Source organism: Aquarana catesbeiana, linkage group LG03 (genome assembly GCF_042186555.1).
Source record: "Aquarana catesbeiana isolate 2022-GZ linkage group LG03, ASM4218655v1, whole genome shotgun sequence".
NCBI lineage: Eukaryota > Metazoa > Chordata > Amphibia > Anura > Ranidae > Aquarana > Aquarana catesbeiana.
Genome location: NC_133326.1, coordinates 522,868,951 through 523,013,129, shown reverse-complemented (window position 1 = coordinate 523,013,129; position 144,179 = coordinate 522,868,951).

The following is a 144,179-nucleotide window of genomic DNA, read 5'->3' as shown; positions in this document are numbered from 1 at the left end:
GAAGACATTTGTTTTATTACAATTTTTTTGGGGATATTTATTATAGCAAAAGTAAAAAAATATTTTTTTTTTCTTCAAAATTGTCGCTCTTTTTTTTTATAGCGCAAAAAATAAAAACCGCGGAGATGAGCAAATACCACCAAAAGAAAGCTCTATTTGTGGGGTAAAAAAGGCCCTTAATTTTGTTCGGGTACAACGTCTCACGTCCACGCAATTGTCAGTTAAAGCGGCGCAGGTCCGTATCGCAAAAAAATGGCCTGATCATTAAGGAGGCAAATTCTTCCGGGGCTGAAGTGGTTAAAGTCAATTCACTAAAGAAAAAACACATTCGTTATTTATCACCTACCTATAGGCAGTGGGTAATTTAGCAATGTACAAAATAACAATGAGGGGAACTCTGCACTGGCCAGTAAATTAAAAGTATACAATGTATCAGTGTGGAAATGTCCTGTCCTGAGCTCAGAAATGAAAATAAATTGTAACATTTCACCAGTGGGAGATCATTCCGTGAATGAAAGCACACTAGAATGTTTATACAGTTTCATAATATTTCTGTGTGCATTTATTTACAGAACTATCTTTCTCTGGTTCAGTGTTAGCATGTAAAAAAAAAAAGAAAGTTGTGAAAAAAACAACTAAACTATAGCTAAATTTAAATGATAAATATCGCAAAACAAATACCGCATTTAAGGCATTCGGTAAATAACACATGTTTATTAGTGAATTGACTACTTTTGAGATAAATACCGCATTAGTTATTTTAATGCAAAAATTCATACGGTATTTATCTCTTAGTGAATTGACCCCATTGTAATTGTAATTTTATTATGTCTGGAATGCCATTCAAATATGGGGTCTGAATGAAATTTTAAGGCTTCATTCACATTTGGCATTTCAGGATGTCGGGCAGAATTGTAGCAATCTTGAAAACGCAGGTTCAGGTGCCATTATTTTCAATGGCACCTAAAACACGGTGCCGTTTTGCTGCAAATGACGTGTGGTTTATCACAGGAACTTCTCTTAGGCGATAAGCTTAATGCAATGCATTTTCCGCAATTGCTACATGATAAATTGTACAACAATTGTGGCAAAACCGCACTGCATTTTAGGTGCCATTGAAAATAATTACGTTTTGCGATTGTAGTCTGTTTTGAGATCGCGGGCAGAATAGCAAAGATTATGCCCGAGATCCCAAAACACTAAGGCTGCATTCACACTACAGCGCTTTGAATTGAGGACAGATTATCCACGAACCTACCCAGGATTTGACAGCACCGCTGTGTGAATGACAAATCATGGGACTCACATTAGAGATGCCATTTATTTGAATGACATCTCAAATCGCCGTGCGGGTCTGCCGTGAATTTTTGTCGGAAAATGCGACCGTGTGTATGCTCCATCAGACTTTTGCTGGCCAAATTGCAGCCAGCAAAAGATTGAGAGCATGTTCTCAATTTTTTCTCAATTGTCAGAAACAATTTGACGCATGCTCAGAAGCATTGAACTTAATTTTCTCGGCTCGTCGTAGTTGTACGTCACCGCATTCTTGACGGTCGTAATTTCAGCGAACTTTTGCATGACCGTGTGTATGCAAGGCAAACTTGAGTGGAATCCCGTCGGAAAAGCCGTCATATCTTTTTCCGACGAGAAATCCAATCGTGTGTATGCGGCATTAGAGCCGTCTAACAATTTTTCTGAATTTCCATTCAAACGAAAATCTAACCATGTATAGCCAGCCTAATACTGAACTGTAAAAACCCGCAACCGCTGCAAAAACAGAAACATTTCAGTCTTTTTTTTTTTTTCTTCCACTTCAGCAGACTTTAATGGGGATGCTTAAGTCACCATACTGGCTCATTATTGTCCCCCTTCTTGTCACATCATAGTGGCTTAATATATGAAATATTAAAATATAACAGACAAATATTCTCGCTTATCTCTGTCTTCAATACCCCAACTAAGACCCCCCCTACCCGCCTCTACTCCCTCCCCTCTCCCCTCCTCCTCTGTGTAGTAACTCACCCCAAGAGATTTTAATTCATCAACTTCCCTATTAGAACTCTTATCTCAGCTCTTCCACACAACTCCACCTTCTTTTAAACTCCCTCCAGCCGGCCCATTTCGTTTTAAACCCTTCACTCTTATCTTCTAAATTTATTCTTAAGCTTTCCATTTTGTAAGTTTCCTCTACTGCATTAATCCAGTCCCAAAATGGGGGACTCTCCACCTCTTGCCAGTTTTTGGGAATTAGTTTTTTGGCCGCATTCAAAAGATGTGGTATCAACGAGTCCTTGTATTGCCTTACATCTCCCTCTGCTTCGTGAAACAACACCACCCACGGATCCTCCCTAATTTCTATGTTAGTGATTTCTTTGATGTAATAGATTATCTTTCTCCAAAATTTTTTAATTTTGGGACAGGACCACCAAATGTGTGCCATTGTCCCCGTTTCACCACAACCTCGCCAACACTCTGCTGATTTGTCCTTTTGAAACTTACTGGTTTTATCAGGGGTAGCGTACCATCTCGTTAAGCATTTATAATTAATTTCCGCTGTTTTGACATCAACCGCTGAGCCATGTGTTAAGGTCAATATTTTCCTAATGCCAATATTATCCCTCTGTGAACCCAACTCCTGTTCCCACTTCCTAATATATGGCGGTATCTCCACCTCATTCACTCTCACCACCAAGTTATAGAGCTTAGAGATCGTACTTTTTACCTTATCCATGCAACACAACCTTTCTAAAGGAGTCAGCTCATCCCCTGATCTAATGGGGTGAGGAAGGCTCTTAATAGAGTGATACAGCTGGAGGTACCGCCACTCATCTATCACCCAAAAATTATTATTGTGTTTCAATTCTAAAAGTGAAATAATTTTCCCTTTCTTTAAGATATCTCTTAACTGTGTTGTGTCTTTTTTTATCCAATTTCCTCCTATTTCCCTTTCCCCTGGTGCAAAAAACTTGTTGTCTTTTAACACGATTAATGGAGAGTTGTAGCTCCCATTTAATTGTTTATACATTTTGTCCCATATTTTTAGAGCATTTCGTGTAAGTGAAGGTGTGTTTACATCAATCGTTCTAAAGTGTGGTGGATTCCAAATTATTTTTCCTAATTGTGCCCTACTGAGTGTCATTCTCCTCCTTGACCCATTCCACTACTCTCGACAAGACAATGGCCTTGTAGTAGCTGTGAACATCTGGAAGCACTAAACCTCCCCTTTCCTTTGTCCGTCTTAAGACTGCAAAGGAGATTCTCGGTTTTCTATGTTTCCATATTGCTTTCATAATAATTGTTTTTAGTTTTTTAAAGTAAGCTGCAGGCAGAGCGATTGGCAACATCTGGAACTTATAGGAGATTTTTGGTAAAAGTACCATCTTGATAATATTTATCTGGCCAATCCATGATATGGGCCTCCTAATTATTCTATTACACTCGGTTCTAATTTCGTCTAGTAATGTTATATAATTTATTTTATAGTATCCTATTCATGGTGTTTGCTAATTTAATTCCCAAATAATTCAGTTCCTTCTTCCAGCCGAATTTGAATTCCGTTTTCAGTGACAGTTCCTCTGTTTTACTAATATTTATATTGAGAATCTCGGATTTTGCTAGGTTTAATCTAAAGTTGGATATCTCCCCGTACTGTTTCAAAATATTTAATAGGTTGGGAAGAGTGATCCACGGATTGCCAACGTAAAACAGTACGTTGTCCGCGTATGCTGCAAGTTTATGCTCCTCTTCACCAATCCTAAAGCCACCAATATCAGGGCTTTTTCGAACCATGGCTAAAAGAGGTTCCAGGGATAACACAAACAGGAGCGGGCATAGCGGACATCCTTGCCTCCTCCTGTTTTTCATCTTGAAGGGTGAAGACAATACTTCATTTATTCCTATGGTTGCTGTTGGATGGTGGTATAAGGTTTTGATCCACCGGATCATTCTTGGACCAAATCCCATGGTTTTCAGGGTCTGTATCATGAGCCCCCAGTCTACCCTGTCGAAGGCCTTTTTTGGCATCTATCGACAGGAGTAGACCCGGGGGCCCCCTTTCTTTTATCCTCTGAAGGAGAAGAAGTGTCCTTACTCCATTATCTCTTCCCTGCCTTCCTGGGGTAAAACCCACCTGGTCAGGATGTACCAGGAGAGTCATCACTCCTTTGACCCGCCCCGCTAATATTTTGGCGTACAGTTTTATGTCTGCGTTCAGCAGCAAAATAGGCCTATAGCTGGAACACCTCGACCCGTCTTTCCCCTCTTTCAAGATGACTGTGATAATTGCAGACAGAGCCTCTCCCCCGGCTTCGTATTCTGCCCCCAACCCATTCATGTACTGGCATAGCCTTGGAGTGAGAATGTCCTTAAATATTTTGTAATAATATGATGTAAACCCATCAGGGCCGGGGCTTTTTCCTTTAGCCATGCCTGCCAGGGCCCTATTTATTTCCTCCTCTGTTATTGGGGACTCAAGTGCCTCTCTCAGATCTTCAGGGATTTTGGGTAAACCGGCTTTTTCTAAGAAGCCCTTTATTTTATTATTTTTATCTCTTGCCTGTCCCCTATCTATTGCTACCGAGTACAGTTCCTGGTAATATTTTTTAAAAGTCTCCGCTATTCATCTAGTAGAATGGATCATTTCCCCCTCTTTTGTCAGAATTTTGTCTATGTAGTTTAAGGATTTTTTCTTTTGCAACATTCAGGCTAGGTTCCTACTAGCTTTATTACCCCACTGATATCTTTCTTTAGTTATTCTGTTAAAGACTCTTGTTGTTTCCTGTTCAGTGAGATCCTTCAATTCCTCTCTTTTCATAACTAAATTCTGATATGTTTTGATACGCTTACCCTGATATTTCTTATGTTCCTGCTCCAATCTGAAAATTTCTTCTGTTAATTTTTTTATTTTCTCCAGTCTCTCTTTTTTTTTCTTTGATACCACTTTTATCAGGATCCCCCTTATGTAGGCCTTATGAGCCTCCCACAAGGTTGATCCCGACACCTCTCCTGTGTCATTGTTTTCAACGTAATATTCTATTTCCTTTTTCACCACCTCTGAAATTTCTTCATCTTGGATTAGTTGTTCATTTAGACGCCAAACCTGAGGCTGTCTTATAATGCCTGGAACTGTCAGCGTCATTTTAACCGGGGAGTGATCAGAAAATGTTGATATTTCTATCCCAGTAGCTTTCACCCAATCTGTTAGTCTGTGATCCACTAGAATATGGTCGATCCTTGAGTAGGTCCGTGTACAGGAGAGAAGTCTTTTTTTGGGGGTTAAAAATCCTCCGTATGTCCACTAATTGGCATGTATGCAGTTTATGTTTTAACCTTTTCAATTGGATGTTACCTGTCTCCTGCACACGGAATGTACTGTCCATACTGGGGTCCATGCAAAAGTTCATATCACCCATCAGGATCACATACCCGTTCTTAAAATCCATCAACTTTCCTAGAATGTCAATTAGGTATTTAATCGGGTTCCTGTTTGGCGCATATATATTTGCCAAGGTACACTCCATTCTACCCAATTTACCTTTTAGGAAAAGGAATCTCCCCTCTGGATCTGTCAATCTGTCCACCAATTCAAATCTCATACCTTTCGCGAACCCTATCGCTACCCCTCTAGCTCTCTTTGTAATAGTATCCCCGTAATACCATATTGGAAAATGAACTGAGTGTAATTTCACGTTTGACTCATGGGACAGGTGAGTCTGTTGTAAGGAGACCACTCCTGCCCCATGTCGCCTGAGTTCTTCCAGGATCTTGTATCTCTTATTGGGAGTATTCAGGCCTCTAACATTATATGTCATAAAAGTTGTTACCGTCTTTTCTTCTATTTTTCCTAAAGTAAGTGCCCCTTTATTTGACACTCTAATGCCGCGTACACACGGTCGGACTTTTCGTCTACAAAAGTCCAACGGACGCTGACGGACTAAAGCTGGCTGGTAATCCGATCGTGTGTGGGCTTCTCCGGACTTTCAACGGACTTTTTTAGCCTCAAATCCGACGGACTTTAGATTTGAAACATGCTTCAAATCTTTACGTCGTAAGTACGACGGACCCCGAAATCCGCTCGTCTGTGTGCTAGTCCGACGGACAAAAACCCATGCTAGGGCAGCTATTGGCTACTGGCTATGAACTTCCTTATTTTAGTCCGGTGTACGTCATCACGTACGAATCCGTCGGACTTTTGTGTGGTCGTGTGTAGGCAAGTCCGTTCGTAAGAAAGTCTGCCGCAAGTCCGCCGAAGGTACGTCGGAAGTATGTCGGACAGGCTGTCGGACTTTTGTAGACGAAAAGTCCGACCGTGTGTACGCGGCATAAGAGATGTTCATTCTTGTTTATGAAATACCAGAGAATCCCCTCCCACTTGCCCCCCCTCCCAGAGCCCTCCTCCCCTCCAACCCCCATCCCCCCTCTCCCTGAACCAACCCCCCCTCCCCTAGCTCTTCCCACCCATGACTCCCCCTCCTCCCTCTCCCATCCCCCTCCATCCCACCTACCCTCCTTCCCCTCCCTCTACCCCCCTCTCCACCCCTCCCTCTCACCACCCCCCCCTCCTCCCCGACCTTACTTTGGCAATGGTATCCCGATCTGAGGTCTCTTCCGACCTCATCAGGTGAACCCCACTGTTAGGGTGTGACTCTGATCGCGGCCCCTGTTGTCCATGTCCCTCTTCCACCAATTGGACTGAGGGACAGGACCGAGCCCACAGGGGCAGATCTAGGATCCCGGTATACCTCAGGCTTTTCGGACACCCCGCATCTTTTTTGAGGTCCCTCCCAACATGTTTACACTATACAGTCAATCCCACTCTCTGCCAATGTCCGTTCTCCCCCGAGCCCTCCCCCCGTTCCCCACCTCCCAGCTGATTTGGGACCAGGATCTCAAGTCTTTTACAAAAGTCCTGAAGCTCTTCTAGGAATTTTAATCGAACTGTCCTTCCCTCCTTCTGGACCACAAGAGACGCAGGGAAACCCCAGGTATACTTAATGTTAGCAGCTCTCAATTGTTCTAAAAGGGGCTTAAGTTGTTTCCTCCGCGCTAAAGTTCCAGCTGATAAGTCAGTAAACACCTGGATGTTTGTCCTCTCGTACTGTAATGGGGGCGCTCTTCTCAAGTTGCTCCATATTTTAGCTTTGTCCTCGTATTGATGTAATTTTATTATAACATCTCGGGGAACCTCTTCCTTTAATCCCGGGGGTTTCTTTACCCTGTGGATTCGGTCTATTTTTAATTCCTCTTCCTCTCCTCTACCCAGTACTGGTTTAAATATTGTTTTCATTTTTGATTCCAGGTCTTCCCCCCGCTGTTCTGGTAGAGCTCGTATCCTGACGTTTTGAGGTCTATTGTGGTTCTCTTGGTCCTCTAACTTATGTAAGAGATCTCTATGCTCTAATAATAAACAGATGGTGCAGCGCTAGAAAAAACAACCATAATAGTCCATAAACATTCAGTAAATCCAATCGTTCAGGTGCAGTGTGGCTTCATGCTGACATCTTAGTGACTTTCAGTGAACCCTCCACCAATGCAAAGGATGGCCTCTCACCTTGTAGCAGGGACCCTTTGGTTATAGAGGGTCACAAAAGCTTTCCCTTACCAGTCAAATAAGGATGGAGCACAGCTGATCCACATCCGTCAGACAGCAGTGTAAAAACGGGCATATGACAGCATAAAGGCACTTTCCCAGCGTTTATGTTGATATGAAACAGAAAAAGTACAACATAGTGCTCTCTGTATAATACAATTTATTAGATAAAAAACAGGTAATTCACTCACAAGCAAGGCACTTCTCCAGTGCCGGATTAAGCAGCAAAAGATCGTGTATGAAACAAAACGAAAGATACGTGATAGCGGTGGGTGACGTCACAACGCTTCCTCATTCCGGACGCGTTGCGTCCAAGTGGGCGGGGACTTCTTCAGCGGATGCGGAAACGACCTGAGCACCCGCACCTTATACTAGCTAGGTTACCATGGCAATCATCAACAAACCATGTAACACACAGAACGGAGAACGCTATGCAGGGATAAAATCCCGGAAGTGTCCCCATATATAACAAACGAACCAACAGATAAGGGAATAATAATGTGTATATAAATGTAATAAACATTAAAAACCGCAGTGGCACAAGAGATACTAGTTAATGCATGACCAAAAAGACACATATGCATTACTAGAGAAATTAATAATTATTAAAATATATCTACGTAAAAATTTATTAAAAATATATAAAATATAAAATTAATATATAGAAGAAAAAATATATATATATCATCCGCAGCCATCTACTGCATCAACAACACTCCATAAAAAGCCAACGATCAGAAATAAAACATTTAATATCAAAGTCGACATTTAATCCATCATGGGAAAGAACTCAGGTTTCATATATCCAATAAGATTCCCTTTTGCTCAATTGTCTAATAAAATTGCCCCCTCTCCAGTGCTTAGTGACCCTCTCAATACCCCAGAATTTTAAACTCTTAGGATTCTGTTGGTGGAATAATTTAAAATGTTTAGACACGCTATGGGTCTTAAGGCCTTTCTTAATATTATTAACGTGTTCCGCCAGCCAAACATGCTAGGGTCTGGAGGTTCTGCCGATATACTGGAGCCCACAGCCACACTCCAGCATATAGACAACCCCTACAGTGTCACAAGTAATCAGTTGCCTAATATCATACTCTCTATTAGTGGCTGATGCAAGGAACTTTTTACGTTTTTTAATGTTTCCTTTAGAGTGCTTGCATGGGATACACCGTCCACATGCATAGAAGCCCCCCAGGAAGGAAAATAATCTGTCAGTGGTCGGGACCGGAGGCTTTAAAACACCAGGGGCCAGACGATCTCTTAATGAGGGAGCTTTCTTGTAAATAAACTGAGGTCGATCTGGTAGAACAGGGCCTGGAACTTTATCCTGCTTTAAGATGGACCAATTCTTTTGAATGATTTTTTCAAACTTACGAAATTGCACATTATAATCTAAAACAATTTTAAAATTATGATTATCCCCCTTAGAATCCTTGGTAAGATCCGAGATCAGTGTACATCTATCCATCAATTTAACCCTTGATATTTCCTCTTCTAGAGTAACACGATGGTAACCTTTTTGCTCAAACCTGGAAGTGAGAACATGAGATTGTGTGACAAAGTCTTCCTCATTAGTACAATTGCGACGTAACCTAATAAACTGTCCCCTGGGGATGTTGCACAACCAGGAACGGTGATGACAACTCCCTAGGGGAATGTAAGAATTACGATTGGTGGGTTTGCAATGGTTAGTGAGTTTAAAACGATCATTGTCACTGCTAATGGTCAAATCAAGATATACAACCCTTTCAGGATCAATAGTCCAGGTCAAGGATATATTTTTTTGGTTATTATTCAGAGATTCAATGAAGTCATCAAGCTTCAATCTATCACCCATCCAGATTATGATGAGATCGTCTATGAATCTGGGGTAACATACAAGTTCAGGGGGACGATTTAGAAATACAGCTCCTTCCTTCCAGTAGGCCATAAAAATATTAGCCACACTGGGAGCGAAGCGTGCCCCCATAGCAGCTCCCCTTGTCTGTAAATAGAATTCTTTGTTGTACCAGAAATAATTCCTGGTTAAACAGAAATCCAGACAACCTAGGAGAAATTCCTGATGTTTACCCGACAGAGAGGAGGAAGAAAGGGCCCATTCAACAGAGGACATAGCATCCTTGTGATTGATGATGGTATAGAGCGAACTCACGTCCGCAGTGACCAATATTGTAGAAGGGGAGCATTCGAGGGTCTCTAAGATTTGTATAATGTGCTTGGTGTCTTTCAAAAATGCTGGAGTTTTCATGACAAGCGGCTGTAAAAAGAAATCAATGTATTGTCCCAACCTGGCAGAGACAGAATCGATCCCATTAACAATGGGTCATCCAGGGGAATGGGTGGTATCTTTATGGATCTTTGGTAAAAAATAAATAATGGGGGTCCTGCAAAATAAAGGATCCAGATATATAGCTTCTTTTTTAGTAAGGAATTTTTGATCCCTACCATCCTCTATAATAGCATGTAGTTCATCTTTAAACACCAACATGGGATCTTTATTAAGGACACTATAAGTTTCTCGATCTTTGAGCAAACAACGCATTTCTGTTTGATAGTATTCCTTACTAAGAATCACAAGACCCCCTTGTCTGCGGGGCGGATTACTATATCTTTACGATCTGCCAAAAAGTCAATACCGCGTTTGATCGATAATGGGTCCGAAATTTTCTTAACACGGAGCTTATCCAAATCATTGGACACCATTTTCTTGAAAACTTCGAGAAATTTATTATCCGTATTGGGAGGATTAAAAGTGGATCTGTTCCGTAATAATGAATGGTTCTGCACAGAGGGTCTCAACCCCTGACTGGGGTGGGAAAGAAAGTATTTTTTCATATTAAGGGTCCTTATGTATTTATGAATGTTAACATAAGTTTCAAATTTATTGAGATTTTTAATCGGAGCAAATTTCAAACCTCGATCAAGGACTTTAATTTCATCGTCATTGAGGGTGACATGACTAAGATTATATATACCAACACCTAATATGGTTTGGGCCTTTTGTGTTCACCTGCCCCCTCTCCTTCCTCTCTTTCTTTTCGTTTTCGGGGGGGGGGGGAACCAGATTTGGAGGTGTATACGGTACGAATTGTCTCCATGGTTCCTCTCGGGGGGGTTGGTGGAACGGAGGGGGATATCTCTGTTCCCCTCGCTGGTCTAAATAATCCCCTCTACCATAGGAAAAATGATCTGTAAGAGGGTCAAACCTATTATGTTTAGGGATGGATCTATCATGGGAAGGATAAGGACTACCCCTATTGTAGGTGTCTCTTCTTCCTTTATGATATTGGTTAACCCCATGGTAATATGGTGAATTATAATGATGGGTAACACGGTAATGATCCCCCTCATGAGTATATGACCTAGGGCCTCCACCTCTACCTCTTCCTCTCATGTTTTTACCTTTTTTGTTATTGTTCTTCCTATAGGTGTTGGTTCCCTGATGGGATGGGGGCATATTAGGCTGAGGATAATCATATTCATGAATGGGGTTACTTCTGGGAGTATTGATTCGGACTTCCCCTATAGTGGATTGGGAAACTAAATTAGTTGGTACTGTATCCACTGGGGTGGGGGTGTTCTGCCATTTGAAAATAATCCCCCCATTGAAATCATCAAAATCCCTGATGAATTTCTTCTTCTTTTTATTCTGTGTTTCCAGATCCCATTTAGTGAGCTTATTCTTAAGTTCACCAGATAACTTGACAAACTCTTCACTATCTTTCAAGGGTTCCAAATTATTGGTAATGTCCTTGATTTGAGAGTCAAGAGTGGTCATTCTCTTTTTCTTATGGATCAATAGAAACTCCAGTAATTCAAAACCTCTTTTGATAAAGAAATCACTCCATTCAGACATGGTCTGTTCATCCATAAACCCGTCATTAGGGGGTAAATCCCATCTCAAACGTCTAGGAATAAGTCTGGCAGAGAGATATTGCTCAAATGACGTGATGTCCCACCAGGTTTTGATCTTTTTTCATAAATATAACCTAATTTCTTGAAAGATTGTGGTAAATCATTAGTGGGTTCATTAGAAGAATTCCTAGAGAACAATTCATTAATTTTAATTTCACGTTTCTCAAAATATTTGAAAACCTCCATATCGCGGCTAGATTAATGATAATTGTAAAGATTCAATCAAAAAGAAAACAAATCAGTGCAGATATGTATATAAGACACAGCAGCTGAACACCAGGGTCAAAAATCAAATCCCTAAACAGAAAACATCAGGAATTTCTCCTAGGTTGTCTAGATTTCTGTTTAACCAGGAATTATTTCTGGTACAACAAGGAATTCTATTTACAGACAAGGGGAGTTGCTATGGGGGCACGCTTCGCTCCCAGTGTGGCTAATATTTTTATGGCCCACTGGGAGGAAGAAGCTGTATTTCTAAATCGTCCCCCTGAACTTGTATGTTACCGCAGATTCATAGATGATCTCATCATGATCTGGAAGGGTGATAGATTGAAGCTTGATGACTTCATTGAATCTCTGAATAATAACCAAAAAAATATATCCTTGACCTGGACTATTGATCCTGAAAGGGTTGTATATCTTGATTTGACCATTAGCAGTGACAATGATCGTTTTAAACTCACTAACCATTTCAAACCCACCGATTGTAATTCTTACATTCCCCTAGGGAGTTGTCAACCGTTCCTGGTTGTGCAAATCCCCAGGGGACAGTTTATTAGGTTACGTCGCAATTGTACTAATGAGGAAGACTTTGTCACACAATCTCATGTTCTCACTTCCAGGTTTGAGCAAAAAGGTTATGATCGTGTTACTCTAGAAGAGGAAATATCAAGGGTTAAATTGATGGATAGATGTACACTGATCTCTGATCTTACCAAGGATTCTAAGGGGGATAATCATAATTTTAAAATTGTTTTAGATTATAATATGCAATATCATAAGTTTGAAAAAATCATTCAAAAGAATTGATTCATCTTAAAGCAGGATAAAGTTCTAGGCCCTGTTCTACCAGATCGACCTCAGTTTATTTACAAGAAAGCTCCCTCATTAAGAGATCGCCTGGCCCCTGGTGTTTTAAACCCTCCGGTCCCGACCACTGTCAGATTATTTTCCTTCCTGGGGGGCTTCTATGCATGTGGACGGTGTATCCCATGCAAGCATTCTAAAGGAAACATTAAAAAACGTAAAAAGTTCCTTGCATCAGCCACTAATAGAGAGTATGATATTAAGCAACTGATTACTTGTGACACTGTAGGGGTTGTCTATATGCCGGAGTGTGGCTGTGGGCTCCAGTATATCGGCAGAACCTCCAGACCCTTGCATGTTAGGCTGGCGAAACACGTTAATAATATTAAGAAGGGCCTTAAGACCCATAACCTGTCTAAACATTTTAAATTATTCCACCAACAGAATCCTAAGAGTTTAAAATTCTGATTACTTGTGACACTGTAGGGGTTGTCTATATGCTGGAGTGTGGCTGTGGGCTCCAGTATATCGGCAGAACCTCCAGACCCTTGCATGTTAGGCTGGCGGAACACGTTAATAATATTAAGAAGGGCCTTAAGACCCATAACCTGTCTAAACATTTTAAATTATTCCACCAACAGAATCCTAAGAGTTTAAAATTCTGGGGTATTGAGAGGGTCACTAAGCACTGGAGAGGGGGCAATTTTATTAGACAATTGAGCAAAAGGGAATCTTATTGGATATATGAAACCCGAGTTCTTTGCCCCGATGGATTAAATGTCGACTTTGATATTAATTGTTTTATTTGTGATTGTTGACTTTTTATGGAGTGTTGTTGATGCAGTAGATGGCCGCGGATGATATATATATATATTTTCTTTTATATATTAATTTTATATTTTATATATTTTTAATAAATTTTTACGTAGATATATTTTAATAATTATTCATTTCTCTAGTAATGCATATGTGTCTTTTTGGTCATGCATTAACTAGTATCTCTTGTGGCACTGCAGTTTTTAATGTTTATTACATTTATATACACATTATTATTCCCTTATCTGTTTCTGTTGGTTTGTTTGTTATATATGGGGACACTTCCGGGATTTTATACCTGCATAGTGTTCTCCATTCTGTGTGTTACATGGTTTGTTGATAATTGCCATGGTAACCTAGCTAGTATAAGGCGCAGGTGCTCACGTCGTTTCCGCATCCGCTGTAGAAGTTCCCGCCCACTGGGACACAACGTGTCCGGAACGAGGAAGCGTTGTGACGTCACCCGCGGCCATCACGCATCTTTCATTTTGTTTCCTACACGATCTTTTGCTGCTTAATCCGGCACTGGAGAAGTGCCTTGCTTGTGAGTGAATTACCTGTTTTTTATCTAATAAATTGTATTATACAGAGAGCACTATGTTGTACTTTTTCTGTTTCATATCAACATAAATGCTGGGAAAGTGCCTTTATGCTGTCATATGCCCATTTTTACACTGCTGTCTGACGGATGTGGATCGGCTGTGCTCCATCGTTATTTGACCCGTAAGGGAAAGCTTTTGTGACCCTCTATAACCAAAGGGTCCCTGTTACAAGGTGAGAGGCCATCCTTTGCATTGGTGGAGGGTTCACTAAGTCACTAAGATGTCAGCATGAAGCCACATTGCACCTGAACGATTGGATTTACTGAATGTTTATGGACTATCATGGTTGTTTTTTCTAGTGCTGCACCATCTGTTTATTATTTCTGTTTAGGGATTAGATTTTTGACCCTGGTGTTCAGCTGCTGTGTCTTATATACATATCTGCGCTGATTTGTTTTCTTTTTGATCTCTATGCTCTAGTTGTAGTTTTTTTACTTGTGCCTTCAACTCCCCAATTTCATGAGCTTGCTGTCCTGTTTTTTCCTCGGCTTCCTCCACTCTTTTCAACAGGTGGCCCATATCTCCTCTTACATTAGTGATCTCACTTTTGATGGAATTTTCAAGTTTTGCAAACATTTCCCTCATTTCTAATTTAGTTGGCATTTGGGCCATGTTTCCTTGGTCTTCAGCGGTATTTAGGTTATCTGCTATTTCCATTCCCGTACCTTCCCTGGATCTCTTTCCCTGAGCCCCCTTAGATTTTGTTGTTTCTTTATTTTTCCTGCTTTCTGCTTTTTCTCCTCTCCTGGGCTTTGGGGACTCCTTTCTTTCAGGTACTTCTTTCTGGATTGAGGTCATATTGAGACTTTCACGGGGGGTCTTGGGCTCAGTTGTTTTCTGTGTCCTCCCTCTCCTACTTCTTATTTCCAATCCTCTGGCTATATAGCACAGTAAGTACCGTCCACTAGTGAGTGTTATGGGGCAGGAGCATAGAACAAGGAGGGTATATGAATACACTTATTGGTTTAATTGTCCGGACCCCAATGCTTAATTACCCCAGCTGAAAGTGTAGCCTTTGACCGAGAGGTGTTTTTAAAGGTTTTTAAAGGTTAACGTCTGCAATTAACATCGCAGCTTAATTCCTTATGAAAGTAAAAATAAATGGCAGTCCCGTTAATATCCCTTCTCTCCTCATATGAATACAAATAAAATCTGTTACCTGGGAGATGTGTTCTTCTTCTCATCACAGAATCCACCACTTTTACCTGGCTCCTGTTTGAGGTCTCATGCCGGGATGTAGTCACATCACTTTCAGCTACAGTTGGGTAGTTTTCGGGTAGTTCAGCAACTCACTTCCGTGCTCTCTTTATTTTGTGATTATTCCGGTCCCTCTGAGCAAAGAGGGAGGGGGAAACGTGGCTTGTTATGAAGCGCCGTGTCAACAGGTACCGATGCCGTGCTCAATACAGCCTTCATCCGCCGGGGCTCTGCTGTCTCATGCCCCGCTCGACTCTCGGCTGTATACCGGGCGCTCCTCCATGAGTTCTCACAGACGCCGCATCAGGCCACTCCCCTCAGGCGTGCACCCACTTCACGTCCTCATCACGCCATCACCTTTCAGTCTTTTGTGCCTACGTAGAGTAAATAACACTCTTATGCCACATACACACGATCGGAAATCCCGCCAGCAAAAGACCGATGAGAGCTTTTTGTCGGAAAATGTGACCGTGTGTATGCTCCATCAGTCTTTTGCTGGCAGAATTCCAGCCAGCAAAAGATTGAGAGCATGTTCTCTATTTTTTGGTCGGGAAAAGTTCCTATCCGAAAATGCGATCGTCTGTACAAATTCTGACACGCAAAATTCCTACGCATGCTCGGAAACAATTTGATGCATGCTCGGAAGCATTGAACTTCATTTTCTTGGCTCGTCGTAGTGTTGTACGTCACCTCGTTCTTGACGGTCGAAAGTTCAGAGAACTTTTGTGTGACCATGTGTATGCAAGGCAAGCTTGAGCGGAATTCCGTTGGAAAAACAATCCAAATTTTTTCCGACGGAAAATCCACTCGTGTGTATGGGGCATTATATACAGCTGAACTCCAGGGATAGAGCTAAATACACACATGTGAAGTGACTTACCTCCCAAAATATTTGTAATTCAAATCTATTCAGACATTCTTAACCTCCAGTGAACTCAAAAACAGATATAAATAACATACATGCACCTCTGTATTCATTAACAACTTCTGTACCGGGCCAATTCTGACATTTCTCTCCTACATGTAAAAATCATATTTTTTTTTCTAGAAAATTACCTAGAACTCCCAAACATTATATATTACTATTATTACAGAGGATTTATATAGCGCCAACAGTTTGCACAGCACTTTACAACATTGGGGCAGACAGTACAATTACAATACAATTCAATACAAGAGGAATCAGAGAGCCCAGCTCGTTAGAGCTTACAATCTAGGAGGGAGGGTCAAGTGATACAAAAGGTAATAGCTGTGGGGGGTGAGCTGATGGAGAAAGTAAAAGTATAGTTGTTAGGTGAAGGCAGAATAGGCTTTTCTGAAGAGAAGGGTTTTCAGGGATCGTCTAAAAGCAAACAGAGTAGAAGATAGTCGGACAGATTGGGGTAGGGAGTTCCATAGGATAGGAGAGGCTCTGGAAAAGTCTTGGAGGAGAGCATGGGAGGAAGGGACGAGGGAGCTGGACAGCAGGAGGTCTTGGGAGGAATGAAAGGAACGAGTAGGTTGGTATTTTGAGACTAGGTTAGTGATGTAGCTGGGGGCAGAGTTGTGGATGGCTTTTAAGTTGTTTTGTTTTGAATTTAATTCATTGGTTGTGTGGTAAGTTTTTGTTGTTTTGAATTTAATTCATTGGTTGTGTGGAAGTCAGTGGAGGGATTGACAGAGCGCTGACAGTTTAAGCAGCGCTTTACAACATTAGAGCAGACAGTACAATTACAATACAATTCAATACAGGAGGAATCAGAGAGCCCTGCTCTTTACAGCTTACAATCTAGGAGGGAGGGTCAAGTTATACAAAAGGTAATAACTGTAGGGGATGAGCTAATGGAGAAAATAGTGCAGTTGTTAGATGGAGGCAGGATAGGCTTCTCTGAGGAGGAAAGTTTTCAGGGATCGCCTAAAAGTGGATACGTTTGGAGACAGTCTGACAGAATGGGGTAGGGAATTCCAGAGGATGGGCAAGGCTCGGGAGAAGTCCTGGAAGTGGATATGGGAGGAGGTGATGAGGAAGCTAGAGAGCAGGAGGTCTTGGGAGGAACAAAGAGGTCGATTAGGTTGGTATTTTGAGACTAGGCTATGATGTAGCTGGAGGCAGAGTTGTGGATGGCCTTGTAACTTATTGTTAGTATTTTGAATTTAATTAGTTGGGCGAGTGGCAGCCAATGGAGGGATTGGCAGAGAGGGGTAGCAGACACTGAATGGTTTGTAAGGTGGATGAGTCTGGCAGCAGCATTCATGATTGACTGAAGAGGGATAGTCTATTTAAAGGTAAGCCAATGAGGAGGGAATTGCAGTAGTCGAGGCGAGAGATAACCAGGGAGTGAATCAGGAGCTTTGTGGTTTCATTGGTTAGAAAGGGACGTATTTTATAGATGTTGTGGAGGTTGAGGCGGCAAGCTTTGGAGAGTGATTGGATATAGGGCCGAAAAGAGAGTTCAGAGTCCAGGATAACACCTAGCACCCTGACATGTAGGGAATGGTGAATGGTTGTGCCATTGCTCTTGACCGAGAAGTCGGGGAAGAGGCACGTGGGGGAGGAAATATTATAAGCTTGGTTTTGGACAAGTTGAGTTTGAGAAAGTGGTGTGACATCCATACAGATATGTCTGTTAGTAAGTTACTGATGCGTGAGGAGACTGAATGAGTGAGTTGAGGGGTGGATAGATAGATTTGTGTGTCGTCAGCGTAGAAAGCGCTGTGTCGTCAGCGTAGATTCTTCTCTTCACATTAGACAATCATACCTACGCCCTAAGACATCTATTATTTTCTGTGGCTATGCCATGAGGGTCGCTCTGTGGGGATCGCTGTGAGGGCTGTTCCGAGCTCGGACGGGGTTTCTGAGGGACAGACAGCAATAAATTCACTCTGTTTTTAAAGTTTTTACATGAAAATTCTTTACTTTTCAATGGTGAATATACCTATATTCTCTCCTATAATGCCTCTGAGGAAGGCATATTTTTCCTGAAACATGTCAGGCCAAAAGGAGAAAATTGAGGTTTACTAAGAATTTGTAACAATTTACTACAAGCAATTCTGTGTCTTGTCATGTACTATACAAACTATTGCTATATGTGTTATTTCACATGTGCTTTTTAACCAAATTTGTTCAATAAATGATATATTTTACATATGATTGTTTCCCTGTTCGCCCATAAAGTCCCAATGTACCGGGGGTACTTGTTTCCCTTTTGTAGGGTTTCGATTTAACTACTGTTTGGGATGTTGGCAACATTTCAGTGAGAATAATATTTTTAAAATTTCTCCTGGTGGTTCACTACTTGTATCCGAAGAGAGAAAGTAGGGTAGCCAGGCAGAAAACTCATCAAGGAAAGTCGATAATGGTCCAGTGGGCAGGTAGATCACAGCAATTCTTAGGGAAGTTGGAGAGAATGGACATATACAGTGTGCTTCAAATGTTCTACTATAATATATATATATATATATATATATATATATATATACATATATATATATATATATATATATATATATATATATATATAAACACACACACACAGTTCGGTCCATAGATATTTGGACACAGGCACAATTTTCAAAACCACCAGAATAAAATTAAAATAAAACAATCCAAAAGAATTTGAAGTGCAGACTTTCAGCTTTAATTCAAGGGGTAGAACATAAATATTAAGTACAAATTTTAGGAACTGCAACCATTTTTATACACCCCCCCCCCCCCCCCCCCCATTTTCAGGGGCTCAGATGTAATTGGACAAATGAATATAATAATAAATAAAATGTTCATTTTTAATATTTGTTGGGAATTCCTTACTGGCAATGACTGCCTGAAGTCCAGAACCCATGGACATTACCAAAGACGGGGTTTCCTCCTTTCTGATGCTTTGCCAGGCTCTTACTGCAGCTGTCTTCAGGTGTTCTTTGTTTGTGGGTCTTTCTGAATTTAGTTTTTCCTTCAGCAAATGAAATGCATGCTCAATTGGGTTGAGATCAGGTGATTGACTTGGCCGTTGCAGAATATTTCACTTCTTTTCCTTCAAAATCTCCTGGGTTGCCTTTGCAGTGTGTTTTGGATCATTGTCCATCTGCACTGAATCTGGGCTGACAGTAGATCTCTTAACACTGCAGAATTAATCCGGCTGCTTCTGTCGAATCATCAATAAAAAAACAATGACCCAGTGCCACTGGAAGTCATGCATGCCCATGCCATCACACTGCAAGTTTAACAGATGATGTTGTATGCTTTGAATCATGAGCTGTTCCAAGCCTTTTCCATACTTTTTTCTTCCCATCATTCTGGTATAGATTAATCTGAGTTTTATCCATCCAAAGAATGCTTTTCCAGAACTGGTCTGGCTTTTTTAGATGCTTTTTTCAAAGTCTAATCTGGTTTTTCTATTCTTCAGGCTTATGAATGTTTTTGACCTTGTGGTGAACCCTCTGTATTTGTTCCCATGAAGTCTTCTCTTGATTGTAGACTTTGACAATGATATGCCCAACTTCTGGAGACTGTCCTTCACTTGTCTGGATGTTGTGAACGTGTTTTTCTTTACCATAGGGAGGATCCTGGGATTATCCACCACTGTTGTCTTCCGTGGATGTCCAGGCCTTTTTATGTTGCTGAGTTAACCAGTGCATTCTTCTTTCCTCAGAATGTACCAAACTGTTGATTTGGCCACTCCTAATGTTGCTGCTATCTCTCTGATGGATTTGTTTAGCTTTTGAAGCCTTGCAATAGCCCATTTCACTTGCACGGACAGCTTCTTTGAATGCATGATGTAGGTTCACAGCAATTCCAAATGCAAATACCACACTTAAAATCCACTCCAGACCTTTTACCTGCTTAATTGTTGAATAAATAATGAAGGAGTAGCCCTCACCTGGCCATAAAACAGCTTTAGATTCAATTGTCCGATTCCTACTTTAAAAGCCTTTACAGGGTATCAGTTTAGCATTACACAGGAGGTCTGGTGCTAGAATTATTGCCCTCGCTATAACGTTTGTGGCAATAAGTCACATGTGTGGTGCCAACAGCGTTTACATATGCATGCACAACCTATGTATGTGTTTGCCTTTGCACGCAATCAGGGGGTCAGGGGCGCAGTAAATATTTTTTAAATTATTCAATATTTTATTACTTTTTTGTTTTTACACTGTTCTTTTAAAATTTTTAATTTTTTTGGATCAATTTTATTGCTATTACAAGGAATGTAAACATCCCTTGTGATGGCAATAAGCAGTGCCATGTACTCTTTACTGAGATATCTGGGGTCTATTAGACCCCAGATCTCTCCTCTGTCCTTAAAAGTATCTGATCACACCAAGTGACAAAATACTCGTTGCTTCCAGTTCATAATACCATAGAGATAATCAGGGACCTTCCAGTCCCCATTCAGCATATGGTAAATCGACGAAAGCACCGGCTTCAGTCTTGGGCTCCCCGTTTAAACAGGGGGCCCAGGAAGGCACCGGGGAGTGGCAGGGGGCACCCCTTCCGTTGCTTGTAAAAGTAATTAGCTACTAGGATTGCTTTTGCTTTACAGAGCATTGCTAGCCCCCCAAAAAAAAGATATTGGGATGATGCTTGTAGCTGCAGGCATTGTCCTGGTATCTTCACTCAAAGTCCAGGATGTCATATGGCATCCTACAGACAAGAAGTCGTTCATGATACATTATTACTGTCTTTTTAAATGCAGGCAGTGTAAGTAGCTAAAAGGACCTAGTATCAGCCTCTTGCAATCCCATATACAGCAGAGTTCAGGATGTGAAAAAGAAAGAAGCAGCCCAAAGAAACAGACAATTGTGCTGTGTGCTCATGTGCTAGCAAGGGACATGCCAAACAGGCCCTGGGCAATTTCCCCCTCCCCTCTTGATTTCTCAAGTCCACTAACTCTTAAGACTTGTTTGGGACAGTTGATGTGATGGGGAGAGTTGATGTAAGGGGGACTCTGATGTGTCAGTTGATGTAGAGGGGCACTCTGATGGGGAAGTTGGTGTAAGGGGGCACTCTGATAAGGCAGTTAATGTAACAGGGCACTCTGATGAGGCAGGCGATGTAAGGGGGGCACTCTGAGGGTGGCAATCAATGTAAGGGGACATTTTATGTAAGGGGCTCTTTGGTGAGGACAGTTGATGTAAAGGGGCACTGTGATAGGGACACTGATATAAGGGGGCACAGATTCTGTTTAATCATCCTAATCTAATGACTGCCTAATACATACTAGAATTTCCTGTTCACTCCTGCACCGACCTCTGCACTACCTGTCAGTCATTACTTTAGGGTTGTGATTCACAGAAGTATGCAGAGTGAACAGGGAATACTGGTTATCTGCATCCCTGTCACACTATTGACATTTTACCCCCTGTCTTTTTTACTGCACCTCCAGATCAGATAAGCTAGATCCAGCCCTGATGCTAAAATGAGGAGAGAGCAACAAAGCAGATCTTTTGTCACATTGTCATGCCAGACATGGCTGTGTTGCAGAGCTGTGGAAATGTCAGAACTAGATAGACAAAAATGCAAATCCTTTGGCAGTTAAAACAGCTCCCTTATATGTAGTTCATCTGTGTATTTAGCTTGCTCAAGTACCTGACACCAGCCTATATGGTCAGACAGTGAAAGAACACTATATATTGATAAGGTTATCCCTGTGCTTCCCCTCCAGTAAGCATGTTCACAGTGTTTGACTTGAGAGCAATGTACATGTAGCACCCTCTCGGTAGGCCTCAAGAGTGCACGGTGCATCAAGTAGAAGTTCCACAGTTCAGTAAAGAAGTTGTCCTCAATGTAATTAGTTGAATCTGGAGTATGCCACCACATTCTCTTTCCTATCCAAATTCTCAATATAACATCAAAAACAACCAAAAACCCTAATGCCCTGTGCACACGGTCGGACATTGATCGGACATTCCGACAACAAAATCCATGGATTTTTTCCAACGGATGTTGGCTCAAATTTGTCTTACATACACACGGTCACACAAAGTTGTCGGAAAATCTGATCGTTCTGAACACGGTGACGTAAAATACGTACGTCGGGACTATAAACGGGGCAGTAGCCAATAGCTTTAGTCTCTTAAGTTATTCTGAGCATGCGTGGCACTTTGTGCGTCGGATTTGTGTAAACACGATCGGAATTTCCGACAACAGATTTTGTTGTCTGAAAATTTTATAGCAAGCTCTCAAACTTTGTGTGTCAGAAATTCCGATGGAAAATGTGTGATGGAGCCTGCACACTGTTGGAATTTCCGACAACAAGGTCCTATCACACATTTTCCGTTGGAAAATCCGACCGTGTGTACAGGGCATTAGACTTATTATTGAAGAAAGGAGCATACGTGTGTGCCTGGCTGTGGAAAATACAGTGTGCTTGGATGAAGAACTGAAACAAGAGAGGATATTAGCAGCTCCTACGGTGGTGGTGCTACATACAGTACTAAGAAAAGCCTGGAGCAGCCGAACGAAATGAGGTATGTGCAAGGCGCACATGACGGAGGTAACAGGGTTAATGAATTAGAGGGTGGAGACATGGTGCCGAGGGGGAGGATAACACAGGGAGGGACTGATAAATAGGAGGCCCGCACTGGGAGGTACAAGCAGAAAGTTGTGGAAAGTTCTGAGGCAGCATGGCAGAGATAGAGCGGATCATGGCCCAGCTGAGGGATGAAGCGGCGGTGCGGGGCACAGCTTGGCTCCAGGCAGCGGTCGGTGCAGCACTGGCAGGTGAGGAGCGGTTATCGGTGGAACGTGGGAGAACCGGCAACAGAGCGCGCCGCTCTAGGCCGCCGGAGCGTTTCTCCCCAGAGCATCCAGGGACAGCACAGCGGCAGCGGGGTAGTCCCGGTGCGGGGCTCCCGGCGGGCCCACCGTCGAAACGAGCGGCTGGGGGAGAAGGAAGCAGCGGTTATGCGACCGCAGTGGACCGGACAGCGGGGCGGGAAGAGGACGGAGCGGAGCTGAGGCCTAGGAGGAGAGGATCGGAAAGGTACGCAAGCCCCGCCCCCAGGAACATGGCGGGCGGCCCAGCAGGAACGCAGGCCAGGACCAGAGGGAGAGTGCCCGGGACACCTGCATCTGCAGCAGGGGACCAGAAGAGAGGAGAGAGAGGCCGATCGGGCATGGTGGACAGGAGAGCGGAGGCCGGCAGGACTGTGGTTTCCAACACCGGTCCTGGAAGGCTGTCCGTTGGGCCTGCTGGGGGGGTTTCTGGTTTATTGGGGTTTTTGGCGGGCATTAAGGAGTTGGTACAGAAGTTTGAGGCGGCGGAACGGCCGGCTCCGGTACCGGCGGCGGCATGGGTCCCGACTACGGGGAGTGCAGATGTAACAGTAGCTTTGCCAGCGGTGGCGGCACCACCTGCGGTGCTGGAGGCAGTGGTGAGCGGGGATAAGCAGGGGACGGACAATGCTGTGGCAGCTAAGGAAGTCGCGGGTAGGCAGGATATAACTAGATTGGGGGACGCAGCTCGTTGTGAGGTATATGTGTGTTTTGAGGGGCCATTGGGAGCTCACCTGAAGCAGGAGGTTCGAGAGAAGCTGTGGAAGGGTGAGTACATAGAAATTTTTTCATTGTTGCCCCTAGAGAAATTTAACTTGGACAGGGTGAAACCCGATAGCTCCAAAAAAGATGACGAGGAGAAGAGGAGATATCGTTTAATACCTAGGACATTTACGAATTGGTTGCAGGCATTTGCTATCATGGCAAGTGTGATCGGGGAAAAGCAACCGGAACACTGTTCCGCGTTATTTTGTTATCAAGATGCGATAGGGGAAGCGTACAGAGTCTACGGGGGCACAGCTTGGCTCCGGTACGATGAACAGTTCAGGCAGAGGAGAGCGGTGCGTCCGGAGCTTCGTTGGGACCACAAGGACATCAGCCTGTGGATGCGCCTGATGACAACGGTGAGGGCTCCTAACCAGTTTTTTCAGGGGGGAGCCGGTGGACCTTCAGCCCAGGGACATTCGGCAGGAAATAAAAAAGGGAGTTGCTGGCAGTACAACACAGGGGCCTGCAAATTTGGGGCCACGTGCAAGTACAAACACGAGTGTACAGGCTGCGGGGAACGCACCCAGCGTCAAGATGCTTTAAGCAAAGTAAGGGACGAACAGTTGACGCTGGAAACAAGAGGGAGGACTCCGGTGAAAGTGGAAAGGATGCGGCCGTTTCTAGGTAGGTATCCGGATAGAAGAGCGGCAGTCCTGTTGGAGGAAGGTTTTTCGTTAGGTTTTAGGATCCCATGTACGTTAACGGTTGTTCCTCCTGTGCCAAAAAATTTACGTTCTGCATTGCAACATCCGGAGGTGGTTTCAGAGAAACTGAAGAAGGAGGTTGCAATGGGTAGAATGGGCGGCCCCTTCCCGAAGCACCTCTGGCAGATTTGGTTGTATCTCCATTGGGAGTTGTGCCGAAGAAGGAACCCAACAAATTTAGGCTAATTCACCACTTATCGTTCCCTAAGGGTGGGTCGGTGAATGACGCTATTGGCCAGGAGGAGTACTCGGTGACGTACACGTCATTTGATGCGGCAGTAGGATGGGTACGGCATTACGGCAAGGGGGCTTTGATGGCAAAGGCAGATGTGGAATCGGCATTTCGACTACTGCCGGTTCACCCGGAAAGTTTCCGGCTGCTGGGCTGCCATTGGAATGGAGAATTCTACGTAGACATGTGCTTGCCAATGGGCTGCTCTGTGTCATGTGCATTATTTGAGCAATTTAGCTCGTTCGTGGAATGGGTGGTGAGGGACGTGTCAGGGGTGAATTCAGTCATTCACTACTTGGACGATTTCCTTTGTATCGGCCCGGCTGCATCCAGAATCTGCGCGGTGCTCATGGCGACGTTGGCACATATCACTGACAGATTCGGCATTCCATTGGCGGCGGACAAGACGGAGGGACCATGCACGGTCATCAAATTTCTTGGCATAATTTTGGATTCGGAGGCAATGGAATGCAGGCTGCCGGACGACAAGCTGGAGGATCTAAAAAAAGAGGTTGCAGGTTTAATAGGTTTGCACAAAGTTCAGTTGCGGGTGTTACAGTCTGTGTTGGGAAAACTTAATTTTGCGTGCCGGATACTACCAATGGGGAGAGTGTTTAGCCGCAGGCTTGCGGCTAGCACAAGTGGCATACAATCACCAAGGCATTTCGTTAGGATCAAAAAAACGCACAGGGAAGATTTAAGGGTATGGCATACCTTTTTGGAGTCATTTAATGGCAGGGCAATGTGGATGTCGGGCCCAGTCAGCAATTTTGACTTGGAGCTCTTTACTGATGCGGCGGGTGCCTCTGGTTTTGGTGCGTTTTTTCAGGGGCAGTGGAGTGCTGGTCCTTGGCCACAATCTTGGGTAGCAGGAGGGTTCACGAAGAACTTAGTGCTGCTGGAACTGTTTCCAGTGGTGCTGGCGGTGGAATTATGGGGAGCATCTTTCAAGGATCGGAAGGTGCGTTTCCATGGTGATAACTTAGGGGTAGTGCAGGTGATTAATAGGATCACGGCGTCCTCTCCGCCAGTGATCAGGTTGCTACAGCATCTAGTGTAAGATGTTTACAATTGAATATTTTTATTCATGCTGTTCACTTACCGGGGGTGGAAAATGTGATAGCTGACGCGTTGTCTCGATTCCAGTGGGACAGGTTCCGAGAGTTGGCGCCGGAAGCGGAGCAACGCGGGGTGCCTTGTCCCGAGTGGATGTGGGACATAGCGTTAGAATCGCCGCAGGATGGATTGAGCGGTCGGTAAGTGGGGGCACCTGGTCGGCATACCAAAAGGTATGGAAGGAGTGGTTGGCTTTTGTGGCAGGGATTGGGGAGGAACCGATCGGGCAGGCAGTGAATTTGTTATTGCTATATTTCATTATTAGGAAAATGGAGGAAGGTAGGTCGGCATCTGTGATTAGCGCGAACTTAGCAGGGTTGGCTTTCCTGTTCAAGTTACAGGGACAGCCGGACGTAACAAAAGACTTTCGAGTGAGACAAGCGCTAAAGGGCTACAGGAGGTCGGTGGTGAAGCGGGACTCCAGGAGACCGGTTACTTTCGAAATTTTGGGGGGTGTTGTTGATCAATTAAAGGTGGTGTGTTCATCAGAGTACGAAGTTTTGTTGTTTAAAGTGGCTTTCGTGTTAGCGTTCTTTGGGGCATTTAGGATAGGGGAACTGGTTAGTCCTTCAAAAAAGGTAGAAGGGGGTTTGGGTTTCCAGGATGTAAAGTTGGTTAAGGAGATTTTGCAGGTGTTTTTCAAGAGGTCAAAAACGGATCAGGTTGGAAAAGGTAAGATGGTCCAAGTTTTTCCGGTTCATGGTTCCTCTTTGTGTCCGGTGGCCACGGTCAGGGAATTTTTAGCGGTACGTCCAGATTTCAAAGGTTCCTTGTTAGTACATCGGGATGGGAGTTGGTTATCCAGGTTTCAGTTTGCAGTAGTTTTTCGAAGATGTTTGAAGGGGGTAGGCTTGGAAGAAAAGGAATTTTCTTCACATTCGTTCAGGATTGGGGCTGCTACAGAGGCATCCAAGCATGGTCTCGACGTGGAGTCGGTAAAACGTATTGGGAGGTGGGAATCCAACAGGTTCCAATCTTATGTACGTCCTCATTTGGTGGTAGGAATATAAAAGAAATAAAAAAAAAAAAAGAAGGTAAGGAAGAGGAAGAGAAATATTGCAGCAAGTTTTATGGCGTTACTGTTTCAGTTATAGATGTTAGTGGGTTTTCATCACTAAATTGTTAGTGGTTAGTTTTTATTGTCTTCTTCTAATTTCAGGTTCGGTGGCAAGATTGGTCTGGATTATGGGCCATTCTTATGTGTGTTGGGGGGCAAGAAGGGGAGATGCTCGACATGGGGGCAGGCAGTTGGGGTTTAACAGGAGAGAAGTATGCATAAAATGGTTGGGGATACCGGGCATGTTATGGGGTCGATTAGTACCAGAAGTGCAGCGCCACGCCCAGCGAGACAGACCACCAGACATCTTGGTAGTTCATGCGGGGGGTAATGACCTTGGTTTGCGTACAATGGTGGATATCACGCGGGACATAAAATGTGATGTGCGGCGATTAATGGCGGAATTCCCCCATACTATTATAGTGTGGTCAGATATGGTGGCTCGCAGTTCGTGGAGAATGGCCAGGTCGGTGGCAGGCGTTAACAGGGCCAGGAGAAAGATTAACCGGGAAGTGAGCAAATTTGTAGTTAATAATGGGGGTTTGGCCATAAGGCATATGGAGTTGGAATTTGAGACCTGGAGGTACTTGAGGGCTGACGGCGTCCACCTCAATGAGGTGGGAATTGATTTATGGAACTTGGGATTGCAGGACAGGATCCAGCGAGCTTTTCGGGTTTGGGAGGGCACCCGCGAGTAAGGCTTTACTCTTAGGGTGCTGTGGCGGGCGTTGGTCTGCGCAAGGGAAGGAAGATGGCAAGTAAGAGTGGGACCTGACGTTGTATGGGTCCAGATGCTGGTTCCCGGCTAACGGAGGTTAGCCGGGAAGTGATATGGGGGCACTGCGGTCACTGGCAGTCTCTGAGCCAGCTTGTCGGCTTGAGGCCTAATTTTTGATATTTGAGATGGACTGCAGTGCCATAAATTTTTGGTGATGGCCATCGGTTTGAGTGTCAAGGTTTTATTGCCCAGACCAACGCTCTCTTTTTTCCGTAAGTTATTGTTTTGGTTATTGATGGATAATTTTTCCATAAGTTATTTTTGAAAAAGTATTTTTATATAAATAAAGTAGGCTGCTACGGCCTTTTATACCCAACGAATGGTGTGGTCTTAATTATAAGGGGTTTAAGATCAAAGGGGGGTATAGAGATGGTTAGAGTAACATCTGGTATCCAACAGTCAAGAAAAGCCTGGAGCAGCCGAACGAAATGAGGTATGTGCAAGGCGCACATGACGGAGGTAACAGGGTTAATGAATTAGAGGGTGGAGACATGGTGCCGAGGGGGAGGATAACACAGGGAGGGACTGATAAATAGGAGGCCCGCCCTGGGAGGTACAAGCAGAAAGTTGTGGAAAGTTCCCGCCCACCCTCCCTAAGGTTGTTGTGCTTTTATGTTTTGCGTGGTGGTTGTTTTAACTGTTTTACAGGTGTGAGATGAAGAGAAGTCGTGGCAGTGGCGGGCGTTGGTCTGCGCAAGGGAAGGAAGATGGCAAGTAAGAGTGGGACCTGACGTTGTATGGGTCCAGATGCTGGTTCCCGGCTAACGGAGGTTAGCCGGGAAGTGATATGGGGGCACTGCGGTCACTGGCAGTCTCTGAGCCAGCTTGTCGGCTTGAGGCCTAATTTTTGATATTTGAGATGGACTGCAGTGCCATAAATTTTTGGTGATGGCCATCGGTTTGAGTGTCAAGGTTTTATTGCCCAGACCAACGCTCTCTTTTTTCCGTAAGTTATTGTTTTGGTTATTGATGGATAATTTTTCCATAAGTTATTTTTGAAAAAGTATTTTTATATAAATAAAGTAGGCTGCTACGGCCTTTTATACCCAACGAATGGTGTGGTCTTAATTATAAGGGGTTTAAGATCAAAGGGGGGTATAGAGATGGTTAGAGTAACATCTGGTATCCAACAGTCATGCAAAAATTGACCTTACTGCTGTAGAAAGCTGCTATTTCCTCTCACAGTGCTCCTGTGCAAGAAATAAAGACTGATCGTATGTATTGAAAGTGCATGCAAACCCAAATAGGGGACATCTCTGTAAAGGCCCGTGCACATGATAGGTACACACGATACAAAGTAAAATTTCGTCCGATGAACGGTCTGCTGATTTTCGGATCGTTAGTATGGTGCTTTCGACAGCCGATTTAAATCTTTCGTACGACAAAAGCTGGATGTGCAGACTGTAACATTTTTGTCGGATGTGAACACAACGTCCGATTTTTGTTTGATTAGTACGGTTTTTGTCCGAAAAAAAATCGTAAGAGCAAGACTACGCATGCTCAGAAACAAAAGAACACATACAAAACTATTCAACACATTACATCACTTCTGAAGTTGAATTCTGTTGTACGAGAATTTTCGTATGGTGAGTAACCTCTTCCCTTTCGACATGAGACTAGCATGCAACAAAGAATTAACGACCATTCGTCCGAAAATCTGATCGTGTGTATGAGGCTTTAGTGTTGATTTCTGTTGATCTGCCAGAAATCCAGCAACCTTCTAATTTCCTGCATTGAACTGACAATGCTGCACTAAAAATCTCAATTAATCCTATCAGATTTGCTGCAATTTCTCTGTGGAATGCAAAACACCTCCCACTGTTATGGAGATAATATGAAAAGTTTGATAGGTGTTTTGTAGTCTTAACAGAGTTCCTGTCCCAGGATGACAATGCTTCTCCAAAAGAGGTACAGTACAGTGAGTGTGGTCACCCTAGGACACAAAAGTGGCAGGCTCACCGGGTGAAAATAAAGAAGAAGCCTTAAAAAAAAAAACTAGTGCAGACGCAACACCTACGGACTGGTAAGCTGCAATACATTACTTTTTTTTTCCTGGGTTCAGATACGCTTTAATAAAATTGTATACTGAGATCGATTTTAGGAAGTTATATGTACATAGCAGTAACAGTATGGGGCATATGGAGCCCAGGTGCTGCAAGCAACAAGAAATTTATTTGAACATTGCTTGCAGCAATTGGGGAGTGGCAGCAAACCAGCAGGCAATAACTACTGAGAGTTCAAAAGTGCTTGTTACTGAAAGCTGACAGGGCTGCCAAACGAAATGTACTTCTTTCTGGACAACTGTCCAAATAAATGAAAGCTTGGATAGATTGTCATAACAATATAGGATTGTCCCCAACAATCATATTATCTAGAGATTAGCAGCAATGTAAGAGTTAAGCAATGATATTATGTATTAGCACTTTAGCACAGTTTGTCATGTGTGACAGAAGAAGACTCAAGCTGGTTGGTATCACACCGAGTAGAGCTTTGTGACATACAGTGGGTTCTCATACTGGGGAAAAAAATGACTTTCTTTTCACTGACATGCTGGGAAAATTTAAAGGGAAAGTATACTGCATTCTGATCTATTTTATTTTCATCAGTGTGAGTTTATAAAATATTTAAAATCATTACATAGTTACCTAGTAGGTGAGGTCGAAAAAAGACACACATCCATCAAGTCCAACTTATGTGTGTGATTATATGTCAGTATTACATTGTATATTCCTGTATGTTGCGGTCGTTCAGGTGCTTATCTAATAGTTTCTTGAAACTATCGATGCTCCCCGCTGAGACCACCGCCTGTGGAAGGGAATTCCACATCCTTGCCACTCTTACAGTAAAGAACCCTCTACGTAGTTTAAGATTAAACCTATTTTCTTCTAAATTTAATGAGTGGCCACGAGTCTTGTTAAACTCCCTTCCGCGAAAAAGTTTTATCCCTATTGTGTATGGTATTTGTATATTGAAATCATATCCCCTCTCAAGCGTCTATTCTCCAGAGAATAAGTTCAGTGCTCGCAACCTTTCCTCATAACTAATATCTTCCAGACCTTTTATTAGCTTTGTTGCCCTTTGTACTCGCTCCATTTCCAGTACATCCTTCCTAAGGACTGGTGCCCAGAACTAGACAGCATACACTAGGTGCGGCCGGACCAGAGTCTTGTAGAGTGGGAGAATTATCGTTTTATCTCTGGAATTAATCCCCTTTTTAATGCATGTCAACATTCAATTTTCTTTGTTAGCAGCAGCTTGGCATTGCATGGCATTGCTGAGCCTATCATCTACTAGGACACCCAGGTCCTTTTACATCCTAGATTCCCCCAGAGGTTCTCCCCCAGTGTATAGATTGCATTCATAATTTTTGCCACCCAAATGCATTACAGGCAGTCCCCGAGTTACGAACACAATAGGGACTATAGGTTTGTTCGAAAGTCGAAGTTGTTCGTAAGTCACAACACTGCATTTGTAAGTCTAACTTCCGGTCGGAACACTGCGTTTGTAAGTGTAACTGCCGCCTGTGCATGGATGTGGGATGTTCTGGGCGCTTGTTATGTTATCTGGGGCGTAGTACGGCAGTGTGGGATGTGTTCGGAAGTGCTCGAAAGGTATCCAGGACCCACGTGAAGCACAAGTGGCTGGCATTTGAGGCCGTTCATAAGTAGGAGTCGTTCGTAACTCGGGTGTTTGTAACTCGGGGACTGCCTGTATTTTACATTTTTCTACATTGAACCTCATCTGCCATGTAGTTGCCCACCCCATTAATTTGTTCAGAACTTTTTGCAAGATTTCCACATCCTGAGGAGAAGTTATTGCCCTGCTTAGCTTAGTATCGTCCGCAAATACAGAGATTGAACTGTTTACCCCATCCTCCAGGTCCTTTATGAAAAAATTAAACAGGATTGGAATTGAATGTATGATTTTAATATAGTTTTTACTTTACAAAAAAATCCCCAAAAACAGGAGGCATCCATGCCACAGTGAGTGCAGTGAATGCTGGGCTGTCTTTTACCAAAGCTCAGCACCAGCTCTGCACTTGTTGACTGCTCCTGCAGACTTTACCATTTCTATAGGAAAGGAAAGGGAGGGGTCCCTCAAGTCATTTAACTTTGTGTATATTCTGGGATCTTGCTAATCAGGTCTGTATTTACTGCACAGTAATAAAGACAACATTTTAACTCTGAAGTACTAGATTTGTACTTAAAGGGGTTGTTAAACCTCAGGGTTTTTCACCTTAATGCATTCTATGCATTAAGGTTTTTTCACCTTAAACCTTTGTAGTGCAGCAGTGCCCCAGAGCCCCCCCCTTTTACTTATCTGAACCCAATCGTTCCAGTGACGGGGATGAGCAGAGCAGCTCCAGCCAAGTCCTCATTGGCTGGATTGATAGCAGCAGGAGCATTGGCTGCTGTCAATCAAAGCCAGTGACATGGGAGCTGGGGGCAGGGCTGAGTCCTGCTGTCTGTGTCAATGGATGCAGCAGCAGGACGCCCCCGCGAGAGTGCCCTCAGGGAATGCTGGTCTCCATGGGGGCACTCGAGAAGAGGAGGAGCCATGTGTGCCACTGGGGGATCCCAGAAGAGGAGGATCGGGCCCTTCTGTGCAAAACCCTTGCACAGAGGAGGTAAGCATGACATGTTTGTGTAGCGCTGGTAGATTTTTATCTACTGCTGATAGGTAAATTTAGTCTGTCGCTTATTATAGTAAGTTAGATTTGCCTCTGTTCCAGCTTGGCTGACGTTGCGTGCAGTTCCACATTGTGCCGGTGGGTGTCGTTGTCGCCATCGGCAGGTGTTGGAAAAGCAACGTGTTGAAGCGAATGAGTGCTCCTCTTTCCCGGAGATAACTCGGTGGAGGTGGTCCTCTGAGTTTCATTCTGGGAGAGGGTATTTATGGGACAGACGCCATGTTTTAGGGTTTGTTTTCAGCCACCTGCTGGCCCTCCAGGCCGACAGGTATGCACTAGGAATACACCCTCGTGGTCCTCCGTTCCGGAGGCCCGTGTCGCTGCGGCGTGTGGGTTTGCCCAGAAGCCTGTCTGGGGCCTACCACAGCAGCGGAGGAATGGTCCAGAGCTGTCTATCCTGAGTGAAGAAGCTGGACAACCGAGAAGATCCCAGGGGAGGACCCGTCATGGAAGGATCATGCAGAGTGCTGGTCTGGAGAGGGGCCTGGTGACTCGGTTGGAGGACGCATTCGGAAGTAATCTTACAGTATAGTACTGCCGGGTTGGCTTAAAGGTTCAAGTACTGTATCTGACGTTGACCACAAACCAATACATCCTGTGGCAGAGGATCGTATGGGTTTTATTCCAGATAAGTCTGTGGCAGAGACTTTTGTTAATGCTACGTGCTGGCTGCTAGGCAAGTGAGAGATGTCTATCCAGGCGGGCAAAGATTGAATCCTACAAAAGGGGGACTATTCAATTGCAAGTGTTCAATTACAAAGAATGTTCTGAAGAAATACTACAGGAAGGTATTTGAGCTTCCCTGCAGCTTTCCTACTACCTCTTTCCTGCTACTTCCCCTGTTCATTTTATTAAAGCATTGGAAAACCTACTCAAGTGTTTGGTGCTTATATCGTTCAGAGGTAAACTCAACGGAACCCTAGATCCGGTGCCGGTGAAACAGAGGTGTCGAGAGTGAAGGTAACAAGCCCGCTTAAACCAGCAGCTCCACCGAGAGTTAGTGCTACATTTGTTATTTAAAAAAATAAAAATAAAAATAAAAACCTTTACAACCCCTATATGTGAGCCCTCGCCTTGTAAAACAACCCATTCTATTTAAATAGAAATGCAAGGCAAATTTAGCACCCTCAGGTGTACAGAGTAAGGAAATTTAGTTGGCCTCCTCTATAGGCAGAGCAGCTGGGGTTAATGTGTTTGTGTTAGCTAGGCAGAGCTCCAAGGGCTCGGTCTCTGCTATCTCCCATGGCTTCCAGAATGTGCTGTATAGTTCTGGAATTTAGAGGGTAGTGGAACAGAGATTAGGCCTGAATATTTATGGAGTCTCCTCCAATCCCTGGGTAGGTAAGGCCAAGTAGGTGGGGAGACAGGCCATAAATGTTCTGAAGCCTGACCATGCGGGAGTCCAGGGTCCAGTTGCCGGGAGGGGGCCCATGTGCTGGGGGCTCTGCCCCTGGGCAGAAGGAAGAAGCTAGTAAGAGAGAGAGAGCTGAAGACTCACATCCCTACCCAGCCTCAGCTAAGCTTAGCTGGAGCACCCCGACAGTCAGGAGCTGGGCCTGTTTAGCAGGAAGCCTGTGCAGCAGCCACCGGGACTTCAGGATTACCTCAAGAGGGACTAAGTGAATAAACTTCATTCTTCACATCCCAAATGTTAATTCCTAGCAGCAGAAAGTTAGCAAGTCCTCAAGTTCTGTTCAAGTTCTACAGTTCTGGGCATCCCATATTTCCACTTCCCATCCAAGTTTTAATCCCCTAAATAAACAAAAACAAAACAAATATCCCCTGGACTAATTTTTGAGTTTGTAAGAAAAGCCGAAAATCAAGCAGCCCTTATGGGGGTAGCCCTAAACAAATGAATATATATATATATATATATATATATATAGATTGTCAGTATAAGTCTGACCACTGGAGTACAGATAGGCTGTGCACCCAAGTAGAATGCATAGAAGCAAACTGACCACGCTGGGAAGGATGTGCTTCCATGTCCTGACGTGGTCAGTTTAAAATAGGAAAGCAAGGGGACTGGGAGAATCACCAGGAGGTTCACACAAAGGAAGCAATACAAAGAGAACAGGATACTTTTTAATGCAAGTACATGGTAACACAACAGACACATATCAAAAATATAAAATGTTGGGATAGAGAAAGCTTATATTAGATTTTAGTGATTGCATTCAATCCTTTTTGCACGGATTGACTCCTAATTTAGCTTTGCTATTTTTTTTTTCTCCACAAACTTTACAGCTGGCAACCCTACTACCTAAACCAGGGAGCTAATTTGTGGAAGGTTGAGTTTTGTGTCAGTCAAGACAACGGCATGTCTCTTATCACCAGCCATACTTGAAGAGAGGTTTGCCCGACCATGGGCAGCTTAATTCTGCCTGTCAAATTTTAACACATTTCCTGATTCTTTCAAATTAATAAGCAACACATCCAAGCATTATAAAAGTGTGCTAGACTCATCAATCATATAATTAGGCACATTAGAGGGACAAGGAAAGTGCCTTCCAATATAGATTTTCTTGAAACAGCTCAGCTCAGAACTAAACTGTTTAAAGGTTCAAAATTGAGGTTGTAGGGAAACAATTTCTGGATGGAAATTTAAAGAAAGCACGTTGAATGAATACGTTTTGCTTAATATCAATGCATGTGTCAATTTCTTTTAGTACTAGGTGACAGTTGATGAGGGATAACCCAGTAACCTTGTAACCCCAGTGCAAGTTCAGAGATCACCTGATGTGTTCACTTGTTCATCTAATGTTACATTTATTCAACAGAGCTAAGGGCCAATTTACACTGTCGAAACAAGAAATTGTAGAGCAGCCGAAGTGATTTACTGCTCCAGCCACTCTGCATTGCTGGCTGGCTAGGGGGCAGCGTGGTTAGTGATTTAGTGTACCACACGGCTTCAGTTTTTTTTTTGTTTTAACCACTTCAATACAGGGCACTTTCACCCCCTTCCTGCCCAGGCCAATTTGCAGCTTTCAGCGCTGTCGCATTTTCAATGACAATTGCGCGGTCATGCAACACTGGAGCCAAACAAAATTTTTATCATTTTGTCCCCACAAATAGAGATTTATTTTGGTGGTATTTGATCACCACTGGGTTTTTTTATTTTTTGCTAAACAAGTAACAAAAATACCAAAAATTTTGAAAAAAAAAAAAAGTTTTTCTTTGTTTCTGTAGGTAAGTAAGTTTTCTGTTTTACTGACAGGCACTGATGAGGCAGCACTGATGGGCATTGATAGGCAGCACTGTTGGGCACTGATAGGTGGCACTGATGGGTGGCTCTGATAGGCAGCATTGATGAGGAGGCACTGAAAGGCATCCCTAATGGGCACTGATTGGCATCCCTGGTGGACTCTAGTGGGCATACCTGGTGGGCTCTAGAGGGCATCTCCGGTGGGTCTGCACTGATAATCAATATGCTGATTATCAGCACAGACACCCCCTGTCAGCAGGAGAGCGCCTGCCCAGCTTGCACTCAGAGCTGGCACCCGATCCACACCTAGAGGTAATCAAGCAGCGGGGGGGGGGGGGGGGTTACGCTCCCTAGAGCGAATCTCTATTTTGACACACCACACCACATCGCTGATCGCCACACCGTGCGCCCCGGTGGGCGACTTACCCTGCTGGACATCATATGACGCCCAGTCAGGATAACTTAACCACTTTGCAACCATCATTCTGCTAAATGGTGGGTGGGAAGTGGTTAAACAAACTTTATATTAAGTGTACAAAACAAACACTGTATACAACACAATGTCAAACTGTGTGATGTGCTGCGCAACATTGCAGTGCGATTCGGGCCACTGTGCTGTGATAAAATGAAGCATGTCTGCATTTTATTGCAGCATGCTGCAGTGTAGCGCTAGGCTGCATTGCAGTGTGAATGGGGCACACGGGGAAACAGTTGTTTCCCGTGTGCCCCTGCAGTGACAGACATTTTACACTGCAGTAAAACATCCGTCACCACACATAGGGGGTTATTTATGAAAAGCAAATCCACTTTGCACTACAAGTGCGCTTGGAAGTTCAGTCCCTGTAGATCTGAGGGGAAGATCTGAAATGAGGGGAAGCTCTGCTGATTTTATCATCCAATCATCTGCAAGTTAAAATGCTGATTTTTTATTTTCCTTGCATGTCCCCCTCAGATCTACAGCAACTGCATGTGAAAGTGCACTTTGTAGTGCAAAGTGGATTTGCCTTTCCTAAATAACCCCCATAGTGTGAATTGGCCCTAAAACTTTCAAAAATGGAGCATGTATCTAAGATGTATTTTTAGGCTTGGATGGAATGGGGAAGGGTTAGAGTTTCTGTTAGACTTTAACTGCTGTTTGTGACCAAGAGATTTATTTTCTCTCTTTGTACTGTGACTATTGTCAGCAGGACAGAAAGTTAAGGGAAGTCCAAAATGTTATAGCTGTCAGAACAGAACAGTATGTAGGCAGAGCTATCCAGGGTCCACTTTCTGTATACTGTTTATGCCCCACAGTCCACGCAGACCTCCATGTTTGCACAAACTTTCACAGATGGTGGGTTAGAGACCCTTTTCACCCCATCCCTGATTAATTGACATAGCAACCTCCCTTATGCCTGGGCACCTCTCATGCAGAGCCCTGCAGGTAAGGGCTCCATAGCTCCAGCAGAACACCTGAGGCCCATGACACATAGGGGCTCAGGTCACATGGTGCATGTTCCATTGAGGGGAGGATCTTTTCTCACCACAAGGAGGGCAGCTTCTTCCTCTAACCACTACCAGCTCTTAGCAAATAAGGTTTGCACTTGTCGCATAAGACACACTGGGGTTGATTTACTAAAACTCTAGAGTGCAAAATCTGGTGCAGCAGTGCATGGTAGCCAATCAGCTTTTAACTTCAGCTTGTTCAATTAAGTTTGCCAAAAGAAACTGGAAGCTGATTGGTTTCTATGCAGAGCTGCACCATATTTTGTACTCTCCAGTTTTAGTAAATCAACCCCACTGTTTCCCAGGTATTTGCTGTGCAAATCAAACTCCATCTCTTGAATCACACATCACTCCTTAGTCATTACATCACACTATGTGGAGGTTGATTTTTCCAATAAACTTCTTTACTTTCATTCGTTGTACATGTTCCATAGCAATGGTATAAGAACAGATATCATTACATTATGTTAAAGTGGTTGTAAAGCTAAAATGTTTTTTACCCTAATGCATTCCCTGCATTAAGGTAAAAAAAAGTTTTGCCAATGGCTCTACCCCCTCCCGCCCTTCCCGAAACATTTACTTGAGTCCTGTATCGATCCAGTGTTGTGCCTGTTTGCAGTTCCTCTCCCCTGTCTTTCTCTTCTCACAAAAGGATCAGGCTGGAGTGGGCGCCATTGGCTTCTGCTGCTGTCAGTCAAATCTTGTGGGCAGAGAGCGGGGGGGGGGGGGGGGCAGTGCACTGATTATTAGTGCAGCCCTAGCCATCAGTGCCAATCCGTGTCCATCAGTGCAAAATATCAGTGCCCATCAGTGCAGCCTATCAGTGCCCATCAGCACACATCAGTGAAGAAGAAAAATTACTTATTTGCAAAATTTTATAACAGAAACAAATAAAAAGTTTTTTTTTCAAAATGTTTGGTAATTTTCTTGTTTGTTTAGCAAAAAAAAAAAAAAACAGTGGTGATTAAACACCACCAAAAGAAAGCTTTATCTGTCTCAAAAAAATATAAGAATTTTCAGATGGGTACAGTGTTGCATGAAAATTGGCCTAGGCAGGAAGTGGATGAAAGTGCCCAGTAGGCTAGTGGTTAAAGATTCCATAGGATTGATAAGCATTTCCATGCAATGGCCATTCTTTAACTGTGTCCAGCAAAATGGAAGGAGGGAGCATTGCTGTACTCACAATTATTATTACACTTTCCCAGACTTCTTCCTAGTACTGATTTCAGGGCCTCAGCCCTTAACTCCAGACTAGGCCTTTTCCCCAAAGGGCAGAACCCACACACAGTCCACCTATATTCTGGATTTTTTTCCTGCAACAACCTGCAACTACTGTATATCCCTCCAATCCCTTAAATACTAGGGAAAACCTCTCTCTCCATCTACATGGCGAGTTGTTTGGTAAGGGGAGGTAGCCCTTTTCAACACATGGCCTACTTAACATATGGTACGCTGTCATGACATGCATGAATATTGAAAGCCCCCAACACACAATTGCAATATTACCCATCTAGCATATACAGCAGAAGACATATTACCAGTACTTCAATAAAGAGTGGCAAACAATATCACACATAACACGTACAAAAAACAAAAATAAACATGTTTAACACGCAATGATCTAAAAAGTTTCCTCTACAAATAATAACAAGGGTTGGTCTATAATAGGGTAAGGCAACTGTACAGGGAGGTACAAGTCTTGCCCCATTGGTCTAACTTGTATCACTCAGTCCTTAAGGATATGTCTCCCCAGATTCAGTTCATGATAACATGTCATAAAGTCCAAGGTGTTCCAGTAAATTTTAGGTACCTGAAGGAAAGCATACTGTACTTCCCGCCCCTTTTGTAGGCAATCTAGCAATGCTTTTGGGAGGAGATTTCTAACTCATATTTGACCTGAACATGGGCATTAAAGAACCGCAATAAAGGTGCCTAGTGTAGCCAGAGGAACCCACTCTGGGTTAGGCCCCTCCTGTAACCCTTTCTTGGTGCTCAATGAGAAGGGAAACATGGAGGATTTGATTACTATTTTGCCACCTTGACCTGCCCCGCCACCTTACAAGCTTGTCAGTTGTACTCCAGCTCTTAGCCCTGCCAGGTCAGCCTCAACCCTAAGCAACTTGTGGGAAGCAGCCTAACCATCTTTACCTGCTGTATGTCGTATGGCCTCATGGGGTAATAGGGACCTCCATAAGAAGATTATTGGTCTAAACCCACTGTTGACACTGCTGGCTCCATCAATGTTACAATAGCAGGTATGGCTCCCTTGTCCTGATATCCTATTTGCAGATGCTGGGCAGCCTCTTGTTCTGGGAGCAACTCAAAGAATAAAGTCCAAACAGACAGACACCATGCCTAGGAGCTGACCTCTTCAGAGGGTGTAAAGCAAATTCTGCAAAGGGGTAACAATGGAATATGACATGTATACTGTCAAAGGGCAAAGCAGCCACAGGTTGGAAATGGAGACCAGTATCCAGCAGAGGCAAGCTCTCTCTGTGTAGCTCCATGCCTACAGCTCCAGTGCTTTTCCCAGTGCTTCTCCAAGTATGGCTTATCTACTTACTTATCTCCTTCTCTTCAGTATCTAAATTTCTCTACCACCCTCCTTAGGAATGCCCATGCAAGGATAGTTGTTTAACTACTTCTAGCAGAGTGGAAGGAGGGCACATTGCAGTACTCACAATTATTATTAAATTTCTTCAGTTTGTTTCCTAGTTCCCATTCCAGTGCCTCACCCCTAAGCTCCAGACCAGGCCTAACCCACAAAAGGGACATAATGACATCATCGAGATCCACCTAGAGCCAGGGAAGAGGTGAAGAGGAAAAAAACTCCGCAAAATAACATAGTTTACCTGAAGACATCTGGTTGTGGGTTAAAAAAAATCTAAGTAAAAAATACACACTGTGGATACCTCCAGGAGTGGTCGACAAGGGATATGAGAGCTCAGAGTAAAGCTTTAAGGTGCAAGCTTTTTGACTATCATTCTCACTCTAGCTTCAGACCTAATATACAGTGCACTATATCACCAAAAGTATTGGGACACCCGCCTTTACACACACAATAACTTTAATGGCATCCCTTTGCAGCTATAACAGCTTCAACACTTCTGGGAAGGCTGTCCACAAGGTCTAGGAGTGTGTCTATGGGAATGTTTGACCATTCTTCCAGAAGCACATTTGCGAGGTCAGGCATGATGTTGGATGAGAAGGCCTGGCTCACAGTCTCCGCTATAATTCATCCCAAAGGTGTTTTGTCAGGTTGAGGTCAGGACACAGTCCGCCGTCCCAAACTCACTCGTCCATGCTTTGTGCCCTGGTGCACAGTCATGTTGGAACAAGAAGGGGCCATCCACAAACTGTTCCCACAAAGTTGGGAGCATGAAATTGTCCAAAATATCTTGGTATGCTGACGCCTTAAAAGTTCCCTTGACTGGACCTAAGGGGCCAAGACCAACCCCTGAAAAACAACCCCACACCATAATCCCCCCTCCACCAAATGATTTGGACCAGTGCACAAAGCAAGGTCCATAAAGACATGGATGAGCGAGTTTGGGGTGGAGAAACTTGACTGGCCTGCACAGAGTCCTGACCTCAACCCAATAGAACACCTTTGGGATGAATTAGAGCGGAGGCTGTGAGCCAGGCCTTCTTGTCCACATCAGTGCCTAACCTCATAAATGCGCTTCTGGAAGAATGGTCAAACATTCCCATAGACACACTCCTAAACCTTGTGGACAGCCTTCCCATCATTGTTGAAGCTGTTATAGCTGCAAAGGGTGGGCCAACTCAATATTGAACCCCATGGACTAAGACCGGGATGCCATTAAAGTTCATGTGAAGGCAGGCGTCCCAATACTTTTGATAATATAGTGTATCAGAAGCCATCAGGTAAATTGCTACTTCACTAGATGCATGCTTGTCACTATAGTGAAACAAGGATGGGAATGATAGCCTTGGAACTAGCACCTTCATAAACAAGTCAGCAAAACAAGCTTCCATATTTGACAGCTAAAATTGACAGCACCGAATTTTCCACTGCCACTAGGCCAGTTTCCTAGGAAGCAGTAATGCTGAATGCCTGCGAAAAGAAAATATGAGAAGGATGCTATGCAGGATTTACAGGATGAAGGTCAGTACTTGCTGTACTATGGGTGACGGATCCGCTTTTGCTCCAGTCTTGAGTTTTTTATACATCAGCCCTGACACCGAGACTGTCTGTTGTATTGCAAATGTAGATTAGGACACAAATGGGAATGCTCTCAATCAAAAAGCCCAAAAAAAGAGCTGATTACACTATGATTTTTTACTTCTCTGCAATATTTGAAGCCCTGTACAAACTCAGAGCTTAAGATGCCTGAAAAGAAGAAAGTGCCACAGAGAGGGGGAGGTGAATGTGGAAAAATCTGCGGTGGAAGGAAAATTTATCAGCAATCTAAATAAAGAGACTGGCTGTCATTAGGTTTTCCACCGTACAACGCTCTCATATTTAAAGTCTTTCTTCACAGTTAAAGAATAGTTTCTGTCATCGCTGCTTTTTTACACTTAATATTTCAGCAGCGGCAAAAAAACAGCAGATTTTGACAATGATAAGACGACCGAATAAAAATGCAGTCATATCTTAAGGTATTCTGTCATGTATCAGAATATGTGTGGAAAAAAAACCTTTGATGGTAGAACCACTTTCCAGGTATTGTATCATGCTTTAGCTCCAGGGAAGTAACACAGCAAAAGGCATATCTATACTGACCAAAAATAGATTGTGGCACATTAGAGGAAGAATAACAGCTTCCATCAGAGGCTTATCACTGATCACCTTTAAAGGGACTTTTCTGTAATGACTGAATCTCAGACCATTCTTAGTAATAGTGCCAAAGGTAGCCTGTCTCTTCCTACCTTATGGACATACTTGCTATCCAATGTGGCTTCCTATTCTAGTGATGGTCCAATAAAAATGTGTAGAGGCCTGACAGGGCAGCCAGCAGAAATGTTGGGGCCCTTTACACCACTTTAGGCCTGGGCCGCCAATATTCCCCAGTGCCCGCCCACTGGCCGTCCCATCGAATCCGCCCACTGGCCACCCCACCGAGTCCTTCGGTGCACCCACTTTTATTTTAATACTCTTATCCCAATGTATCTCCATACCCACCCTGGATTATCCACATCTCTCTCCAGGAGAGGGATGGATGATTCAGGGCGGGGATGTTAATACATTATGGAGAGGGATGGATGATTCTGGGCGGGGATGTTAATACATTATGGAGAGGGATGGATGATTCTGGGCGGGGATGTTAATACATTATGGAGAGGGATGGATGATTCTGGGCGGGGATGTTAATACATTATGGAGAGGGATGGATGATTCTGGGCGGGGATGTTAATACATTATGGAGAGGGATGGATGATTCTGGGCGCGGGATGAGAATAATGGAGTTCAGTGGTGACTGGTGCTCTATCGTGGGGGGGGGGTTGGGGAGACGGACCTGACCCCCTCTACCCCCCATTGCTCTAGCACGCCACTACCCGCCAGTCACCACCTCCCCACCCCGGCTCTCCTACCCTGTGTTGGAGATAATAGGGGGCTCGGTGCAGGCTCCATGCCCAGGGATGTCAGATGAGGTCGGCGGCAGGTGGGTATCTATGTCGGTGTGGATCGATGAGGTGTCCAACTTGTTGCAGGGGCGTTCGGCGTGTGCTCCTCTCTTCCACAGCCACAGGAGGAGCCGACAGCACTCTGCATGGAGGGGCCCTAGGATCGGACTTGGCGGCTGGTGGGTAAGTCTCTCGGTCCTAGGCCGTGCGTCTCCTCCCTCCTCGGCCAATGGGATCGCTTCTCCTTTTAGCCAATCGGGAAATGGGTCCACTTCCTGATTGGCTGGGAGGAGAATCAGTGTTACAATAGCGAATATTCATTCGCTATTGTCCCACACCTGGGTAGGCTTCCCACGCAGTGCTCTGCGCCCCAAGCCCACCCTATTTTGAAGCCTATTAGAGCCTCTGGCTCTAATCATGTGCTTCAAAATCCCCCATTGGAATCCATGTGTCTGGCACCCTGCATGTAGATTAGGGGGCCAGATGCATGGATAGGGGGGTCGGGGCCCCTAATGGACGGGCCGCCACTGAGCGTTACATTGTGAAATTGGATGAGGATGATTTTGGGTGGGGATGTGAGTTACATTGTGAAGAACCTCTCCCCAACGTAACTCTCATCCCCACCCAAAATCATCCTCATCCATTTTCACTGGTCCACTCCAATCTACAGCACAACTGAATGCCACTGCACACTGGTGACTTACCCTCCATGCTGCTCTCTGTCTTGCATCTGTAATGGATGCACCTGAGAGGGCTGTGTCCACTCCAACCACCGACGAGACTGACCACACCCCCTCCCCGAGTCCCACCCCGCCCCGCCTAATTACAATACTAGTAACCTAGCAGCAGGCTCCGCCTCAACAGTAAAGGAAGCAGAGTGAGTGCAGGATCACCTTCGGGGAGGGAGGGAGGAACATGGAGAGGAGGAGACAGGTGGCGGCTTCTTGTGTATGTGTTATTCTCTATTGCAGGTGCCGCGCGGCCAGCGGCTACCTGCTGTGCTAAGTCTAATGCCACGTACACACGGTCAGAATTTCCAACAACAAATGTTCGATGGGAGCTTGATGTCGGAAATTCCGACAGTGTGTAGGCTCCATCGGACATTTTTTGTCAGAATTTCCGACAACAAAAATTTGAGAGCTGGTTCTCAAATTTTCCGACAACAAAATCCGTTGTTGGAAGCGCTCGGTCTGGTAAAACTAGCGTTCGTAATGGAGATAGCACATTGGTCACGCTGCAAATTTTTAAATCTTTTATTGCAGCGCATTCTCTTCTTCTTTATAATGCTAGAATAATGAAGTTGTTTTGCTGCTGATATTCACACATATTCGCCAGATTTCCAGAATAATGTTTATAATTTTTGTTTATAGTGATCTTTTTTTTTTTTAAATCAAGATCTCCTGATTTTTATTTTTTTGTAGTGATCTCCATAATTTTTTTTTGTTGTTTTGTGTGTCAAGTTACCACAACACCATTATTATCTTGTATTTTTTAACCTCAAGAGGTTGGTTGGTGTTGGTGTTTCTTTTTAATTTGACATTGTATTTTTGAAATGTACCTGCCTACTCACAAACTGTCCTTTTTTAATTAAAACACATAGTCAATGATTTGTTCAAAAAAATATACATTTATTAAGGGGTCATAACAAAATAAAGAGGAAGGCAACGCTGGATAAACTGGTGAAATTAGCGAAGCCTTTGTACCCCAGGGCACACATCAACTATTTGACAGGCAAAATTGGTAGCCTGAGGAATCCATTTAATAGGGAGCACAATCCGGTCCAGGACTCTGACAGATCAGGAACAGGAGCAGATGACATATATGTCCCCAGGCTGTGGGCTTACAACAGCCTGCGTCTTTTGCCAGACCAGACCGAACCCAGGCCATCACTCTCTTGTCGTCCTTCCATGCTTCCTTCTACGCTTGCTTTCAGGCTGTGGCTCTGGTGTTGGAGTTGTGGCAGAAGGTGGAGGAGGAGGAGGATGGTCCAATTCACACAGGTGGGTTTTGCTTGTGAGTTCTCCCCTCAACCCCTTATTTAGGGTCATATATCTATCACTTTCTCACAAATTAGGCGTTGACCCGCCTCCATTTCCTGCATTTTGTTGGCAGCCATAGGCCTCAAGAAGACTGGGGGGGGTTCTGAGGGCCGCAGAAGCCTGCCGAATTAACCCAAGTGCTGACTCCTCCACGTTCCTCCCCTTCCTGGGCCTCTTTTGTTGAAGGCAGAGGGGAGGGACCTGGGATTCGGTCAGGTTCCTGGGCCCGGACACCTCCTGGCTGCCACTTACCCCCGCTACCTCCTGGCTGCCACTTACCCCTGCCACCTCCTGGCTGCCACTTTCCCCTACCACCTACTGGCTGCCACTTTCCCCTGCCACCTCCTGGCTGCCACTTTCCACAGCCTCCACTTGGCGGAGGCTTTCCTGTGTATGAAAAAGGGACATCATTTTAGTTATTATTATTATTATTGTTCATCAATCACACACAATTTTGAGAAATATGTTGAATAATGCTATACCTGACTCAAGCTGGGCTCCTCCACATCTTCTTCCTGGGTGGAAGGCCCAGGTTGGACGTCGGAAGCCTCAGCTGGGGTGGAAGGAAGGGTTGAGAGTGATGGCCTGATTTTAGTTTGGTCTGACAGAAACCGCAGTCTGTCGTAGTACCAGAGCCTGGGGACATAAATGTCATCTGCTGCTTATCCTGATCTCAAGGAATCCTGGACCTTCTTGCGCTCCCTATTATATGTGCTCCTCAGGCCACCAATTTTGAACTTCAAATAGTTGATGTCTGCCGTGGGGATCTGCGGCTTCACAAATTCAACAATTTATCCAGTGCTGCCTTCCTCTTTATTCTATTAGTATAAAAAGGGTGTTTGACCTGCCACAATCAAGGCAGCTCTCTGTACATATCAATGAATTGTGGGAGGAAGTTGTGATCGTTGAATCGATCCATTTTATCTGCAGGACACAACACAAGACAAACCCTAATGTCAGGCTAAACTTTCATAATATTGTCCCAATATAGGCCTCAATCCCTAAGCAGTATAGGCCACTGATGCCCCAAGTTAAAATTGTACCTTCATTATTATGATCGGCGCTTCCGATACTCCTGTTTCCGCTCACAGATCGTATGTACGGCACATGCATGTTCCGCTTTATATACACTGCGCATGCATTAAACTCCACCTGCCCCTGACCTTCTTTCTAGTATATTCCCCGCCTCTTCTCTTTCAGCACAGTGGGAGAGCACATGGCGGTGAAAGAACAAGTGCATGAAGACACCAGCAGCAACGACGAAAGCCCGGAGCCACGAACGTCCCGATCCCAGAGGAGATTTAAGGCCTCAAATATGGCCTTTGGAGAGATGGTGGAGATGGTGGACATCTTGAAGAGGGCCGACTATGATGGGAAGCATGGACCTTACCCAAAGCCAAATATGAGAAAGGCCAAGATCATGACTAAAGTTGTGAGAAGTCTGCACAGGAATTTTGGGGTACGACGATCCAAGGATCAATTGAGGAAACGATGGTCAGACCTGAAATTGAGGGAGCATGATCAGTACAGAAGGATCAAGAGAGTTCTGCAAAAAAAGTATTTGTCCTGTGTGCTGTCCCAACGGGGCATAGAATTTATATAGATTGTTCTGTAACCATTTTCTATGGACGTTTTATATTTAGTTCACATGCTGCCATCTAGTAAACTTTGGTGGTAATTCACTTGTTTTCTTATGTTCCTTTTCCCTGATGTTATGACACACTTCCTTTGTATGGAATGCTCCACCCTTCTTCCTGTTATTGTACTTCCTGTGTCATGGATGCAGCTACAAGCCACATGTAGCAGGGCACATGTATTCTGCATTGTAAGCTACAGACAATATCATCTTTTGACCGCATAAATACTACAACCTATTCATCTGTTTGTATCCTGTCATCTGCTGTAACCTGATGTTCAGAATAAAAGCAGCTTTGTGGATGGAATCGGTATTTGGTGAGTTCAAACTATCTGATGAGGATTGCCTTCAGTGATTATATCTTATACAGGCCAGGCATAGAGGTCTCACAAGGGATAACACACAACAATCGGAGTCAGAATATCCTGTGTTCCTATTATTAAGTGTTCTTGCATAGCAAGACCACCTAGAAAAGGTACAATTTCTGGGGAAATTGTGAAAGTGTTCTTGCCTCTACAACTGGAGTGGGCGGAGTAACTGGGTGGGGTGGAGTGGCTTGAGTAACTGTGAAAAGTGTTAAAAAGCTTAATATTTTAAAAAGTATAAATAGTAGTAAAAAAGTTCCATCATTCGCTGAAAGAGCTGAACATTTTTTTCAAAAGTAATTTTTTTTTTCAAAAATGAATTTTTTTTAATCAAAAATGATTTTTTTCTTCAAAAATGATTTTTTTTTTCAAAAGTAATTTTTTTTTTCAAAGGTAATTTTTTTTTTCAAAAATGAATTTTTTTATTTCAAAAATAATTTTTTTTCGAAATTATTATTTTTTTTAAAGTAATTTTTTTTTCAAAAATAATTTTTTTTTTCAAAAATATTTTTTTTTCAAATATATTTTTTTTTCAAAAATAATTTTTTTTTTAAAAGTAATTTTTTTTTCAAAAATATTTTTTTTTTTCAAAAATAATTTTTTTTTTTCAAAAATATTTTTTTTTTCAAAAATATATATATTTTTTTTCAAAAATGATTTTTTTTTTTTCAAAAATTATTTTTTTACTTTTTTCAAAAATTACTTTTTTTTTTCAAAAATATTTTTTTTTTTACATGGGGCGGTCATAATGTTTTGGCTGATCATGGGGTGGTCATAATGTTTTGGCTGATCATGGGGTTGTCAGCTTTTGTCACTTCCCACTCTAGTTTTGAACATTTCGCCATTCATTCCTATGGGACCAATTTCGCCGCAAAAACGTCATTTCGTGGACCATTCGGCAAAACATTCCACAAAGTAATAACACACCAATCGGGAACAATCCGCTCGTTTCGGTATATTATTTGTCTCTGTAGTGTGAAAACTGTGGGAGGAGTCTACAAGCATTATCAAGTCTAGCAGATGAAGTCACATGCATTTGGGGTGTCTCAGCATCTTGTGTTTACAACCACTGTTTCCTAGCAACGCTCATGCCCTGTTTATGCTTCCCAAATACTGCTTCATCAAAACTGCCCCATCAGAATTACCCCATCAAAACTGCCCCATCATATTCCTCTATTATAAATCAGTACATGGTGTGTCTGTCCCCTCCCCCGGGCTCTGTAATCAGCTGAGATGCTCCAGCCACCTCCCCCCTGTGTATAACAGAAGCTTTGGTAACCATGGCAACAAAACAAACACTAATGCCGCGTACACACGGTCGGACTTTTCGTCTACAAAAGTCCGACAGCCTGTCCGACAGACTTCCGACGTACCTTCGGCGGACTTGCGGCAGACTTTCTTACGAACGGACTTGCCTACACACGACCACACAAAAGTCCGACGGATTCGTACGTGATGACGTACACCGGACTAAAATAAGGAAGTTCATAGCCAGTAGCCAATAGCTGCCCTAGCATGGGTTTTTGTCCGTCGGACTAGCACACAGACGAGCGGATTTCGGGGTCCGTCGTACTTACGACGTAAAGATTTGAAGCATGTTTCAAATCTAAAGTCCGTCGGATTTGAGGCTAAAAAAGTCCGTTGAAAGTCCGGAGAAGCCCACACACGATCGGATTACCAGCCAGCTTTAGTCCGTCAGCGTCCGTTGGACTTTTGTAGACGAAAAGTCCGACCGTGTGTACGCGGCATAACAGTACACTCTGATTATTGGCTAAAATTTCCTGAAATGACCTCTAAACAAATGGCCGTATTTTAAAAACTATACATCCTACAGCGAAGATCTTTATATTGTGAGAATCACAAGACCCAGACCTAGATTTTGATGTATAGTATGTCTCTGAAATATTAAAAATGAAGGCACGGTCGCAGTTTAGAAATTGCCCTTCAAATTTGGAGGGGGCTAGAGTGTAGTTTCAATGAATGTCAATGGACGGCGTGAGTTGCAAACAAATGGTCATATTGTGAAAACTATCAGGACTATGGCTTAGCCGTGGACATGTTTAGTGGCAGCAGGGATAGCTGAATGTTTTGATATAAGATTTGTGTAGGTGGGCTTGAAAATGAGGGAGTGGCGGCAGTTTAGAAATCATGTTCTGATTTTCCAGCTTTTGTCATCTCCCACTCTAGTTTCCCCATTCATTCCTATGGGACCAATTTCGCCGCAAAAACGACGATATTTCGTGAACCATTCGGCGAAACGTTCCACAAAGTAATAGCACACCATTCGGGAACAATCCGCACGTTTCGGTATATTACTTGTCTATGTAGTGTAAAAACTGTGGGAGGAGTTAGGGTGGTAAATTTGGCTATAATAATAAGAATAATATATATGTGAGATAACAGTAAGTGGTCTTGCTATGCAAGAACACTTAATTACTGTTATCTCACATATATATTATTCTTATTATTATAGCCAAATTTACCACCCTAACTCCTCCCACAGTTTTTACACTACATAGACAAGTAATATACCGAAACGTGCGGATTGTTCCCGAATGGTGTGCTATTACTTTGTGGAACGTTTCGCCGAATGGTTCACGAAATATCGTCGTTTTTGCGGCGAAATTGGTCCCATAGGAATGAATGGGGAAACTAGAGTGGGAGATGACAAAAGCTGGAAAATCAGAACATGATTTCTAAACTGCCGCCACTCCCTCATTTTCAAGCCCACCTACACAAATCTTATATCAAAACGTTCAGCTATCCCTGCTGCCACTAAACATGTCCACGGCTAAGCCATAGTCCTGATAGTTTTCACAATATGACCATTTGTTTGCAACTCACGCCGTCCATTGACATTCATTGAAACTACACTCTAGCCCCCTCCAAATTTGAAGGGCAATTTCTAAACTGCGACTGTGCCTTCATTTTTAATATTTCAGAGACATACTATACATCAAAATCTAGGTCTGGGTCTTGTGATTCTCACAATATAAAGATCTTCGCTGTAGGATGTATAGTTTTTAAAATACGGCCATTTGTTTAGAGGTCATTTCAGGAAATTTTAGCCATTAATCAGAGTGTACTGTTAGTGTTTGTTTTGTTGCCATGGTTACCAAAGCTTCTGTTATACACAGGGGGGGAGGTGGCTGGAGCATCTCAGCTGATTACAGAGCCCGGGGGAGGGGACAGACACACCATGTACAGATTTATAATAGAGGAATATGATGGGGCAGTTTTGATGGGGTAATTCTGATGGGGCAGTTTTGATGAAGCAGTATTTGGGAAGCATAAACAGGGCATGAGCGTTGCTAGGAAACAGTGGTTGTAAACACAAGATGCTGAGACACTCCAAATGCATGTGACTTCATCTGCTAGACTTGATAATGCTTGTAGACTCCTCCCACAGTTTTCACACTACAGAGACAAATAATATACCGAAACGAGCGGATTGTTCCCGATTGGTGTGTTATTACTTTGTGGAATGTTTTGCCGAATGGTCCACGAAATGACGTTTTTACGGCGAAATTGGTCCCATAGGAATGAATGGCTAAATGTTCAAAACTAGAGTGGGAAGTGACAAAAGCTGACAACCCCATGATCAGCCAAAACATTATGACCACCCCATGATCAGCCAAAACATTATGACCGCCCCATGTAAAAAAAAAAATATTTTTGAAAAAAAAAATTATTTTTGAAAAAAGTAAAAAAATAATTTTTGAAAAAAAAAAAATCATTTTTGAAAAAAAAAAAAATATTTTTGAAAAAAAAAATATTTTTGAAAAAAAAAAATTATTTTTGAAAAAAAAAATATATTTGAAAAAAAAAATATTTTTGAAAAAAAAAAATTATTTTTGAAAAAAAAATTACTTTAAAAAAAATAATAATTTCGAAAAAAAAAATATTTTTGAAATAAAAAAATTCATTTTTGAAAAAAAAAATTACCTTTGAAAAAAAAAATTACTTTTGAAAAAAAAAATCATTTTTGAAGAAAAAAAAATCATTTTTGATTAAAAAAAATTCATTTTTGAAAAAAAAAATTACTTTTGAAAAAAATGTTCAGCTCTTTCAGCGAATGATGGAACTTTTTTACTACTATTTATACTTTTTAAAATATTAAGCTTTTTAACACTTTTTACATTTACTCAAGCCACTCCACCCCACCCAGTTACTCCGCCCACTCCAGTTGTAGAGGCAAGAACACTTTCACAATTTCCCCAGAAATTGTACCTTTTCTAGTTATTATTACTTTAGTGCTGCTCCATGTGCTTTTCTTTACTGTTGTACTGTTTAAAATGGCAAGTTTCAGGTTCATAGGCACAGTAATCGCTCGTAGTTAACATCGTTCGTTCGCCCACTAATACAATGTTTTTGGCAGATGCAGGTTAACTACATTTGGTCATGCCTATTTATATTAAAAGAAGTTTAGTACATTTTTGTCTAGATGTGTTTGTAACTAGAATGAAATGCAAACTTGATTCAGTGTAAGAAGAGGACACTCAGCAGTTGTTTACACATCTGGATGCAGGAGCACTAGTGTGGGACACAAGAACAAACTTTTTAAGGTGTCCCACACAGGTGCTCCAGTGAATACTAGGGGTGTCTCCATGTGTGAAACTTGACCAAAACAGGTAAGTATTGCAGCTTTAGAAATCGAAATAAAAAATGTCTTCAGCTTGGAACTCTGCCAAAAAAGACAATTGTACAACACTTCCAAGCAATGTTTCATGTTACTATTTCTGGCCTCAAATATCTGTGTGCTAAGTATACCTTTTTTTATTCACATAGGGGAGAAAAGACTCGGGACATCAGAGTACGCCAGGGACCCACAACCTCCTAAAGAAGGGGAAATCCCCACACCACAACCAGAGGATGTGGAGGAAGTAGAGGTTTATGAATTGGGCAAAATAGTGACCACAACAGGTGAGTGTCTGAGAACACAGCTTCAGGTAATAGATGTATGCCTGCATATTTATAATACATGGTGTGTTTTTTTAATTTTAGGTGATGTGGATGTTGTGGAAGAAGAATCTTATTTCACAAGTGCAAGTGCACAGATCCTCATTGGGGAGATCATGGTGTGCAATCGGGATTTACAGAAGATCAAGGAAGACATCAATGATGTTGAAAAAAGACTCAAAAACATCATTGATGTTTTAGGCAGAATCTAAAACACACCAAAATTAGTCAATCTGTTTATATTTTTATTATTTTTCTAACTTTTTTAAAGTATAATAAGTCAAATTTTGAAGATGCACACAGTGTGTCAACATGTGCTATCTGCCATCATGGGATATCAATGTACGCGTTTTGTGGGTGCAACCTCTTCCTCACAACTAAAATAGCTGAGGGGTTGCACCCACGAAACACGTCCATTGATCCCCCTAGCTAGCACATGTTGACATTATGCATGGGATCAGGAGGGAAATCCCCATTTTGACTCTCGATTTGTGTTCATCTTCAAAATTTGGCACATCACCCCATCTGATGAAGGCAAGATCAACACAGTTTGGACATACTAATGTCTGATATTGCCTTCAATTTATCAAAGTTGAACTTTGTAAGTTCCTGAGTTGTGTATTGTTTTATGGTTTAAAACATGCCTGTTTACCCCAAAAAAGGATATGTCTACTGTCAAACAAGAAAATGTTATTCAAAAAATATGTTAGTTTGTTCAAAAACCCTTTTCTAACGCACATGTGAATGTGCACAGAGTAAAAAGTTTTCTACTCAACGTGTGGCTTCTTCCTGCAATGCTCAATACCAGTTTTTGGAGTAAGTTGGTGTTTACAGTGACAATGGGGGTTATTTACTAAAGGCAAATCCACTTTGCACTACAAGTGCACTTTCAGTGCAGTTTCAAGTGCACTTTTGCAGTGCACCTGTAGTGCAAAGTGGAATTTCCTTTAGTAAATAACACCCACAGTGCTTTAAGATTTGCCATAATCAGGCCATTTTCGTGACTCAAAAAAATGTATTCATGGTGCTGAAGGTGATAAATATTTTTATCAGTAATGCATTACATACATTGAACAACAAAAACAAGGTGTGTGTGTTGCAGACCCACAACATAATAGTTAGCTGAAGAAGAGATTGTCACCTCATGTATCAAAGAAATAACGTTTTCACTATTGAAGAAAATGACCAAAAAGAAAAGCCCATTGGATAACCTAAGAGACAGCTAAAAGAAACACAAGCAGTAAATCAAAGGAAATATTATTTCAGTTTAAATTAAAAATGTATTTTAAAAATGTTTCTTAAACATTTTCTGGCATATCAATGGCCCCCCTACCCGCAAAGTACTCCATATATTTTAGACGGACCTCGTGGGTGCTTTGTGGGGGCAAGCCAGGACGGCCAGCTTCAAGCCCCGTCAGGGTTTGTTCTTGAAATCCGGCCTCAGGCCCAACTGAGGCCACATAGTTCATAGAATTTCTCCTTAAAAAGTTGTGTAGAATGCAGCATGCAAGTTTTATATGGTTACGTTTATATTCCGCCATGTTGATTGGTGTAAGGAATAGGCAGAACCGGCTGGCCATTATCCCGAAACCATTCTCCACCACTCTTCTGGCTCTGGCCAGCCGGTAATTAAAAACCCTCTGGTCCGGGGTGAGGGTCCTCATGGGGAATGGCCGCATCAGGTGATCACCCAGCCCAAACGCTTCTTCAGCAACAAAGGTGAACGGCAGACCAGCCACGTTGTCTTCCAGAGGTGGCAATCCCAAGCCACCACTCTGGAGCCGTCTGTAGAACTCGGTCTGGGTGATGACTCCACCATCCGACATCCGGCCATTCTTCCGCACGTCCACATACAAAAACTCATATGTCGCAGACACCACCGCCAACATCACTATACTATTAAACCCCTTATGCCGCGTACACACGGTCTGACTTTTCGACCGGACTTGTCCGAAGGACCAAATCCGGCAGACAATCCGATTGTGTGTGGGCTTCACCGGACCTTCAGCGGACTTTTCCAGTCGCAAATCTGACGGACTTTAGATTTGGAACATGCTTCAAATCTTTACGTCGTAACTCCACCGGACCCAGAAATCCCCTCGTCTGTATGCTAGTCCGACGGACAAAAAACCACGCTAGGGCAGCTATTGGCTACTGGCTATCAACTTCCTTATTTTAGTCCGGTGTACGTCATCACGTACAAATCCGTCGGACTTTGGTGTGATCGTGTGTAGGCAAGTCCGGTCGTTAGAAAGTCTGTTGAAAGTCTGCCAAAAGTCAGTCGAAAGTCTGTCGGACAGGCTGTCGGACTTTTGTAGCTGAAAAGTCCGACTGTGTGTACGCGGCATTATAATTGTAATAGTATGACCCCGAGTTGGGTGGTGGGACTATGTGGACGTGTTTCCCATCAATTGCCCCTCCGCAGTTGGGAAAGTCCCACCGCTGGGCAAATTGGGAAGCCACAGTCTGCCATTCCTGTGGCATTGAAGGAAACTGTGGAGTCAAACAAGAGAAAAAAACTAGTACTTTTGCACATAACATTGCAAGCAGATTAGACACAAACATTCTTGGCCAACATCAGTATAACATTTATTTGAAGGAGTATTTTAAGACAAAAATATAAGGTCCACTTATCAGATTCCTCACCCCCTCTGATGGCCCAGTGTAAAAATGTTAGGGGGGGAGATGTTTTGGATAGGTAACCCTCTCCACTTCATTGAGAGCTGAATGCATAAATAATGTGTATTACTTTAGCCAGCCCCTCCTTACTTACACTATTGGCGGCCCCGCTGGACAGGTAAGAAGTGTCATAATACAAAAATATGAATACACACTGTACAAATTGAAGCACTTTTTTACATTCTGTCTAATTCTGTCTGATTCTATCAAGATAATAGGAGAACAAAACTGTAGGCTGGATTCACACCTATGCATTTTTAGTGCTTTTTTCCTTTTGCAGATTTGCACTACAGAACGTGTTCCATAGGAAACCATGGTAAATGGACTGTAGTGCAAATCTGCAAAATGCAAAAAGCACTAAAAATGCATAGGTGTGAATCCAGCCTTAAACAGTACCATTTGAACTATTCAGGCAGGCCCTTTCACTACATGCTTTGGTGAATTCATCCAGAAATATGAACTCAAAAGAGGTTGTTATAGTGTGTATGGGTTTAGCAAAGTCAGCAGATAGAGGATCGGTACCGGTTGACTTAGCCGTTGGGGGGGAGGGAGGGTTCCAAATGATTTTGTGACCCCAAAAAAAAGCCTCTGGCAATCTGCATGAATTTAAGGACACAAATAACATTTGTGCACATTTTAGGGGGTGTTTAGGGTAAAGCACTACTATGTAGCTTACAAAATACACTGTTAAGTGACTAGGCTAGGTGTGTATGGGCCCAGGATAGCATGCTGGGGAGGTTAGTGAAGGCAAATATGCATGAAGGACAAAAAAGGAACTTTAAAAACTTCCAACATGCATGAGGACAAAGAGGACATTCACAGCATATTACAATCATGGTAATTAGGGAATGATGAAAGAAATACAATACATTAGCAAACATTAAATGCATATAATGTGATGTTAAAGGAGAAATCTTACCTTAATATAGTCCTTCTGCAGGACCTGTATGATGGCAGAACAGGTCTCTGGAATAATGATCCCCAGAGCCTGGGGGAATGATGCCTGTCGAGAATTTGATGTCCTGGAGACTTTTGTGCTTTTCAGAAGCGCAGTAACGATCTGAAAAGCACAAGGCTGAAAAGCGCAAATCGTCTCTCACCAAACTTCTACTAACACGAGATTAGCAGAAGGAGCCCAAAGGGTGACGCACTGGCTATTGAACTTCCCTTTTATAGTGCCGTCATACGTGTTGTACGTCAGCGCACTCTCGACGATCGGAATTTCCGACAACATTTATGCGACCGTGTGTATGCAAGACAAGTTTGAGCCAACATCCGTCAGAAATAAATCCAGGATTTCGTTGTCGGAATGTCCGATCGCTTGTACGCGGCATAACAGTTTGTTGCCTGTACCCCCCTGATGGCGGCCCTTAGAGGCCATGCTTAGTGGCAGGCTCTAGCACCAGCCAAAAGTGTCAGAGATATGCCCGTTTAACATATGGGAGGCCGCTATAGGAATGTGTAACTCTGGGTGCCTAGAATTACAACCCCACTTCCAAAAAAGTTGGGAAGCTGTGTAAAATCGACATAAAAAAAGAATGCAATGATTAGCAAATCTCATAAACCCATATTTTATTTCCCAACAGAAAATAGAAAACATATCATATGTTCAAACTGAGAAAATTTACCATTTTAAGAAAAAAGTTATGTAATTTTGAAATTAATAGCAGCAACAATTCTCAAAAAAGTTTGGACAGGGCAACAAAAAGCTGTCAAAGTAGATGGTACTAACAAGGAAAAGCTGGAAGAACATTTTGAATCTGGTTATGCTAATTGGCAACAGGTCAGTCAGAATGTCTCAGAAGTAAAGATAGGCAGAGGTTCACCAAAGTGTGAAAAGCTGCATCTAACACGATTTCAGAATAATGTTCCTCAACATTAAATTGCAAAGACTTTCAATATATTATCATCTACAGTACATAATATCATCAAACGATTCCAAGAATCTGAAGAAATCTGTGTGCACAAGGGACAAGGCTAAAACACAATATTGGATGCCTGTGATCTTCGGGCCCTCAGATGGCACTGCATTAAAAACAGGCATGATTCTGTGATGGGCATTACTGCATTGGCTCAGAAATACTTCCAAAAATGACTATCTGTGAATACTGTGCTATCCAAAAATACATAGTAAAGCTATATCATGCAAACAAGCCATATCTGCACATGATCCAGAAAGACAGCCATCTTCTCTGGGCCAAAGCTCATTTAAAATGGTCTGTTGCAAAGTGGAAAACTGTTCTGTAGTTAGACAAATCAAAATTTGTCATTATTTTCGGCAACCATGGGCAACGTGTCATCCGGACAAAGGAGGAGAGAGACCTCTCAGTTTTTATTGCTCAGTTCAAAAGCCTGCATCTCTGATGGTATGGTGGTGCATTACGACCAGCTTGCACATCTGGAAAGGCACTGTCAGTGCTGAAAGATGTAACCAGGTTTTAGAGCAGCATATTCTCCCATCTAGACAACATTTTTTTTCAGGGAAGGATTTGCATATTTCAGCAGGTGCTTAAAGTGGTTGTAAACCCTCTCATATACCCAGTGAACTAACTGGCCTCAGGTGATACACAGAAATTAACCGCTTCCTAACCGCCCACTGCACATTTACTACGGCAGGGCGGCCCGGCTGCGCGAAACAACATACCTGTACGCTGTTTCCTCTTCTGGGTCTGGGACCCGCAGATCGTTCGCTGAAAAGGCAGAGCGGCGGTCTGCCTTGTTCTGTCAGAGAGGAAGAGAGAGATCTTGTCTTCCTGCTAATCAGGAACACAGATCTCTCTCTTCCTCCAGTTAAACCATCCCCCACACAGTTAGAAATCACTGCCTAAGAGCACACTTAACACTTTGATCGCCCCTGATGTTAACCCCTTCCCTGCCAGTGTCATTTATACAGTGACAGTGCATTTTGTTATCACTGATCACTGTATTAGTGTCACTGGTCCCCCACAAAGTGTCACTTAGTGTCCAATTTGCCTGCCGCAATGTTGCAGTCCCGCCAAAAATCGTTGATCGCCACCATTACTAGTAAAAATAAAAATGCCATAAAAATATCCCATAGTTTGTAGATGGGACAACTTTTGTGCAAACCAATCAATATACGCTTATTAGGATTTTTTGTACCAAAAATATGTAGAAGATCACATATTGGGCTAAATTGATGAAGAAATTGGATTTTTTACTGGATGTGTTTTATAGCAGAAAGTAAAAAAAATATTGTTTTATTTTTTTCAAAATTTCTGAGGTGATTAAACAAATCCTCCTACATAGGTTTTACTTGTTTATCTGCAGTCTTGTCTTCCGTATACCCCTATCAAAAGGGCAGAATCGTGTTAAAATCCTTCTCCATCTGTAAGTATCACAAAGGAAGGGTGGAGAGCTGCAGTTACACTGTGTGAGAGCTGATTGGAGGAAAGGCACACACCCCCCTCCACACAGCAAACAGGAGCGAAGGAAGGATACAGAACTGTGTTCTGAATAGGCAAGCTTCCTTTGTCACAAATTTATCTCATGTGCCGGGAAAACTTCTTAGAAGTGAGAAATGCTGAGACATGCTGATAACAGAGGAAGGAAGCACCAGAGAGAAACAACACTTAGAGCTTTGGAGAGAGATAAGTAAACACTACAGATATATGTGCTTTTTTCAGATTTCATGACTGAGGTTTACCATCACTTTAACTGGCCTGCCTGCAGTCTGGACCTTTCACCAATTGAAAATATTTGGCACATCTTGAAATGAAAAATACAGCAAAGAAGACCCAGGACTGTTGAACAGGCAAGAATGGAACAATTGCTCTCCCAAAACTCTAGCAACTGGTCTTCGCATTTCCCAGATGTGTACAGAGTGTTGTTATCCGCCTCCCACCTGACCACTGCACAAAAAAAGGCCAGGTGGGAGCTTTGCCATTCTGACTGGAAGTAACCCTACATCCCGTCAGAATGTGCTCCTTGCACGGCATTGGGGCCATGCAGAGGTGCCATCCTGTAATGGCTGTCTCCCTCGGACAGCACATCACAGATTGGGACATGGGTGCTGTGATTGGCCCTCCTGATCACGTGATGACTGTGTCCAATCACAGCCATTACACAGTGTAAAAAGACACATGTGTCTCTTAGGTGTTCAGCTACACAGAGATCACACAGACTGCAGCCATCACACACCAGTGCACCAAGTGTCCCATCAACATCTGTACCAGTGTCCTATCAACATCTGTACCAGTGTCCCATCAACAACTGTACCAGTGCTCAAAATATCTGTCACAGTGTACTAGTGTCCCACCAACATCTGTCACAGTGTACCAGTGCACAAAAACATCTGCAATAGATGTAGATTTTACACAGTGTCCCAACTTTGGAATTGGGGTTGTAGAACCTGCATTAAAGTGCCCCCTTTCACTCCAAAGATAGAGTCTCTATAAAGTGAACGTACGTGCAAGGAAACATTGATGCTTAATCTCCCGTCTGTGTTGCGTTTGTTAAAAATATGATTTTTTTTAACTTAATCAGACATAACATTACACAATAGTGGTTGCTCATAGATTACTGTCTTGGCTTGAGTAGACAATTGTTTACATAGATACCATTGTTGTATTCAATTGACAGTTTTCAACAGTCCATTGTTTCTACAGCTACAGTAAACAACTTGTTTGAGATTCTTTCAGCTCTCAAACCAAAAGAATGACTGTTAGTTGGTTGTTATGGAAACAAGTTTGTAACCATTAACTTTTGGTAACAAACTCGTACAAATAAAAAGGGATGAGTAGAGACTGGGACACACATACACACCATCATGCTGTAAGATCAGAAGCCACTCATGATAGAAGAAATGTGCTTGATACTCCAGGAGAATCATTGCCAATGGAGATCACAAACATACAGTAACAGAAGATAAGTAACCTTTAAGTGTATTTGTACTGGTATAGACCATAGGCTGTTCATTTGCTAGTCATTTTCCTTGTTATAGATATCTGTCAGTCTTGTATTGTATTCCTAATATTGTAATAGTTTTGTATGTACAGAATCTTTGTATAGTAAAAGCACATTTACACACTGCAGAAATCTCAGCTTCCTTGCTTATACCACAGAGTTACCTTGCTAGATAGATGCAAGCAAAACATTTGGGGGCTCGTGCTGCGATCTGTGCTATAATTCAATTGAAGCACCTGTTTTTCTGTAGTGTGTTGTGTAGCCTGTGCTAGGTAAAATGCTGCGTAAGCTGTTTAGGAAAAGCAAGGCTGCAGAGAGTTCTGGTGGGTGGCCAGAAGGAAGTGTGCAGCTTACCTACCTGGGCCAGAGACAATGAGTGGGACCCTCTTGCTAAAGAATTTGTGAAGTATAAAGGGGTGATAAAGTTTCAGATCATTTTGTAGATTTTAGCCTTAAGGGGTTGGATTTAAGTAAAAAAGAGAAGAGGACAGTGTCCACAGTGAGCTGGTATTTTCTTCATGCTATTTATACAGAATCACATAGAAGGGAGAAGGCAGAGGCAGAAGTTAATGTACTAAAAGACCAGCTAGCAGTTGCTTCAGAGTGTGTACGTTCAACTGCTATTTGGGCTGATGATTTGCAAGAGCAGTGTGCAGCCCTCATGACCAAATCAATTAATGCCTTAAGGAAAAGGAAGGGCTGTAAACCTGTTAGTAAAGCCAGGGTACGTGCCATTGTCACTTCCCAAAATTGGGATTGTAAGGATGTGCTCTCCTTAAATGATAGTGAGGATGAGCAGATAGAGTTGGATATTTTGCATGATGATCTGCTAGTGCGAAAGAAAAAGTATGCCAGACCTCTCATTACTAAGCATAGGAAATGGCAACATGATAGAGAGGATATGGCAGATGGGGAGGTGCATTATCGCAACCCCAGAGATGTTGAATTTGAAGAAGTACGGGAGTTTACACAAACTGAACTCCATGAGCTGGCAAAACAATACAAACAAAGGTCTGGGGAACCCCTATTGGGTTGGCTCCTATGCTTATGGGATGAAGGGGCGGACAGTGTTGTTTTGTCAGGTAAGGAAGCAGTGGCTATGGGAGTGTTAACCCGTGATCCAAATTGCTTTAGTAGGAAAAACTGTCAGGGTTAGAAACACTACTCCTAGTGAAGATAACATCAGCCTAGACTTAGAGAAAACAGAACAGACCCCTCCTGTTAGCCCCAAACCAATTCCCCAAACTGAACATGAACCCAAACCCAAATCCCTTTATCCTGGGGAGGAGTTATAGAGACTCAGAAAAGGGGATTGGAAGGTTCCTTATCCTTTATGAAGGGAAGGTGAGTCTCCTGTAATAGCCGTGAGGGCAGTGACAGCAGGAGACCGACGCCCATATGCACCTGTCACTGTATGGTGGGGGAAGTCATCTTCTCCTACACATGTAATGGCTTTAGTTGATAGCGAAGCCAAAGTTACACTTTTGCAAGGAAATCCTTCCCATCACAAAAGAGAATTGATTTATGTAGAAGGTTTGGGAGGGCAAACTACACCAGCAGTTAGGATACGGGTGAAATTGGCTATTGGCAAGGGATCAGGATTTATGACAAATGTTTTGGTATCAGAGTTACCCGAAAATATTCTCTGGATGGATGTACTTCAAGGTCAGTCAATTCAGACTGAAAGAGGTACATTCACCATCAGGTATCCTGATAAAGCATATCTGGTAAGGGCAGTGAAGGCTGTGGTCAGAGATCATGCGAAATGGACCCCTGTCTACATTCTTCTACCGGAGAAGCCAGTCTGTCTCAAGCAGTACAGACTTCCTGGAGGCCACAAAGAAATTGGGGAGACCATCCAAGAACTGTTGAGAGTAGGGATCCTTAGACCTGCTGTAAGTCCTTTCTCGCCTCTGGTGTTCCCAGTAAAAAAACCTGATGGGACACATAGAATGACTGTGGATTACAGAGGTCTAAACAAAGTGGCACCTCTGTTGAAGTCAGCTGTACCAGATATGATCTCAATTCTTGAGAAAATTGCTAAAGATTGCTAAAGATGCAGGAGACTATCATGCTGTGATAGACCTGGTTAATGCTTTCTTTTCGATTTTGATAGACCCAGAGTGTCAAGACCAGTTTGCTATGGTGTGGGACGGCCGCCAGTACACTTTCACCATACTTCCTGAAGACTTTGTTCATTCTTCAACGATTTGTCATGGATTGATTGCCCGAGATTTAAGTACCCTGAGTTTGAAAGTCGCTGTGTTTCACTACATTGATGACATCATGCTCTCTGGAACAAAAGAAGATGTAACTGAAGCACTGCACCTGCTGATACATCACATGGAGAACAGAGGGTGGGCTATCAACAATGACAAAGTCCAAGGACCTGCCACAGAAGTGAAATTCCTGGGAATTATGTGGACTGGGCCGCAGAGGAAAATTCCAGAGACAGTTGTGCAAATTATCCAGGCTCTGTCGCCACCTACTACCAAAGAGGAGGCACAGAAGTTCATTGGAGTTGTGGGGTTCTGGAGATCGTTCATCCCACATCTTGGACTGATTCTGAGGCCTATATATAATGTCACCAGAAAAAAGATTGAGTTCTCATGGGGTTCAGAGCAGCTGACTGCATTCCTGGCTGCTAAAGAAGCTATTTTGCAGCATCAGGGATTAGGACCCGTGAGACAAGGAGTACCATTTCAGCTGAATGTAGTGGAGCAGAATGGTACCATATCTTGGAGTCTGTGGCAGCCAAATGAAAAGAAAGGACTGAGAGCAATACCCATTGGATTTTGGTCCAAACAACAGACAGGGGCACATAAGAGATACATGCCCCTAGAGAAGTACCTGTTTGGGGCCTACACAGCACTTCAACATGTAGAGACCATTACAGGAAAGGTCACAGTCACCATCCATACTGCATTGCCAGTAGCAGGATGGGTGAGAGATAATGCACTGACCACTAGGGCAGCTGTAGCCCAGAACCGGACACTGATGAAATGGAAGTGGTACCTTCAAGAAAGAGGGGGTATTACAGCTAGGGATGTTAGAGACATTTCAAAATAGTTGGCAGGGCTTGTTACTTTTACCAGCACCCGGCCAGAAGAAGAAATTCCTGTGCTGCAGTCATCCCCCATTCAAGAGGCTCCACCCTTTGAGTCTCTGTCAGAAGACATGAAGGAATCAGCGTGGTTCACTGATAGTTCAGCCATAGTCGCCTCGTCTGGGCGTAAATGGACAGCAGCAGCCTAAAACCCAATAACAGACACAGTCCTGCAGGAGACCGGAATTGGAAGGTCCAGTCAGTATGCAGAGTTGAAAGCTGTAGTTATGACTCTTCAGGAGGATCTGTCTTCCCATGTCACTATCTACACTGACAGCTGGGCGTTTTTTAAAGGACTGACAACTTGGATGCCCATGTGGAAGTCCAATGAATGGATGATTCATGGAAAGGTGGTGTGGGGAGGCAAGGAAGTCTGGGACTAAATCTGGAAGGAAGCTCACTCCCGCACCATAAAAGTGGGGCATGTTGATGCACATGTGCCCCTAGTCCCAGACTTTGAGAACTTTAACAGAGTTGCAGATGAAATCGCCAAAGTGAAGGCAGTTGTGCCAATTGATCCTGTCTTGATGAACTTGGCCAACTGGGCCCACAAGCAATCTGGACATTTGGGGCAGAAAGCAACATATGAATGGTCACAGCAGAGAGGATTGCCTATATCCATGGACATGATAAAGACTGTAATAGGGAACTGTACAGTGTGTGGAGAAGTGCGACAATGGCCATTGCAAAAGTACTCCACTGGGTCGATTAAGAGGGGTGAGAGGCCTGCAGAGATCTGGCAGATTGACTTCATCGGTCCCCTGCCCTGGGGAAACAATGGACTGAGATATTGTTGCACTGCAGTGGACACCTATTCAGGACTTATGCTTGCTCATCCTTGCAAACGTGCAGATCAAGCCGCAACGCTTCAACTGCTCCGGACACTTGTCGTTGCTTATGGTTGTCCCAAACAAGTGCAAAGTGATAACGGCTCATACTTCACCGGATCAACAGTACAGCAGTGGGCCAAAGATTCTGGAGTGTACTGGTTGTGCCACATCCCATACCATCCACAGGCAGCTGGTTTGATTGAAAGATACAACGGGCTATTGAAGGACCAGATACGCAAACTTACACCCACACATACACTAAGGGGGTGGGATCGGGTCCTCACACAGGCAGTCATGTTGTTAAATTCTAGGCCAATAGCCAAAAGCACACCATATGAGAGGATGGTAGGGGCTGGGGCACAGATTCCACAGCTGGAGTGCAGAGTTCAGTATTTATGTAAGGTTCCTGAAAGAACAGGGCTTAACAGATACCATGTTACTGCTTCCCATGACATAGAAACCAAAAGTGACGTATCTGAAGCTGAACCCTATCTAGGAATGGGAGGGAATCTGACAGGAAGGTTTGAAGTTTCATTTGCATTGACAGATGAGCTTCAAGACAGTGGCTGGGACTCTGACTGGTTAGTGGATACTTCCTGGCAAGAGTGAAAAGTGAGGCTACATAACAGCAAACCTTACAAAATAAACAGCAGTGATCTTCTGGGAAATATCAGTATATTTCCTCTCCTCCCTATTGATGTTCTTTGGGAGGGTCAGAAGTGGGTACAGGCTGGGGGCAAAGTGTTAGTCAGATATCCAGGCAAGAAGCCATTTAGAGGAGAGATTTTAGCTGAAGGGCCTGGATCTACTGTTTATGTATTATTACAAGGAACAGATAATCCGCTTTGTTTTCCATTCCACAAGCTGTCTCCGATTTGATTCATAGGAAGACCAGAGAAAAGTGGTTACATGATGGAAAGAATGACGGAAGATCGCAAGAGCTGTGGAGAGCAAGGCCTTTGATGAATTACAAACCTGGACTTTCTTAAGAACTTTAGAATGGACTTTCTAATGAACTTTTTAGACACCTTCTCAATGACAGAAATATGGGAGGTGTTGCATTCAAGGAAAATTAATGTTTAGAATACGTTTAGTAATGAAGAGATTTTGTGTGTAGTCTGAGAAAAAAATCTAGGGTGGAATGTGTTGCGTTTGTTACAATATGATTTTTTTTTTATTAATCAGACTTATGATACATGGGACATAACATTACACAATAGTGGTTGGTCATAGAGATATTGTCAGTTTTTGTCTTGAGTAGATTTCTCAAACAAATGCTGTTTTATACAATGGGGGTAAATATCATTGTTGTATTGGTATTGTTACAGTTTTCAACAGGCTATTGTCTCTATTGATACAGTACACAAGAAAGAGATTTAGTTGTTTGAGGTCCTTTCAGCTCTCAAACTGAAAGAATGACTGTTAGATTACTGTCAGGTGTTGGCCTGATTAGACAATGGGTACGTAGATGCAGTTTTCAACAGTCCATTGTTTCTACAGCTACAGTAAACAGGCATGTTTTCTGTTGTTTGGTAGCTATGGCAAACAGCCTGACACATAAAAGGGGGTGAGTAGGGACACAGACACACACACACACACCATCATGCTGTAACATCTGATGCCACTCATGATAGAAGAAACTTGCCTGATGCTCCAGGAGAATTGTTGCCAATGGAGATCATGAACATACAGTAACAGAAGATAAGTAACCTTTAAGTGTATTTGTACTGGTATAGACCATAGGCTGTTCATTTGCTAGGCATTTTGCTTGTTATGTATATCTGTCAGTCTTGTATTGTATTCCTAATATTGTGATAGTTTTGTATGTACAGCATCTTTGTATAGTAAAAGCACATTTACACATTGCAGAAATCTCAGCTTCCTTGCTTATACCACAGAGTAATCTTGCTAGATAGACACAAGCAAAACACTGTCTTGCATGCTTATTCTAGGTCAAAGCAGTGGCGGCCCGTTCAGACGAGGCGCAGGGGCGCTGCCCCCTAATCATGCGCCTGGCCCCTAATCTACATGCAGGGCGCCAGATGCATGAATTCCAATGGGGTCTTTTTTATTTTGAAGCACGTGATTAGAGCCGGAGGGAAACCAAACCCTTCGACTTGGTCCAGGGTGGTTACACGTCTTTCTACATTCCGCGGCATGACATCTCCACGGCATTAAGTTTAGAGGATGAGGGAGAAAGGAGAGAATGTGAGAGAGAAAAGATAAGTCACTTTCCTTGTAAGTTTAACTCATTTGTGTCTCTCTGGCAGCAGAGTTTGTCCTGTCACATCTCCTGCTTTTCTTTTCTCCCTCGCTAATCTGTGTTCCCTGTGCATAATCAGTGCCATTTCTGTTTCTTTCTTCCCCCTTCAGTGACAGTAAATCTTAAAGTGGGTGTAAAGTGGTTATATGCATGAAGGTAAAAAACTCCCCCCTGAGCCCCCCTTAGGCCTCATGCACACTGGACATAATAATAGCATTACAAAAATGCCAGTAGCTTAGCAGTGAGCATTTTCACGTTTCTCAGCGTTTTTGCAATAGTGTTTTTTTAGCGTTAGCGTTTCTTTTTTTCAGTGGGATCAAAAACAATAAAAAACGCTGGTGAGCCATGTTTTTCGGCGTTTATTAGCTTTTTGACGTTAGAGCGTTTTTACAGATTAAAAACTCCTCTCAGAACCCACTAGTTTTTTTTCTTTTTTTAACAGAGTACATGACGTTACTCCAGTCCCCAGCAGTCAACTCTATGAACCTTTTGCAGAATATCAGTCTGTCCCTGATGTTTTTCCTGGAGAGAAGTGGCTTCTTTGCTTCCCTTCTTGACACCACTCCATCCTCCAAAAGTCTTTGCCTCACTGTGCGTGCAGATGCACTCACACCTGCCATAATATGCTCCCAATCGACTGCTTCTCACCACCAGAGCCCCCTTCCTGTGACAGAATGTGTGTTTGAATTTTGGGGTGCGTGCCCTAATGCAATAGGCTGCGCACACCTATGGTTATGACCCTCCCTTACTCTTTCCAAAATGTAAAAAAAGTTTTGCCTACTTTAAATCCTCTAAAATGAAATCTGCAGCACTGTTGTGTGGTCATATGATCTTTCCCTGTTTTTTTAGCATCTGCAAGGAAAGAACTTGGGGTGATACTTCTATTACTCTGCTGATGTATGCTCTGTACAGTTTGAGTCTGTGTCTGACCAGCCCTGATTGGTGCTGTGCCACTCACATGGCTAAACCAGTTTCAGAAGAACAATTCAAATTACATTATAAATATTAACTGTAACTCCTAATTAATCTTTATTGAACATCAAATTTGTATTTCCGTGCATTAATATGGTGTAGGCAGAGTCAGAGATGACTGACACTAGGTTTAATTTTGTTTAGACGGCATCTGCATCCAAGTATTCAGTGATGGCGAACCTTGGCACCCCAGATGTTTTGGAACTACATTTCCCATGATGCTCAACTACACTGCAGAGTGGATGAGCATAATGGGAAATGTAATTCCGAAATATCTGGGGTGCCAAGGTTCCCTATTACATTAGATATATTAAATATTGATTTATATTAAAACTAATGCAGCGTACACACGATTGTAATTTCCGTCCGAAAAAACCCAGTGCGCCACCCTTTGGGCTCCTTCTGCTAATCTCGTGTTTATCTCGTGTTAGTAGAAGTTTGGTAAGAGACGCGCTTTTCAGCTTTCGTACTTTTCAGTCCGTTACTGCTCTTCAGTTTGTGCTTGTGGGTTTGTATCTGATTTTCAGTGCGTGTAGTCAGTTTGTATCTGTTTCTCAGTGCCTTCTTGTCCGCTCGTTTCTGATTTTCAGCTCGCTCTTCACAGGTCTTTCTGTTCTTCAGTGTGTTCTGTTAGTTCGTACTGATCAGCCGACCGTTTTGAAGCCATGCTGCTCATCATAGAGTTTGTGCTCTGTGGGGACTTGGCGTTGGGGTTCTTGCTTTGTCCCAAGTCCAGTCCATGAACAGGGTGGGGAGGAGTTCATGGACCAAGAATTGGTTGCTCCAGCGTGACCAATTCTCTCATATGCCCTTGCTGCATAAGATCCAGGAGAATGACCCTGATGATTTCAGGAATTTTCTCCAGATGAGGGACCCCCTTTTTCACCGTCTGTTGGCTTTGCTGTCCCCTTATATTACGAAGCAGGACACCTGCATGTGGCAAGCCATCACTCCGGAGCAGAGGTTAGTCGCCACGTTGCGGTACTTGGCAACGGGGTGAAGTCTACAGGACCTCAAGTTCTCTACAGGCATCTCCCCCCAGGCTCTGGTGATCATTATTCCAGAGACCTGTTCTGCCATCATACAGGTCCTGCAGAAGGACTATATTAGGGTACGTTTTCTCCTTTAACATCACATTCTATGTATTTAATGTATGCTAATGTATTGTATTTCTTTCATCATTCCCTAATTACCATGATTGTAATATGCTGTGAATGTCCCCTTTGTCCTCATGCATGCTGGACGCTTTTAATGCTCCTTTTTTGTCCTTCTTGTATATTTGCCTTCACTAACCTCCCCAGCATGCTATCCTGAGCCCATATACACCCAGCCTAGTGAACTAACAATGTATTTTGTCAGCTCCATTGTAGTGCTTTACCCTAAACACCTCTAAAATGTGTCCAGATGTTATTGTCCTTAAATTCAGGCAGAGGCTTTTTCTGGGGGTCCAAAACTCATTTATAACCCTCCCCCCTAAAATGTTTCCAATGGGCCATCAGAGGGGGTGAGGAATCTGATAAATGGACCTGATATTTTTGTCTTTAACCACTTCAATACCAGGCACTTAGACACCTTCCCGCCCAGCCCAATTTTCACCTTTCAGCGCTGTTGCAATTTGAATGACAATTGCGCGATCATGCTACACTGTACCCAAACAAATTTTTTATCATTTTGTTCCCACAAATAGAGCTTTCTTTTGGTGGTATTTGATTACCTCTGCGGTTTTTATTTTTTGCGCAACAAATAAAAAAAGACCGAAAATTTCGAAAAAAAACAAGTTTTTCTTTGTTTCTGTTAAATTTTTTTGTAAATAAGTACGCTTTCTCCTTCAATAATGGGCACTGATATGGCTGCACTGATGGGCACTGATACGGCGGCACTGATGGGCACCGATGAGGTGGCACCAATGAGGTGGCACTGATGAGGTGGCACTAACGGGCACTGATGATGGGCACTGATTGGCGGCACTGATGGGCACTGATAGGTGGCACTGATGGGCACTGATAGGTGGCACTGGTATGCGGCACTGATGGGCACTCATAGGTGGCACCGATGGGCACACATAGGCGGCACTGATGGGCACTCGTAGGTGGCATTGATTGGTATATATGGGTGGCACTGATGGGTACTTATGTGTGGCACTGATGTGTGGCACTGATGGACACTGATAGGTGGGCACTGATGGGCACAGATGGGCACTGACAGGTGGCACCGATGGGCAATGACAGGTGGCACTGATAAAGCATTGCTGGGCAGATCTGGGCATTGCTGGGCAGATCATTGACATAATAGTGCCAATCAGTGCCCATCTGTGGGCACTGATTGGCACAGATTGGGCACATGTGGATGGCCATGGGGTACATACCTGGCCATCCACGTTGCCCCTTCCCTGGTGGTCTTAGTGGCATCCCTGGTAGTCCATTGTGGTGATCTGAGGGGGGGCTGCGCTGATAAACAATCAGCGCAGACCCCCCCTGCCAGGAGAGCCGCCGATCGGCTCTCCTCTACTTGCGTCTGTCAGACGCGAGTGAGGAAGAGCCGATCAACGGCTCTTCCTATTGACAGCGTGATCAGCAGTGATTGGACACGGCTGATCACGTGGTAAAGAGCCTCCGCCGGAGGCTTTTTACCAATATCAGTGTAGCGGTGTGTCAGACTGACACGCCGCTCCACTGATCGCTGCGATGCGCGCCCCCGGGGGCGCGCTGCGGCATGTTATCCTGCTGGACGTCATATGACATCCAGTCAGGATAACAGAACCACTTCCTGGACGTCAATCCACTATAGGGCGGGCGGGAAGTGGTTAAATACTCCTTAAAATAAATGTTATACTGATGTTGGCCAAGAATGTTTGTGTCTAATCTGCTTGAAATGTTACGTGCAAAAGTACTAATAATTATTTTTTCTTTTTAGACTCCACAGTTTCCTTCAACGCCACAGGAATGGCAGACTGTGGCTTCCCAATTTTCTCATCGTTGGGACTTTCCCAACTGCGGAGGGGCAATCGATGGGAAGCACGTCCTACGACATACGAGTTTCTCTATGTGGACGTGGGGAAGAATGGCCGGATGTCAGATGGTGGAGTGATCACCTGATGAGGCCATTCCCCCAGAGGACCCTCATCCCGGAGAAGAGGGTTTTTAATTACCGGCTGGCCAGACCCAGAAGAGTAGTGGAGAATGCCTTTGGGATAATGACCAACTGGTTCCGTCTATTTCTTACGGCTATTAATAGGATGGAGTACAATCTTAACCACATAGTTCTAGCATGCTGCATACTTCACAAGTTTTTGAAGAGAAATGCTCCGAATTATGTTGCCTCAGTTGGGCCTGAGGCCGGACTTCCAGAAAATCCACTGACAGCCCTGTAAACTGGCCGTCCTGGCTTGCCCCCCCAAAGCGCCGTGAAGTGCGTCAAAAGTATGTAGTTTATTTTACGGGTAGGGGGGCCATTGCTATGCCAGCAAATTTATAATTATTTTAGATATAAAAAAAAATTTGATCTGATCAAATCTTAATTTTGATTTACTGCTTGTGCTTCTTTGAGCTGTCTCCTAGGTTCTCCTAGTGCACTTGTAGTGCCAAGTGTTTTTTCCATTATTAAATAACACCCATTGTCATTGTAAACACCAACTTAATACAAAAAATGGTATTGAGCATTGAAAGAAGAAGCCACACATTGTTGAGTATAAAACCTTTTACTCTGTGCACATTCACATGTGCATTGTAATTTTTTTTTTTTTTAAGTTACCTTGAAAATATTTTTTAAGTACATAAACAGGCACGTTTCAAAACATAACATACACAACTCAGGAACTTACAAAGTTCAACAGTGAAAAACTGAAGGTAATATCAGACATTATAGTGTCAAAAATGTGTTGATATTGCCTTCATCAGATGGGGTGATGTCCCCCTGTAAAAGCCAAATTTTGAAGATGCACACAAATTGGGAGTCAAACTGGGGATTTACCTCCTGATCCCATGCCTAATGTCAACATGTGTTATCTTCCATCATGGGGATCAATGGACGTGTTTTGGGGGTGCAACAACTTCCTCTCACCTACTTGAGTTACGAGGAAGAGGTTGCACCCACAAAACGCGTACTTTGATATCCCCTGATGGCAGATAGCACATATTGACACACTGTGTGCATCTTCAAAATTTGGCTTTTAAAATGCCTAAAAAAATTGAAAAATATTGGTCCCCAAAAATTGAAAATGTTTGTTGTTCTTTATATTCTTCCTAGTACATCAATCATGTTCTTCAGTTTTTGTTCTATGTCATTTGTTTTTTGCTTGATGAGGTCTAAATCCTGACTACAAAACATTATGTCCTGGATTAGCCTTTGTGCACTGTCAGTCGTGAAATGAGTAGATGTTCTTCCACAACATGCACATCACCTAAAAGAAAAAATACACACCATGTATTATAAATATGCAGGCATACATCTATTACCTGAATCTGTGGTCTCAGACACTCACCTGTTGTGGTGACAATCTCAACCACCTCTCCTTCCTCCACATCCTCAGGTTGTGGTGTCCTCTGTTCCCCTTCTTCAGGAGATGGGGGTTTCTTGTTGTCCTCAGACGTCCGGAGTCTTTTCTCCCCTATGAGGATGAAACAAAAGGTATAATTAGCATGCAGATATTTGAGGCCAGAAATAGGAATATGAAACATTGTTTGGAAGTGGGGTACAATTGTCTGTTTTGGCAGAGTTCCAAGCTGAAGACATGATTTTTTCACTTACCAAAGCTGGAATACTTAAATTTTTTGGACAAGTTTCACACATGGAGACACCCCAAGTATCCACTGGAGTACCTGTGTGGGAGACCCTAAAAAGTTTGTTCTTGTGTCCCACACTAGTGCTCCTGAGTCTAGATGTGTAAACAGCTGCTGAGTGTCCTCTCCTTACATTACACTGAATCAAGTTTGCAATTCTTTCTAGTTTCAAACACATCTAGACAACAATGTCCTAAACTTCTTTTAATACAAATTAGCATGACCACATGTAGTTAACCCTGTATCTGCCCAAAACATCGTATTTAGTTGACAAACGAACAATGTTTCCTACGACCGATTACTGTGCCCATGAACATGAAAGTAGCCATTTTAAACTGTACAACAGTAAAGAAAAGCACATGGAGCAGCATGCAAGTAATAATAATAATTGAAACACATGACAACTACTGACCAGTCCAGTCTGACCAGTGTTTCCTCAATTGCTCCTTGGATCGTTGTACCCCAAAATTCCTGTGCAGACTCTTCACAACTTTAGTCATGATCTTGGCCTTTCTCACATTTGGGTTTAGGTACGGTCCATACTTCCTGTCATAGTCTGCCCTCTTCAAGATGTCCACCATCTCTACAAAGGCCATATTTGGGGCCTTAAATCTCCTGCGGGATCAGGATGTTTTGGCGCTGGGCTTTCCTCCTGCTATTATCACGCACCTGCTGTGTCTCCGCCATGTTCCTCTCCCACTGCGGCCAAAAATTATTGGGACAAGAATGAAAAATGCTGGGCTCAGAATGATAGTCTTTTCTATTTATTAACATTCAATTTGCAACAGTCATGAGCTGAAAATTGTGTGTGATTCATGAACCAAAAGCTACAACTATGTCCCTTTTTCATACACAGGAAGACCTCAGCCAGGACGAGGCTCTGGAATGTGGCAGCCAGGAGGAAGCGGGGGTAAGTGTCAGCCAGGAGGAGGCGGGGGTAAGTGTCAGCCAGGAGGTGGCCAGGCCCAATCCCAGGTGCCTCCCCTCTGCCTTACAACAAAAAGGGCCAGGAAGGGGAGTAGCATGGAGGAGGCAGCACTGGGCCTCATTAAGGAGGCTAATGCGGCCCTGAAAACACCCCCCGTTAATATATGAGAAATGCTTACACGTATTACCTTGCAGATCATTTACAACAATGGTTGGTTATACTATTATGTCCTGTTAAGATAATGCTTGCTTTTCAATTCAGGACTGCCACATGGCTTTAAAAATCTTTTCATGTAATGTAAAGGGCTTGAATTCCATTCACAAGCGTCGGCTGGCTTTGAAGGAATTCAAGGCCTCAGGGGCTGACGTGGTCATGGTTCAGGAGACGCATTTCCGCTCGGGGGGGGGTTCCTTCAAGTTTGCATTCAAAATGTTCTCTATTACTTTTATGGCCTCCGACCCCTCAGGGAAAGCAGGAGTAGCCATTTTGATCAAACGCTATTGTCCAATAAAAATGATTACTTCAATATTGGACCCCCACGGTCAAAAAACACCCCTCACATTAGTCAATGTCTATGCCCCTAACTCGGGGCAGATCGGATTCCTCACAAAGGTCTTCAAGAGATTACATACATCTCCACAACCCCTTACAATAGTTGGAGGCGATTTTAACTTGTGCATGTCCCCTAGTAAAGACAGACACGCACTCTTCCAAAACACCTCACCACTTCAATTCCACAAACTGTCCACCTCATTTCGGAAACTAACACGCTCGTATAACTTATTTGATGCATGGAGAGTGAAACATCCCACACATAGGCAATATACCTTCTACTCCCCTCCAAACAAAATGTACTCTCGCCTAGATCATTTTTTGCTTACCGCACCTCTATTGCTCGATTTAGTTGCTTCTGAAATAGGCCCCATTACATGGTCTGGCCATGCCCCCATAACACTAGATCTAGCTATACACTCTGCACTACCTAAGACATGCCACTGGAGACTTAATGAATCCCTTCTGCGAAACAATGCTACTAAAAACCAACTCCAATCGAAGCTTATAGAATATTTTCAGCTAAATGAAGGCTCTGTCTCAAGCTTTTTTACCCTATGGGAGGCCCACAAGGCCTTCTTTAGAGGCGAATGCATTTCCGCTGCTTCACGCAAGAAGCAGGAATTAACCCAACAATGATCGGAACTTCTGATCTGACTACGTTCAGCGGAGATGCATTTATTTTGATCCCCCACAATAGCTCGACTACGTACAGTGGTATCTATCCGAAACCAAATTAAGGCTTTGGCTATGAGTAAAATTTCTAGGGCCCTGTTATGGTCAAGACAGAGGTTTTATGAATATGTAGATAAGCCACATAGAATGCTAGTTAACATGTTAAACCCACGCCCATCCCTATCTATTCCTGACCATATAGTACAACCCGACGGCACACCTACTTACTCCACCCAGACCATGTCAAAGGTCTTTAGAGACTTCTATAACAAACATTATAATTGTCTAAGCTCAGACCCATTGACCCAGTTTACACAAGAGAAGTTCGACACCTTTGTATCATTATTACATCTTCCACAAATGTCTCCAGAGCAGCGATCCTTACCTAATTCACCAATTACTGCTGAGGAATTAGCAGACGTGATTAGATTGCTTCCCTTACACAAAGTCAAAGGCCCTGATGGGCTCCCCTATTCGTACTACAAAACCTTTCTCCCAACTCTAGCTCCACACATGTTAAATTTATTTTCCTCCCTACTCAAAGGTACTTTACCCCATTCCCAGTTTTTGCATGCACATATCACGGTTATTCCCAAGCCAGGCAAAGACCCGTCTATTCCTGATAACTATCGCCCTATTGCCCTATTAAATTCGGATTATAAAATCTGCACAAAAACATTAGCAAACAGATTATCGAAAATATTACCATCACTAATACATAGAGACCAGATAGGTGTCGTCCCCACAAGACATGCAGGAGATAACACTAGGCGAACCATAGACCTTATTGATCTACTAACCAGAACAAAAACTGCCCTGATACTATGTCTAGATGCTCAGAAAGCATTTGATCGCCTCAGTTGGCCCTATATGTTCGCAATTCTGGCGAAATACGGCTTCTCTGGACCTTTTATACAAGCCCTCCGAACCCTTTACTCTCATGCCACCTCCCAGGTACAACTATCATCTCATATATCCCCTTCATTCCCCCTCAGTAACGGTACCAGACAGGGGTGCCCCCTATCACCCTTTGTCACAAACACGTACTTACCGAGGCCGAGATGCCGAGAGCGGCTCGCCCTTACGACCACGCGCACCCAGACCCCCGAAATGGGTACAGGAGGCTGGGGGCACGCGGAGGCACGGGCTTCCGGGTGAATAGCAGGTTCAGAGGCTGGAAGCGGGTGCCCCGAGATCCAGGGGGGGAGCAAGGCTGCAAACACAAGCAGAGGTTAGGGAATAGGCAGGTATGATCAGGGTAGTCCAGCAGAGAGGTGGTTAAACAGGCCAGGGGTTCGGTACACAGGTCAGGCAGAGTGCTTAGGGACAATCCAGGAGAGTAGTGGTTAATCAGGCAGAGGTTCGGTACACAGAGCAGGCAAGCACTAGGGACAATCCAGGAGAGTAGTGGTTAATCAGGCAGAGGTTCGGTACACAGATCAGGCAGGCACTAGGGACAATCCAGGAGAGTAGTGGTTAATCAGGCAGAGATTCGGTACACAGATCAGACTATAAGGCTTTAGGGAACACAGGCACAAGGAAGCAGGGGAGAGCTGACGACAAACCAGCAACCCGACTGGGTGCTGGAGCCGTCAGATATAGCCCCCGTGCCCGGCGAGCGCGTCAGCGTGACGCGCTACCGGGCACCCGCACGGGCTACGGCGCGCACACGGGGACCGCCGTGCACCCGCGCGCGCCGCACCATCAGGCCGCGGACGGGTGTGCGGCGAAGCGCTCGTCCCGTGCGCATGCGCACCGGAGCCCGGCGAGCGGAGACGCTCCCTGGCTCCTGACAGTGCCCCCCTCCTAAGGGCGGACACTGGACGCCAAGGCTGGCCATTAGTTCTGGATGATCTTGATGGAATGCTCGAATTAACTGTGGAGCGTGTAGGTTCCTGGCGGGTTCCCAAGAATTATCTTCGGGAGGGTACCCCTTCCATTGAATCAGGTACTGTAACTGCCTGCCCCTCTTCCTGCAACCAAGAATGGATTCCACTTCAAATTCATTCTCGCCATCAATTCTGACTGGCGGAGGAGGAGGTTCTTTTCTTCCTGGAAAAGGGCTGGGCACCACAGGCTTCAATAGTGACACATGAAAAACGGGGTGAATCCGGTATGTTTTGGGAAGTGTCAATTCCACCGCCACAGGGTTGATAATCCTCTTGATTTGAAAAGGCCCAATGAACTTAGGCCCGAGCTTTCGAGAAGGCAGAGGTAATTTCAGATTGATGGTGGACAGCCAGACCTCGTCTCCTACGTCAAATTTTGGACTTGCCTTTCTGCCCCGGTCGTACTGTTTCTTATAGTCCCCCTGGGTCTTGTGTAATGTATCTTGAATCCTTTGAAAATTGGACTGTAGTGAGATTATCCTATCCTGGACTGCAGGAACTGCCGTTTCTGGAATGTTGTTAGCAAAGGATGTGGGATGGAACCCACAATTGGTCCAGAAAGGAGTCTGGTTGGTGGAGGCATGGATAGAATTATTGTACGCAAATTCTGCGTAAGAGAGAAGGCTCGCCCAATCATCCTGAGAACCCGAACAAAAGCATCGGAGGTACTGCTCCAGCGTCTGGTTGGTCCTCTCTGTCTGACCATTGCTCTGAGGGTGATAAGCTGAAGAAAGGCAAATGTTGATCCCCAAAGCCTTGCACAGTTCTCTCCAGAATTTGGACGTGAACTGAACGCCTCTGTCTGACACGATACTCCTTGGTATCCCATGGAGCCTAACGATCTCCTTTAGAAAAATGTTGGCCGTCTCCACGGCAGAGGGAGTACCCCTCATGGGCAGAAAGTGGGCCATTTTGGAAAGGCGGTCGACCACAACTAGGATGGTGGAGAAATTCTCTGAGCTGGGTAGGTCAACGATGAAGTCCATGGAGACGTCAGCCCAAGGTCGTTCCGGAATGGGCAAAGGTCTGAGCAAACCCCAGGGTTTGATGTTCTGGCCCTTGCTTCTCTGGCATAGGAGACAGGACGCCACATATTCCCTACAGTCCCTTCTCCATCCTGGCCACCAAAAGGAACGAGAAAGGAGCTCAGCCGTCTTCTTGTTCCCGAAGTGTCCTGCCATCTTGTGATCATGACACATTTGAAGGGCTAGGGGCCGAGTCACCTGTGGTACAAATATTTTTCCTTTGATCCAGAAAAGGTCTTCATATTTTTTCAGGGAATGCACAGCTGGTTCCGTACATGTGTCTGATGAAGATTTGATGGAGGATATTAAGTCTGCTTGGGTTAATCCAAGAAAATTTTGAGGAGAGAGGATCGTGCATGGTGTTGGTATTTGGGAGTCTGCGGAAAACATTCGTGAAAGGGCATCAGCCTTCCCGTTCTTTGCCCCAGGTCTGTATGCAATATGGAAATTAAAACGAGAGAAGAACAGGGCCCATCGGGCTTGGCGGGGTTTTAATCGTCTTGCTGTTCTGAGGTACTCAAGGTTTTTGTGATCCGTAAAGATCATCACCGGATGGACTGCCCCCTCCAGCAGATACCTCCATTCCTCCAAAGCAAACTTTATAGCCAGCAGCTCTCTGTCACCCACGTCGTAATTAAGTTCCGGTGGACTGAGTTTCCGGGAAGCGAAAGCTACTGGATGCAGGATGGCCTTTGGTCCCTGTCTCTGGGAAAGGATTGCTCCGGTTGCGATTTCTGATGCATCGACCTCCAATACGAAGGGTTGAGTCGGGTCAGGATGGCAAAGGATTGGAGCAGAACTGAATAGTTCTTTTAACTTAAGAAAAGCCTCTTGAGCGGCTGCGGACCACTGGAACGAATGATGCTGCCGAGTTAGTTGAGTAATAGGTGCCACAATGGCAGAGAATCCCACGATGAATTTCCGATAGAAATTAGCAAATCCGATAAACCTCTGTACTGCTTTCTTATTTGATGGAGCTGGCCACTCCTGAATTGCCTGAATCTTCTGAGGGTCCATTGCAACCCCATTGGTGGAGAGTATGAATCCCAAGAATTGTATGGTTGATCTCTCAAACTCACACTTTTCGGCTTTTAGGTATAGCTTGTGTTGCAAGAGAATAGCGAGAACTGTTTTAACGTGTCTCCTGTGCATCTCTAGCGTAGGGGAGAAGATGAGGATGTCGTCCAGATACACCACCAGGAAGTCATCTAGATATTGTCGGAAGATGTCATTCACTAGATGTTGGAAGGTGGCTGGAGCATTGCAGAGGCCGAATGGCATCACCAAATATTCAAAGTGGCCGAATCTGGATCTAAAGGCCGTTTTCCATTCGTCTCCAGCCCTGATCCTGACGAGGTTGTAGGCCCCCCGGAGGTCAAGTTTGGAGAACACCTTGGCCGATCGAAACCTTTGGAATAGCTCAGGAATGAGTGGCAGCGGGTACCGATTCTTGATTGTGATGTTGTTGAGTTGTCGATAGTCTACGCAGGGTCTAAGAGTACCGTCTTTTTTTCCCACGAAAAAGATACCTGCCCCAGCGGGTGAAGATGAAGGGCGGATGAAACCTTTCTCAAGATTTTCATCTATGTACTGCTTTAGAGCCTCCAGCTCGGTTTCAGAAAGGGGGAATATCCGGCCAAATGGAATCTCAGAGCCAGGAAGAAGATCAATTGGACAGTCGTAGGCCCTGTGAGGTGGTAGGCGGTCAGCCATTTGTTTACTGAAGACCTCCTGAAACTCGAGATATTCAGAGGGGACGTGTTGGAGGTTGTTTGGCGGTACCGCCATTGTGGCACAAACTTTGGAATCCGGAAGCAGGCAGTGTTGGGAGCAATACTGAGAAGGGAATGATACTGACTTGGTGCTCCATTTGATTAGCGGATCGTGGGCTTGCAACCATGGTAGGCCGAGTATGATGGGGAAGATTGGTGAGCGAATTAGGTCAAGCCGTAAGAACTCCCGGTGGCCGGAGTCCGTGACGACTGAAATAGGTTGGGTCTCCTGGGTGATGGGGCCTGAGCAAGGAAGGGATCCGTCGGCCAGGTGTATTTGTAGATCCTGCTCTTTGGTCTGTAGAGGGATCTTCAATCTGTGTGCCAAGGCGGAATCTATAAAACAGCTGCAGGCCCCGGAATCAACGATGGCCTGCAGGCGAGTCTCCTTTTCCGGAAGCTGCAGAGAAACAAACAACATCACATAAGCCTTGGGGATGTTATGGTTAGGAAAGTTCAATATGTTTGACTGAGGGAACTTACTGGGCCTGATCGGACAGCTGCGCAGGAAGTGCCCGGTTCCTCCGCAGTAGAGGCAAAGGTTAGACTGCCGTCTGCGCTGTTTCTCCTCGGAGGTCAAGGGACCTCGGACCAAACCGAGCTGCATTGGTTCGCCCTCAGGGACCGATGCGGTAGTAACTGAAGGTGAAGTTTGGGATACTGTGGAGTGAGGTCGCGGTGATGCCCAGGCCGGGCGAGGCTGCTGAAACCGTTCTGAGCGCCGCTCCCTAAGGCGCCGATCAAGTTTTGTAGCTGCTTGAATAAGTTCCTCTAAGGAAGCAGGGGTCTCCATCCTGGCTAACTCATCTTTGAGTAATTCAGATAGGCCTTGGCGGTACTGGTAACGTAAGGCCGGCTCATTCCAGTTGGTGTCGGCCGCCCACTTACGGAATTCTACTGTATAGTCCTCAATAGGTCTTCTTCCTTGGGACAAATGGTGCAAGATAGCTTCGGCGGTGGCCATGCGTTGCGGATCATCGTAGAGCTGGGTCATGCTCTCAAAGAACGCTTCGATAGTGTTCAGGGCAGGGCTGCGCTGTTCCATCAGGCTGTGGGCCCAAGCCTGGGGTTCCTCGGAAAGCAGGGAAATGGCAAACCCCACCTTGACGATCTCTGAAGAGAAGGTTCTTGGCTGTAGAGCGAAGTATAGGGAACATGCGTTTTTGAAAGCCCTAAACTTCTTGCGATCTCCCGAGAACCGTTCAGGTGTAGGGACCCTGGGCTCAGGAAGGGCCATAACCACAGTGGGGTTGGCCGGAGCTTGAGGAAGCGGACCCCCACTGCTGGGTGCAGGAGCTGCGGCTGCGGAGGGTAGTAACCCGGAGATCTGCTGCAGGCGGTTATCAACTTGTGTGTAGCCTTCTTGCAGCTTTTGTACGGAGTCCGCCAGGGTAGATACTTGCTGACATAAGATCTCCAAAGGAGAGCGCGCTCTGTCGGCCTCAGACATCTGGCTGGTTTGTACTGTCACAAACACGTACTTACCGAGGCCGAGATGCCGAGAGCGGCTCGCCCTTACGACCACGCGCACCCAGACCCCCGAAATGGGTACAGGAGGCTGGGGGCACGCGGAGGCACGGGCTTCCGGGTGAATAGCAGGTTCAGAGGCTGGAAGCGGGTGCCCCGAGATCCAGGGGGGGAGCAAGGCTGCAAACACAAGCAGAGGTTAGGGAATAGGCAGGTATGATCAGGGTTAAACAGGCCAGGGGTTCGGTACACAGGTCAGGCAGAGTGCTTAGGGACAATCCAGGAGAGTAGTGGTTAATCAGGCAGAGGTTCGGTACACAGAGCAGGCAAGCACTAGGGACAATCCAGGAGAGTAGTGGTTAATCAGGCAGAGGTTCGGTACACAGATCAGGCAGGCACTAGGGACAATCCAGGAGAGTAGTGGTTAATCAGGCAGAGATTCGGTACACAGATCAGACTATAAGGCTTTAGGGAACACAGGCACAAGGAAGCAGGGGAGAGCTGACGACAAACCAGCAACCCGACTGGGTGCTGGAGCCGTCAGATATAGCCCCCGTGCCCGGCGAGCGCGTCAGCGTGACGCGCTACCGGGCACCCGCACGGGCTACGGCGCGCACACGGGGACCGCCGTGCACCCGCGCGCGCCGCACCATCAGGCCGCGGACGGGTGTGCGGCGAAGCGCTCGTCCCGTGCGCATGCGCACCGGAGCCCGGCGAGCGGAGACGCTCCCTGGCTCCTGACACCCTTACTGTTTGTTCTCAGCTTAGAACCCCTGGCTGTTGCCATACGCGATAGTCCTAACGTTACTGGAGTATGTTTGCGACAAAGAGAATACAAACTATCCCTCTTTGCAGATGACGTCCTCCTGATGCTCACACATCCACACACATCTCTGCCCTCACTCCATAATATTCTAACGGCCTTTAGTGCTATCTCAGGTTACAAAATCAATGCTACCAAGACGGAAGCCCTCCCCATTAATATCACCCCCCCCTCAATTAACTATACTTCAACAAAATTATAATTACCATTGGTGCGCTTCCTCGCTGAAATATTTAGGGGTACAGCTTACAGCATCATACTCTACATTATATCAGGCTAATTTATCCCCCCTATTCAAAGAGATCAATCGTCTTTTGACACAATGGTCCGCTCTTCCCCTCTCCCTCTTGGGACGTGTAAACATTCTCAAAATGACGATATTATCTAAACTGTTGTATCTATTCGAGACGCTCCCGGTGGCAATACCTATGTCACAACTGAAAGCTCTCCAAAGAAGTCTCCGCTTTATATGGAACAACGCGTCCCATTGGGTAGCAGGATCAGTGGTCATGGCACGTAAAAATAGAGGAGGTTTAGGAGCCCCTGATTTTATTAAATATTATTACGCTTCTCACTTAAGGGTCCTCACTTCCTGGACTCCCAACAGATGGGCCGAGATCGAAATGAGCGTTACCTCACCGGTCCATCCATGTTACATGCTCTGGCCGTCTAGTGACAAGTACATGCCCCAGCTGCGAGGTTTATGCCTGGCTCCAATGCTTTTTACCCTAGCAATTTGGAAAAGATGTTCTGATCGATATTCACTATCTTCTCCATGCTCACCTCTTATAAATGTTCTCTTCAACCCGGACATCCCTGATAGCATGTCCTATGATAATATGCTGCATTGGACTGGGGCCGGGATTTTTCAGCTGAGGCATCTTGTTAATCCAGCTACAAGACACCTACTACCCTACCTACAAAAGCAATACCAGATTCCTAAAACACTTTTCTATTCCTATTTACAGTTTAGACACTCCTTCGCCACTAAATCTCCCACCCTCTCCCTAGACAAACCATCAGACTTCGAAATGTTATGTGCCAAAGGCCCCTATGAGCCCCAATTAATTTTCACCATATATAGAATCTTACACGAAGCTAACCCCTTGAAGGTAGATAGTCACCACTACATGAAAAAATGGACTCAGTTACTCCAACATGACATTTCTCTGTTAGATTGGGAGAGTATCTGGGAATCCACCTCCAGAATTTCCCGCTGTGTCGCACACAAAAAAATTCTACTTTTCTGGTACAAAACTCCAGAACGCCTACACGCATACAACCCGAGAACCTCAAAAATGTGTTGGAGATGTAATAAAGCTGTGGGCTCACAATATCACATTTTCTGGGAATGTCCTCTAGTCACTCAATTCTGGGCTCAAATTCAAACGGTTCTGGAGAAGTTTTTGGGGGTCCCCGTCCCCCTAAACCCCATGCATTACATACTAGGTCAGGGGTCTCAAAGTACTGGCCCTCGTGCCATTTACGGCCCCCGGAGCGGTTACAATTGGCCCGCAGGACTGATACATTTCCTGGTAAGCAACGGCCGCCTACTTACGATGTTTTTTTTTCTCTTCCTGGTTTACTCAGAGAAAGTCGGGCTAGCTGACGTCAGTGACATCATGTGACATCCGCCGCTGTTGCTTCTGGGAGTTGTGGTCCATGGCTGTGCGCTCAAGCTCCCTGTACCCGGCGGGTGGAGTCTGGAGAGCAGCGAGCGCAGCCAGCCTAAATACAGCTATTGGCATTGCTATGAAGGTGCGGGAGGGGCTGGGGGTGTGGCTGCCTCCTCCACTCCTCCCACAGACTCCTTCACTATGGATGATGCCGCAGCTGAAGCAGATAGAGGCGAGGACAGACACAGCAGCTCCGCCCACCTGCCCAGGTCTTCATCTGCAGACATGAGGCATGCTATGTAAGTTACTCTGCACACTGTCACTACATAGAGTTCTAAGATGCCCTGTACCACCCCAACCTACCCTGTGCCACCTCAGCCTGCCCTGTACCACCCCAACCTACCCTGTGCCACTCCAGCCTGCCCTGTACCACCCCAACCTGCTCTGCACCACTCCAACCTACACTGTAGCACCCCAACCTACACTATGCCACCCCAACCTGCCCTGTACCATCCTAGCCTGCCCTGTACCACCCCAACCTGCCCTGCGCCACCCAAACCTGCCCTGTGCCACCCAAACCTGCCCTGTACCACCCCAACCTACACTGTAACCACCCCAACCTGCCCTGTGCCACTCCAGCCTGCCCTGTGCCACCCCAACCTACCCTGTGCCACCCCAACCTACACTGTGCCCCCCCAACCTACAGTGTGCCACCCCAACCTACAGCGTGCCACCCCAACCTGCCCTGTGCCTCCCCAACCTACCCTGTGCCACCCCAACCTGCCCTATACCACCCCAACATGCCCTATACCGCCCTAAACCACCACAACCTGCCACTATACCACCCTATACCACCCTAATCTGCCACTATACCACCCTATACTATCATTTACAGGGGGTGGTTTGGGGTGCGCCCCATGACCGTACGCTGCCTGCATGGTGCTGTGCAGCCTAGACGGGGGGGTAACACCATGTTTTACCGCACCAGGTGGCACCAACCCTAGTGACACCACTGACTACAGCCAAACTACAACTCCCAGTGGGATCTTCTTGGACACCGTCGTGGCTGAGTGTGACTCACTGGCTCGGCGTGCAAGGAGGAGGACCTGTCCTGTTGAGCCCGAGCTGGCAGCTGCCATTGGCCCATCGCTGAGATCACGGTCAGAGACCCTGACACCCCCAGCTGACCCCCACATGATCATCCCATCTATCCCCCCTTATACACCTCATTTACCCTGCCCCAGTGCCCATCCAGTAACCTCAAAATAGCCCTCAACACTGGTAGCTGCCCAAGTGCCTGTGGATCCTGCTAGGAGCTGGCTGCGAACCTGTGGGGTCCTGCTGTCCGCTGACCTGGGGGTCCTGCTGGCCTCTGACCATGGGTCCTGCTGACCTGCAGGTCCTGCTGGCCATGGCCTACAGGCCAGCAGGACCCATAGGCCATGATCCACAGGCAGATCCTGCCAGGAGCTGGCTGCGAACCTGTGGGGTCCTGCTGGACGCTGACCTGTGGGGTCCTGCTGGACCCTGTCCAGTGACCTGTGGGTCCTGCTGGCCATGGCCTACAGACCAGCAGGACCCACAGGTCCACAGCCAGCTCCCAGCAGGACCCACAAGCTGTGGGTCCTGCTGGGAGCTGGCTGCTGGACGCTGCAGAGCAAACACTGCCAAGCATCTGGCAGTAAGCAGTGATTGGTAGCAAGCAGTAACTACCACTATATATACTAGTTTAATATTCTTTTTGAAGCTTAAAAGTTTGCATGCGGCCCCCATGGGATATGAAAACTCGTCCTGTGGTCCTCAGGTAATTTGAGTTTGAGACCTCTGTACTAGGTCTACCTGTCTCAGGTATCCACAAATTTAAAAGAAAACTGATGTCCTTCATATTATTAGCGGCTAAAAGAACCATTCCCAAGCTTTGGCTCTCTATCTCCTCTCCCACTCTCACGCAAACCCTCTCCATCTTAATGGATATACGGAGAATGGAACATCTATACGCTGTAGTTGATGAGTCAATCCTAAAATTTTCACAAATATGGCAGTCATGGGACGAATCTGAATATAGCTCTGAAACATACTAATTGAGAGATAGCGGTCTTGTACAGACAATTTATATTTAGGTCTTTACTGCTTTCACTAAATGTTGACTATGGCACTTCCACTTTCGTGCTTCTGTACTGCTTTTGTACCCCATATAGGTATTGAGAGTATATACCATTGAAACCAAACCATACATATAGAAATCAATTTTTTCTCTTTGCCTAGTTGGCTTTCTCACTATCTAGGTAATTACATTAGCTTTTACATTTCACCCCAACTATGTATATATTTCAATGACAGTGTATATTTACACCACCTGTAATTGAATGTGATAATTACATGTTATTTTGTATTATATGTAAAACTTGTTAAATAAACAATTAAAAAAAAAACACCCCCCGACGCTGAAGAGGCCTATGGCTGCTATGTAGCTGCAAAATTGCAGCAAATGGAGGAGGGCCAATGCTTCATGTGTGAGAATCTTATTTTTCAGTCCCTTCGGAGGGGGTTGAGGGGCCAAATTAGTGAGAACATGCACTTATGTGCGCTTGCCCATCCTCCTCCTCCTCCTGCCACAAGTCCACCTCCAGAGCCACAGCCTCCAAGAAGGCTGCAGGGAAGGCTGCAGGGAAGCGTGGAGGAAAGGCTGCAGGGAAGACAAGAAAGTGATGGCCTGGGTTCAGTCTGGTCTGACAGAAGACGCAGGCTGTGTAGTACTACAGCCTGGGGACATATATGTCATCTGCTGCTGTTCATGATCTCTGGGAGTCCTGGACCAGATTGTGTCCATTATATGGACTTCTCAGGCTACCAATTTTTAGTTACAAAGAGTTGATGTGTGCACTGGGGTATAAAGGCTTTGCAAATCCAAGCAGTTTCTCCAGCGTTGCCTTCCTCTTTATTTTGTTATGAGCCAGAATAAATATAGATTTATTACTTGCCTATGTTTTTTTCTTCAAAAAGGACAGTTTGTAAGTAGTTAGGTACATTTCAAAAATACAATGTCAAATTCACAAGGGACACCAACCAACCTCCTTGAGCTTTAAAAATACAAGATAATAATGTTGTTGTGGCAACTTGACACAAAAAAAAAACATATGGAGATCACTAGAAAATAATTTAAAAATAATCAAAAAAACAGGAGATCTTGATTAAAAAGAATGACTATAAAAAATAAACATTATTATGGAGATCTGGCTTTAAAAACAAAAATGAATATTCAGGAGATCACGAGAAATAATAAAGAAATAAGTTTGTGAATATCAGCAGCAAAATAAATTCATTCTTCTAGCATTATAAAGAACAAAAAGATCCAAAAATTGACAGTGTGGCGAATGTGCTATCTCCATTACGAAAGCTCGTTTTCCGTCTCGTACTTGATTCTGAGCATGCGTGATTTTTTGCGCATCCGAATTGCATACAGACGATCGCATTTTCGGATAGGAACTTTCCCCGACTGAAAAATAGAGAACATGCTCTCAATCTTTTGCTGGCTGGAATTCCGCCAGCAAAAGACCGATGGAGCATACACACGGTCGCATTTTCAAACAAAAAGCTCTCATCGGAGTTTTGCTGGCGGCATTAGTGTTTTTGTGAGTTTCTTAGTGAATGTATCCAATCAGCATATTATATCCCACCCCCATAGTGTTTAGCAATAGAAAGACATGGAGGGGGAGGGAGGGGAGTGTCATTTATCACTGTATATACACCCACATGTGTGACTCTATAGTCGTTGGGGCTGCACGGATAAGGAAAAAGGAGTAAATTAAGAGCTTAGAAGGGAACTAAAATTGATCATGCTCCATAAAGGACACCAGCTGGTCTACACAATCTCAGCCTGCAGTGGGGACACAGAGAATATAGGAGGAACAGCTGAAAGCAGGCTCAAGCAGGATACAGTATTTCACTTTACACAAAACAAATGCTTTAGTGGATTTGTGAGTATGAACACACAGTTACATAGCATGTAAGTAGAGTTTTTCATATTAATGACACTAATGCAAAGTTCCAGACTATTGTATCTGAGTGGGAAAAATGACCAGGCCTTCAGCTTGAAGGTTCCAAAGTGTCTTGAGTGGGAAGGAACCTTCAATCTTGTGCCTGGGTTTTGCTAAACATCTGCAAAAAGATCCTCACCCCTTCACGGTATTATCCCTAACACGAATAATTATTTATATAGAGCACTGACTGAATGGTTGCCAATACCCTATATGGTTTATGAATTATATTATACTATATATATTTATATTTATGCTCATGATACATATTGGAGACTTTTGTCCCCTAGTGGCCTGTTCTGGCCACATAATAGATATAGTATGGTAATGAAATACATTATGGACGCCTTCTCTGATTCTCATCGCAGGTGTGTTTTTGTGTCCCCTGGTTGGTCGTCTGGCCTGGCGGGCGGTGCTTCAAGAGTGTGACCTCTCGTAAGTCACGTCGTTGTTTTCACTGCCCTGGTCTAAGTCGTGTTGGCGATAGAGACGCCTGGGATTCTCCCTCGGGGAAAGAGGGGAGGACAGTCTTTTTAGGGGATCTCCATGTGCGAGGCCTTTTTTTCTTTTTCTGCTGGACACACATTATTGGGTAACTATACTGGATTTATGCACTATACGGTGGATGTAATTACTATTGTATCAATGGAACCTATATATGTATACCAATTCTATCTATGTATATGTTTCCAGCAGGCTGACCCTCTGAAGAAGACCCAAAGCATAGGGGTCGAAACGCGTCAGGTTTAATATTCATGTTACCAAGCGTTGTTATGAATATATGTCTGCCAATGTATGTTCAGCTCATCTAATTTAATTGTATTTTAAGTGCCCCCCACTGGAGCTCATTGTTTTAGCTTTCATGGTACATACTTAATAAATTTGTTATACTTTTTTACATATTATTGACTCCACTTCGTCATTGTGCTGCCTAAAAACCCCACCCTGGGGAAACTCTTTCTTTTGTTTTTGCTAAACATCTACAGCCTGTGTGAGTACACAGGTGTGAAGGGTGCTTAGAAAGCCAAGCTTTAGAATAGCGCAGAGCAGTTGCTGCCAGAGTCCTGCCAGAAGCAGAAGAGCTGGGTGTTCCTACCACAGGCTGCATCCCTTATGGTGAGCAGGGTGGGGGGGGGGGGGACTGGGAAAAGTTGGGAAACCAAAAGAGGGTCTGGGGGGCTGAGGAAGCTGAGACAACTAGCAGATCCAAGGGGCTGGATAGAATCTGGAATCTCTAGAATAGGGAGCAACCTCGGGTTGGGGGCCAGGAGTGTGCGTCTGTGCAGTGTGGTGCTGCAGCCAAGCTAAGTGAGCCTGAAGAATCAATGGTCTGGGAGACCAGTGCTAATAGTAGCAGTTCTGCTGAAAAGAGTGCCTGGTGGCTCGGTATTTCCAGTGATTGTGGTTTTTTTGCTGAAGGTAGAAAATTACCTACGTGGGATTCTTTGTTGGTACTCTTTTCTTTGCGTTTGCTTAAAAAAAGTGGGGTCCCATGCCCTTAAATGAATGTTTGTGTTGACCTGTCTTTCTAAAAAACGCATCTACTACAGTCTACTCGCCCCATATCAATATACATATTGTAAAGATCCGGGGTGACTATGCTCAAGTGATGCATGCGGATTCAGGAACGTGTCAGTTGATACTATATTTTTAAGGGCATGACAGCCCAATTTTATTCAAAAGAAACAAAAACTTCACACAAACAGTAATCTTCCCTCGCAGGAGGTTGCACCATCATCGTATAACACAAACTTCAGCCTTCTGGCTCACTCACTGTTACTTAATTAAACTCACTCCTGGAGCTTATTTGGTCAGCTTCATGCTGCTCGGTCACGGGCCACATCTGCCTCCTGGAGACATGCACGTTAAGACCGCCACCTGCAGCCTTGGACTCCTAGAGACCTTCCTGTCTCTCTCTTGTGGAGCTGTCTCCACCTAAAACCCTCTGGAATCTTAGACCAGGCCTCCTGCCTGTAGGGTGAAGCTGTCTCCAAGTGCGAGCATGGAGCTCTCTTCCTGAATGGAATATAAACCCAGCCCACAGGTGTGCAATTAGCCCGCCTGCCAATATCTGGAGTACCTTGCTAACATACACTGTTACACGGGGTCGCCTCTCCACATATCCCCCCTCCCCGTTTCGCACCGGAGGGAGAAATATGGCACCCTTCTTCCTAAAGGGGCACTCCACCCACCTCTTTATAGCAGCCCCACCATCCAGACGACTCTTCTCGGGCAACCCAGCCCTCTTTGTGGGAACAGTGAGCTACCTCCTCATAGCAGCTCCACCATCCAGACAGCACTTTGTCATGAGATTGCAGACGAGACGCTTCATTTGCAAGGTTTTGACCTGCCTTTTGGCGCAAAGCATTGCGCTGGAATACTTCCACCCCGTAGTATCACTATGGGTGTTTTGTTTTTGATTGGCACCGCCCTAGGACATGGGCCGTGCTTTCCCTCCGAGTTATGACGTCACTTCCGTTTTCCCTGTGCCAGTGATAAACGTCAGCAACTCCGTGGAACGCACGGCCCAAGCGGAGCTATTTCAGAATCGGAATTGGTAAGCACTGCGTCTGCAGTATATCCACCTCGACCCTCACACAATTCAAAAGACATCATTCTTCATGTATTATTACCAGACCAGTATTTCCTTGCTATGTAATTTAACCACTTAAGGACTAGCCTCGTTTTGGATTTTAGGTGTTTACATGTTTAAAACAGTTTTTTTGCTAGAAAATTACTTAGAACCCCCAAACATTATATATGTTTTTTTTTCTAACACCCTAGAGAATAAAATGACGGTCGTTGCAATACTTTTTTTTGCACCGTATTTGCGCAGCGGTCTTATAAGCGCACTTTCTTTGGAAAAAATGCACTTTTTTGAATAAAAAAATAAGACAACAGTAAAGTTAGCCCATTTTTTTTTTATATTGTGAAATATAATGTTACGCCAAGTAAATTGATACCCAACATGGCACGCTTCAAAATTGTGCCCGCTCGTGGAATGGCGTCAAACTTTTACCCTCAAAAATCTCCATAGGCGACGTTTAAAAAATTCTACAGGTTGCATGTTTTGTGTTACAGAGGAGGTCTAGGGCTAGAATTATTGCGCTTGCTCTACCGGTCACGGCGATACCTCACATGTGTGGTTTGACCACCGTTTTCATATGCGGCGCTATTCGCGTATGCGTTCGCTTCTGCGCGTGAGCTCATCGGGACGGGGGGGTTTTTAAAAAATTTTTTTTACATTTTTATTATTTATTTTACATTATTATTTTTTTTTTTTTTTTACACTGTTTAAAAAAAAAAAAATTGTCACTTTTATTCCTATTACAAGGAATGTAAACATCCCTTGTAATAGAAAAAAGTATGACAGGACCTCTTAAATATGAGATCTGGGGTCAAAAAGACCTCAGATCTCATATTTACACTAAAATGCAATAAAAAAAAAAAAAAGTCATTTAAAAAAATGACATTGAAAATAATATGCCTTTAAGAGGCGTGGATGGAAGTGACGTTTTGACGTCGCTTCCGCCCAGCAGTGTCATGGAAACGAGTGGGCGCCATCTTAGCATCACTCATCTCCAGACACAGCACTGACAGGACGCGATCGCCTCGGCACCGACGGCTCCGGTAAGCGGCGGAGGACACCGGATCGCGGCGGAGGGGGCCCTCTCCCGCCACCAATAAAAATGATCTCGCGGCGAATCCGCCGCAAGGACCACTTTTATCAGAAAGCCGACAGCCGCACAAAAATGGGGATACCGGGGTTATGGCAGCTAGCTGCTGCCATAACAATGGTATCCGCCGCCAAAGTTTGGACGTACATCGTCGTGCGGTGGTCGGCAAGTGGTTAATGCACTAATGATGGGGCACAGCGGCTGCATATGATGGGGCACAATAGCTGAATATCATGGGCAAAGTGGCTGCAAATAATGGGGTGGGGCACAGTGGCTGCATATAATGGGCACAGTGGCTGCAAATCATGGGGCACAGTGGCTGCATATGATGGGCACAGTGGCTGAATATGATGGGTACAGTGGCTGCATATCATGGGGCATAGTGACTGCATATAATGGGCACAGTGGCTGCATATCATGGGCACAATGGCTGCATATGATGGGCACAGTGGCTGCATATAATGGGAACAGTGGCTGAATATGATGGGAACAGTGGCTGCATATCATGGGGCACAGTGGCTGAATATGATGGGAACAATGGCTACATATCATGGGGCACAGTGGCTGAATATGATGGGCACAGTGGCTGCATGTAATGGGCACAGTGGCTGCATATCATGAGGCACAGTGGCTGCATATCATGGGGCACAGTGGCTGCATATCATGGGGCACAGTGGCTGCATATTATTATATTCTCTGAGTTGTGAGAGACACAAGACTCTGGTCTGAAACAACTGATGTTTATTTCAGTACTCACTGTACACTCCAGCATGCATCTCAGGACAGGAATATCTTAGTGTGCTTCCTACATGTGCTCTAAGATGGCTACTATGCCCCTTGACCCTTGTCATTACTCCTAGGTGGAGCTAGCCTTAAAGTGACAGTACATGTGGAACTCTTCAGTTATAACACCGTCCATCCATCCCTAAAAAAAAAAAAAAAAAAAAAATAACAAAACGAGAACAGGCACAAAACAGTAACTAATAACTGTCCAATAACACATATCATTGGGCACAGTGGCTGCATATCATGGGGCACAGTGGCTGCATATAATGGACACAGTGACTGCATTTGATTGGGTATAGTGAGGCTGCATTTGAAGGGCACAGTGAGGCTGGATTTGATGGGCACAGTGAGGCTGCATTTGATGGGGCACAGTGGCTGCAATTGATGGGGTACAGTGACTGCATTTGATGGGGCACAGTGGCTGCATTTGATGGGGCATGGTGGCTGCATTTGATGGGCGCAGTGGCTTGATGGGGTACAGTGGCTGCATATGATGGGCACAGTGGCTGCATATGATGGGGCACAGTAGCTGCATTTGATGGGCACAGTGACTGCATTTGATGTTTTTATTTTCAGTATTTTTTAGAATTTTTCAGTTTGCACCCCCCAAAAATTTTGAGCACCAACCGCCACTGGTGTACTGTCTTCTTAAAGGGGTTGTAAACCCTCATGTTTTTTCACCTTAATGCATCCTATGCATTAAGTCATGATGGCAACAGAAACTACCCAAATGACCCTGATCAAAAGGTTACATACCTGTCAGGGAATAGGCCGTGGAAGTACTGGCAGTCTTGCCAGTATAAGAAATGGGCGCCATAGGCACATCATGTGACAGATGGTTCCCCCTGCTGGCCTATATAAAGCTGCCTCTGTCTGACCCAAGTTGCTGGATTGTCTTCAGCTTTTCTGTTTCCTGTTGTGAACTGGATTACCCTGTATACAAGTACATATTTGGGGGGCACACCCTACAAATATGTACTTGTATATTTGAATAGACCCTGACCAGGTTTTTTTGGGCTGGAGCACCCCTCCCCCTCCTCATTACCTCTTATTTAGTGGCCACCGGTGTATAGGATATATCCCCTTCAGTTGTCCCACATAGAGGAGTTTAGCTCCCATGATTGAGACAAAGGATCTTCCATTCTATTACTAGAGTAGGACCCACTAATTCGGGGTACTTTGTCGTAGTAAGTGGGCTTAGCACTATATGACAATATAGTGTGACCAAACCTCCGTATTTTTTGAATATGTTCAGGTGTTTTTAACTAGCCTTGCAGGAAATGTCATTCTTGTATGTGTGCGCTGTAAAATATTTTGTACTGGATTACCCTGTGACCTGCTCTGATCTTCTCCTACCTCCGAACCCAGCTTGTCTTATGGATCTCGCTTCTGCTTTACCTGCCTGACCACCTGTGAATGACCTTGCTTGATCACCTGTATATGACCCCGGCCTGCCTGAAGGATTTTGCTATCTCTCACGTACCATACTTAACCCCGGCTTGCCATATGGATCCCACATGCAGCAGCTGCATCCTGATCCACCATTCTAGATCCTCTGCCAGGCTTTTACCAAGCTTCTTGGATTCTCATGCCCACTGCACTCAGCACGGTTCTCTAAAGACTTACTCCTGCACCAGTCTCAAGTGGCTTTCAGGAATCACCTGTTCCAGTCTTCATCCTGCTGGCAACATGTGTTTCTTTGAGCATTATACCTTCTGTTCCACCTCCAGGAGTATACTGCGCTCGGCCGCAAGGGAAGCCTCTCTTAGCATCTTGGCCTCGGATAAGGTACGTGACAGTACAATCCAGCCATGTCAGAGGACGACAGAGTTGGTTCCCCACTTGAAGCCTTATGCCAGCAGGTCACAGCCCTCACTCAGGCAGTACAGCGGCTTCAAGAGGGCTACTTCCAATTAGAAGGACGTTTGCAGCACTTGACTGTATCCCCTGTTCGCGCAGACCCTGGCCCATCATCTGCCAGCGGGGCCTCAGCCTCTTGGTCAACTCTAATGCCACAGTAATGATGCCTCCTCAAGAACCAAGAGTCCCCATGCCTGTACGATTCCGGGGTGATCAATAGAAGTTCAGAGCCTTTAAAAACACCTGCCAGCTGTACCTAGCCCTCCAACCCAGAACCTTTTCTACAAAAACTATAAAGGTGGGATTCATCATTTCCTTGTTGTCGAAGAACCCCAAGCTTGCGCCCACAACTTACTCAAGCAAAAGGACCCTGTACTAAATTCCGTGGATACTTTCTTCGAATTAATGGCACAACTCTATGATGACCCACAATGCATGGCTACTGCTGAGACCATTCTGCATATTCTGTCCCAGGGAAAACGCCCGGTTGAGGACTACATTGTGGATTTTCGAAAATGGTCTGCTGACACCGGGTGGAACGAGGCGGCCCTTAAATATCAATATCGCCAAGCGCTCTCAGAGACACCTAAAGATGAACTAGCTCGAGTTGACACTCCTGCTACCTTGGAGGGGCTCATCCAACTTGAAATAAAAACTTGACAGGCGCCTGCGGGAGCGGCGGCCTGAAAGCTTTCAGACCTCCTGACCTACCTGGGTGTTACCCAAGATTCCTCCGGTTCACTCCACTCCACCTGGTCCTTCCTCCGCTGCTGGTTCTGAGGGTGAACCCATGCAACTTGGTCTGGTCCAATCCCCATTGACTTCCGGAGAAAGACAACGCTGCCATCAGGAGAACCTTTGCTTATACCGTGGAGGGGCCGGCCACTTCCTACAGAGTTGTCCTATTAGACCCAGTAAGTCAAGTCAACCACATCTAGTGACCTTTCAAGTTGCTGGTCCTTCCATCTCTCATCTTATCCTCCCTGTCTCCCTACAGGTGGCGGAAGAGGAAATCCAGTTCGAGGCCATCATTGACTCAGGGGCTTGCAGCTGCTTCATGGACTCTAACCTGGCAAAGAGACTTTGTATTCCACTTTATGACAAAAAAACAGAGCCTTAAAATACATCTGGCTGATAGTTCTTTACCCTGCTTTGGACCTGTTACCCAAGAAACCAGGCCCATCCTTACTATGACATCATCTGCTCACCCATGTTCCCTATTATTCTAGGACTCTCGTGGCTTCAAGCCCATAATCCACAAATAAACTTGATCAAGAAAGAAGTATCTTTTCCTTTAGCCTACTGCTTAAAGCATTGTTTTGCTCCCAGTAACCATAGACTGACCAACTAGCCTGACTACTCAAACCAGCATGTCCTTCCAGTGTACTAAGAATTCATGGACATTTTTGACAATAAACAAGCCGACAAACTCTCACCTCATTGGCCTTACGATTGTCCCGTCAAATTATTACCAGGAACTGAAATCCCTTTTGGCCGGATTTTCCTCCTATCAGAAATTGAATTGGAAGCCTTGCGGACTTATAACAACGAAAACCTTGAAAAAGGGTTAATCCGCCCTTCTTCGTCCCCAGCTGGAGCTGGCATATTCTTTGTAGAGAAGAAGGATAGCACCCTAAGACCTTGTGTGGACTATAGAGATCTCAACAAGATCACTATTAAAAATCGTTACCCACTTCCACTCATCCATGAATTGTTTCAAAGGTTCCGAACTGCCTGTATCTTTACTAAACTGGATCTATGGGGGGCCTACAATCTTGTTCGGATCCGGGAAGGAGATGAGTGGAAGATGGCTTTCAGATCACGGTTTGGCCATTTTAAGTACCTTGTCATGAAATTTGGACTCTGCTATGCCCTGGCCACCTTTCAACATTTTCAGTGAATTTCTTGATCATTTCGTAATAGTTTACCTTGATGGCATCTTCATCTTTCCTGCCACATTAGAGCTTAATCAAACCCATGTAAAGAAGGTACTCACGACTCTCAGAACACATGGACTTTATGTAAAAGCAGAAAAATGCGACTTTGAAAAATCAGTTGTTCAGTTCCTAGGACTTGTTATCTCCACTGAGGGAATTGCAATGGATCCACAAAAGGTGAAGGCAATTCTAGAATGGCCAGCCCCTTCAGACAAGAAAGCAGTCCAGCGATTGATAGGCTTCTCCAACTTTTATTGGAGGTTCATGAGCGGGTTTTCTGCAATCAATGCACCCAATACTCAGTTGCACCGCCAGCAGGCCCAGTTCCAGTGGCCCCAAGAAACCCAAGTAGCTTTTGACAAGCTAAAGAGTTTGTTCATCTCTGCCCCAGTACTGCAGCACCCCGATCCAACCCTACCTTATGTGCTGGAAGTGGATGCCTCAGAGATAGCCACAGGAGCGATCTTGTCTCAGCGTCAAGGGTCTAAAGCTCTCCTCCATCTTGTAGCTTTTGCTTCATGAGAAATTACCCCACCAGAGAAGCACTATGACGTGGGCGATCGAGAATTACTGGCCATCAAATTTGCCCTGGAAGAAAGGAGGTACTTGCTAGAAGGGGCCGCCCATTCCATTATGATCTTCACAGATCACAAAAACTTAGAATACCTTAAAATGTCTAAAGCCACGGCAAGCTCGATGGGCATTGTTCTTCTCCAGGTTCAATTTTCATATTTCCTGTCGACCAGGTTCTAAGAACGGAAAAGCTGATGCCCTCTCTCAGATGTTTCCAGATATTTCTGAAACAACAGAACCAGATACCATCCTATCTGCCCAAAATGTATCTGCTTGTTCAACCCGACCTAAGGACATCAATTAAGCTAGCTTCCAGCCAGTACACTAAACCTGATGTCTCTTCTATGACTAAACAAGAAGAGTTACTTTGGTTTCCGGATAAGATCTTCGTCCCTCAACAAGTGAGACTTTAGGTCCTAAGGACTTTCCATGACCAGAAACTAGCAGGTCACTTTGGGGTACAGAAGACCTCGGAGCTGATACAGCGATCCTTCTGGTGGCCAGGATGGAGACAAGATTGAAAGAACTATGTCAACTCCTGTACAGTGTGCCAATGCAATAAGGGTTCCAAAGCCAAGTCCCGGGGTCTGTTAAGGCCACTACCCATTCCAGAACAGCCCTAGAGAAATATCTCAATTGACTTAATCGTAGACTTGCCCCCTTCAGAAGGATTCATCACTATTCTGGTAGTGGTTGACTGACTCAAAGATGGCACATTTCGTGCCTATGGTTGGCACACTTTCTGCTGTTGATACGGCAAACACTTTCATTAAAGAAATTGTCAGGCTACACGGAATACCGGACAACATCGTATCTGATAGAGAGGTCCCTCCAGAACCTGGAAGTGAGTACAATTCACTTCCAGGTTCTGGAGGGACCTCTGCAGATCTTTAGCAATTAAAGTATGCCTTTCATCAGCTTACCACCCACAAAGCAATGGTCACACCAAAAGGACTAATCGGACCTTAGAGCAATACTTGCAATGTTTTTGTACCTGCTCTCAAGATGACTGGGCTTCTCTTCTTCCTTATGCAGAGTTCGCCTACAACAACTCCCTGCATGCCACCAATAATTAAACTCCTTTTTGGGCCAATTATGGCTCTTACCCTTAATTTTTGCCCAATTCCATACCTGAAGCATCAGAGCCTGCAGTCCAGGATCGGATAAATTCCATCCAGACCAATTACCAGCCATGCAAGAGGCTCAAGATAATTATAAGAAATATGATAAAGGAAGAAGCGACAACCCTGCTTTCAAGATTGGTGATAAAGTTTGGCTGTCGGCCATAAATCTCAAACTCTCCTGTCCATCGCGGAAACTTGGACCCAAGTTCATTGGTCCCTTCAAAATCAAAAACATGATAAACCCAGTGGCCTTTGAATTGGCACTGCCTAGCTCTCATCGAATTCATCTAGTTTTCTATGCTTCACTATTAAAACCAACTGTTCCCAGTCCTTTTCCCGAAAGAGAGGAATTGCTACCACCTCCAGTCTTGGTAGAAGGTGAACCTGAATTCGAAGTGGAGGCCATTTTGAATTGCAGAAAAAGAGGGAGACAAGTGCAGTACCTCATCAAATGGAAGGGGTAGCCTCCAGAGGATAATTCCTGGGAGTCCTCAAGCAATATACATACTAGTACAAGCCTTCCACAGCAGACACTCCGAGAGAATGGCTAGATGGTGCATCTGGAGGCTGCCCCTTGGGGGGGCACTGTCAGGGGATAGGCTGTGGAAGTACTGGCAATCTTGCCAGTAGAAGAAATGGGCACCAGAGGCGCATCATGTGACAGATGGTTCTCCCTGCTGACCTATATAAGGCTGCCTCTGTCTGACCCAAGTTGCTGGATTTTCTTCAGCTGTTCCTGAAACCTGATCTGCTTCCTGTTGTTCCTGTTGTGACCCGGATTACCCTGTGACCTGCTCTGATCTTCTCCTACCTCTGACCTCGGCTTGTCTTAAGGATCTCGATTCTGCTTTACCTGCCTGACCACCTGTGAATGACCTTGGCTTGTCTTAACCACTTCAGCCCCGGAAGGATTTACCCCGTTAATGACCAGAGCACTTTTTACAATTTGGCACTGCGTCACTTTAACTGCTAATTGTGCGGTCATGCAATGCTGTACCAAAACGAAATTTGCGTCCTTTTCTTCTCACAAATAGAGCTTTCTTTTGATGGTATTTGATCACCTCTGCCGTTTTTATTTTTTGCGCTATAAACGGAAAAAGACCGAAAATTTTGAAAAAAAATGATATTTTCAACTTTTTGTTATAAAAAAAATCCAATAAACTCAATTTTAGTCATACATTTAGGCCAAAATGTATTCGGTCACATGTCTTTGGTAAAAAAATGTCAATAAGTGTATATTTATTGGTTTGCGCAAAAGTTATAGCGCCTACAAACTAGGGTACATTTTCTGGAATTTACACAGCCTTTAATTTATGACTGCCTATGTCATTTCTTGAGGTGCTAAAATGGCAGGGCAGTACAAAACCCCCACAAATGACCCCATTTTGGAAAGTAGACACCTCAAGGAAATTGCTGAGAGGCATGTTGAGCCCATTGAATATTAATTTTTTTTGTCCCCAGTGATTGAATAATGACTAAAAAAAAATAAAAAATAAAAAATTACAAAAAGTTGTCACTAAATGATATATTGCTCACACAGGCCATGGGCATATGTGGAATTGCACCCCAAAATATATTCAGCTGCTTCTCCTGAGTACAGGGATACCACATGTGTGGGAATTTTTGGGAGCCTAGCCGCGTACAGGGCCCCGAAAACCAATCACTGCCTTCAGGATTTCTAAGGGCGTAAATTTTTGATTTTACTCCTCACTACCTATCAAAGTTTTGAAGGCCATAAAATGCCCAGATGGCATAAAACCCCCCAAATGACCCAATTTTGGAAAGTAGACACCCCAAGCTATTTGCTTTGAGGCATGTTCAGTCCACGGAATATTTTATATTTTGACACAAAATGCGGCAATGTGACAATTTTTTTTTTTTTTTTTTTTTGCACAAAGTTGTCACTAAATGATATATTGCTCACACAGGCCATGGACATATGTGAAATTGCACCCCAAAATACATTTAGCTGCTTCTCCTGAGTATGGGGATACCACATGTGTGGGACTTTTTAGGAGCCTAGCCGCGTACGGGGCCCTGAAAACCAATCACTGCCTTCAGGATTTCTAAGGGTATAAATTTTTGATTTCACTCTTCACTGCCTATCACAGTTTCGGAGGCCATGGAATGCCCAGGTGGCACAACCCCCCCCCCAAATGACCCCATTTTGGAAAGTAGACACCCCAAGCTATTTGCTGAGAGGCATGGTGAGTATTTTGCAGCTCTCATTTGTTTTTGAAAATGAAGAAAGACAAGAAAAAAAAAATTTTTTTTCTTTTTTCAATTTTCAAAACTTTGTGACAAAAAGTGAGGTCTGCAAAATACTCACTATACCTCTCAGCAAATAGCTTGGAGTGTCTACTTTCCAAAATGGGGTCATTTGGGGGGGTTTTGTGCCACCTGGGTATTCCATGGCCTCCGAAACTGTGATAGGCAGTGAAGAGTGAAATCAAAAATTTACGCCCTTAGAAAGCCTGAAGGCGGTGCTTGGTTTTCGGGGCCCCATACGAGGCTAGGCTCTAAAAAAGTCTCACACATGTGGTATCCCCATACTTAGGAGAAGCAACAAAATGTATTTTGGGGTGTAATTTCACATATTCCTATGGCATGTTTGAGCAATATATCATTTAGTGACAACTTTGTGCAAAAAAAAAAAATTGTCTTTTTCCGGCAACTTGTGTCACAATATAAAATATTCCATGGACTCGACATGCCTCTCAACAAATAGCTTGGGGTGTCTACTTTCCAAAATGGGGTCATTTGGGGGGGTTTTGAACTGTCCTGGCATTTTATGCACAACAAGAAAATTACTTTGAACCCCCAAACATTATATATTTTTTTTAAAGCAAATGCCCTACAGATTAAAATGGTGGGTGTTTCATTTTTTTTTTTTCACATAGCATTTGCGCAGCGATTTTTTTTGGGAAAAAACACACTTTTTAAAATTTTAATGCACTAAAACCCACTATATTGCCCAAATGTTTGATGAAATAAAAAAGATGATCTTAGGCCGAGTACATGGATACCAAACATGACATGCTTTAAAATTGCGCACAAACGTGCAGTGGCAACAAAATAAATACATTTTTAAAAGCCTTTAAAAGCCTTTACAGGTTACCACTTTAGATTTACAGAGGAGGTCTACTGCTAAAATTACTGCCCTTGATCTGACCTTCGCGGTGATACCTCACATACATGGTGCAATTGCTGTTTACATTTGACACCAGACCGACGCTTGCGTTCGCCTTAGCGCGAGAGCAGGGGGGGACAGGGTTGCTTTTTTTTTTTTCTTTATTATTTTTTTGCTTTTTTATCTTATTTTTAAACTGCTCCTTTCATTTTTTTTTTTTTAAATCATTTTTATTATTATCTCAGGGAATGTAAATATCTCCTATGATAGCAATAGGTAGTGACAGGTACTCTTTTTTGAAAAAATTGGGGTCTATTAGACCCTAGATTTCTCCTCTGCCCTCAAAGCATCTGACCACACCAAGATCGGTGTGATAAAATGCTTCCCCAATTTCCCAATGGCGCTGTTTACATCTGGTGAAATCTAAGTCATAAAATGCTCGTAGCTTCCGGTTTCTTAGGCCATAGAGATGTTTGGAGCCACTCTGGTCTCTGATCAGCTCTATGGTCAGCTGGCTGAATCTCCGGCTGCATTCTCAGGTTCCCTGTTGAGACAGGAGAGCCAGAGAAAAACACGGAAGACGGTGGGGGAGGGGGGCATTCCCTCCCACTGCTTGTAAAAGCAGTCTAGAGGCTAATTAGCCGCTAGGATTGCTTTTACATGAAAGCTGGCTGAAAAGAATGATACCAAGATGATACCTAAACCTGCAGGCATCATTCTGGTATAACCACTCAAAGTCGTGAATGGCGTACCTGAAGACAAAAAAATGGTTAACAATAAAGTACAGTAGACGGTAAAGTATAAAAAATTGCATACCTGAAAAGCAAACATGATAAAACATAATAACAGACCCTGTGAAAGCGTGTCCTAGTCTGTGCAATGCTGTACCCTACGCTAACACTCAACTAGTGTATGATAGCGTTCAAAACATTCACCAATGCAAAGACCAGGATTGTCAGGACAGGAGGGACAATAATAGCGGGTGTCATGCCTATATCCGCGCTTGCTGCAGACACAACATCTTTTTGGGGGAGTTCGTTGGGTAGGGGTACTCGGGAGGACATAAAAATGCCTCTCATGCAGCCGACTGCATTTGGTTGGGGATGTGAATGGGGGAAGTACGGGCACTGCAGAAGTGGTGGGTTCCCAATTAGGACTGACGAATGCAGCAGGAAGGGCACGACGGACCTGTTTGTCTTCTTCTTCTTGAACTGCACTTATGGGACTCGCCACGTCAGCAAGTGTTACTGCAGTGCTGGTTTGACTACGACCGGGGTGTACTAGGCCGCTGGTGCTTGCCAGTTCACCAAAACGCTACCAAAAAAACTGTTAGCGATCGCAGGGATCAGGCCTGACTCTGCGATCGCTGCAGTTATGCGTTTAGTGTTTTGTAAATGACAGTGATCGATCGATACTGCACTTGGCTGGGCTGGGCCGGGCGGAGGGGCAAAACGCAGGTGCTAGCAGGTATCTGGGCTGATCCCGCTAACACTGCGTTTTTGGGAACCCTAAACTGCTGTGGATGCTAGTATAAATCTGATCGGATCAGATATTGATCCGTTCAGATACTATACCACTAAGGGTGGTGTACGGTGCGTGTGTGGGTGTTAGCGGTACTGGCGCTAATCTGACGCTGCCTGGGGCTGGTGCTTGCCAGTTCACCAAAATGCTACCAAAAAACTGTTCGCGATCGCAGGGATCAGGCCTGACTCTGCGAACGCTGCAGTTATGCGTTTAGTGTTTTGTAAGTGACAGTGATTGATCGATACTGCACTTGAGTGGGCTGGGCTGGGCCGGGCGGAGGGGCAAAGCGCAGGTGCTAGCAGGTATCTGGGCTGATCCCGCTAACACTGCGTTTTTGGGAACCCTAAACTGCTGGGGACGCTAGTATAGATCTGATCGGATCAGATATTGATCCGTTCAGATACTATACCACTAAGGGAGGCGTACGGTGCGTGGGTGTTAGCGGTACTGGCGCTAATCTGACGCTGCCTGGGGCGACGCATATCACCGCCGGGCGATCAGGGGGCTAAACCTTTATTCGGTAATAAACGGCGGGTGCCCTGACACTATAAAAAATAAACAAACTAACCAGCGTCACCCGTAACAGTTATACGGTGATCACTGGTGAAAGGGTTTACATAGGGGGCAATCAAGGGGTTAAAACATTTATTATGTAGTATATGGTGGTCCCTGTTGCAATAAAACGCTGACGGCGAACCTAAATATTTACCTCCCTAACTAGCGTCACCAGCTAAACTAATACAGCGATCAGAAAAATGATCGCTTAGTGACACTGGCGATGGGGGGTGATCAAGGGGTTAAAACTTTATTAGGGGGGGTTAGGGGGGTACCCTAGACCTAAAGGGGGCTAATGCTAACTGCCCTACCACACTAACTGTCACAAACTGACACCATGCAGTAATCAGGAAAAAAAAAAAAGACTGCTTGGTGTCAGTGTGACGGGGGGGAAGGGGTGATCGGGGGGTGATCGGGGGGGATCGGGGGGTAAAGGGGGGGTGTTTTGTGTGCCTGGCATGTTCTACTGGGATGTGTTGTGTTTTACACTTACATTTCAGTCTTCTCTCCTCGGCGCCGGAACGGAAAATACCGAGCCGAGGAGAGATGACGTCATATCCCCTGCCTCTGTGTACTATACAGAGGCAAGTGAAGATTCTGATTGGCTGGGAGCGATCGCGAGGGGGGGCCACGAATGGATGGCCTCCCCCTCATCACTGAACGCTCCCAGACCAAAGCCGACCGCCTCTGGCACCGGGGGGGGGGGGGTCCGATCGGACCCCCCGCCCGCGGGAAGGCAATCACGTACCAGGTACGTGATTTTGCCTGCCCGTGCCATTCTGCCGACGTATATCGTCGTTAGGCGGTCGGCAAGTGGTTAAGGACTTTGCTTCTGCTTTTAAGCCTTCTTGATCACCTGTGTATGACCCCGGCCTGCCTGAAGAACTTTGCTATCTCTCATGTACCATAATTAACCCCGGCTTGCCATACGGATCCCACTTGCAGCAGCTGCAGCCTGATCCACTGTGCTAGATCCTCTGCCACTTTGAGTATTTTACCTTCTGTTCCACCTCCAGGGGTATACTGCGCTCAGCCGCAAGGGGAGCCTCTCTCAGCATCTTGGCCTCGGATAAGGTACGTGATAATACCCCAGTTCTTCATACCATGTATTGCTGTATTGCCCCCTTTAACATCAATGACAGCTTGAAGTCTTTTGTGGTATTTGTGGATGAGGCTCTTTATCTTCTCAGACAGTAAAGCTACCCATTCCTCTTGGCAAAAAGCCTCCCATTCCTGTAAGTTCTTGGGCTGTCTTGCATGAACTGCATGTTTGAGATCTCCCCAGAGTGGCTCAATGATATTGGGGTCAGGAGACTGAGATAGCTACTCCAGAACCTTCACCTTATTCTACTGTAGCCAATGACAGCTTGACTTGGCCTTGTGTTTTGGATCATTGCCATGTTGGAATGTCCAAGTACGTCCCATGCTCAGCTTCCTGGCTGATGAATGCAAATGTTTCTCTAGTATTTTTTGATAACATACTGCATCTTGCCAACAATTTTGACCAAATTTCCTGTGCCTTTGTAGCTCACACATCTCCAAAACATGAGCAATCCACCTCCATACCTTTCATTATAGGCCTTGTTGTCTCCTCTCCAAATGTAGCGTTTAAGGTTGTGGGCAAAAAGCTAAATTTTGGCCTCATCACTCCAAATGACCTTGTGCCAGAAGGTTTGAGACTTGTCTCTGTGCTGTTTGGCGCATTGTAAACAAGATACTTTGTGGCATTAGCATAGTAATGGCTATCTTCTGGCGACTCGACCATGCAGACCACCTTTCTTCAAGTGCCTCCTTATTGTGCATCTTGAAACAACCACACCACATGTTTTCAGAGAGTCCTGTATTTTCCCTGAAGTTATTTGTGGGTTTTTCTTTGCATCCTGAACAATTTTCCTGGCAGTTGTGGCTGAAATGTTAGTTGGTCTACCTGACCGTGGTTTGGTTTCAACAGAACCCCTTATTTTCCACTTCTTAATTAGAGTTTAAACACTGCTGATTGGCATTCTCAATTACTTGGATATCTTTTTATATCCTTTTCCTGTTTTATACAGTTCGACTACCTTTTCCCACAGATCCTTTGACAATTATTTTGCTTTCCCCACTGACTCAGAAATGTCAGGGCAGCACTGGATGAAAGATGCAAGGGTCTGTCAGGAGTCCAGAAACTCATTGACCTTTTATACACACACAAACACACACACACACACACTAATTATAAGCAAACAGATCACAGGTGAGGATGGTTACCTTTATTAGCCCTTTGTGTCAACTTGTGTGCTTGTTATCAGGCCTAAATCACCAGGGTATGTAAACTTTTGATTAGGGTCATTTGGGTAGTGTCTGTTGCCATTATGATTTAAAAAAGAGTATCAACACAGTTGATTGATAATAAATGGCTTACCCAAACACTAACCATGAGTGAAAGAAATGTTTTTGTGTTATCATTCATATTCTCTGAAACCCTATGAGCACAACTGTATATAGCCATATTTCTCTTAGATTGTCAGGAATGGGCAGATCTCCCCAACAGTAAGAATGTCAGACATTTTTTTGAATATTTTAATTTTGTTTTTTATGGCTTTGAAGCCTTCCCTGTATCAGAAACTCTTAAAATGATTCTAATACACACGGTCATACTTTTCGACCGGACTTGCCCGACGGACCAAATCCGGCAGACAATCCGATCGTGTGTGGGCTTCACTGGACCTTCAGCGGACTTTTCCAGTCGCAAATCTGATGGACTTTAGATTTGGAACATGCTTCAAATCTTTATGTCGTAACGCCGCCGGACCCAGAAATCCGCTCGTCTGTATGCTAGTCCGACGGACAAAAACCGACGCTAGGGCAGCTATTGGCTACTGGCTATCAACTTCCTTATTTTAGTCTGGTTTACGTCATCACGTACGAATCCGTTGTACTTTGGTGTGATTGTGTGTAGGCAAGTCCGGTCGTTAGAAAATCTTTTGAACATCCTCCAAAAGTCCGTCGAAAGTCTGTTGGACGGGCTGTCGGACTTTTGTAGCTGAAAAGTCCGACCGTGTGTACGCGGCATAAAGGTATTTTTTAAAATAACAAACATATCATACTTACCTGCCCTCTGCTCGGGTCCCCCCGCTGGCGCTCCTGTCTCCTCTCTTCCTCCCTTATTCGGAGTGCCCCAATAACAAGCCGCTTAATATGGGAGCACTCATGCGGGCTTGATCTCGAGCCAGGCCGTGTGGATCAGGCTCAGGAAAGTGTTTAGGGAGGGGCTGTGATGAAGCAGAACACAGAAGTTTTTTTTTTTTACTTTAATGCAGAGAATGGTAGGTAATGGAAGGTAAAAGACCTTCTGCCTTTAGAAACACTTTCACTGTGTTGCCGTTCTGTAGCGACGAGATTAATGGCTCAGCCATACTGTTTATCCATACAAATGGCTTTTTATTAAATGACCGCAGGATCTTCTAACAGAGCTTCACTAGCCTAAACTGCAGAGATAATGCAATGCTCTAAATTTGATGTAATTTATAATGAAAATGACATGCAATCTGAATTGATTATTCATTAATTTAAGTATAATTTCAGCTTATCATTAGAATGGGAAGTCTGCTGACAATGGGTATCTGTGAAAAACTATGCATATTTTATTATATCCTCTTATACAGAATTCCAAAGCTGCCAGAGCAATCAGCAGCTATATTTATGAAGCCGTTCTTGGACAGTCATCCAGTGACAAAGCAGAATTAGGGATTGTGTACACAGACTTCAGACTGCTGAAAACAAAAAACTGCTAAGTGTACATAAACATGCAAGTGAACACACACAAAGAAGTGCACTTAAGGGTGTGCTTTTGTCCACCCCCCAAGGGGGTAGGACCTTTTCCTGAACCCTCCAGGGGGCAAGGCTCCTAACAGGGACAAGGTTACGAACTTGGTCCACCTAGCCACTAGTCAGAAGGCCTGGTGGACCCCTCTCCTCATGGCCAGCCGAGTACTAGGTCGAGGGGCTCTTTCAAAGAGAACCTCAGGTTTAGAGAAGGAAGGGACCTGAAGGCCACACATCCTCCCCCTAGACTTCAAGGCAAGCTAGAGGAATCACACACCCTCCATCCAGTAAAAAAAGCACACACAAAGGTGAAAAGTGACAAACGTGAGGAGCAAAGAAATTAGATAAATAAGTGCTTATGCAATGTGCACTGGCTGGGTCCTAAGGCTTTTTAACAAAAATTGCCCCAGACTTCGTCAGAAGGCCTAGCCCATGGGGGCACAGTGCAGAAAAAGCTTTTGGTGTTGTGACCATGTTCCTGTTCACACCGCGGGGTCCAACACCCAAGTATTACTAAGAGCACCCCTAGGGTGACCACCCCCAGGGAGAGCAGACACCGTGGACTCTCTGCCTTCCCAGCCCATGGTCAAATAAGGTAGATCCATTCAAACTAGGAGCCCCTTACTGGGGAATTACTCCTATGCCCTAACTGCCTGTGGGCGCTTCAGTTTCTTTTCCAGCTGGTACAAGCCTTCAAAACCCCCATCATACCAGCAGGGATACTATACAGCCAACCATTCCTACCATAAGTCCGAAATGATAGTGCAGCACCCACACTGGACACTGATAAGAACAGATACTACACTTGATCTTAGCCAAAAGGAAAATATGCACTGTTTCATAAAATCATTTTCAAAACTCAAACACTGCCTGAAGATTGTGCAGGATCCTGCTATTATCCGAGTAGTAAAAAAATAACAGGTGACTTGGGGTAAGCCTGGAGTTGGGCTTTAAATTGGTTGTATACACTCATTTGTAATTTTTACCTGTAAAAAGAGAACAGAAGAGGCGCCTCCAGGTTAGAGTCAGTTGCTTTTTATGTATTAACGGATGCATTAATCCACTTACATAGGAGAACAGGGACTTCCAGCACATGTCCTCTTAGATGTGGCGTCTGTCCAGCGCTTTATCGCCTGTATGCTTGAAAAAGGAGCACGCTTGTTGGTCTACTCAGAGCGCATCCTCCGAAACGTCGTCGCGACTGCCTGTGAATGAATGAATGAATGAATGAATGATTTGTAAAGCGCTGCAAATGCGAACTGAATCGCCTCAAGGCCTGAATTGCCTCAAGGCCTCAAGGCCTGTGATGTAACCGCGCCCGATGCCTGCGTTCCACCACTGACCAGAGCCAAGCTTCAGTCTCAGATTGTCTGGAAACCCTGCTAGACAGGGCTCCTCACATACTGGATTAGCTGCAATCAGGCGATAAAGCGCTGGACGGACGCCACATCTAAGAGGACATGTGCTGGAAGTCCCTGTTTTCTTTTTACATGTTTTGGAGTCTGCTTTCAAATTCCCCCTGAAGGCTTGCCCTGTTGTATAGACTTGTTGCCGCTAATAATATACAGGTCTTTTATCCTTTCCCTCTCCCTTCCATTTGCTTGTTATTTCTAGTTTTTTTATCTTTCTTCATCTGTATAAAGAACTCATAACAAGGACTTGTTTTATGGACCTTTTTTATCATTTCATACCAAGTGCGCCACTATCCCCTGTGTTTTTTTCTGTAATTTTTACCTATGATAAGGCTTACCTGTAGGTAAAATTAATATCTCCTAAACCTATACGGTTTAGGAGATATTCACTTTGCATGCAGCTGCTGGCATCAGCGGCGCATGCATTCTGAATGCCCGAATGAACACTGCCGGACTTTGCTGGGAAGAAGACTCCTGCGTGCATGCGCGGGAGTGACATCATTGCAGCTCCAGACACTCACAGCGCCGGGGCCGCGAACCCGGAAGAAACATCGAGGGCAAAATGTCAGCTCCCTCGGCGTGGACCGTGCTGCGATATGGGGGCTTCGATCTAAGGTAAGTATTTCATAATGAGCTGCGGTGCAAACTAGCTCATTAAGCCTTTGCCTTACAGGGTTTTTTTTTTTTTTTTTTAGATGTGCGGATATACAACCGCTTTAAAGTAAACTTGTCATAAACCTGTGTATATGATGAAAAAAATAAACAGAGGTTACCTTTAGTGAAAACCAAAAGGTCAGAACACTCAGGAATTTCAGAGATATAAACTGTTATATAAATTCTTATGCTGATCTCCAATATTGCTGGAAAAGTTGTGCTAGGTGCTACTTCTTTTTAGCTCCTGAGACTCTGTTGTCAACAAGCCCCTCCGTCATATGCAAGTAAAGTCAGTGGAGACAAGTAAGTACTGTGAGGAATAGCATGGTAGGTTATGACCATGATATTGAGGTACGTCAGCATCTAGGGCCTCCGGGGCTATAATTGTTTTTAGGAGAGTGAAGGAGAGGGGTAGATCTTTATATTTAATGTGAAAGAGCATTTATTCTTTAAAGCTGAATTGCACAAAATTACTAGGAGATAAAATATTTTGACTGAGAAGACTTACCCTGTTTCCCCAAAAATAAGACCTAGCGTGATTGTCGGTGATGGCTGCAATATAAGCCCTACCCCCCAAATAAGCTCTACCCTGTTTTCCCGAAAATAAGCCCTACACTGAAAACAAGACCTCCAAGGACTTTAACTAGGGCTTATATTGCAGCCATCACCAACAATCACGCTAGGTCTTATTTTCAGGGAAACAGGGTAGTATGTCTATTCTGCCAGTAAGGTCCTTTCCCTTTCTCCTAGCAATGATTTTTATTGTGTATACAGCCTGAGGCAGCATACACTCATTGTGTACTCCAATAGATACAAAGAGTAGAGTCGAGTGGTGGGAAAATGTTTATCATCATTGGTTTCTCAATGTGTAGGTGGGGTGTGGTGGAATAACACACTCAGTCCCAGTGCAATAAAATAACTTGTTATGAAATAATGCAGTGACAGTTCACAAACAACCCAGGTGGAAAGGCAGCCCAAGCGGGAACATTCACAGTTTCAACAGCATAGAGAGCAGAATGCAGCTGAACTGTCAGTCTGTAGAGATGAGAAGAATGCGGCCTGGCCATCATGTGCCCAACAGGCAGTTGTCCAGAGAAGTTGCAAGCCCTAAGCTTTCCCTTCTCATTGGGAACATTTTGCTGTCACTAGTGCTGTCCCCAGGGCTGCTGTTAGAAATCACAGGGCCCCATACAGCCTACTTGCCAGGTCCCCCTACCCCTAGCCGAAAGTGACTGAGGACATAGACTTATCAGTCCCCTTTTCTACAGCCTCTGCTGCACAGATAAATAAATAGGAAGTGCTCTGAGGCTTCCTGCTCATTCACAAACTGAAGCATAGTAAACACAATTGAATGTGCTTCAGTGATAAATTGACACAGGAGTGATTGGTACCCATCACTCACTGTGTTAATTCATGAAAAGAAGGGGCCAGTAAATGACATCCACCTATGTGCCCATAGCAGCTGCCAGTGGGAGAGGAGGGAAACGCTGGTGTGGTGGAAAGGGGCACACAGGGTGGCCCAGGCAGCAGATGGAACGAACGCATGTGCTTGAACCAATCCCCTCACAGTGCAGCTGGAGGGAGAAGAGGAGCAGCTGGCAGTGCTGCAGTGGGAGACAGAAGAGGATCAGTGTCTGCAATAAGACAGTACTGCTCAACAGGTGCCTGGGCCCCCCTTTTGAACTGTTGGGGCCCGAGCCCAGTACAGGAGGGCCGGCTGTACTGCCTTATCAGCGGACCTGGCTGTCCCTACCAGACGGGGTACCTGTCCCTACTCTACCAACTTGCAAATGCGCTCCAAACTAGGTCCTAAATAGGCTCTTCCTGACTCGAGATGGCTTCCAGAGTCACATGAGTTGGCAACATCCAACTGGGGATGCTGCCCCAGTGACCCAGGGAAACATAGAGGAACTATGTCCTTCTTGACTTCCCCTACGACTGCAGTGCCGCTGTGGAAGAGCGGCACCTGTAGTGGAGAAAGTAGACTGCACCTGCCTACAAATGGCCAAAGACCTCTGATATGGAAGAAGAGTAGAACAACATGGCAGTGGTGGCAACAGGAGGCGTGGACCTGTCAGTACTGGAGGAGGGCAAACTAAGAGGTAAACGGCCATGCTATGCAAATATGAGATTCATGTTTACCTTAATTTTATTTAAAACCTAGTAACATACTTCCTGTCCTAGGGTGACAACACTCACTTACTGTACTGTATCTAGGTAGGAGAAGTGTTGTCACCCTAGGACATGATTTACCGTTTGTTAGGACTAGAGAACAACCCTCACATCGCCATAACATTAGGGAAGGTGTTGTGCAGTCAATAGACACTTTCTGATAACATTGTTTGGGCTAAGACTACAAAGTGCACATCAGCACACTAGATTTCTGGCAGAATCCATAGGTTTTTTTTTTTTGCATTTATAAAACATAATGAACAGAACACTTTCACAAGTCTATTTAACAGAGAAATAAATGTAAAGATGATGGCCCTTTTAGAGCATCAATATACCAAAGGAGGGATCATCCCCAAAAACTTGTATGTCACAACAATCTGGAAAATTGGGACTTTGTATATACCTCCAATAGTGAATACAGACAAGTTAAAATATAAATTTGTATTGTATACAAAAATATAAAATCATCTTTGTTACAAATGTGTTATAAAAAACATTTCATCACATATGTACAAGCTCAGTGAACGATACCAGCACCATATTTGTGAAAAGCATTGCACTTTAGCAGAAAAGAGGTCAGGTTTGACACGTTTCGCCGGACTCTCTGCTTCTTCAGGACCTCTTAGACCTTTCTCATATCCACATATGGCAAATATTCATTTTAAAACTAAAAATAAACAGAACAGTACATTATTATCCAATCCTCATAAATAATGACAACAATAATGTGCAATCACAAAAGGCTCAGCATAGTGCATAAGGGGTTAATCAAAATTCATTGTCTTAAAAGAAAACCATATATATGTGTCTTATTACCTCGAAAACATGAAGAGTACCCCAATTAGGGTATGAAGATACTGTGCTCCATATACACAGGTCCTGGGCAGAGAAAAGGGGACCATATACAGATTTTGCAGTCACAGACGCAAAAAGTTACAGGCTACAATAAAAAAAAAAATTATATAGAGAGGGGAATAGGGAGGGAGAAAAAGAAGAGAAGGAAATAAAGGGAGTAGGGATGAGCCTGCGGTTCGAGATGAATATAACATCGGACGTTCGCCCGTTAGCTGAATACCAAACATTATGGGGCGTTTGCGGGAAATTCGAGCGCCCACGGAACACGCCACAATGAGCGGCAAGACCGTCAATGCACTGCGAGATCGCAGTGCATTGACAGCTGCTGATTGGCCAAAGCATGCACCTGCTTTCAGTCAGTAACAGAGCAGAAGTCAAGGAATAGTGGACCTTACCTTGGGAATCTGCTGTTTATAAAATTTTGACACGGGAACTGGAGGATCAATTTGGATGATTTTAGCTGATGGAGTGAGCTGCAGAGGCTTGATGGGCCATGGATGAATTGCTGACATCACTCACGGATAACCATACATGCCTATCACCCCTGCAGGGGTAACAGGAGCTGGTAAGTGGGGACCCGAAAGGGGGACCACACAAGTCACCTGGATTGCTGAGCAGAAGAGTCACCAAGAATGTTTTTTGTTTGACTTTGAACACTTTGAGTATTTTTCAATTTATTATTATATCTTTTTCTGTATTTTTTTGGAACCTTTCACATTGAGTTTTGGACTTCACAGCACCTTTATATATAACATTTGATTTGGTTTATATGGACATCACGGCTATATATAATTCATTTTAAATTTTTTATATACATATTTTTGATAATCTTTCACTTTTATATACACATATATATGTATTTTTTGTAATCATATATTATTGGGATATCCATATCGATTTATATCTTTCTATATAGCACTATCAAATAGGTAAGGGGGCACATCACTTTTTTGCACATTAGGTAGATTGTTCCCATCAACATTTTTTGTTTATCCCTATTTGATAGATATCAGGGTAGTGCCACACACCCCATTTTTTTCATTATCAAAGCATGCACCTCACCTGCATGCTTTGGCCAATCACAGTGCGCTCTGCTGTGAGAGCCATGATTGGCCAAAGGCAGGGTGCCTTTGGCCAATCATGGCTTAGGGGGCTAAGTCCATGCCCCACACTATGTAAAGCTGCTTACACGGCAGCCGTACATAGTTTTATGAATGAGAGCAGTAAAATTACATTTATAAAGGAAAACATGACATTTAAAACTGTTCGCGGCTGTAATGTATTTTTGGATCCTGGCAATATAGATAAAAATCATTGAAAAAAAACGGCACCCCCCCCCCCTTCAGTCCATTACCAGGCCCTTTGGGTCTGGTATGGATATTAAGGGGAACCCCGCACCAAAATTAAAAAAAAAATTGTGTGGGGGTCCCCCCAAAATCCATACCAGGCCCTTCAGGTCTGGTATGGATATTAAGGGGAACCCTGTGCCAAAATTTTAAAAAATGGCATGGGGTCCCCCCTAAAATCCATACCAGGCCCTTCAGGTCCGGTATGGTTTTTAAGGGGAACCCTAAGCCAAAATGAAAAAAATGGCATAGGGGTCCCCCCAAAATTCATACCAGACCCTTATCCGAGCACACAACCTGGCAGGCCACAGAAAAAGAAGGGGGAAGAGAGAGCGCCCCCCTCCTGAACCATACCAGGCCACATGCCGTCAACATGGGGAGGATGCTTTGGGGTCCCCCAAAAACACCTTGTCCCCATGTTGATAGGGACAAGGGCCTCATTCCCACAATCCTTGCCTGGTGGTTCTGGGGGTCTGCGGGTGGGGGGCTTATCGGAATCTGGAAGCCCCATTTAACAAGAGGACCCCCAGATCCCACCACCCCCATGTGAATGGGTATCGGGTACATTGTTCCCTTACACATTCACCAAAAAAAGTGTCAAAATGTTAAAAATGACAGTAGACAATTTGGGACAAGTCCTTTAAAAAAAAAGTGTCCCGCGATGTCCATTCATCTTCGATCACTGCGTCCGACGGACCAAGGGATAAAAAAAAAGGAAAAAACTCTGCCTCCATGGAAGGCAACCGCTGACTGCAGGTTTTCTGCATTGACAGCTGTTATATAGCTCATGTGACATAACGTCAGAGGAGGCGGGGTCACCCGTTTATGTCACCAGGTGGCCCGCCCTCAGCTATATACTTGTCCCAAATCGTCTACTGTAATTTTGACCATTTTGACACTTTTTTTGGTGAATGTGTAGGGGTACGATGTACCCGATACCCATTCACATGGGGGGGGCGAGATCTGGGGGTTCCCTTGTTAAAGGGGGCTTCTAGATTCCGATAAGCCCCCTCCCTCACAAACCTCCACAACCACCTGGCAAGGGTTGTGGGGATGAGGCCCTGTCCCCATCAACATGGGCACAAGGTGTTTTGGGGGGACATGTGGCCTGGTACGGTTCAGGAGGGGGGGGCGCTCTCACCCCCCTTTTCCTGTTGCCTGCCAGGTTGCGTGCTCGGATAAGGGTCTTGTATGGATTTTGGGGGGACCCTATGCCATTTTTTTTATTTTGGCTTGGGGTTCCCCTTAAAATCCATACTGAGCCTGGTATGGTTTTTGGGGGTACCCCCACACAATAATCTTTTAAAATTTTAGTGTGGGGTTCCCCTTAATATCTATACCAGACCCAAAGGATAATGGACTGGGGGGGGGACCCATGCCGTTTTTTCCAATGATTTTTATCTCTATTGCCAGGATCTGACAATACATTACAGCTGCGAGCAATTTTAAATGACATTTTTTCCTTTTAGAAATGTAATTTTGCTGTGGTACTGTTCTAAACATGGGAAAGATGTGCTACTTTACTGGCATACTAAGGACACCCTCCAGGCACGATATTTAAAGGAATATTTCATTTTTATTGTTTCACTTTAAGCATTATTAAAATCCCTGCTCCTGAAAAAACGTCCGTTTTTAAAACTTTTGTTTGCATTGATACATGTCCCCTGGGACAGTATCCGGGTCCCCAAACACTTTTTATGACAATAACTTGCATATAAGCCTTTAAAATTAGCACTTTTGATTTTTCATGTTCGTGTCCCATAGACTTTAATGGTGTTCGCGTGTTCGTACAAATGTTTTGCCTGTTTGCAAGTTCTGGTGCGAACCGAACCGGGGGGGGGGGGGGGGTGTTCGGCTCATCCCTAAAAGGAGGGAGGGGGAGAGGTCCTGAAGAGTGCGTCGACCCTGACCTCTTTTCAGCTAAAGCAGGATGCTTTTCACAAATATTGGGTTGGTATCGTTCACTGACTTTGTTTTTTATAATACATTTGTAACAACGATGATTTTATATTTTTGTATACAATAAAAATTGTTTTACCTTGTTTGTATTTACTATTGGAGGTATATACAAAGTCCCAATTTTCTTGATTTAGAGGAATTTGGCTGTTAGGGTCAACATACACATTTAATACAACTAGTAAAAATATCCAAGTCTGTATTTTAGCTTATTGGAATCCCCTGCACAATTGCGTTAATGAGCTGACTTCTGGCCCTCCATATTGTTCTTGTTATTGTTCTTAGATAAGGACAGCAAAAAGTTCCCACTTTTCAAGTTTTAGTATGAGGGTCACTGTTTGTGTGTGTGCAGGAGCCAGAAAACCCAATAAAATAAAAAAAGAACCACTGAGGGATGTTTCATTTCCATCCAGCTGGCTGTGAATCATGACGAGGGACTCATAATTGATTCTCTCTGTGGTACAATTGCTGGCGGAGTGAACAGTTTGCAGAACAAGGGCATGCAGCTTATTGCAGGAACAGACACATGCTGTGAACAATGGATGAGGAGAATTCTGGAATATTCTTGTGTCAATGGTTCTCACCTATAACGCCACACACTATGTATTAAACCACACAGGATTCAGTCAATTTACCAAAAAAAAAGTACAGAGAACTTACAAATCTGTTTTAATAGACAGATATAATATTGCATGAAAAAAATTTATTTTTTTCTTTATTAAAAGAAAAGTGCGGGATATGAAAATAACACCATTATTTTATTAATTATTTATTCATTAAGGTGGATGCAGCATTGGTCCGATGCTTCATTTGTCTCCTGCCGCTTCTAAGACCGAGAATTGACCGATCTTGGTCTTTAATGAGCAAAAAGCTGGTGACTGTCTGTCACTTGGCTCTCTGCTTCTGCCCCTCCAGTGCTCACTGGAGCACCAGGCTGTGAAGGGAGTGGAAGCTTCTGGCTCTCAGCAATGCGCTAAGAGGCTGAGCCAGCTCCTGGTCAGGGATCTGGGTGTATCCTGACATTAAAGTCAAGATCTTTCCAGAATCCGGACCAGTGGAGTAACATCAGCTGTCAGTGGGCTTTAGCTGTCAGGTGACTACGGGTAACAGGAGTACAGACCGAAGATCCCTAGGAGATGTGTGGCTAAAAGAGCTTTGGCCCTACTCCTCCTTTATTATTCAAGTTTTGAGTTAAAGCAGAGCTCCACCCAAAAGAGGAAGCTCCACTTGTTTGCCTCCGCCACTGCTACATTTGGCACCTTTTTGTGGGGAGGGGGGAGTGGGTACCTGGTTTAGACAGGTACCCGCTCCCACTTCCAGCTCATTTTGCCACGGCAAAGTGAGCCGAAAGTTTCCACTGCTATGTATATTCCAACTTGCAGACTCTCAAAACTATAGAGTTAGGACCACAGTATACAGAGGAGCTTGTTGGACAGAAGGACTCAGAGAAGGTTTTCTGATCTTGGTAAGGGATCAGGGAGAAAAAACCCAAAACGTTAATTTTCTCCCCTTACCATCCCTGAGGTGGATCCCAGAAGAGAGATTATGGTCATAATGACCAAAAACTTGGATATGTTAAATAGACCCTTCCTTATTTTACAGATACTGGTAATGAGTACATTCGACTTACCAGGTTTCTAATGCCCCATACACACGATCAGAAATTCCGTCAGAAAAAATTTGGATGGTTTTTTCCAACAGAATTCCGCTCAAGCTTGCCTTGCATACACACGGTCACACAAAAGTTCTCTGAACTTTTGACCGCCAAGAACGCGGTGACGTACAACACTATGACAAGCCGAGAAAATTAAGTTCATTGTTTCCGAGCATGCGTCGAATTGTTTCCAAGCATGCGTGATTTTTGCGCATCCGAATTGTATACAGACGAACGCATTTTCGGACAGGACCTTTTTCCGACCGAAAAACAGAGAACCTGCTTTTAATCTTTTGCTGGCTGGAATTCTGCCAGCAAAAGTCCGATATACTAAACACACACATACTGTATATATATATATATATATATATATATATATATATATATATATATACAGTATCTCACTGTATGGGCTAGGGACCCCAAATTTGGGGTCCCTAGCCCTGAGTGTCTTAGCGGGTGCAGTCTTTGAGTATAAGGAAAGGGCAGCCAGCAGCGATGGCAGCTGTATTTTACTTCCTGTGTTGGAGTTTCTCATCATGGAGCCCATGAACTCCCCCATAGAGCTGGTAATGTCCTGTCAAGAGATTTCTGTGTGCTTCCCCTTTGTGTCACTGACTGGATTCCAGGACCGCATGTCCCCCCCATCACCTGCCTGCTGTCCCTGACTCTCAGCAGGTCTTCTCCTTTCTACATAAATATCCATTGTGTACCAACCTGCTGTTTTCCGCAAGCCATATCGACATCTATCTCTCACTATCTCTATTCAATGTGCATATCATCTTCTTACCCAATAAAATATGTAAAAAGGTTAAAAATCACTCCAAATAATTAGCCTTGCAGCACTCACATTTTAACATGTAAGGAGAGGCTCTCTGGGGACCCTTATGTAAGTAGGGAGGCTCTCTGGGGACCTTGATGTAAGTAGGGAAGCTCTCTGGGGACCCAGGTGTAAGGGGAGGCTCCGCACTCATATTTGTAACGATATGTTATATATACACACACACATGTATATTATATACATGTGTATGCCCGCCCAAGTGTATGACTTTCCTTACTTTGCTGCTATGGGCTCTAGCCCCAGATCTTTTGTAGACCTAGCAACGCCCCTGAATCAACACACAGCCATAATGTCTAAAGCTTCTGCAAAAAAAGTAAGTACACTCCTAAGTGAAAATGTCCAAATTGGTCCCAAAGTTTCAATATTTTGTGTGGCCCCTATTATTTTCAAGCACTGCCTTAATCCTCTTGGGCATGGAGTTCCCCAGAGCTTCACAGGTTGCTACTAAAGTCCTCTTCCACTCCTCCATGATGACATCACAGAGCTGGTGGATGTTAGAGACCTTCTGTTTGAGGATGCCCCACAGATGCTCAATAGGGTTTAGGTCTGGAGACATGCTTGGCCAGTCCATCATCTTTACCCTCAGCTTCTTTAGCAAGGCAGTGGTCATCTTGGAGGTGTGTTTGGGGTCGTTATCATGTTGGAATACTGCCCTGTGGCCCAGTCTCCGAAGGGGGGGGGATCATGCTCTGCTTCAGTATGTCACAGTTCATGTTGACATTAATGGTTCCCTCAATCAACTGGTGTGGCCACCATTATTTTCAAGCACTGCCTTAACCCTCTTGGGCATGGAGTTCACCAAAGCTTCACAGGTTGCTACTAAAGTCCTCTTCCATGCCTCCATGATGACATCACAGAGCTGGTGGATGTTAGAGACCTTGTGCTCCTCCACATTCTGTTTGAGGATGCCCCACAGATGCTCAATAGGGTTTAGGTCTGGAGACATGCTTGGCCAGTCCATCATCTTTACCCTCAGCTTCTTTAGCAAGGCAGTGGTCATCTTGGAGGTGTGTTTGGGGTCATTATCATGTTGGAATACTGCCCTGCGGCCCAGTCTCTGAAGGGAGGGGATCATGCTCTGTTTCAGTATGTCACAGTTCATGTTGGCATTCATGGTTTCCTCAATCAACTGTAGCTCCCCAGTACCAGCAGCACTCATGCAGCCCCAGACCATGACACTCCCACCACCATGCTTGACTGTAGGCAAGACACACTTGTCTTTGTACTCCTCACCTGGTTGCCGCCACACATGCTTGACACCATCTGAACCAAATAAGTTTATCTTGGTCTCATCAGACCACAGGACATGGTTCCAGTAATTAAGTTCCTTAGTCTGCTTGTCTTCAGCAAACTATTTGCGGGCTTTCTTGTGCATCATCTTTAGAAGAGGCTTTCCTCTGGGACGATAGCCATGCAGACCAATTTGATGCAGTGTGCAGCGTATGGTCTGAGCACTGGCAGGCTGAACCTCCATCCCTTCAACCTCTGCAGCAATGCTGGCAACACTCATACGTCTATTTCCCAAAGACAACCTCTGGATATGATGCTGAGCACATGCACTCAACTGCTTTGGTCGACCATGGCGAGGCCTGTTCTGAGTGGAACCTGTCCTGTTAAACCACTGTATGGTCTTGGCCACCAAGCTGCAGCTCAGTTTCAGGGTCTTGGCAATATTGTTATAGCCTAGGCCATCTTTATGTACAGGAACAATTCTTTTTTTCAGATTCTCAGAGATTTCTTTGTCATGAGGTGCCATGTTGAACTTCCAGTGACCAGTATGAGAGAGTGAGAGCGATAACACCAAATTTAACACACCTGCTCCCCATTCACACCTGAAACCTTGTAACACTAACGAGTCACATGACACCAGGGATGAAAAATGGCTAATTGGGCCCAATTTGGACATTTTCACTTAGGAGTGTACTCACTTTTGTTGCCAGAGGATTAGACATTAATGGCTGTGTTGAGTTATTTTGAGAGGACAGCAAATTTACACTGTTATACAAGCTGTACACTCACTACTTTACACTGTAGCAAAGTGTAATTTCTCCAGTGTTGTCACATGAAAAGATATAATAAAATATTAATATTTACAAAAATGTGAGGGGTGTAGTCACTTTTGTGAGATACTGTATATATATATATATATATATATATATATATATATACAGTGGGGACAGAAAGTATTCAGACCCCCTTACATTTTTCACTCTCTTTATATTGCAGCCATTTTCTAAAATTATTTAAGTTCATTTTTACTCCTCATTAATGTACACACAGCACCCCAGATTGACAGAAAAACACAGAATTGTTGACATTTTTGCAGATTTATTAAAAAAGAAAAACTGAAATATCACATGGTCCTAAGTGCTAAGACCCTTTGCTCAGTATTTAGTAGAAGCATCCTTTTGATCTAATACAGCCATGAGTCTTTTTGGGAAAGATGTAACGAGTTTTTCACACCTGGATTTGGGGATCCTCTGCCATTCCTCCTTGCAGATCCTCTCCAGTTCTGTCAGGTTGGATGGTAAACGTTGGTAGACAGCCATTTTTAGGTCTCTTCAGAGATGCTCAATTGGATTTAAGTCAGGGCTCTGGCTGGGCCATTCAAGAACAGTGACGGAGTTGTTGTGAAGCCACTCCTTCGTTATTTTAGCTGTGTGCTTAGGGTCATTGTCTTGTTGGAAGGTAAACCTTCAGCCCAGTCTGAGGTCCTGAGCACTCTGGAGAAGGTTTTCGTCCAGGATATCCCTGTAGGCCACATTCATCTTTCCCTCAACTGCAACCAGTCGTCCTGTCCCTGCAGCTGAAAAACACCCCCACAGCATGATGCTGCCACCACCATGCTTCACTGTTGGGACTGTATTGGACAGGTGATCAGCAGTGCCTGGTTTTCTCCACACACACCGCTTAGAATTAAGGCCAAAAAGTTCTATCTTGGTCTCATCAGACCAGAGAATCTTATTTCTCACCATCTTGGAGTCCTTCAGGTGTTTTTAGCAAACTCCAAGTGAGCTTTCATGTGTCTTGCGCTTAGGAGAGGCTTCGGTCAGGCCACTCTGCCATAGAGCCCCGACTGGTGGAGGGCTGCAGTGATGGTTGACTTTCTACAACTTTCTCCCATCTCCCGACTGTATCTCTGGAGCTCAGCCACAGTGATCTTTGGGTTCTTCTTTACCTCTCTCACCAAGGCTCTTCTCCCCTGATAGCTCAGTTTGGCTGGACAGCCAGCTCTAAGAAGGGTTCTGGTCGTTCCAAACATTTTCCATTTAAGAATTATGGAGGCCACTGTGCTCTTAGCAACCTTAAGTGCAGCAGAAATTTTTTGTAACCTTGACCAGATCTGTGCCTTGCCACAATTCTGTCTCTGAGCTCTTCAGGCAGTTCCTTTGACCTTATGATTCTGATTTGCTCTCACATGCACTGTGAGCTGTAAGGTCTTATATAGACAGGTGTTTGGCTTTCCTAATCAAGTCCAATCAGTATAATCAAACACAGCTGGACTCAAATGAAGGTGTAGAACCATCTCAAGGATGATCAGAAGAAATGGACAGCACCTGAGTTAAATATATGAGTGTCACAGCAAAGGGTCTGAATACTTAGGACCATGTGATATTTCAGTTTTTCTTTTTTAATAAATCTGCAAAAATGTCAACAATTCAGTGTTTTTCTGTCAATATGGGGTGCTGTGTGTACATTAATGAGGAAAAAAATGAACTTAAATGATTTTAGCAAATGGCTGCAATATAACAAAGAGTGAAAAATTTAAGGGGGTCTGAATACTTTCCGTCCCCACTGTATATATAAAATAATAAAAAAAAAAAAAAAATAGAAGAAACAGAAAGTGTGGACTATCAAATTTATATAAGGTATAATATGTGTACACACTATGGGAGAGTGTTAATACAGCTCAAATCTGGGCTTGGTAATCCTTCCCCCCTGAAACAGGAGAAGGAGCTTGCAAGGTGTCCAATTTAATGAGGTTTCATGTGCAAAATAATGGTAGGCTAGATGGGAAAAAAAGAAAAGTGGAGGAAAAGGGAAGAGGAATGGATAAGCCGTGGAGGGGGAAAGGGTGTCCAACCTGCGGTGTCATTCTACTGGTTCGTGGCCAGTGGTCACAAAGAAAGAAGAAACCATTCAATCCTCAGGTGCTTAACATGATCCAGCCATGGGTCCCAGACTCTGAGGTACTTTGTATAGGTATCAGTAAGTATGGAGGTTAATTTCTCATGTGTCATGGTCCCTGGGAGCCTTAGCTTGACCTTAGAAAAATGTACTGACTGTTCTCTCCAGGCCCTAGCCAGGGTCTGCTAGCCTGCTAGGAATACACACCCTGGCAGCTTCCTTTGGTATTTATTTATCGCTCGCTCCCCTGTGTCAGTGAGTGGTTGGCTCACAGGGGAGAGGAAGAAGCAATGACAATAGCTGGGCTTCCATAGCCCAGCCATTGTCAATGCGTTATCTAGTAGAGATCCTCTATATACCTTTCTCTGGCTATTGCTCCAATTGAACCCCCAGCTGTGCTACAGCCAGCATGGCACAGCCATTTCCTGTCAATACTGACTGTCTTGTTGATGCCCCCCTGTAGTTCTCCATGGATTATGTACTGATGTCTCTGGTGCCGCTAGTTTGCGTTATTAGTGGTGGAGTAATGCTGTCATGCTCTCTTATGCTTAGATGTGTTTGGGCGTTGTTAGGGCATTATTCATGCTTATTTTCAGCCACCTTCTACAACCAAAGAAATGACAGACTCACACCCCTTGCAACTTCAGCAACAATGTCTTCTGGGACAATGTCTTGTCTGGGACAATGTCTTCTGTGTGTAGTCTTTCAGTGATGCCAAAAAGTTGAGCTCCACTGTTCCCCACATATCGTAGAAAAAGGAAGGGGGGATCAAAGGCAGTTAAAACACAACTGGGGTTCTAATCCTTCCACGCTCTACCCAAAACTTTATAAAAATATTTTGTCAGGACATACCCTTTAAGTACATCTGCTATATTTCATGGACAGAACTAGCTGCTCACTTGTTTTACATCCTGCCTTTTAAATCGCTGATTCTTTCCTTGTCCTAGCTAACATTGCCAGAAAAGCTGGTTTGGATTTTCCATTTCCTTTCTCTAAAAAATATAAAAATTCAAGTATTGTTGAAAGACTCCACTTTGTGAAAGAAGGAGGAGTAAAATACAATCATGGGACACAAAGCACAGGCAATTATATAATAAAACCGACTTTAATTATAAACATTGGTCATGTACATTGCCTTTGAAGAACTTGGCAACATGTCAAGTAGCAAGCTTCTTAAGTTGCAACCCTTGGGTGAGACAATTTTATATACACAAACACACACACACACTCACATTTATTTGTATATTTTAAAAATATATAAATTAAAGTTGAATGCAACTGTATGTTCCTTTAAAACCCCCTTTGAAAATTTTCCACGATTTGTCATGTTACAACCAAAAACATAAATGTATTTTATTGGGATTTTATGTGATAGACCAACACAAAGTGGCACATAATTGTGAAGTGGAAGGAAAATTATAAATGGTTTTCCAAATTGTTTACAAATAAATATCTAAAAAGTTTGGCGTGCATTTGTATTCAGCCCCCTTTACTTTGATACCCCTAATTAAAATCTAGTGGAACCAATTGCCTTCAGAAGTGACCTAGTTAGTAAAGAGTCCACCTGTGTGCAATTTAATCTCAGTATAAATACAGCTGTTCTGTGAAGCCCTCAGAGGTTTGTTAGAGAAGCTTAGTGAACAAACAGCATAATGAAAGCCAAGGAACATACCAGACAGGTCAGGGATAACGTTATGGAGAATTTTAAAGCAGGATTAGGTAATAAATAAATATCCCAAGCTTTAAACATCTCACGGAGCACTGTTCAATCCATCATCCGAAATGAAAAAAGTATGGCACAACTGCAAACCTACCAAGACACGACCATCCACCTAAACTGACAGGCCGGGCAAGAAGAGCATTAGAGAAGTTGCCAAGAGGCCCATGGTAGCTCGGGTGGAAGAATCTGTCCACAGGTCAACTAATAGTTGTGCACTCCACAAATCTGGTCTTTATGGAAGAGTGGCAAGAAGAAAACCATTGTTGAAAGAAAGCCATAAGAAGTCCCATTTGCAGTTTGAGAGAATCCATGTGGGGACACAGAAAACATGTGGAAGAATGTGCTCTGATCAGATGGGACCAAAATTGAATTTTTTGGCCTAAAAGCAAAACTTTATGTGTGGCAGAAAACTAACACTGCACATCACCCTGAACACACCATCCCCACCGTGAAACATGGTGATGACAGCATCATGTTGTGGGGATTCTTTTCTTCAACAGGGACAGGGAAGCTGGTCAGAGTTGATGGAAAGATGGATGGAGCCAAATACAGGGCAATCTTAGAAGAGAACCTGTTAGAGTCTGCAAAAAACTTGAGACTGGGGTGGAGGTTCACCTTCCAGCAGGACAACGACCCTAAACATACAGGCAGCACTACAATGCAATGGTTTAGATCAGGGGTCTCCAAACTTTCTGAACAAAGGACCTGTTTACTGTCCCTCAGACTTTAGGGGGGCCAGACTGTGGCCATCGGGAGTATAAAATGTTCCATTGTCAGTGGAAGTATACAATGACACATGATTGGTGTCATTGGTAGGAATTGTGCCCCATCATTGGTGTCATTGGTAGGAATTGTGCCCCATCATTGGTGTCATTGGGAGGAAATGTGTCCCATCATTGGTGTCATTGAGCCCCATTGGTGGTGTCATTGGGCCCCATTGGTGGTGTTATTGGGAAGAGTTGTGCCCCATCATTGGTGTGATTTTGCCCCATTGTTGGTGTCATTGGGAGGAACTGTGTTCTATTGTTGATGTATTTGGTAGGAATTGTTCCCTCATCAGTTGTGTCATTGGGAGAAATTGTGCCATTCATTGGTGTCAGTAAATAAAATAGCACCCCAAGGGCCGGATAAAAGTGAGGAAATGGCCACATCCGGCCAACGGACCTCAGTTTGGAGACCACTGGTTTAAATGATCAAAGCATAGTCATGTGTTAAAATGGCATAGTCAAAGTCCAGACCTAAATCCAATTGAGAAGCTGTGGCAAGACTTGACAATTGCTGTTCAAAGACGCTCTCCATCCAATTTGACAGAGCTTGAGCTATTTTGCAAAGAAGAATGGGCAAAAATGTCACTCTCTAGATGTGCAAAGTTGGTAGAGACATACCCAAAAAAGACTTGCAGCTGTAATTGCAGCAAAAGGTGGTTCTACAAAGTATTGACTCAGGGGGGCTGAATACAAATGCACGCCGCACTTTTCACATATTTATTTGTAAAAAATGTTGAAAACCATTTATCATTTTCGTTCCACTTCACATTTATGTGCCACTTTGTGTTGGTCTATCAAATAAAATCCCCATAAAATACATTTACGTTTTTGGTTGTAACATGACAAAATGTGGAAAATTTCAAGGACTATGAATACTTTTTGATGACTGGCACACATTTGATGACTTATCAGTGCATTGCTGCTCTTTCACTGCCCACTCAGCAGGCCAGGAGGTAAGACCATTGTATCCCTTAACTCTAACAAAACATTTGTCACTATTCTGTCTGTGCTTTCTGACAGGGGCGTATGACTGATAAAACAGGTTGAAAACCGTTACAAATGTGTTTAGGTTTTTGCCAGGAGTTCAGCTTTAAAGAAAAGTATTTATACTTACCTGTCTTTTTGTTCCAATAATGTTTTATTGAGAAAAGATCAAAAACAGCAATATGTAACTTACAGTAGTTTTATGTCAGTCAGACAGAAGGCGAATAATTGTCATACACATTTACAGAATACAACTCAGAATTGTGGACTATTCCAAGCAGTCAATAGGAAAAGTATGTATTTAGTAACCATAATCAAACCTGATTAAACAGTGGTTAGACAAAAAGATATCTAGAGCCTCGTGTTTAGGAATAAAAAAAATGGGGGAAAAATAACTGGGCCCAAGAGTGTCTCCAGGAAGATATGGCTATCCAGTAGGGAAGGACCCACCCTCCCTATCTGGGGTATGTAGCAGGGATGAAGTTGGGTTGTGGTTAATGTGGTCTCAGGTTTAGAGGAGAAAATTGTTAATTAGGGTAAAGGAGAGAGGCGAGAGATAGAAGAAAAGAAAGGGAATTTACGGAAGAAGTCCTGTGGTATCCTGACAGGCAATGCCTGGAGGAGGTAGAGCAGTCTCGGCATGATGTTCATTTTTAAGACATTGCATCTACCGAACCAGGAGACCGCCAGGCTCCTCCATCTGTCTAGATCTGAAGAGAACACTCTCAGGAGTGGTTGAAAGTTGAGTTGATAAATAAGGTGTAAATCAGAGGGGATTTTCGTGCCTAAATATTTGATGGCCTGAGGAGACCATCGGAAGGGAAAATTGCCACTAATGGAGGCCCGGGAACCAGGGGTAAGAGTGATGTTCAGCGCCTCTGACTTTTGGAGGTTAATTTTGAAATCCAATAATTCCCCGTATTTACGTATTGCCGAAAGTAAGTTTGGGAGGGACATGTGAGGATCTGAGATGTAGAATAACAGGTCGTCCGCATACGCGGCAATTTTATGGTGATAAGTGCTCGTCTCGAGTCCCCTGATGTTCGGGTTAAGCCTTATATGTTGTAATAAGGGCTCTAGGGAAATTATGAAAAGGAGCGGGGAAAGTGGACATCCCTGCCTCGTTGTTTATCTTGAAGGGGCTAGAAGTAGTCCCATTCACCTTAACTGTTGCTGTAGAAGAAGAGTAAATGGCAGAAATCCAGGATAACATGGGAGCTGGCATGCCAAGGCGTCGCAGGGTGGACAAGAGGAAAGTCCAATTTACCCTGTCAAACGACTTTTCGGCGTCCGTCGACAGCAAAATGAATGGGATACTGAGGCGTTTAGCCCTAGCCACCACATTTATCATCCTGATGGTATTATCTCGAGCCTCTCTGTTGCGGATAAAGCCTGCTTGGTCTAGAGGGATTATGTGTTGGAGAACTGAGCCTATTCGCTCAGACAGAATATTTGTGAATAGCTTCAGATCACGATTAAGAAGGGAAATAGGCCTGTAACTTGCGCACATCGGCGGGTCTTTTTCAGGCTTAGGGATGACAGATATGCTGGCTTGCAGGATATCAGTAGGTATGGCGTGGTTATCTAATATGGCATTGAAAGCAGTAACGAAGTGATCTGCCAGTTGAGTTTGGAAGGTTTTATAATAGGTGATGGTAAAACCATCGGGGCCGGGCGCTTTCCCCGTCGGGGTGTTGGCTAAAGCATTTGTGAGCTCATCTGAGGTAATAGGCTGTGAGAGCAAATCTATCTCCTCCTCATTGAGGGAAGAAAGTTTCGCAGCTGCAAGATACGCTTCTATGGAGTCTACCTTATTTTGGCTCCGTTCCCCTGAGGGAGAGGAATGTAAATTGTATAGGGCTTCATAGAATATCCTGAAAGACTCAGCCATTTCTGCGGAGTCGTGAATTTTGGATCCTGTGGAAGAAGATAAGGCGGTGATGTAGGAAAGGTTGCGTTGGGTCCGTATGGCATTTGCAAGTGTTCTGCTGCACTTAGCTCCGAACTCGTAAAAGGTTCTGCGTATCCTCAAGAGGTTATTCTTAGCGTGAAACAGAGAATGCTCTCTGATTTGCTCTCGAAGCTTGGTTACTTCTGCCTCTGTGGCCCCGTCTGGATGGTGTTTGTGACGTTTTCCACAATCGTGTAGCTTTATGAGTAATTCAGATAGCGTTTTTTCTCTGGCTACTTTGAGTCTGCGGCCATGTTTAATAAGTATTCCTCTTATGTAACATTTATGCGCTGACCAGACAGTTAACGGATTGGGGACCGATTGTTTGTTATTCTCGAAAAAGAGATTCAGTTCTCGCGAAATGTCTGCTCTCACCTCAGGATCTTGTATAAGAGATTCGTTTAGACGCCAGGTGGCTCTCTTGGGAGTTGGGTGTTTCCAATTATAGGGTCAAAGAGATCGGAGCATGGTCTGAGAGTGCGATGTGCCCAATCTGTGCTCCCGAGACCAGTGGAATCGTAGCGTGGGAGACCAGGAAGAGATCAATCCTGGAATATGAGTTATGGACACCCGAGAAAAAGGTGTAATCTTTCTCCTGCGGATGAAGAATCCGCCATATGTCGACTAAGCGATAAGAATGCAACAGGTCCCTGATTCGGTTCCGGTATCGCAAAGATAGGGCCGAGGATCCTGACGATGTGTCTTTACGGGGATCGATGGTAAGATTAAGGTCTCCCCCTAACACTAGTGTTCCCTCTGTGAAGGAGGCCAGGGCGTCCAAGCATGATTCAAGTACCGGCAGTTGGTCCACATTTGGCAAATACAGGTTCGCAAATGTGAATGTCTGCGACTGAATAGTACCTTTGATAAAAAGTTATCTACCTTCAGGGTCAGCATGGAGGTCCCCCAGCTGCCAAGGCAAAGTTTTAGCCAGGAGGATACTTGTCCCTTTAGATTTTGAGGAGGGTGAAGCACTGTGGTACACTATTGGGAAATGCTTGCTGTGGAGTTTAGGGATACAGTCCGCCCGAAAATGAGTCTCTTGTAAGAATACGATCTGGGGTCTCAGCCTCCAAAGATCCGAAAGGCACCTAGAACGCTTCTCTGGAGCATTTAGGCCCTTCACATTCCAGGATACAGACTTCAGAGACATGCCTGAAAGAACGGGGTCGGGTCGCCAGACCTCACCAGAAACTGGAGCTGTTAGCGGTGTGGGGGAGAGGGAGGGGGAAAACAGATTAGTATGAGGGAGTTGCGGTGAGAGGGTGGGGAGGGACAAAGATAAGGGCATGAAAAGAGAAAGAAAAGAAAAGGAGAACAAGAAAGGAGAAGTAAGAACAATCTAAGTCTCCAATCGGAGAGCTACTGCCAAATTGGGAAGCTAGGGCCTAGTGGGGGAAGAGGTAGGGCACTTCAGAGGTCGGGCTCCCGGAACTCGAGTCCCCCCCAATCCACTTCTCATTAGGTGCGGTCCTGTCAGGAACCGCATTAGTACAATAGGCTTCTTTGAAATGAGATAGCTCCATAGAAACACAAAATATTTAACCTTGTGACATTCAGTATAATATAACACATCTTAACATTATAACCGGCAAAAATAAGACATTAAGTAGTATCTTAATTGAAAAAAACCATGTCAACTTCTGATCTCTCGTTATTAGCCCTGTTTACTGGATGGATCGCTAATCCCTCCTGATCTAGGCTAAATGAGAACGATCCAAAGTCCCTTACTCGAGTCACCATACCTATGGCAGTCAATTTCTGTCTGGAACATTCTCAGGGTCCCGAGATAAGGTAGTTGGCAAAAGGGGGGAGTGGATGAGGAGAGGGAAGAGGAGGGTGAATGTGGGAGGGGGTGGGGAAAGTGGGGAGAGAAGAGGGGAAGGGAGGGAGGGGAAGTAGGGGACCATTAATAGAATAATAACCTCTCTAAACCGATATTTATCTTGGTTGATATTAGAGTTTCCACTCCTGATACCAACTAGCCCCTCTGAATCCCATCGTAGAAGTTAAACGTACTTCAGTGGTAAGCATCAAAACTATTAAACAGTGTGAACTATGTGTACCCATTTCTGTGTCTTGTAATGTGGTACAGGCTGAAAAACAAAAACCAATGAGTGATTGCTAAGCTACTGTCCATAGAGTCCGTTATCTCTAATTTATACAGTACAGTAAAGACGGACATATCGGTGTCTTCTCTAGGATGATCCCACCTGTGAGACTCACTTACCAGTCTGTGTACTTTCCCTCTGTTCCTGGTCAGAGAAAAAAAAAAAATTCAATTAACCAAGATACTGGAAACTTAACTTGTCTCTATAAAACCAACAGGCCAGGGAGGTACGAGGAAGTCAATCCAGGTGAGCACACAAAAGGAGACAACAAAAGAAAAGTTAGTAACCATGTTCAGGCTTAAAAGCGACTTATCTCTATGGATTCAAGGTTCGTTGTCCTGAGGGGCCAGCGGCCTTCTACGTTGTGCTCGGTGATTGCGTCAAGGTCTTTGAGGCCTGCCCGAAGGGTTCACTGCCGGTATGTTAGCAGTGTGAGTCAGGACAAACGCCAGCCAGTTTGGTAGTGACATCGATGGTAACCCGAGGGTATTGAGAAAGGTGGGAACCTCTCTAGGGTGTCGGAGGGTATATGTGCGACCTCTCTTCCTTGCGATTAAATGAAAAGGATGACCCCACTTCCTGCTTCATGCAACGGCGCATCTGTAGGGTCCTGCGGGAAACGTCTGGCAGGAGAGATATCTGGACTCCATCAAAGTCAATATGCCCTCTACGCCAGGCTCTTTGGAGAATGTCCTCCTTGATAGAGTAATTATGCAGGCAACAAAGGACATCTCTATGCCTGTCCTCCGATGTGTTTCTGGGGCCAAGGGTTCTGTGGACCCTGTCCATGGCGATAGGTGTCTCTGTTGGGCGCTCTAAGCAATCGTTAAATAGAGCAGTCACTGTCATCTTTAGATCCACTTGCTGAGTCGCTTCTGGCAGACCTCAGATTCTTATGTTACATCTACGGCTGCGGTTTTCCTGGTCATCTAGCAGTAAATGTAGCTGTGCGAATTGGTCTGCCATCTCTTCTTTTGTGTCATTTAATTCCGTAAAACCCTGGCGCAAGGTTGTAGTATCTTCCTCAATGGAAGTGACTCTTGAGGTGACCTCTGTTACAGATTGCCTAATTCCAGCAATCTCACCTCTTAGCGCTGCTTCTATTCTAAGTGCTACAGAATCCAGGTCATCTCTTGTGGGCACCTTTTGTAATAGAGCCCATAGTGTTTGCTCTCCAGTAAGCACAGGTGGGGGCATATGCGAAGGCAGGGTCAGTGGGGCAGAGCTCATGGAAGCTTGCAGCATGATGGGCAGAGGCGCATCAGGAGTTAAGCCCCGTGGCTGGGAGCGTTGGATATCTTGTGAGTCCCACTGCGGTGTGCAGCTGGGTTCTCCTCCTGGGCTTGTAAGTGATGCAAGGGATAGTGAACGGGGGAGGCAGGGGGAGAGATCACTATTTGGGGAGAACGGCAGCATATCATTGCCATGGTCATGTCTCCCTCCTCCTCCTGCCGGCGCGCCATGCTCCTCTCCCTCGTCTGTGCCCGGCGCCATCTTAGAAAAGTCCAGTGTAGAACCTGCCGGCTGTTTCGGCACCAGGAATCGCTCCATCAGTATTCCCGCCCTCGGAACACAGTTGAGCAGTCTTCTCTGTCCAAATGGGCGTGCTGAGAAGCCAAAATGTGAGGTTTTTCTGTGCAGGTGGTCTGTGATTGAGCCACTCCTCCATGCCAAGACCACACCCCCGAGAGTGACTCTTGACAGACCAGATGGATGGGCCTGTGGCTGGATGAGTAATGGGCACAGAGCTCCACTTCGACTCAGACACCAGGTGGAGGTGGGTTACTGGTACCGGTATGGGCTGGTATTATTAAAGATGAGCTAGTTGGACCTGAAGATGGACTCAAAATCAACTCCCAAACCTACTGCCAGTTTTTAGAAGACACTTTCTTCAATCAGTGGCACAGGAAAAAGTCTGCATTTTTCAAGGAGACCATGATATTTATGCAGGACAATGCTCCATCGCATGCATCAAAGTACTCCACTGCGTGGCTAACCAGTAAAGGCCCAGCTCTGTGACACACAGCTGAAGATGACTGCTGTGTGTGTGATCCATCATCCATGGTGAGTCTGTATTGATGATGGACACAGTGAGCTGCATTGATGGGCACAGTGAGACTGCATTTATGCACACAGTGAGGCTGCATTCATGGGCACAGTGAGGCTGCATTCATGGGCACCGTAAAGTGGCATTTGATGGGCACAGTGAGGCTGCAATGATGGGCACAGTGAGGCTGCAATGATGGGCACAGTGAGGCTGCATTCATGGGCACCGTAAAGCTGCATTTGATGGGCACAGTGAGGCTGCACTGATGGGTACTGATATGCTTTATGTTAATATTGTTAAAGTTGTTGTTAAATATTTATTTTTGGAACTTTATTTCAAACATTTAACAGTGTAATTTCATGAGATAATTTACGAGGGTGTGTTTAGGGGCAACGCAGGGGAAGGGTTGGGTGGGGGAACTGGTGGCGAGAAACTCTTAAGGCTGGCTAGTGGCTCAGGGCTTGAAATTTTGAGCCCTGGTGTAGGATGTAGGTGGACACCTGGGAGATAATACAAGGAACCTCTGACCAGTATTACTTACCTGTCTTGATGATTGTTCCTAGAAAATTCACTGTTTTGCGGCAGACGGCACAATGGCCAGTATCTGACACACTTTTGGGTGTGTCAGATGCCCACTCTCACCACTGCACACTGTGGTTCCTTCCTCCTCCTGTCCTTCTGCACAGGGGATTACAGAAAGCTAAAATTCTGTAAAATACATTTTCTTGTTGTTTGTTTGTTTTTTTTGTTTTTTAAAGCACAAAAAAATCAGCTGAAAGGTCCCTGCAATGGAGGTAGTATACTTATCTCTCCAGTGGCCTGTGTCTCCTTCTCTTCTTCTGTTCCAGCAGTGCCGCCTGTGTAAAAATCCTCAGAATTCAACACTTCTGGGACTGTTGGATGCCTGTGTCCTCTGCCCTATCCTGTGACTGTATTCTGTAGGAGTCCTGTAGTCTTGTAGGAGTTGTAGGAAGGGACCACTTGCACACTCCAGGAAAACTGAACTTATTCACAATCCCCCTGGTTTACTGCAGGAGCACAGAGGTTGTAACTTATGGCCCTAGCCATAAGTTGATTTGTGGATGATCTAGGCTCTGATATGGTGATAGGGTCATAGGTATAACATGATGATGTCACATTATGCTGGTGTTTACATCATCTGATAGCTAGGTCTAATGTAATGAAGGCACTCTCCTGAAAAATGCAGACTGCGGCCCTGCCTCCTGCAGCTGTGGGCATCTAAGCTTCAGCGAGGAATGACTTAGCCATCCCTCAGCACAAGTAAATGTAAACACATCCCTGGAATCCAGGGAGAAGCCCGACAAATCAGAATAATCAAGCAAGTGGGCTGAGGGGAACGCTCTCCCCGCACAGTAGACTGACTGCGTTAATCACTTTGCCCTGATCTATTTCCATTCCCGCGCTCCAAAATCCCTTACAACACATTTCAGCGTGGCGGTGTGCGGCAGCCTCCAATCAGTTTAAATCAATAGTTTCAATGCAGCAGCCTGTCTCTATGGGTTACTCTCAAATTAATGAAATGCAGTAGTCTTACAGCAATCCAATGCAGCAGTGTCACACTGCAGAGCTTTTCTTGCAAGAGGAAACATCCAAGGTCTATTCAGGCTTGTAAATCTCACTCTCTGTGCTTCCATCAGGCCAGCTGACAGGAGCTCTGGGGTTTTCTTAATCCTGTCTGCAAAACGGGCTGTACAGAATATTCAAAAAACCTATTGTGATCAGCGGAACAGAGGAAAACAGATCTCTTGGTATTTACGTATAAAGGATGGCAAACAACATTCAAGATGTATAAAAGAGATAGATAAAAAGATAATTAATAGATAATAGATGATTAATGGATTTACTGTATAATAGATAATAGGTGATAGATAGATAGATAGATAGATAGATAGATAGATAGATAGATAGATAGATAGATAGATAGATAGATAGATAGATAGATAGATAGATAGATAATCGATAAATAGGTGATAGATAAATATAGATATATAGATAGGTTATGGCTAGATAGATAGGTGATAGATAGATAGATAAATAGGTGATTGATAGATAGATAGATAGATAGATAGATAGATAGATAGATAGATAGATAGATAGATAGATAGATAGATAGATAGATAGATAGATAATCAAAATATAATAGATGATCGATGGATATAAAATAAATGATAGATAGTGTGGCGTAACTACAACCTTCAGAGTCCCGGTGCAAGAAACCATGAAGGGGTCCCCCTAACCCCCGGCCAGGGCCCTTCCCTCCGAGCCCAGTGGTAAAATGCAAGGGTCCAGTTGCAAGTGCGACCTTTCTGACCCTGGCAGTTTCACCACTGGTGTCAGTAGTTTTTTAGTTTTGTTATTTTATTATTTTTTTACTTTTTTTTTTTTTTTACACAATATTTTTTAAAATTATTTTTTAGGAGTCCCGTTGGGGGCTTTGGTGAGATATCAGGGGCCTAATCAGACCTCTGATGTTCCACCTTTAAGACAGAGAAAGGGGATCGAGTACACAGACCTCCATCTCCATCTCTGCAGTCTTAGCTGCACTGAATGAATGGATAGGAATAGCTCTTTACAGAGATTCCCCTCCATTCACAAACTGAAACATTCTAAACACAGATTCAAAATAATACCGAGTTACCTGGCTTTCTCTTCAGCAGCGCCACTGCTTAGGCTCCAAACCTTGGCCTTTTGGCTTTTTATTGGTCCCTTGGACCATCTCACCCAGCTCTCCTTGCTCTCAGCCTTCAGTTGCAGCACCCCACTGCATGGGCCCATGCCCTGGCTCCTCAATAGGGAATCTCCTGGCACCCATCTGAAGCCCTCCTGTCTCCGAGCCTGAGGCCTCCCTGGCTTTTGGGTGGAGAGCACTTGTCCCCTCGACAGAGCAGACCTGTCTCTTGGACGGAGCACACCTGCCTCCTAATGGGAGCCCACAACTGTGCCTTGATCACAACTCTGAGCTATGCCAATGTCCTTCATTATAAGAGCCTGTTTCCTGCAAGAGTTGGACACTGTGTTGGAGATTCTTTTCCTTCCCAAAACTCTTTGAAATCTCCAAACTTTACCACACAGTCCGGAAATACTAATATTTAAAAAAATCCAAAAAGCGTCAGTTTTCGCGGCTCACACTTGATATTCCTGAGCGCTGCACTCTGCATATGTGCAAACCCTGTGTCTTTTCAACATCCATTTTCACAGTGACAGGGCTTTGCATTGTCAAGAACAAAGATAAATTTAAATTCAACTACTTAGTAGAACTATGGGCAAACTTTTATTTAATTTTGGATAGAGTAAGGGTAAGTCTAATTGGGGAGATTTACGTTGACTTCCTGTCCCACAGCCAAAACAGGAAGTGAGAGGAAATCCCTGCAAATAAAGGGAATCCCTTGGGAACCCTCAGGTCACCAGAACTGGTGTTACCATTAAAAGATTTCCCCTCTATTACTTTACTGGGGACAAAAAATTTGGGATTTTCTTTTACTTTTACTTTCAATGCTAATGGTAAACAGGACAAATAGGGTGAATCGCCCTGACAGGGATACAGACAGCAAACAAAAATAACTGACAGGGGTTCTAGTTCCTCTGCACTCTATCCAAAACTATAGAAAATGTTTGCCTTTAGTTGCTCTTTAAAATAATAAAATAGTGCATCCTTACTTATTGGAGGTAGACTTGTACTCACTCCCTTTCAAAGCAGAACTCATCTCAGTGTTATGCCCCGTACACACGGTCGGACATCCCCGTACACACGGTCGGACATTGATCGGACATTCCGACAACAAAATCCATGGATTTTTTCTGACGGATGTTGGCTCAAACTTGTCTTGCATACACACGGTCACACAAAGTTGTCGGAAAATCCGATCGTTCTAAACGCGGTGACGTAAAACACGTACGTCGGGACTATAAACGGGGCAGTGGCCAATAGCTTTCATCTCTTTATTTATTCTGAGCATGCGTGGCACTTTGTCCGTTGGATTTGTGTACACACGATCGGAATTTCCGACAACAGATTTTGTTGTCGGAAAATTTTATATCCTGCTCTCAAACTTTGTGTGTCGGAAAATCCGATGGAAAATGTGTGATGGAGCCTCCACACGGTCGGAATTTCCGACAACAAGGTCCTATCACACATTTTCCGTCGGAAAATCCGACCGTGTGTACGGGGCATTAGGCTGTAAGGTCCCCAAAGGGGTTGACCTGTCTCCTGGCTAAACTCAGTGATGATCACTGATAACCAATTTGGGCTTCTGGAATATGGTAAAACTATAAACTATCATTATTATAGGTCCTTTCATATTCTTTGTAGATCAGAACATTCTTTTGTATTTATGACAATTTTTGAGTGTCTGTTATCAGCATTGAACTAAGTCAGGAGATAGGACAACCTTACAGCCCAACACTCAACCTCAAATTTCATCCAAAATCCAATACAAGTAACTAATAAAAAAAAAACATTATTCCTGGGAGGTAAGGATGCAGTATATTATAAAAATGCAAGAGTGGACATTCCGATGATTACAATGCTTGTTGGTGACTAGTTCTCTTTTAAGTGTACAGATTTGCTGAGCTGGTGTGAACAACCTCTCTTTAGTCAGTCACATCCTTGTACCATTATGAATGTTCATTCTATTTGTAGTCTGAGAGTATTCTTTCCCAGCATAAACCCAATGACCAGCAGTCAGTTGACATATTTGGCTGGTTAAAGAACACAGTGAATATAAAGTCTATTTGGGCAGCTGTTGATGTGCTCCCTTTATTGCTGTGCATACATTGTAATGAACACAAAACTTCACAGAGGCTTTGCTGCTAAAACAAAACTGCATGTCATCAACCATCCCTTCTAGTTTGTTTAACATTTCAGCACTCAGAGTTAAAGGGAATGAACTACAAAACACGCTGACCCTCTAGCCAAACAGGTCAAGGGAGAAGCACTGTGTTTTTATATAGCATGTTTGATTGCAGCCACCTGTCATTACCGCAGTGCCGTAATACATAATTGGATTGCTATGTTCCCAAGTTGCCTGCTCCTTTAAACAGTATAATTAAAGGGATAATTATCATTTCATTACAATATGTTAATTAAATGTGGCACAGCGAGAAATCTACTGCAACATGTGGCATGAAAAAAGATACTGTTTATCGTGTTTGTTTCTTGTTGAATTCACGATAATTGCGTAGCCGTTTCATGTACAACATAAATTAATGAAAAAATCTAGAAGCTTCAAAGGAGAACTCCAGGCAAATGTATAAAACCAACTCTGGGTTCCTGTACTGTGTGTCAAATACAAGTCTCAGCTTTATGGGCGGCACAGTGGTGTAGTGGGTAGCACTCTCGCCTAGTAGTAAAAAGGGTCGCTGGTTCGAATCCCAACCACGCCTGCGTGGGTTTCCTCCGGGTACTCCGGTTTCCTCCCACACTCCAAAGACATGCTGGTAGGTTAATTGGATCCTGTCTAAATTGGCCCTAGTATGTATGAGTATGTGAGTTAGGGACCTTAGATTGTAAGCTCCTTGAGGGTAGGGACTGATGTGAATGTACAATGTATATGTAAAGCGCTGCGTAAATTGACGGCGCTATATAAGTACCTGAAATAAATAAATAAATAAATTTGTTCAGTTCGGCCTACACAATTACCTGTGATCTGACAAACAGGTAAAAGTGGAAATAAGGCATGTAGAGGTAAGGTGAAGTCATCTAAGATGTATCTAAATCCCAAAACTATAATCTGATACATATACAGTAGGGATGGAAAGTATTCAGACCCCCTTAAATTTTATCACTCTTTGTTATGTTGCAGCCATTCGCTAAAATCATTTAAGTTCATTTTTTTCCTCATTAATATACACACAGCACCCCATATTGACAGAAAAACACAGAATTGTTGACATTTTTGCAGATTTATTAAAAAAGAAAAACTGAAATATCACATGGTCCTAAGTATTCAGACCCTTTGCTCAGTATTTAGTAGAAGCACCCTTTTGATCTAATACAGCCATGAGTCTTTTTGGGAAAGATGCAACAAGTTTTTCACACCTGGATTTGGGGATCCTTTGCCATTCCTCCTTGCAGATCCTCTCCAGTTCTGTCAGGTTGGATGGTAAACATTGGTGGACAGCCATTTTTAGGTCTCTCCAGAGATGCTCAATTGGGTTTAAGTCAGGGCTCTGGCTGGGCCATTCAAGAACAGTCACGGAGTTGTTATGAAGCCACTCTTTCGTTATTTTAGCTGTGTGCTTAGGGTGATTGTCTTGTTGGAAGGTAAACCTTCGGCCCAGTCTGAGGTCCTGAGCACTCTGGAGAAGGTTTTCGTCCAGGATATCCCTGTAGGCCACATTTATCTTTCCCTCGACTGCAACCAGTCGTCCTGTCTCTGCAGCTGAAAAACACCCCCACAGCATGATGCTGCCACCACCATGCTTCACTGTTGGGACTGTATTGGATAGGTTCTTCTTTACCTCTCTCACCAAGGCTCTTCTCCCCCGATAGCTCAGTTTGGCCAAACGACCAGCTCTAGGAAGGGTTCTGGTCATCCCAAATGTTTTCCATTTAAGGATTATGGAGGCCACTGTGCTCTTAGGAACCTTAAGTGCAGCAGAATTTTTTTTGTAACCTTGGTCAGATCTGTGCCTTGGCACAATTCTATCTCTGAGCTCTTCAGGTAGTTCCTTTGACCTCATGATTCTCATTTGCTCTGACATGCACTGTGAGCTGTAAGGTCTTATATAGACAGGTGTGTGGCTTTCCTAATCAAGTCCAGTCAGTATACTCAAACACAGCTGGACTCAAATGAAAGTGTAGAACCATCTCAAGGATGATCAGAAGAAATGGACAGCACCTGAGTTAAATATATGAGTGTCACAACAAAGGGTCTGAATACTTAGGACCATGTGATATTTCAGTTTTTCTTTTTTAATAAATCTGCAAAAATGTCAACAATTCTGTGTTTTTCTGTCAATATGGGGTGCTGTGTGTACATTAAATGAACATTAAATTAAATGAACTTAAATGATTTTAGCAAATGGCTGCAATATAACAAAGAGTGAAAAATTTAAGGGAGTCTGAATACTTTCCGTCCCCACTGTACATATGTACATATGTATTGTGGCATTACCAAGTGGAACTTTAGTCAGAAAATTAAGTCCTGCTAGATCACTTCTGGGTGGCCCTTTTGCAGGTATAGGTATGTAATTCATTAAAAATGGGTGCCTGTGAAGGGTGTAACTACATGGGGTTACAACTGCAACCCGGCTCCATGCTCTGGGGGGGGGGCTGCTGCTCCCATGTATACCTGGAAGGGGAGCATATATAGGAACTGATGTCCTTCATCTTCCTCTTGCAGCCGCTGAAAGCCTGCATCTCCTCCTCTCCCTCCCACAGGCATTTAGCTGATGCAGGAAGAAAAGGAAGGAAATCAGTTCCTCTATGTACCGCCCCTACTGCCCCTTCTATCCCGCTGCCCCTGGGCCCCTGTGTGCTCCCCTGTTCTCCCCCCTGCCCCCCACAGTGCTACTGGCTTCAATCCTCCCCTCTCCCACTGGCTGCTGGGGGGGGGGATGTTGTCAGGATGGAGAGCAGGGGAAGGGGCCAGTAAATATGTAATTTACCGACTGCTTACTTTTCTGAATGGACACAGTGAGTGATAGGTACCAATCACTCCTGTATCCATTCATAATTGAAGTGTAGTAAACTGTGTTTACTACGCTTCAGTTTGTGAATGAATGAGAAGCTCTGTACAAAGCTATTCCTGTCCATTTATTCTGTGCTGCTGGTGCTGCAGAGATGGAGATTGAGGCCTGTGTCTTCAATCATTTTTCTCTGTCTCAAAAGTGAAACATTGGAGGTCTGTTCAAACACCTGATATTTCGCGAAAGTTCCCCCAAAGGGGCTATTTAAAAAGAAAAAAATAATAATGAATAATAACATTGTAAAAAAAATTTAAATAAATAAAGGTAAAAAACAATAACACAAATAAAATAACAACAATTAAAAAACCGCTAACACCATTGGTGGAACTACCAGGGTCACAAAGGTTTCACTTTCAACCAGGCTCTGGCATTTTGCCACTGTGGGGGGTCCCAAAACAGCAGGAAAGAGGACCGCTGCAGAACATGTTAAAGGATCCTGCTGCAGGACCATAATTAAAGAACCCTGCAAGGGGATTAAATGGCCCTGCGATCAGCAGGAAAGGCCAGGGGCTCGGAGAGAAGGGCCCCGGCTGGGGGTCAAGGGGGGCCCTTCATGGTTTCTTACAATGGGGCCCTGAAGGTTCTAGTACCACCTCTGGTGCTTATACTGTTTAAAATCCAGTAATGCACAATCTCATCTTGCTCTGCACATGCTCAGTTGCTCTCTATTCTCTGCACTGTACCTAAAATCAGAGCCACTAGAGGCCGATCAGCTGACAGCTTTATGATTTACTGTTGCTGAAGGGTGAAGAAAGCAACAGGAATGAGACAGACTGTGTTGAGTGGAACACAGATTAGGAAGGGAGAAAAGAAAAGCAGGAATACACAAGAGTTAAACATACAAGGATAGTGTCTTATCTAATCTCCCTGATATTCTCTCCTTTCTCCCTCATCTGTAGCCTATGAACTTCATAACTGTAAGCTTATACCTGTCTTCTTTTCTAGCCTAGCCAAGACATACAATCAAGGCTGGAAATGTACATAGTTTAAATATAGAAAGTGACATATAGTTTTTGTGACTAAGGAGAGGGGGAGAGTTTCTAATAAGAAAGTGACTGCTCTGGGCTTCCACAAAATGGCAGTCTCCAGCAAGAAGAAACAAGAGCAATGCTATAGACAATTTAAAGCACACACTAATTTTGGTAGCATAATTATTAACGTGGAATGTATGTTCTTTTGTTAAGAAACATTAATTGTTATCAGTGTTTACCAATTATTGGTAAAGATTACTTTTAAGGACTCTTTTGCATTGATACGTTTTTCCTGCATTTGCAAGAAAAACATTTTCTCTGTAAATCCTATGGGACTTTTAACACCACTGCCCTGCAGGTGCGGTGCATTCTGAAACCTTTTGCATACTGTATCTTTGGTGCCATTTTGAAAACCACACCAAAAACGCAACTTCCCACTGAAATGTATAGAAATCGCGATAAAAATTGCAGTAAAAATGCACCCACAATTTGTGTTTTGGTGCATTTTTGAGTCACATGTCCATTTTTCACGGGTGCAGGTGGTCCAAAAACGCGCCAGAAACACACAGGAAATGCATTTGAAACACAGCAAAATTGTGGTAAAAACACATTTTGATTTTGCTACAGAGCAGTATGAAAGGGGCCTAAAGCAGAACTAAAGGGTTAATACTTACCTTTTCAATGGTTCCTTGCCAGCGCCAGAATCTTCCGTGTGCTGGTTTTTGGCCATCATTGGCTGGTGCGGGATGACGTCAGTCCTGCACATGCACAGGAGCAAATGATTCTGGCACACAGGGATCTGCCCAGGCGCTGTAATAAGTTGTGCATGGGCAGCACAGTTTACATCCGGGGATAGCTGAGTAAGCAGGTAGGTGTAGTCTATTGCATGTCTCACCTGCAATAAAAAGCTTGCCTGCTCGCAGTGAGTAACAGCAGAACTTTAGTTCCACTATAAATGTGGTGGCTGCATTAGTCTCTAGTAATCCTGCTGCTAGCATACTTTTAGTCCCAGGATAACAATGCTCACTCATTGTGCTATATCTACCAAGGAGCATGGTTATCACCCTAGGCCAGCCTTTTTCAACCAGGGTGCCCAGGCACCCTGAGGTTCCTTGAGGTTTCTTCAGGGGTGCCTTGACAAAACGCCTAAAAATTGCCCAAAAATTATATACAAGCTGGCGTGTGGATGAAGCTTGCTTTTTAGTTGCGGTACACTAAGTCACAGGTTTTTATTTTGCACCATTTCAACCTTCTAGCTGTCGGCATCCTAACAACAAACAACATCATCAGCTGATAAGGAGGATGTTAGTCGCCTGCAGAGCATCCTTGTTTGACCCTCCTCTGCCCCTTTCCATCAGCGTTGGGGTCACATTAGCTGAGCGATAAAAACTGAAGGAGAAGAGAAACATTGGAATACTAGTCAGTGCTAGTTTTCAAAGGTGTATTTGCTTTGGAAGAATAAATCACCTCTGATGCTGGGTGTCCTACAAGTGTGGATGTTGCTGCATTATGTAAAACGAATAAAATAGTTTTTACAATTTAGAATGAGGTGCCTTGAGACTGTCCATAATTTTTAAAGGGTGCCTTGAGATTGTCCATAATTTTTAAAGGGTGTTTCGAGATTGTCCATAGTTTTTAAAGGGTGCCTTGACTCAAAAAAGGTTGAGTACCCTAGGCTGCCCTAATGATTAGGACTACAAATATTTCCTGCTCATCTCCATTATACTGTATGTGTTATGGGGGATTGTAGCTTATAGTAGATAGCTTTGAAGCAAGATGACATTATATAAATTTCGGTTCAGCTCAGAGGAAGTGACAAGGGCACTGCATTTCTAGCAAGATCCGTGGGTATTTTCTGTACTTGCTTGTAGGTGGGCTGTAGTGCAGTGCAGCGGCAATAACACACAGTCCAGGTGCAATGAAAGAACTTGCATTGAAACAATGCAAAGACAGTTCACAATAAACCCAGTGAGAAGGAAGCTCAACCAGGAGCACTCATAAGTCCAACAGCGTGTAGAGAGCTGGTTTTAGCCGAACTGACAGCGCCTGTTGAGAGGGGCAGAATGCGGCTTGGCAGTCTCGTGCCCAATCAGGAAGATATCCAGAGAAGTTACAAGTCCTATGTTTTCCCTTCTCGTCAGGAATCTTTCTCTTCTGCTAGTTCTGTCCCTACCAGGCTGGGTACCTGTCCCTACTCTACCCACTCACAAAATGCATGCCAAACCTGGAAGCCAGGGCCTTAAATGGGCTCTGTCTGACCCAAGATGGCTGCTATAGTCACACAGGAAGTCAGCATACAATTGGATAGATTCCCCAGTGACCCAGGAAACTATAGAGGAACCACGTTCCCAGTGACTTCCTCTCCACCTGTAATGCTACTGCAGAAGAGCGCCATCTGCAGTGGAGAAAGTAGACTGAACCTATTACATACTGAAAATGCATTTAACCTGAAAAAAAAAAAGATAGAAAAATGCAGCCACCACATTACATTATATTAAGTTTATGGATTAGATATGGATGTGGACTTTAAAGCTGAATTCCTGGTATGCCACTTTTTACATAGTTACATGGTTAGACCAATTGAAATATGTATGTGCTATACCTGTGGAATCACCGTGGACCTTGGATATCACTGTAGTAGTTCTGTGGTAGTAAAGTGTTCTCTGATTGGATGAGGTGCAGATTATGATGTCACCGCCCCACCTCTCCACCTCGCCCAATCAGAGATCGCTTTGCATTAATTGATAAAATGCAAAGTGTTCTCTAACTGGTACCAGTGCCGCATGGGATGCAGAAGCAAGTGGCGACCCCCTAGTAGCGGTGCCTACTACAGTGATTTCCAGCTTCCACAGGCATCCTACAGGCATTACACATACATATTTACAAGCTGGACCAAGGTAACTATGTAAAAATTGCCACAGCTAAACTTCCACTTTAAGTGGGTCTGCAGAGCAAGAGAGCTCAGGAAGGGCCAGCATTTTTTTGAGTCCTGAGAAGTATCAGTGTAGGTGAAGCAATGGAGTCTCCACAAAAGATCAAACCCTACCAAACTCAACCCAAAATTGAGAATATCTTTTTTAGTGAACTTAAAGAGACACTTGTCAAGAAAGACACATAGAGCCATCACCATTATCCTAGTTTCACCGCACAGCAACTTTTTTGACCTGGTATAAGCATTCAAGATAGGGATTCTGCCTTCACCCTGTAAATAAATCAGTGAAGGCAGTTTTTACATTTCTTTTCTGCTGAGTACATATTCAGGGCAAAGCACCAGGTTCCCTTGAAAGCCCATCCTTTGACCCACTTATACTGACTTTCACATTGTTCCCATTGCTCCTTCCTCTATCACAAAAGCCTTTTTTTTTCATTTTGAATAAAGTGCAGAATGGTAAGAACCTTTGTCTGCTTTATAATGCTGTATGTGTACACATATTTGGGATTTTTCCTCATGTCTATGAAGGAAGTGAGGAAATCTTTCAGTTGAGAACACAGACAGCACTGAAAAAAATAGAATAGTGAAGTGTTTGAATTTCTGTCCCATTTTTATTGCTGCCTGTGTCCCCACTGTGGAGATATTCGCTAACTTCTTGTACAGGGGACAGAACAGCAGAAAAGAGAAATCTCTGCATAGAGATTGATGGCATTTATATCACAGTCTGACAGAGGTTCCAAATATTCTCTACTCTAGCCATTCTTTCATCGAGTCTGCTGTATAAGATGCATAAGTTTTGCTTTGTTTGCATCTAGTGATAAGTGAGCGGAGCAAAGTTTGGTTTTCTAGACGTTCGCCAAACAATTCAAAAAATTTAGGTCCCCAAACATAGCACCCCAAACCCCATTAAGTCAAGTCTAACGGAGGTGATACTTGTTTATTTTATGGCCCATTTCAAGGCCAATAAAGCATGTGTTAAAAAGGGCATGTATAGCTTGGCACTGCCATACGGAACATGCAATAATGGCAAAAATTTGGCATAAGGGGGCCCCCAGATATCCAGCTTCCCTTTGTGAATACCCCTTGTTAAAAAATAGGGTGGGCTCCGGATGCAGAGCATTGCGGAGCCCACCCAGGTGTGTTAGAATAGCGAATGAATATTCGCTATTCTAACACTGAATCGCCTCTCTGCCAATCAGGAAGTGCGGGTGTGCTACACTTTTTCTCAGCTGTGGGGTCCAAACTTATGATCTTGCACACAGACCCACTGCTTTCAGAAAATGCCCCAGACTTGAGCTCATTATTGCACATCCATTCAAGATGCTTGTATGTAACATCACATACAAACACCTGCACTGGATGCTAGAGGCGGATTTGTGGGGATGAGTGTGCCAGGGCAGGTAGATGTGTCTCATCTCTGCTTCCTCTGCATATTGCACTTATCATAGATGAAAACAGTGTACAGTGTTGGGGAAGATGAGCAGAAGGGTACAGCGGTGGGGCAGATGTGCAGGAGGTACAGTAGTGGAAGAGATGAGAAGGGGGTTCAGCGGTGTGACAGAAGAGCAGGGGGGTACAGTGATGGGGCAGATGAACAGGGCGTTCAGTGTTGGGCCAGATGAGAAGGGGGTTCAGCGGACCATAGGCATGCACAGGGGGTGTGCCAGGTGTGCCTAGGCTCACCCTAATCACTATGTGCGGTGCCGATTCCCCCTACTGTCTTGGCTTCCCCTCATATTGGCCCCCACCAGGCAGTGCTGCTGGCTTCCCTCCTCTCTTCTCCCCCTGGCTGTGATAGGGGATGTTTCAGGGTGGAGATCAGGGGGAAGGGGCTAGTAAATATTTAATTTCCTGGTGCCTTCCTTTTCTCAATGAACACGGTTTGTGATTGAACAGGAAACCGTTCAGCACAGAGCACTTCCCATTCATTCCCTGTCCTGTGCAGCTTAGGTTGCAGAGAAAGGCATGTGTGTTTGAGCTTTGGGGTGCACATCCTAATGCATAAGGCTGCGCCCAGCGGTGGGGCAGATGTGCAGGGGGGTACAGTGGTGGGCCAGATGTGCAGGAGGTACAATGGTGGTAGAGATGAGAAGGGGGTTCAGCTGTGGGAAAGACGAGCAGGGGGGTACAGTGATGGGGCAGATGAGCAGGGGGTTACAGTGGTGGGACAGATGAGCAGGGCGATTCGGTGTTGGGGCAGATGAGAAGGGGGTTTAGCTGTGGGACAGAAGAGCAGGGGGTACAGCAGTGGGGCAGATGTGAAAGGAGATGTATTGGTGGGACAGATGAGCAGGGGGTTACAGTGGTGGGACAGATGAGCAGAGGGTTACAGTGGTGGGGCAGAAGAGCAGGGGGGTACAGAGATGAGACAGATGTGCAGAAGGTTAAAGTGGGCAGATGATAAAGGGGGTTAAAGTGGTGGGGCAGGTGAGCAGGGGGTTTCAGTGGTGGGACAGATGAGCAGATAGGTTCAGTTTTAGGACAGATGAGAAGGTGGTTCAGCAGTGAGACAGAAGAGAATAGGGGTAAGGCGGTGGAGCAGATGTTCAGGGAGGTACAGTGGTGGGGCAGATGAGAAAGGGGGGACATTGGTGAGGCAGATGAGCATGGGGGTTGCAGTGGTGGGACAGATGAGCAGGGGGGTACAGAGGTGAGGCAGATGTGCAGGGTGGTACACTGGTGGGGCAGATGTGTAGGGGGGACAATCATCTGAGGTGTGGAGGTGCAGGAATTGGGGCTGATTTGAAGTGTGGAGTTGCAGGAATTGGGGCTGATCTGAGGCGTGAGAGTGCAAGATGTTAATTTGTCACTATTACTCAAGTAGTTTACAGCATTTACTTTATAAAAACCCTTTTTGTGATTGAGAGTGTGAAGTTGACAATCTTTTAATTATAAATTCGGCACGCTCAATTTCTTTGAAAACATTTTTGGCACACTGTGCTCAAAAGGTTGCCTACCCCTGGTCTAACAGGTATAATATACCTGAAAACAGGATGTATTTCTGCTTCAGAACTTTCAGACACATTCACCAAAACATATCAGAGTTTTAATCATCTAACTTTAATTTTAGGATTACAGTTCTCCGGGGATGTGTGTTTCTAGGCTATCTTTAACAGGCAGAATAAGTAGATAGATACATGCAA